The sequence below is a fragment of the Carassius auratus genome, chromosome 43 (assembly GCF_003368295.1).
Source record: "Carassius auratus strain Wakin chromosome 43, ASM336829v1, whole genome shotgun sequence".
NCBI lineage: Eukaryota > Metazoa > Chordata > Actinopteri > Cypriniformes > Cyprinidae > Carassius > Carassius auratus.
This window is the reverse complement of record NC_039285.1, coordinates 14,552,518-14,696,696: the sequence shown is the minus strand read 5'-3', so window position 1 is coordinate 14,696,696 and position 144,179 is coordinate 14,552,518. Positions and strand designations below refer to the sequence as shown.

The 144,179-nt window shown below is 37.1% G+C and overlaps 3 protein-coding genes and 1 pseudogene across 7 annotated transcripts; 1 reads left to right on the top strand and 3 right to left on the bottom strand.

The window, feature by feature from the left end:
* Positions 1 to 46,294: 46,294 nt before the first annotated feature.
* LOC113061243 (trehalase-like) lies at positions 46,295 to 49,638 on the bottom strand (annotated as a pseudogene).
* Positions 49,639 to 52,332: 2,694 nt separating this feature from the next.
* On the bottom strand, positions 52,333 to 65,077 carry LOC113061772 (probable ATP-dependent RNA helicase ddx6). Its single transcript, XM_026231204.1, has 14 exons — positions 64,946 to 65,077; positions 62,738 to 63,313; positions 62,596 to 62,659; positions 62,396 to 62,500; positions 61,738 to 61,867; positions 61,471 to 61,617; positions 61,261 to 61,355; positions 61,034 to 61,156; positions 57,264 to 57,392; positions 57,028 to 57,144; positions 56,765 to 56,828; positions 55,782 to 55,883; positions 55,470 to 55,654; positions 52,333 to 55,361 (listed from the first exon to the last, which is right to left on the bottom strand). The coding sequence occupies exons 2-13, from the start codon at positions 62,932 to 62,934 to the stop codon at positions 55,479 to 55,481; spliced, it is 1,449 nt and encodes a 482-aa protein (XP_026086989.1). The 5' UTR covers positions 62,935 to 63,313; positions 64,946 to 65,077; the 3' UTR covers positions 52,333 to 55,361; positions 55,470 to 55,478.
* A 1,781-nt stretch (positions 65,078 to 66,858) lies between these two features.
* Positions 66,859 to 69,579, top strand: LOC113061777 (C-X-C chemokine receptor type 5-like). The gene is made up of 2 exons (XM_026231211.1): positions 66,859 to 67,094; positions 67,720 to 69,579. The coding sequence occupies exons 1-2, from the start codon at positions 67,038 to 67,040 to the stop codon at positions 68,791 to 68,793; spliced, it is 1,131 nt and encodes a 376-aa protein (XP_026086996.1). The 5' UTR covers positions 66,859 to 67,037; the 3' UTR covers positions 68,794 to 69,579.
* A 3,830-nt stretch (positions 69,580 to 73,409) lies between these two features.
* LOC113061761 (B-cell CLL/lymphoma 9-like protein) lies at positions 73,410 to 123,033 on the bottom strand. Of its 5 annotated transcripts, none has more exons than XM_026231183.1 (10): positions 122,621 to 123,033; positions 110,566 to 110,745; positions 92,092 to 92,156; positions 90,285 to 90,690; positions 81,941 to 82,066; positions 78,708 to 78,879; positions 78,298 to 78,382; positions 75,526 to 77,944; positions 75,144 to 75,401; positions 73,410 to 74,949 (listed from the first exon to the last, which is right to left on the bottom strand). In XM_026231183.1, the coding sequence occupies exons 2-10, from the start codon at positions 110,648 to 110,650 to the stop codon at positions 73,766 to 73,768; spliced, it is 4,800 nt and encodes a 1,599-aa protein (XP_026086968.1). In that variant the 5' UTR covers positions 110,651 to 110,745; positions 122,621 to 123,033; the 3' UTR covers positions 73,410 to 73,765. The 5 variants fall into 5 exon arrangements, with proteins under 5 accessions (XP_026086968.1, XP_026086965.1, XP_026086966.1 ...); XM_026231180.1 differs by having other exon boundaries at positions 73,410 to 74,952; positions 122,621 to 123,030; XM_026231181.1 differs by having other exon boundaries at positions 73,766 to 74,952; positions 81,941 to 82,063.
* Positions 123,034 to 144,179: the final 21,146 nt, after the last annotated feature.

The following is a 144,179-nucleotide window of genomic DNA, read 5'->3' as shown; positions in this document are numbered from 1 at the left end:
CTTTAAAATGCAGACAGTGATTACACTGTACATCTGGATATGTGCCCAATCAAAATGCTTTTCACCATCATTTGATGAATAATTTTTGCTATGATCAATAAAGAATGTACACAAACATCATCCCTTTTAAATAGCACAACATTAGCTGCGGCAATCAAATAGTGCTAGGTTTTATGAATGAGTTGCAATTATGAGCCTATACTCTTAAAAATAATGGCTCCTTATTGGCATTGATGAATCCATGAATTTGCAATAAAAAAAAAATGATTTACAGTAATTTAAATAAAGTGTAATGCTATCTCAACACATTTAGAAAGTTTTTGTGACAAAGATGAGTTCTGATAGGCTGTGATTTTGTTGCTCAGTGGAGAATTTGCTTTCATAAAAGGACAGAAAAACTGCTCGCTTCCAATTAGAAATGTCTACGTTGAGTTTAACAGTAAAGACTTACATCCTTAAGACCGCAGATTACACAGGGTGGTCAGATCAGCTGGGAAATAAGTCCGTTCCATATGAGTTCTTTTCAATGTACTTTTAAAGACAACCATGCTCTTTCTTTGCTATTTGCTGCTTGTTAAAATGGCCGCAGAGCTGAGGAGGACACTAAGTTAGTTGAGGCCTTGTTCCACCACAGTGGTTTCTTGGCACCCATAATTTTCCATTGGCAGAATAATTCCTGGTGGATTCTGTGCCCTTTTGCATGCTTGAACACTGGCTGGACCGATAGAGAGCCTAGTGAGCCATAAATACCAGCGCCATCCCCAGAGCAGAATGACTTGCAAAGTGTCAGAGAGAAACAAACTTGAGATTTTTTTTTTTTTTTCTCACCATGGACAGTCCTCATAAATCAAAGAACGCTGGCGCTGTTAATCTTCTCCGCTTTGTCACATGCTAAGACCAATGTTTCGTTTTCCAGGTGAAGGAAAGTAATGAATCATTCGTTTCAGAAAGCTTTGAGGCACTGCCTTTTCTCTTGGGCTACAAGGACCTCACTACACTACTCATTCATTTCCTTTGTGAAAATAAAATGGTAAAGCTTTAGAGTACTGCGTAAGTAAACAGAAATTACAGGGTAACTTTTTTGTAATTATAATGAACCTATTCAGTAGCCCCGTTTAGGTAAAGGGGAATAAAATGCTAAGTTTGGGGAATAAAGGGGTAATAATCTGTAAAATTACAAATCATTTCTATTGTAACTATTTGAAACGAAGGTGTACCTATTCTAACAGTACTGGGTATGCTCTAACATCAATGTTATATTTGCAAGTGATTAAGCAAAATCATACACTGTATACTTTTTTTATAACTTACACATATAAAACATGCTGGTAATTGTTTCAATCCAAATGCTTGGTTGAGACTGTTGGGTTACGAAGCTGGCTTGATTTGACCCAATTTGGGTTGATATCAGTAATAAGTAACCCAACGGTGCTGGGTTGGGAATGTGGAGGACATGAAAGAGAGCATGCAGCAAGTCACAGCAGTTCAAACATGAACGGTTCTGTGTGTGACGAAATCCTTGACTGCAGTTCTTAAGATGGGCACATGTGGAAAATTGAAGAAAACTAATCGAAGTGCAGACGAGCGTCAACTTTGTAACTGTCTGGAGTGTGTTCCTTTAAAACTGGAGCAATGAATGTGGTGAGCGAGAACTGGAAACAGCTGGGATGGAAAAAGTGGATATTTGCACAGTAATTACAGAGAAAATATCGTTTAATTTAATTGTTCAATGGCCAAATTGAAGACAAAAAAAAATCTTGCCATAAAAACACCACAGTATACATCCACTGAAATAAAAATGTTGTATCATGTTTTTTTTTTTTTTTTTTTTTTTTTTTTTTTTTTTGCGAACAGCTGGAAAGAGGTAAGCTTGTTTTAAGCTGCATTGAACCTTGATGGTATATCATGCAAATTTATTTGGTGATAGTAGTAGTGAGAAGTTGCTGGTGTGAAGTTGCTGAGAGCGACGAATAAGCTTTTGTAAGGTAGACTTGTGAATTATAAATCATAGCAGAAACTCATTAACTCATTTCAATAGAAGTCCAGTTTTGTTGTTCAATAATCTCCATCATGTATCGTTTAATAATAGAATATGTACCCCATGGTTGAAAAATACCTACAGGCCTATCATAAAATACCAATATATAATTATAAAAATTATATTGTCTTTCTAAATCATTCCCAAACATAAGATTGTTGTTTAGACCATACATACCATGTAATATTAGAAAAGGTAACCCTTAGTTTCAAAATACTTACAGTATAAATGATTTGTAATTTTACAGGTTGTCATCCCTTTATTCTGGAAACATTGCATGTTATTCCTGTATACCTACACAGAGGTACTGAATAGGTATGATTACAAAAAAGGTACGCTGTAACTTTAGTTTACTTACACACAGTTCTTTGCAGGTTGCATATCTGGTTGTTAGCCCCATATAACCCAAATATAACACATATACCTTATACCCACAAGTACAGTCTTTATAGTTACACTATAATTACAGAAACGTAATCCGTAAATTCATTAAAACCAATAAAACCTGTGTAATGTAATTACTGCCACACATAAACAGGTTTGCTGGGCCTGGTTATAACACTCCATGAAATGGCTTGCGGGAATAGTTCTCCCAAAATTGTAATTATTTAATTTAACAGCACCATCTCAAGGCAATTTATAACTATTCTACATTTGATTAATGTTGGTGAATTTACTTTTTTGGTAACACTTTAGTCTAGGAGCCAATTCTCACTATTAACAAGTTGCTTATTAGCATGCATATTACTAGCATATTAGCTGTTTATTAGTACTTATTTAAAAATAATAATAATAATAATAATAATAATTTAATGCCTTACCCTAACAACGACCTTACTAACTATTATTAAGCTGCAAATTAGGAGTTTATTGAGGCAAAATTTGTGAGCATTTGTCCCCAAACTAAAGTGACCACATTTTTTCTTCTAAAAGTCATACATTTTCATACAAATTACATTGTACAAATTTATGAAACTGACACCACTTACATTTCCTGTAATATTATGTCATTTTTAAACTGTTATTTATTCATTTGTTGTAGAACACAAAGGGACAAAAAACAAGACTTTCAACTCATTGCTGTACATAGAATTACAGTTCATAGAGACCACATTTTCATCAACAACAACACCAACAATAATAAAATGCCAAAAAGCACCATAAAAGTTTTCCATATGACTAAGGAAGGGACATTTTTATTATTCTAAATTATTAGAAATTATAATGGATAAATCCTCTGCAAACATGAGTCGCTGTATTTTTCATCTATTTTCAGGTTTTAAATGTGGATATCTTCCTAAAGGATTTTGTCATATTTAATGGGATAGTCTCAGAACCACATAAACTTGACCTAAAAGCTACAAGAGAATCAATTTTGTGTTCATGGCTGTTAGCAGTCTTATTATATTTTTAAAGGTATTCTGTGCTACCTGCAAAGAGTATAGTTATATTCTGTGGATTACTAAACACTTTGTCTTGGTGAGTCTAGCTAGGGAGATAAAAATAAAAATAATTATTATTATTATTTAAATATTTTTCATAACAATTATCTTGTATACTGTGTTTTGCAGTTCTTTTCATATTATTTTTAGAGAATCATAATTAGAAAGCCAGATAGCATTCTTAGAATTATGAACAGCAAATAATGGCATGAGCCCAATTACTGATGCTTTCAGTAATTATTTTTATTAGAAGAGGATAAGAGTGAAATAAAAAGAAGGAAATAACAGAAGAGGAAAACGGTGAGAGAGGGAGTTTTCGGATCACCAAAATCTGAAACTAAAGAATACATCACATCTGGTCATTGTCTTTCAACTGTGCAATGTCAAGAGGTAATCCAAGGAAGAAGAGTGAATGAAAGACCGAGTCCATCACCCATTTATCAAGAGTAAGGTGCATGAAATTGGCTTTTAACCTTGTAGTTAGGAGATTTAATTGGAAATCATGCTTTTGCCAGGGGAGAGGTTGGGGGGGGGGGGGTCCAAACAGCATGATTAATGACTTTTGGGACATAAGACTTTGAGCTAATGAGACACTTGGGTAGAGGCTGAGGTCCAGGTGACTAGCCAATAAGGACATGAAGACTGGAGGAATAAGATTTGCAGCATTAAATGTACAGATTACACTTATCTGTTGGACATGAGTGGAAGCATGCACCAGTGAGGGTAGCTGACTGGAACGGAGCAACAGATGTCACCATGGCCCTTTGTTGAAAGAGCATTACCCTGCAGTCTTTAACACACCCAAGCGCCATGCAGGAATCACCTCCCGCACCAATGCAACCCACAACAGATGGACAAACAGAGGGACTGATAGAGGGTAAATGAGAAGGCCAGTTCACACAGCTTGTTTCAACATGGTACAAGGTCAGCATACGCTTGCAGAGTTATACCACCGCAATTTTGATTGAGCTCCTACTGTATGTCCATTTTATGCCAAAAGGATGCTAAATCTGGTGCCCAATCTGAAACCATTCAACACATTTCCACCACAGAAGAGGCAGTTCTGGACAAAAATATTTGGGGATCCCAAAACAGGAGCACTGTGGCTAGTGTGAATCTATTCAATGTAATTAACACGTTTTTGTTTGTTTGTTTTTTGTCAACAATAACAAAGACAAAACAACAAAAGTGAATCATGATGATCATTACAAAATAAATTATTACAAATCGAACATATAAAAAGCACATTGTTGACAAAAGTCTAAGAAACACACAAACACAGATATTTGTTTTTTTGTGAAAAGTGTGTTCATCCCATAGGCGTAATGGTCTTTATACTGTACAAACTGTATATTCTATGGCCCTACACCAACCCTACACCTAACCCTAACCCTCACAGGAAACTTTGTGAATTTTTACTTTCTCAAAAAAAGAAAAAATTCTGTATGGTTTATAAGAGTTTTGAAAAATGGGGACATGGGTTACGTCCTCCTAAGTCACCCTCTCCTTGTAATACCTGTGTCATACCCATGTCATTATACAAAGTCACAAAAACATGTAAACACACACACCTATATATATATATATATATATATATATATATATATATATATATATATATATATATATATATATATATATATATATATATATCAAACCTGATGCATATAACACTATATTCCTAAAAGCATGGTAAAAATATATGTTCTTCTGGCTGTTGACAATAATTTTAACACTCTGTAGACACCCTAACAATAAAAAAAAGAAAAGAAAAAAAAATGCAATTCTCCAGCGTTATCCAATATTTCAGATAAATTATATATATATATATATATATATATATATATATATATATATATATATATATATATAGATAGATATATATATATAGATAGATATAGATATAGATATAGATATAGATAGATATAGATATAGATATAGATATAGATATATATATATCAAACAAAGCAACTTCATCAAAACTTCTCAAAACTCAAAACACTTGTAAACAGAGTGGGAGGCAGCATGCTCATTTTGGGGCATTATATTATAACAGTTAAACTAGCTGAGCACCACCAACACTATTATGATGGACAAGAGGTATCAAAATGGCCTCATCTACCCAGGTCAGTCACACCTGAGTATATTCTCTCTTCGCTGTCAATAGAAATTGAATCCACACACTGTCGGCACAGCTCTCAAATATCAGCCGCATATAAATCAGCCCACCATCAAATAAAAGGTACATTTTAAATGAAGCAGTGTAATTTTCAAGCGGTAGATGGGATTCTGGAATATAAATTATGTGCTGACTGTACAAGTGCCGAGCTTGGGTAATTCCACCTGTGCAACTCGATTGGCATATAAATTCATGCCATGCACCATTTGGTTGTTAATTTATTTTCCTATTCATGCATCCGAGCATCTGGGCTCGAACACTGTAAATATTTCATATCGTCATTTAACATTAACTTGTACAACATGGCACTCAAGTGCTTTACTAAATGTGTCCTAAACTTTTTTTTTTTTTCAATGAGGAAAAGGTTTGTCATGCACAGCTCTTCCCACAGCCAACTAATTTCTCTCCAACCTCGTTGGGCCCCTGCAGGGGCTGAGGACGTATCCTTGAACAGGAGCCAAACAGTAGTGTATGTTTTAGATTTAAAGGAGCCTAGAGAAGAGCTCTCAGGCTGCTGCGGGGATAAACTAGAGTGGAGCCTGAGATTTTGATATAAATACCTGACCCTTTGCTTCTCACCACTTTCTAATTATATTAGGATTAATTGCCTGGGACCATGAGGGACCGGGGCTGTGGGTATTACTGTGTTAAAGCAGAGCACTTTGTCCAGGAGTCCCTGCGCTGGTGGGCGACGACCTAATAATGAGACTGGCTGAAAGGTGCAACAAATATAGTGTTGAGCAAACAGTATGCTGTGGCAAAAAGCATCAGGAGCCTTTGATAGGGCCACTTTAACCACGGGGATTGGATTAAAGAGCTGCTTTACCCACTTATCCATGTGTGATGCTGATATGGAAGTAACCTCCCACTGGTACATTCCCAACCACATTCGACTTTCCGAAGTCCAGCCCAGATTGCCTGAGACACCTCTGTCTGCACCGACAGGCTCACGGAGACCGGTTGTCCATCAGAAACTCACCTCCATTAAAGGGAATTAGCTTCCCATTTAAGTATAAACTTTATTTAATAGTAGTCGCTGTTCCAACCACTGTGTTTCTTAATTCCAGGATGTTACAGTTGTGTAACTGGCATGTTATCTTGTCTTGTCTTGTATACATTTCTCTGTCTAGATCTCTCTCAGGTCCAACTCCACCCACACTAATGTTTAAACCAAGCTGTCACTCAAATACAAATACTTTGCATGCTTGCAGGCAGCTCGGGAACAGTGGTGGCTAGATAGAATCTGTTTCTGGGTCGATGAAAAAAAAAATTCTTAAGGAGTTTGGCATGATGTTTTATAATATTGTGGTCACTTTATTTTAAGGTCCAATTCTCACTGATTTTTGCCTTAGTAAAATCCTGATTTGCTGCTTATTAATTATAATATAGTTGTTCGGTTTAGGTAATGATTTTGTAATGATTAAGGTTATGTGTACAAGACTCATATTTAGGGAGTGGGTACAGAAAGTATTCAGACCCCCTTGATTTTTTCACTCTATTATATTGTATTTTTTTCTCATTAATGTACACACCACATATTGTCAAAAAAAGAGAGAATTGTTGACATTTTTGCTGATTTATTAAAAAAGAAAAACTGAAATATCACACGGTCCTAAGTATTCAGACCCTTTGCTGTGACACTCATATATTTAACTCAGGTGCTGTCCATTTCTTCTGATCATCCTTGAGATGGTTCTACACCTTCATTTGAGTCCAGCTGTGTTTGATTATACTGATTGGACTTGATCTGGCCAAGGTTACAAAAAAATAAAAATAAATCTCCTGCACTCAAGGGAGAGCACAGTGGCCTCCATAATCCTTAAACAGAAGACATTTGTGACGACCAGAACCCTTCCTAGAGCTGACCGTCTGGCTGAACTGAGCTATAGGGTGAGAAGAGCCTTGGTGAGAGAGGGAAAGAAGAACCCAAAGATCACTGTGGCTGAGCTCCAAAGATGCAGTCAGGAGGTTGGAGAAAGTTGTAGAAAGTCAACCATCACTGCAGCCCTCCACCAGTCGGGCTTTATGGCAGAGTGGCCCGACGGACGCCTCTCCTCAGTGCAAGACACATGAAAGCCCCCATGGAGTTTACTAAAAAACACCTGAAGGATTCTGTGGTCTGATGAGACCAATATAGAACTTTTTGGCCTTAATTCTAAGCAGTGAAGCATGGTGGTCGCAGAATCATGCTGTGGGGGTGTTTTTCAGCTGCATGGACAGGAGACTGGTTGAAATCGAGGGAAAGATGAATGCGGCTAAGTACAGGGACATCCTGGACGAAAACCTTCTCCAGAGTGCTATGGACCTCAGACTGGGCCGAAGGTTCACCTTCCAACAAGACAATGACCCTAAGCACACAGCTAAAATAACGAAGGAGTGGCTTCACAACAACTCCGTGACTGTTCTTGAATGGCCCAGCCAGAGCCCTGACTTAAACCCAATTGAGCCTCTCTGGAGAGACCTGAAAATGGCTGTCCACCAACATTTACCATCCAACCTGACATAACTTGAGGATCTGCAAGGAGGAATGGCAGAGGATCCCCAAATCCAGGTGTGAAAAACTTGTTGCATCTTTCCCAAAAAGACTCATGGGTGTTTTAGATCAAAAGGGTGCTTCTACTAAATACTGAGCAAAGTGTCTGAATACTTAAGACCATGTGATATTTCAGTTTTTCTATTTTAATAAACTTGCAAAAATGTCAACAATTCTGTGTTTTCCTGTCAATATGGGGTGCTGTGTGTACATTCATGAGGGAAAAAATTAACAAATGATTTTAGCAAATGACTGCAATATAACAAAGAGTGAAAAATTTAAGGGGATCTGAATACTTTCCATACCCACTGTATGTTGTTGCTTTACACTTGGTTATACCACATGACAGCACTAAAATCATTACATTTAAACAGGTTGAACATTATATAAAATTAGTCAAAAGCATAATAAACCAGCACAAATGGAACTGAATTTTACAAAATGGCACAAACATTTTAAACTAGACTTTGTTCTCAATTCCTGCCTGAACTTCTTTGCCTGCCTTTCAGAAAGTTGTTCTATTTTATTTTTTGTTCTGTTCTGTTTGTTTTTGTGCTGTCTAACCCACGTCGCACCAGAATCGTTTCAAATATGAGGCAGCTGAACATGCAGTAGATCTGCCCTATCAAGTTGAGGACATGCTGTCATGTAGCACCAAACTTAAAGAAGCAATTAATCATCTTAACTAAAGTATTCCGTTTGAAGTGAGAAAGACTTAAAAAACAAAAGAATAATAGAAAAGTGTGAAAAGAAAGACTGAGAGTGGGTGGCAAGGGAGAAGGAAAAGAAAGAGATGGGCAGATAAAGACACTAGAGCTGCTGCTCTTACAGTGATAATTATTATCTGTAGACTTTGTAGTGTTAACCACTCTCTGAAGGTTTTTACAGTTGAATTATGTCTTCAGAAAGGTTGAGAGTTACTGTCATTACTATAACTCTCCTTACTACAATTCATTACTGTCCAAATCTTGTGCTCAAGCTCAGGAAACTAATGAATTACTAATAAAATGTGATTGTGATATTTAATCTCTTTTTCAATTATCAATTGTTTATTATTCAAAAATTTTATAACAGGGTTATTAACCAGGGAAGATCATCCCCTATACAGACAAACATAAATGATTAACTAGAATGTGTAACTTGGAGACTTTTATGGAAAGGCTGCATTTATTTAATCAAAAATACAGTAAAATAAGTAATATTGCAAAAGGATATTACAATTTAAAATAACTGGTATCTATTTGAATATATTTTAATTTAATCCTTAGATGCTAAGCTGAATTTTCAGCAGTATTAACATTGACACTCTTCAGTGTCACATTGTCCTTCAGAAATTATTCTACTATACTGATTTGAAAATTCTGATTTGCCTTGACATGAATAAATAATAAATTATATATATATATATATATATATATATATATATATATATATATATATATATATATATATATATATATATATATATATATATATATTATTTATTATTTATTCATGTCAAGGCAAATCAGAATTTTCAAATCTATATATATATATATATATATATATATATATATATATATATATATATATATATATATAATATAAACATTTCTTTAAATTGTAATTATATTTTAATATTTCACAATCTTACTGTTTTACTGTATTTATAGCCATGGTTAGCATAAGAGAATTAATTCAAAATTAAAATTGTTTCAAATATATTGGTAATACTATTAATACTATAGATTATATGAAAAAAAATGAAAAAAGTAAAAGGTTATTATCTCATGAAGTAAAGTGACATACAGCCAAGTATATGGTGACCTATACAGAAAAGTTACTTGTGTTACACATGTGACTGAAAAGTAAAAAATGTACAGTAAACACTTTATAGTTCTTTTATAGTTCCACTATGTCAAGCCTAGCTATTAAATCAGATGTTTTAGCATTTAAAGTGTAAACTTAATCTTGCTGCATGCTGGATTTTTCATGCCAAAGACTTTTTTGAGATGTCAGTACAAATCATTTTATCTTTTATTACTGTATCTGAAAGCCTCGTTTATAATTTGATTTTCCTTTCATCTTTGTTATGAGGTTTATTGGACTATTATTGGGTATTGGACTGCGGATGGCAGCAACAAGAGCCGCATAAAGGTTTATGAAAGCTTTTTGATTTGATAGCTCTGAGCTTCTGTTTACGCCTTGATTGGGCTTTGTATTAAAATGTTGTCAAGAGCCCAAGTCGTGGATGGCTGGTGCCAAGAAGAAATCATCACGAACTATGAATCTGTGTGACTGTAATTACCATGACAATCTGCAATCTCTTGTAAGAGCGCCATAAAAAGCCACAGATATTGGACAGTCTTTTACTATATGACCTCATTAAAATACCACATTTGATGAATACTATGAATGCACAAAGTGCTAATGAGTAACAGCTCTAATGCAGAGAGGAGCCTCATTATAAGTCAGAACATGACTTACTGTTTTCCCACTGTGTTAAGATTATCACTCCATCACTCAATATGAAAAGATTTAGGGACAGACTGTAAAGACTGGTGAGACAACAACAGACAGATGAAGGGAAGGTGATGACCAAACCGTTCAGAGTCTGTAAACATCACACACAAAAAAGATTTTTGCCATATTTGCAATTTCAGCCTTTTGCAAACACCAAAAAAAAAAAAAAATTATATATATATATATATATATATATATATATATATATATATATATATATATATATATATATATATATATATATATATATATATATATTTTTTTTTTTTTTTTTTTTTTTTTTTAACTGCCAATGACTTTTCACAAAAGTCATTGGCAGTTGGTTCTAAATATATATATATATATATATATATATATATATATATATATATATATATATTTAGAACCAACTGCCAATGACTTTTGTGTACTTTTGCATGCATTATTTTTTTTTTTTTTTTTAATCCTAGAATTTAAATACAGACATTTTTATTTTTTCTTCTTTAAGGGTTCTAACACTGATTAATAGAATAAGTAGACACAAACTTGGGGGTGGTACATATTTGGCAAACACTCCAGTGTGTATTTGCGATTGCGCTCTGGAGAGCTTCAAATATTTCTATTTACAGCGTGTTTTTACAGTGCTGATCCAATAACAGACATAACGGTAGGCTATCTATTGATTTCTTGAATGCTATAGCCAATTAGAGGTTTAATCTTTAGTTCAGAATACACCCACCGCTCAAAATGTTACAGTTTTGTTCAGAGCTGACTAAGTGATACAAGCTCACGAAACATCTCATTATAACAAATAAAGTGTCGACACGATGTTAATAAGAGAATGATTGTGCAGTGTAAAGAGATTAATTGATTAAATAGCAAAAGAGGGAGAGAGAGCGAGAAAGAGAGAGAGAGAGAGAGAGAGAGAGAGAGAGAGATTGTATTGTTCACTCTTCACAAAGCTGGGACAGGATTCTGCAAAGTCTACTTAAAATCATATTATAAAGTCATGCATTCTGCCCTCAGTCGAACTGCCTTTTAACTGAAAACTGACAATAGTGTTTACTATTGTCATTTTGCATTATTGACATACTATTTTCCTGCTTAATACTGTAAAGTGCCTTACACAATCTGAATTCTTAAAAGTGCTACGTATATACTGTACATAAAGGTGACTTGACTTGAGTTAAAGTGTTGGTGAAAGTTGTTATTAAAATTAGTGTAATACAATATTCCATTACCTTAACTCTATAGTTACTATTTATGGAAAGTAGCACATTTTGTTACTCTTGCATTACTTTTTCTCATCTGGTCTGGGCTTGCTTGTTTGTTATTTAACATATTTAATTATTGCAGGTATGCATCATATTCTGAGTTTGCTTTTCACTGTCCGTCCCCTTGGAATTATAAGCTTCTATCTGATAGTTTTTGTCAAAATCGAGTTATTCACATATTATTATTCAATGACAACTGATTTATATTATGCGATACATTTTTTAATGTTTTGTACATTTTGGGACTTTTTATTTAAATAAACAAAAAAGTTGTATCTATACAGTCGAATGGAATGCAAAATCTTTGAAGCACAAAAACTTGGAATGCAGATAGAACCTTATAATTCCAAGGGGACGTGTTTCAATTCATTTTCAGGAAACCTGAATATTTTTGTACAAGTGAGATGAGTAAATATATGTTCACATTTAGTCTAGAACTAGTAACCATCGTGTTCACACAGTTCACACAACGACTCTGCACTTAGGCTGTGTTTTACATCGTGTTGACATTTGTATTCAGAAATAAACTTGAAATAAACTGCAAAACCGGATCCTGTTAACATTTCCTCAAACTTCTGTATCATTACAACCAAAGTGGGATAAAGTTTTTTGGTGCCTTACTCCCGATTTCTCGCAACATGGGGACAGGAGAGTTGTCATTCAATAAATGCAAAAGCAAAGTAACAGACATTAATTATTTGAACATCTAACTCTTGTAAATTAAGTAACAGTTACTTGAGGGGGAAAAAGTCATCTGATTACATAACTCAAGCTACTTTTAATGTGTTACCCCTAACACTGGTCACGTATGTTCTTACACATTCACCATAAGTTCAGTATCATGGCAAGATGTCATGAATATACATGAGCAGATTTCCAGACCGACAGTCACTCTCAGTTATTGTAGGAGAAAGGGTTTTGGCATCATGCTGATGGGGCACATTATTGCTAAAGCAACTAATGTAGATTCAGTACATCATCTGAACAAATGTATCATTTGCAAAATGACAGCAAAAACACTCTGTCCTAAAGATCACATTAGCATTTGTTTGCAAAGCATCTATGATCTGAACATAAAGCATAAAAATACATTAAGCTCTTTTCTTACTATAGTCTAAAAACTTGCTTTGTGGAAATGATCAATGAAAGACATTTCGTTACCTTTTACTTAGTATCTTAGTCTGTTTTACCATGTCATCGAAGAATTGGATAATTTTTTTCTATACATATTATCAAAAAAAAAAATGTTTCCTTTTCTAAGTCATATATATCTCAGCTGTTGATGAAAGTTATGTAAATGCTGAAATCTTAAAGGTATAGTTTACTCAAAATGAATAGAAAATGTCATTATTTACCTAGATTTCTTTCTGGAAAACAAAATGATGAATTGTTGGTCACTCTTTTCCAATTAAATTTACACAGTATAATTAGACAATATCCTTCACATTACACACCTCTCATTTCTTATTGTTCAATAATTCAATTGATAGTGGAACTAGAGAAAAATTAAACCTGTTCAACTATCAAACCACCTGCCCGAGGGCATCAGCTCAAACTCTTTCTAAAAAACATGGATATATGTTATTATCTAAAACCTTATATATATATATATATATAATTTGAGATGATTGCATTAAGTAAAGATAAGTGTTGGGAATAGGGGGTGATGCCAGGGAGTGATACTGTGACTGAGAAAAAAGAGAGCGAGTGTGTGAGCCTCAAGCTAGTATTACTCTCACAGTCCTCTACTAGCGCAGGTTAGTGCTTTAAAACAGATTTGAGCTTTCCCTGTGTTGACCTCATGGTTTTATTTGGAGGTAATAGGACGCCTAGGGAAGGCCAGAAAAAGGTAAATGGAAGGGGATGAAAAAAAAATGAGATGGGGAGAGAGAGAGGTAAAAGTTTTGAGGTGAGAGCACTTTAACAGATTGAAGCACTCATGGTTACACCTGTGGGTACCCAAGTCACCTTTACATGATCAAAGCATGTTACACTTTAAATCCTGAAGGCCAAAACATCTTAAACCAGGTCCGAACCTTCAAACACAATCAATCTGAGGTAGTGCAGAGAAAATATGGAAATGCCATGCTGGAGTTTGATGTCAGATCATAATCATCTACCAACGGACCCTTTTTTATAATAATTGTGGAAAAGCATCATCACAATCTGCATGTGAAAAAGTTTCATGTAAAAGTCTATGTCTAAGGAGGTGTTTACACGGCATTACTTTTAAAAACACTAACAAATGACGTCTCGTTATTGATTTATTATGCCAAATTGATATATATAACTATAGCAGCACCTATTTCTGCATGAATTCTGAAACACTGGCTAACAGCTGTCTGGAAATATTTAAAGAGAACATGGGAAGACTGCATTATTCATGGCTTTTAACCAAGGAAATAATGAGTGTTATTGACCTATAACGTATACACCTGACACTACACTTGCCGCGCAGAGTCACACTTTCCTACACCATCCACACTGAGGTCATTACTTCGGTTGACTCCTGAATCTCGAAATGGTGAGGTAATTCCTGTGGATGGCTACTGAATAATTCATCGGTTCAGATTATGTTGGTTAATTATTTTATACGATCAGGAAAGATTTTTCTTCAGCTAGGGCTGGCGAGGGGGAAAGCTAACATGTGTATTATTCTGAAGTAATTGGTGAAGATGTGAGCAGTGCCGCTGAAGTGTTCACATTCGATAATCATAGGCAAAAGTGAGGTGACTATCAAAGGTCAAATGACGGCCATCCACACACAACATATTTAGCTGTTTTTGCAACTTATAATCTTTTTTTTTTTCACATCTTCTGGCGTTTTCCCATGTAAAAAGGCGATTCAGTCCAGCTGTTGTTGTTGTTGTTTTTGGCTGCTGCTGACATGTCCCACTTTAATGGCAGTTGAAAATCAAACTCAATATAGATTAGACATGAAGTGGTGTCAGAGTGACAGAAAGCACCATTAGAGTGACACGCCACAGACCCGCTCTGCTATTTCCTTGCTTAGCGGAGAGATACTGAGACGTATCTTCACAATATCAGTGAAGTAATGGTGCAGCGGGGCCTGGAGAGAAAGATAGGCTTCATTTGAAATCACAGATAGAGAAAGGAGGCTCACTCCTCTGAGATATTCTGTATGGGAAGTCTGTGTCATCTGCAGAACACAATTGCAGAATGTAAACCATTGATATGGCTTTCCCCCTAAACAGTTATAATATATGGGGTTTTATTAAATCATGACAAATCCCACCCCTGATTAAACCTTGTTATAAGTAATATGATGGGACAACATTATGTGTATGACATTTCATGGTTAGGTTTAGTGGTTTGGGTTATATTTGTATAAAAGTGTCAAATGTAAACATAAATTTAAAAAAGAGAATTTATGATCTTAAACACCTCCTAAAGGGTCTTAAAGGGATAGTTTACACAAAATTGAAAATTCTTTCATGATTGGGTCACTATCTATATATTGCTCCAATTCTGCATGACTTTCTTTCTTCTGAAGAACATTTCTTCTAGCCAAACAGTCTGGCTCCCATACCAACTTTATTCAAAGAAAAAATACAGCGGAAATCTATGGGAACCGCAATAATGGTGAGCAACATTCTTCAAATTATTTTCTTCGGTGTTCTGCAGAAAAATAAAATCATACAGGTTTGGAACAACATAAGGTCGAGTAAATGATGACAATTATTGTCATTTTTGTTGAATGACCAATGATAAAGTAAAGAGTGATTGGTTATCACTCTTTACTTTATCATTGGTCATTCAACAAAAATGACAATAATTGTCATCATTTACTTTATATTGGTTATAAAAAAGTGAACTTGTATAGTATAGAGATACCTTCTTTGGCCAATAACTTTTAGATCATTATAAAAAATGCCATGGGGACAGTTCTGGAAAAGACAGAGCAGAGAGTGACAGAGCAGCTCATTGAAGTCCATTCAATTATGACATGAAAGTACTGTATGTACCAAAACATGCCTATTCTTCTGCTACGCTCTCAGAAGCATGGGTACTTTTTCTTCCCAAAAAGAGCACAGATTTTAAGGGTATAGTTTAAGTATGCACATTGGGATGCAGTGAAATTAGAAGCAAGCTGAAGCTATATTTTCATAGTATGGAAGTATTGGGGAGAAGAGGTTTAATGAAAAACTATTCATTCGATTCATATATTTAGTCAATTCAACTTCAACACTGTGCCAATAAATGGGAAGATATTTCCCCTGGCTTCAGCTTTTTGCTTAGTGTTTCCATAGTGCAGTATCATTATTACTGCAGACTCGATGGAGACATATCTTAAAGGAATCTGGATACTTAATTAGTCTCATAAACACGATGATAGATGTAAATTTCTCAGCATGTGTCTCATTAGACTTTGCTGCTGTTCTCTCTCTCCCTGTCTCAGGGAGCAGAGAACTCTAAAGATGAAGTGCTGTGTTTGGAATCAAATCATTGCTCCAGCATCAACACGTGATGCACTCATGGAGTGAAAATTATTGCTATGAGAGACACTTTATCTTTGGCTGTAGGTAGAAGAATCTGGAAACTGTAGAGCAGGACACTTTCTGTCAGACTCCTTGTTCCTTGTTTTGTGTGTTTTGCTCCCCTTGTGCCTTCCTTGCCCTTATTTGGTCCTTCCAGTTCCTGTCCCCATTGACTTTTATTAGTTCCAGATGTTCCTTGTTATAGTTATCCTCCTCAGCTGTCTTTTATGTGTTATTTTTAAAAATTACATTATCCACATTTGCAAAAACTGTTGCTTTAGGTAAATCCCAAATCACTAGTCAAATATGAAATATGAAAAATATGAGGCATGAGTGACTTAACTGTCAGTGAAGTAGCCTCTCATGAATTTTATAAACTCATGTATTATTATTATTATTATTTATCAAAATAAAATAGTGTTGGAGAACTTTGCCACCTGTTTTATAGATTTTTCTGTTGGCATTAATAGCACAACATTACTTGCATTTAAAAAAAAAATTGTTTTAAAGGAGTGGGGGCGGGGTTAACCCCATATTCTCTTTTTCCATAATAGTTGCTAATAAAATTATCCCTAAAGGCTTTGTGTATAATGAATGCAAAGATTATAATTTTTAATAAATTGTCATTGAACATAAGATTTGCAAAATGCTGAACACATTGCAATAACAGATTCCAACATCATGCACCTCTTCTGCGTCTCTCATAAATTGGGGTCAGTAACTACAGGGGTTGCTGAGAGATGGCGATATGCTGACATTTTACTGCTAACAGCACATATAAACAACACTCAGCCGAGCCTGGTCGAGATTGGCTTTCCTCTCGAAAGGTTATGCATGAAAAGGCTCTTTATCAAAAAAAACATACATCTATGTATGCAGGTAATTTAAAATACTTATACCATCATACACTGAACTTACTGAACTCTTACTGTTTCTTTTCGTCATAACCACACTTAATCTACCAAAACAAAAAAGCATTATTGCAGTCGAGATATTTGTAATCTACCTATAATGAGAATGAAAACCACTACCAAGAGCCTTTACCAAGGATAGTAAGCCCCCAGTCATTTCTATTGTATTAAAAGAGCAGCTCACCCTCACGTCATCTAAAATGTAGATTTTTATTCATCCGAACCGATTTTTTTAGCGTTACATCACTTGCTCACCAGTATAGCATATGCAGTGAATGGGTGCCGTCAGAATGAGACTCCAAACTGTTGATAAAAACAACACAATAATCCACAAGTAATCCACACCACTTCAGTCCATCAATTAACATCTTGTAAAGTGAAAAGCAGCATGTTTGTAAGAAATAAATCCATTATTAAGACATTTTTAACTTCAAACCATTTTTTCTTTTTACTAAAAGTACTCTACATAAGATACTCCAGTAAAAAAGCAATCTGTTCAGGAATCAGGAGAGGAATACGGACAACTTTTTTTTTTTACAGCTGAAAGCTTTATTATGTATTTTGGACTGACACGTGTAGGACACGTGTAGCTTTTTGATTCATATTGCTACTTACTATGCAATCACATTATAATTGTTGTTAATAGTGTTCATCATCTGGTTGACTACATCTTGTTTACATTTTTTCTGTAAATTCCTGTCATATGCACATAAAACTGTCAGTCACTACTTATAAGCTACTCCTAAATATTGTAGAAACTAAATTTCTGTAAAGTTGCTTTGCAATGATTTGTATCGTAAAAAGCGCTATACAATTCAATTAAAGTTTTTCAATTCAAGTTTATTTGTATAGCGCTTTTTACAAAATAAATCGTTACAAAGCAACTTTACAGAAAATTATGTTTCTACAATATTTAGTAGTAGCTAGTAGTTTGTGCACATTTGACAGGATTTTAGAAAAAATTAAAATAATAATAATAATACAAGACGTAGTCAGCTAGACGATGAACTATCAATATTATTAATTAAGTTATTATATGATTCAGTCATACATTTAGCAATAATTGTTAGTTCTGTTTGTTGATTCAGGGTTAGCATCATCTGAGGTCCTCTGAGGGTCAGCATCATCTCTTCTCAGGTGTTCTAGATCCAGACTGGAGCTTGTGTAAATCCTAGTTACCACGGGATGTAAATCCTGTGGCGAAACATAGAAACAAATAAACTTGAATTGGATTGAATTAATATTAATTGATGGACTGGAGTTGTGTGGATTGTTTGTGGATTATTGTGATGTTTATATTAGATGCATGGGCTCTCATTCTGACGGCACCCATTCACTGCAGAGGATCAATTGGTGAGCAAGTGATGCAATGCTAAATTTCTCCGTATCTGTTCTGATGAATAAAAACACATCTTTGATGGATTGAGGTTAAGTACATTTTGGTTACAATATATTTCAATAGTAAACTGTAGACATTCTACTAACTGTAATAACTTTGCAAATACATGTCTAACTAAGTCCCACTATAGTATTAGTAGATTGTTAGGTTAGGGTTAGGAGAATACTTAAGAGTGCTCAAAATGTGCTACCAAAATATTCAGCAAATTATATGTGTGTGTGTGTGTGTGTTAATTTATAAGACAAATAACAAAAAGTAAATCAACAGTGTCTTTGTGAATGATGTGGTCTCTACTGCTCATTTGATCAAATGTTTTATTTTGAATAAACCAATTTAATTTCACGGCTGGCTGTGTGGAGCATTGGCTGGGTGTGATTAAGTAGGTTTCCTGCTTGTTCAATACGTGCAGCCCACAGCTTAACCCAACACACAGAACAGTGATCTCATCAACGGTCTCATTTGGGCATGCTTTCACAAATCACTGGCACAGGCTGCTGTTTATACATAATAATAATTGAGATGTCCTGTTGAGCTTGTTTTCTGCACATTGGTGCTACTTTAGATGGTAAACAGTAGATGTTATTCTTGAATTGTGGCACTGAAATGGTTATGTTAGTTGTGTTTTGTGTTTGGGCTTTCCAACACTTCACTTTTGGCCAGACAGAGCCTTACTGTCTAAAGGACTGCTTCCTGACTAGCAAAAAAATAAAATAAAATGTAGCAAACTAGACAATACATTAACTGCTGGTGATAATAATATGATAATATGCAAATGCAAAACTAAAAGATAAGAGAGAAATCAAACCACTTCTATCATAAAGACACATCTAAAGACTGCAGTGCATGCTTAGAATAAATATAATGTTAGCAATTATAACATCATTATAGTTAGCATTTTTGATAGGAACAGTGCTGAACTCAAAGCAAAGTTGTAGGTTACTCAACTGGTTTAGCATCCTAAGCACTGCACTAGAGAGATCAGTGTGTCACTTTGCTGACAGATGACCTATATGAAGGAAAGTAAGAAGAAGGACTTTTGAGGGCTGGAGGATGAGACAAATTGTTGGAAAGAGGAAAGAGGGATGATGAGAAAGTAGAAGTAAAGAAGTGAGAAGAGTATCAAGCAGGTAATTCCATCATGCATTCAGCATTTATTACACTCCCACATCTTCACTGGCCAGAGATCAAACCATTTCATGGTTTCATCTTTTCACCATTTCATCTTACCACTTCATTTTTATATTCTCTTCATCCCTCTCGTTAACCATCTATGCATTGTACTTGTTAGGAACTTCAGCAGAAAAAGAATAGAAAAGAAAAGACTGCTCTGTGAAGAACAATGTGTCAGCAACAGTGCTGATTCACCATAATCATAAGAGAATTCATCAGCAATCAGTCTTGTCATCTCTTTACAGGAACATCAGGCCTTTGTTCGCAATACATTAGTCATCACACTTTAATACATGTTTGACCATAAGATGGCATATTAAAGATGTTTAAATGTAACCATTTTTTTCTGTGAAACACTTGAACTAAAGGCCCAGTTTCAGGAGAATAAACATTTTTATTAAGGGGAGCTTGAAGTGGGGTTTCAGATTTGGCTCAGTCATACTGAGGTGTGATCTAGCATGCAACTGACTGAACAAAGAAGATATAAACCAAAATTTGAAAATATGAGTGTAAGATGTAGGTGTAGTGTGGCGGACTGGGTTAGCAACTGTAAATGTGTAGGTTTAAACTCTGCAAGGGTCAATCAATTACTATTACCTCTGTTCTCTTAAAGCAAAACACTTACCCCCTGTTCTGTCCAGATGGACTGTCTCTGTATTAAGACACAAAACTGCTGAAGAGATAAGTAGTCAACCATCATTTCTTGTTGGTTAAGCTAGTTAAGAAGCCTAGTGGGGGCTCCAACACAGAAGCATCCCTTGTATTCAGGTGTGCAGGTTTTTAAAACAAGGTTATCTTTTTCAGGAGAGATTCTTGTTTGTCAGAAGGGACTGATTGACAAAAGAGGACTAAGGCAAAAAAATGGCTACCGGCAATCATGATGGTGCTTTTTATTAGGACGTGACACCACTGTGGTATAAACAGGATATGGAACTATTGCGGTATGTCTCCTCACTCCAAGTTAATTTCATGAACACCTGTAGGGCCAGCTGGTGAGCCGATTTGACTGAAGACTGCCGATAGACCAGCAGAAGGGCTGATGCTGATCCTGCATCTTTTACACAAGAAGCGCCAGGCTCACTATGCCATTGCTCCAGGACGGAGACAGATGAAGACACAAACTGCTGGCAGGTCTATGGCTCGCTCCTCTGCGGTCTCTCACAGTTGCACAAAGTGTCCCCTTGAGGGATCTTACACACTCTCAGACGAGTTTGATTACTTAGTCAAAACCCAAGTTTGATTCCTCTCCACTGCTGTTCTCTGTTCACGCTGTACTTTGAAAAATGCCTCTACTTACATTTTTTTAAAACCCTTGCATAATTTTATGTTATGACCTCAAAACACTTTTACCATAGTTCATGATTTGTAAACTAAAACATTTTTATGATCACATAACCATCTCCATATGGCTTTTGATATGTTATTGCTCTAGGGAGGTAATTGTCAGCCAGTGTGTGTTTTTTTTTTTTGCTATCGTTAAAGCTATTGGTTAGGTTTAAGGTAGGGTTTAGTGTACGGTAGGTGGTACATCATTTTCTAAAGTACATTAACAGAACCACTTACTGGATATTCCACTTTAAAAGTGTCATGAAACATGCAAGAAGCAACATAATATCATTTTGAACAAATGTTGCCACAAATATTGGTTGCTCTGAGTTTGAATAAGAGTATGACTGTGGCACTGATAGGAGAACCACCTTGAGTATAAGTGGTAGTGTAAGTGTTACCACTGTAACTAGGTAGACTCAGGACTATATATATATCTGGCACTAAGATGATAGCAGCAGATCCTTAAAGTCTTGTATGGAAAACATCCATATCTGTGAAGAACCTTACTAGAGTTCACTTGAACTGCAGCACCTTTTAAAACAGTCAAGTTTGAAACAGCACGTTCACATCAACAAATCAAACCAAACTCTAAAGACAAAAGCTGCAATGTGGAAGCCCCCGTGATCTGAACCTCAATCTCAGTTTAGTTTACTAATGAAACACTGAGTCCCTGTTGCCTTGAATCCTCATATATAGCTTGAAATAATAAACAACAAAGTAACATAATCAGTCTACAATAATTCTGACCTTGTGCTAGAGAAAAGTTCAGGAATGAAACACCTTTTGCAATCAGTTTCTACAGTAAAGAGAACAAACTGCCAAATTTATGCTGCAATGAAAGCACCCAGTCGCCACATCATTGCACAAATTTCCTTTTAGAATTTTCCATCCAGGACACATTTTTAGCAAAGCATTTAAGGCAGCACTTCACAGGCACTTCATCAAACCAAAGTCTAGGTGTAATTTGTGGTTCATTTCCCACATCGCCATACAGCCGGAATGTTCTGCAGAACATTATCTGAGCAGAGAATCTGATACCAGCAGACCGACATTAATGTGCAGCCCCTGTGCTCTTTATCATACCTTCTCCAGCTGTGAACGAGACCATGTGATCACATTTAAATCAATAATGCAATTCACTTTCTCCACCATTATCCACCAACCTGTTTCGCCTCATGCCTGCCACTCTCTTACGGAGCTGTCAGCACTCTGATGGGTGGTGTCTTGGGGGGGGGGGGGGGGTTGGCAGTATGTCTCTCCTGCAGATGGTAAGGTGTGTATGATCGGCTGTTCTGTGAGTCTGAGGGAAGCACACGGCAGAAACACGGTTGAGCAAGAGTTTACATGAGCATAATAATACAGATGGTAAATGAGGCGGGTTCTCCATGCATTAGGAATATTCTGACAACAGGAACACCATGTGTTTATAAGCGTACAGTGCCTTGCCTCGGGTGTTCTGCATGTGAATTGGGGACACCATGTCACAGCACCTGCTGTGTAAATCATTTCAATGAGTTATGGTTCACTTTTCATTTATTTATTTTTGTGGAAATGTCACAACTTGTTTTTCGAAGGAAAAGTCAGGAATGGAATGGAGGCTAAACTTTGAACAGATTTTTCAAGTCTTTATTCATTTCCTTTCTGTGGAACCCATTGTAAGTATAGTTATTTTTTTACATTTTCACTCCACAGTGAAAAGTCTTTTTCAAAAACCACTTGGTTACATATGGAGATGTTGGACAAAGGTTCATGGCAGGTTCAATAATGACACAAAATGCCATTAGTTGTCACATGTCTTGTAACTGATAAAAAAGAGCTATGATGGAAACCAAATTTTGGTCTGTTCTTCACACAAAGATGTACAGATTACTTATGCATACTTTAATGAAGTTTATACATCATATTTGGAGCTTGATAATAATCCAATAATCCATAATCCATTCAAATTCATTGTACGTAACAGAACATCATAAACATTCTTTTCCCACTATCTTCTTTTAATGTTCTACAGAAGAAAATAAATGATACAGGTTGAGAGACTGACATGAGAGTGAGTAAATGATGGCAGAACAATCATTTAAGGAACACTTCTTCATGTAGGCCTCAAAACAATTGGCAGCAAGACATTTACACATTCTCCTGAACACGCCATAAAAGCAAGAATATGTAAATGAATTAAAGCGCATATTGTCATATACCACATCATAAACCTTGAGCCTTTGACATTTATTATCCAAGACAATGTTGTCAATGAGCCACACCGGCTCCTGATGCCGCGGAGGTAAATGACGCTTTCCCCCTCAGTGCATTCTGGCAGAGATCAGAAGTCTTGATACGCAACAGGGCTTTTGTCACAAGAGCATCATAAAGAGATGCTCCACTTGTGTAATGTATGCTGCCTTTACAACCTTGTGTTCCACCCGCTGTAGAGACACACTTCACTGGAGTACATAGATTAATGAGATATGAGGGAAGAACGCTAAGGCGTTGGTACAAATATGAGAACATGAGGCACTGACGCTTAGTGGGGAGAGACTTTTCCATATGTAAGCACATGCGAGCATAGAGCGCTTGTGTGAGTTTGCTGTCACAAGCTTGCTTGAGCATGTGCATTTTTCTTACTTTTCTGGTTGCTGTGCAGGTTGTGTGCTGACTAGTTATTAAATTTATCAACTAGGGATTTTAATATGGCAGTTCTGTTTGTAATCTTGTTCCAGTCTGTTTATTTTTCATACTTGAAATTGATAATAAAGGTTCATTTAATGGTTTGATAATGCTGGGCTCCATCTTGTTCTATAAGTTTATAGTTTTACTTACTTTGAAACAGAGCATGGAGGGGAATGCAAACATTTAAGTATACTTGAGCACTAAAATGAGCTGCGTTCTAGTTATTTTTTTTTATGCCCTTCTCTCGCTAACTTCCCTCCATCTCGTTGACTTGGATGTACGTCATTGTGTCACCGAGTCCATGTCAAGTTAGAGTGCAAATTTACCCAAGTGCATAACAAGTCTGAGTCTCATAACTGCACTTGTGTTGGAGCTACAGTAAACCATAGGAACACGCTCCAGAATCAGGACTGGACAACACATGTCACATGTACTAAGTCTAACTACAACAGAACAGACCAGAAGGAGTCTTTCCTGATACTGTTTGACATTTTAATCAAAACACAGTTTATGAAAGTTACTAAAAAAAATCACACGAATATTTAATGGACCAAGCATTGAATGAGGTTATGATTAGCTGTTTGATGCTAAACAACCATTATACCTCCGGCAGTGTAGTTTGAGGTTAGAAAATAGGCAAGAATAATAAAAGAAAAGAAAAAAAGAAAAGAAAGGAAAAATTAAACTCAGAGTTCCCCACAGTGTGATAAGTGTTTTTAATTATATGTATAAATTGACAATATTTGAGCATTTTCAAGGAACTTTTGGAAGCTGCTGGTTTGGCGGCTGGATTATGGCAAGCAGTGGCTTAGAAACTTGACCTAGATAAGTAAAAACGTGGGTTGTGACATTATACGCAAGCTTACATCTGCTGCTTTCCATGGGCACCTGAAGAAGGTCAGCAAACAGATTAAGTATGCAGTGCACATGTAGAAATCCACCACCCACTGGAATCATCTGTATTTGTATAAAACCTCCCATTCAATCAGACATGGAGGGTGGTGAGATTCATCCTTCTGTGAAGCTAGTGTAACCTTATTAAAAATTATTAATTCAGCCATATGACTAATGTAGTCCAGAGTGACACCGAGCTTCCTCACAGCTCCCCACAGACGTCTTCATCCCGATTCACATGGTTAATCTATATAAGAATCTGGACCGTGAGGTCAAGGTTTCTCTGGTTAACATGGGCCAGTCAGATCCTGCTGGCTGTTGCTCATACCATTTTGCAGATGAAAAGCATCACTCTCCATTGATGGCCCTTGAAAAGCAACTGTGTATTATGACATTGCAAGTATATCAGTAGATGTTTTATCAGTGACATATTATTTACACACAGATTTCTCCAGGTATAGATTTCCTTATCTTTGAGCCTCAGACAACAGCCACTCATCCCTGCTATCAGAACATTACACAACACCAAAGCAAGAACCACATCACCCACACAGATAGACATGTTTGCCCTCAAGCTCACCTTAATTTACCTGAATGAAATAAGACAGATGGTAAATGTAGAGCTGACACCGGGCACAGCACATCACAGATTCCCCTGAGAGAAAAACGCGCTTCACCTGCGGCTGGATATTCACTTACTTTTGACATCCTATTCAGAAGTTTTTGCACAGCTTCCTCAGTCAGTCTCTCTCATTTTTTAGTACCACCCATAACCTACTTAAGCTGTATTTCTTTTCTTTTTTTACCCTGTCATTCCTACCTGCGTGTGAATGTGTGTATATATATATATATATATATATATATATATATGATGAATCTACAGTAAGTGAGAGTCCAGTGTTGTTTTTTTAAATTTAATAATAATTTGACTTTCTGAATTTAAATCTCATAGTTGACAATATAATTAATATTAGTTACTATTATAATTTGTAAATGTAAAAATGCAAGTCTTACCTGACTCCCTGTGCATGCTGCTATAGTCAGTTTAATGTTTTTCATGTGCCCGTTCAAAAGTATTTTCTCAAAATAAATGCTTTAAGGTTTTAGTAATAGTACCAGTACAGTATTAGTTGTTGTTGTAGCAGTAGTATTCTATGTTTAAATGTGAAACAGATAATGTTTCATAACTGTTTACTGTGGTCAAAATACATTAAAATGTACAGATAATGTTCACTTAGTCTGGGTTTGGTTCCTTAATAAAAAAAAATGTATCTTAATGTTGGCTGACTTATTTTTTCCTTTCTTGTTTTATTGTGATCAAACTATTCTACTTGATTTTCTTGTGATCTCCACATAGCAAAGGTTGTTTTTTGAGATCTCGATTTGTTTTTTTTTGTTTTTGGTGACAACAGAGATTTCTAAGTGCAGTAAATGCATCCAAAGTAAGTGATTTTTTCTTTTTTTTTTTTAGGAACTAACTCAGAGTGAAAGCTCTGTGTTCATCTGTGATAAATCACTTACAAATCAGTGTCCAATAACTTTAGGCCTCTACTTTATCTTCATAGACACTGTAGTGACTCTGAACAGGACAGCCAACTCAAGAGACTGGCTCGTCTGCATGGTTATAGAGTGATGCTGATTACATGGAGTGATATTCTGCCTCCTATTTGATCTCATTCGATATTCCATTTAACTTGGAAATATGTTAAAATTCTGAAGTAAAGTGAGTCGCAAATTGTGGTTCATGCGGACTTTGTTTTTTAAAGTTAAAATAAGAAAGAAAGAAAAAAGAACAATAATCCATGGCCTCTCGTTGCTTCCATATGTTCTCATACTGTGTAATCAAACTGCCACCAAAAATGCAACATTGTGAAATTTGTCAAACATTTTGTGCTTGCTGAACATCACTGCAGCGCTGCCAGCTACCGTCACACTGGGCTATTCTGGTATTAGTCAACCTTTTGTGTCCCCTGAGGGAACTTCCAGCAGCTCTTCGTACCAGCCACGGTTGTCTTGACTTTCCCATGGATCCCTTGAAATGTGTGATTTAGTGGTTCCAAACATTAGTAGTCTCCAAGTCAATCAACCCCTGAGGCAAGGACCCCTGCCAGAATGCCAGAAAATCTGTCTTGCCCAGAGCTTTCTCTCAATAATCTACCTGAGGGAGGGATATCCTACCACTTTAAATTCAGAGTCGAAGCCGGGGAGATACATTACCATTTCTATCCCAATCCATTACACTGGTGGAACACCATCCGAAGAGACACCCTGAGAAAGGAACTCATGAGCAGCAGAGGAAAAATCAGTTGCTCTAGTCCTCAGGCAGTTACTGTCTCCACCATTAAATTAGAGGCAGATAGAAAATCCACTAGTTTCAGCTCCGACAAGGACGATTCAAGTGTCTCTGTATACTGACAGACTCCAGACACATCCATTGGTGCTGAGACAGGTTGGATTTTGGCAGTATCACCTGAAACAATACCGCATTTAACAGTAAAACCACAATTTAATTAGTAAATTCTTGGTTAGCTCCCGAATGTCTCTGGGAAAGAGGAAATTTATATCAGATATGGCCAATTAAAGCAAGCCAGACTGAGTGTAAACAATCTGAACATAGCAATCTCGAACCCTCTAACTTGATATTACATCAGATTACTGAGAGATGTAAGCTGGAGGCAAGAATTTTTTAAATATTACTTGAAGTATTTTGGCTCAAACTGTACAATGATACCTAGAGGAATGATTTCAATCAGAAGGACTAATACCTCTTTTAAGCGCCATTCATCCATCAAGGCTAAGACCTCCAATTAATGGAGCTCATAAGATTTGGAAAGGAGAAGGACTACTTGTAGAAAGATGAGGAGATTATCACTTGGACAGCACTGATTAAAACATAATCAAAGAGGAAGGTGGGTGAGCTTCCTGTCTTTCTGTGGCTTTCGCCTCTCTGGTGCTCATCATTTGGATGACACTGAGAAGACTCTTGAGGATTCCTATGCTGTGTAGTGTTGACGAGACAACATTGCCATCACGTTAATCAAACCCATGAGGATGCGGCAGGTCTCTGGCAGTTGGAGGTGCTCGACTCACCACTTTTAGCTATCTGCTGAGGTACTCTGCATTTGAAATGAGAGCGATGAAATAAAAGAGAGACTGCGAGAGAGGGGTAGGAATGTTTCTGTCAACTAAATTATTCTTGTGCAAACTTGCAATAATTATTCAGGGCTTAAATAGCAGCGCTTTCTACTGCTTTAGTATGACTAACACTGTTTTTGAAAAAGTTATTTTGCACTACTTTCTGACATGAAACACATATTTTTCAGTGTGTCCAAAAACAAACACAACGTTAATGACATCAAACCTGGGCAATGTATCCAAGGAACCATTTTTAATAGAAAAGATTGGAAATTTCAATAAAGTGCTTAGCGTAATCATTAAACTTAACATTAATGATAATCTGTTTTTAAAGGACAGGTGTGCATATACTTTTCTGTGCAATCAGCTTAATGTGCAGTGAAAGATTTACACTGAACCTGAGCCTTATTTATATCATAGATGGATTTGAATTTTGACTACAAAGCAATGCACCAATAACCATTTAAAACATCTTAGAAACCACTTTAAAAAATCATGGTAGCAGGTTTTGCTATTACAAAAACCATTCAGCTTCACTCATAAAAATCATCCCTGCTCAGTGTAGCCCATGTTAGAGTGAGCAGACACCCAGACAGATCTGAGCCAGACATACACTGCTTCCAAAATGTCAAACTTCCCTATACACTATATAGTATGCAAAAAACTGGTCTCCAGATAGAGTCTAAATTATTGAAAAACAGTAGGCGAAAAGTACTCGGATGACCTACGACTTCTAACAGGATTGTGAACTGTGCATTCAGTGGAAACTTTACTATTTTATGAGGCCACGGGAGAAGATTTATGGATGGCAGTGAAGCAAAGCGAATAGCACTGGTAGGACACATGATAGTTAACAACAGGAGGATAAAGAATGTCAGAATTTCATTCATGCTACCAGTATTCAAGAAGTTCAAATTTCAAATGTAGTACCTACTCAATCAGTGTGTGATTTCAGGAAACACTGACCGTCTGCAGCACTGAAAGTATTTGCTGGACATCCAGAGGAGGTTAAGGCTCAGCACTACTTAACCAGCACAAAGACAGGGAACAAGACTTTTAGCTCCATTCAAACAGACAGTACCTGAATAATGGATTGTGTTTATGCTGTTTCTCATACAAGATAGACCCTACTGATCTAGATCATGTTTCAGACTATTCTTAGTTGCTCCATTTATTACTTTGAATTATTATGCTTATCTGCTTAAACTCATATTTCTCTTCCCATCTGTTCCCCCTTGTCTTCATTAATGTGCTGGGATCTTGGCTTGAATTCCACTGAATTTTTCTCTTTAGATTAAAGGTGAATTTTGTAGTGTTTTATTTATTTATTTTTTTCATATCCAAGTTTAATACGAAGAGACAGTTGATGAGTAAGCCTGCAGGTTGACTTCTAATAGAGTGTGTGATCACTGTGCTTTCAAAAAAAAATTATATATTTGATGGAACATCTGAAGTTCTAGCTCAACCAGTGTGAATTATGAACACAACTTTTATTAATCACCAGAAGTAGAAAGCTAAATGTAGGCTATTAACAAGCTACAACACTGCCACATGACCATATCACTACCATTAAACGCTTTCAGTTTTATTGATTGTTCTTTTCTTTCTTAAGTGTTTTTTTTTTTTTCCAGAGAAATAGATTGCAAGTGTGTGATCGTAAACACAACAAGGCTGTGAAAGCAAACTAGTTAGTAGATCTGTTTTCCTATTTGATGTAATGACATTATTTAATGTCCCCGACAACCTCTTTAAACCAATTTAGTCAGTTATTTAGCAAACACCTTGAGAATTAATATATATATATATATATATATATATATATATATATATATATATATATATATATATATATATATATATATATAATAAAATAAAAAAAAATTTAAATCTGCTTTTGATAACCACAGATCTTATTTCAGGTATTTACCAAAACGCATTCAAAAACCCCCTTGACTTCAGAATGAAGGAACTGAGGAACCGATTACTACTGTAGGTTTTGTCCTACAAAAATATGCCATCCCTACAACACCTTGGTAATGCAGAAATTATACACTTTGATTTTTAATATTTTTGACTCCACCTTAGTGTTGTGTGGCTTTACCAGGTGAGGTACTGAGCTAGATTACACTGAAAATATTCATATATTGAAAATCAGAAAATCTCAATTTTAAGCAGGCCCGTAGCCAGCTATGAGGTCACCGAGGTCCAGACCTCTATACATTTTTTCATGTTCAAAAATAAAATTTGTTCTCTGATTGACTAATTTGCTGCTAAACTCCTCATATGAATGGCTGCATGTATAATTCAGAATGTTTAGCGTCCGTGGTGTGAAAATGATCGCTTCGAGATGATTCCGAAGTGAATGAGTCTTCAGCGAGTTGTGAGCGAGAGTGCAAGACGCAACCATGGTATTTTACTTGTTTTTCCACTTAATTTGACACTTTAGAAATTTTATAAAGTAGGAAGTTGCAGTTTAGGGTCAGTGATAAAATTATCTTAACTAATTTTTAAAATATTTGAAATAATTTCGGTTTATTTTATTTATTCATAGGTTTTTGTTTATTTTAATAGCAATATCTGGCAGTAATCAAAAAAGGCAGCGGCTATTTATTTGCAAATAGCAGCATTTTTTAGGGATATGCTCTTTACACTAATTTGCAAATATCTATAGATTCTATTTATACTAAGTTTAAATAGCAGGATTTCTGCTATTTATACTATGTACTGCAAACAATAATCTGCACCTCAGTATGGTAGTACATTATAAAACAGTATGCAATAATAACTTATTGAGTGTAAATTTTAATTTTAATTCAAATAATTGAATGGATGCCACCTTATTGGGACAAGAAAGCCCTCCCTACACCTACCCTTACCCTACCCAATACTTTATTTTCAGTGTTTTGATTATTTACTTCATTTTCATTGAAAATAAATGACTTTCTGATGTGATTTGAAATTTGAAAAGGGAGAAAAAGTTCTCCAAAAGGCGGATTCGAACCAAGGTCGATCACGTCAAAATATGAATGACACACATTATACTTTCTGCATCACTGGAATTATTGTCTTTTGTAATCTTGACTAGGCGAAAATATCACGATACAGTAAATATAGTAAAGTATTAACAAACTTTGATGCAATAAATAGAGTATGATTTAAAAATTAGCATTCCTCCAAAACATTTACATTTCTGTCTCTTTTCAAGTGTTAGTGTATGTAATTTTTGTTGAATTATATCACAATTCTATAATAAAGGGGTTGTTATAGAAACCCCCTGGACCTCACTAATTTTCAAAGCCTGGCTACGGCCATGAACATAAGTAGCTGGTTATGTTATGTAAATCTTAAAATGTATTAGTTCACAAATGATAGACGATGGAAAAAGTGTTTTGAGGTCACAGAATTGTCCAAGTAACTGCACAAAAATTAATCGATAATCCTCTTTACCAACTGAAAATCTACCACTGTAATTAGAGTGAAAAGCAATCAAAGTTGGTGTTTTACATTTACATTTAGTCGTTTTACAATCACTAGCTTTAATGTGACTCAGGAAGAACAAGTCGTCTCGGGGAGCGATTCGTTCAGTCCCACATGCGCAACATTCTGTAGGTTCTGTACTGGAATTAGTCTAGTAGTTCACCTGTTTCAGTCAATGCAGTCTTGAGCTGGAAAGAGTACTGTTTAGTTCATCTCTCACGTCTTTGGGTTTTTCGAGTCATTCGTTTATCACGTGACAGAACCATAAGCTTTTAACCTATGCAGTCTGAGTCGGAGACTTAATAATAATAATAATAACCAACTCTTTATAACCTTAGTTAAAACATTCAGTTTATGGAAAATAACCATCGTGACAGAAATTCACACATTTATAAAGAGTACTGTAAGAGTAAATAATAATTATAATAATGATCATAGTAGTAACACCTATGCACCCGCTTGTAAGTTAATTTCTATATCCAAGGCTGTCACGTCATGTGACAAAAGAACGAATGATAGGTTAATACAAACATTACAATACAATACAAACATTAAAACATATGACAGTACATTTAAATTCATAAAGACAAAATAAAGGAAAATACACAGATATTTTGCCAGGGTAACTCCTTTTATACAGCCTATGGGCAAAGCTTATAGAGCTTTCACATGATGAAAGAAAGACTCAAACCCGAAGACTTGGCAGATAAGAGGAGAGCTGAGCTAATCATAGACTGAAGACCCAGGTAAACAATGAATTCATCTTTTCACTTTCTTATAGCGTTATAGTTTTGTAATGTTTGTAGTGTGATCAACTTTTGTGTAAGTATTAGTAGAAATGCTAGGGAGGTAACACGTTACATTTTACCGTATTTTCCAGACCATAAGTCGCACTTTTTCTCATAGTTTGGCTGGTCCTGCGACTTATAGATAGGTGCGACTTATTTATCAAAATTAATTTGACATGAACTGAGAGAAAATGAACCAAGAGAAAACATTACCGTCTACAGCTACCAGAGGGCGCTCTATGCTGCTCAGTGCTCCTGCAGTCTACACTGAAGACATAGAGCGCCCTCTAGCGGCTGGAGACGGTAATTTTTTCTCTGGGTTCTTAGTTCTAAATAAATGCGACTTATAGCCCAGTGCGACTTATATATGTTTTTTTCCTTGTCAGGACGCATTTTTGGACTGATTCGACTGATACTCAGGTGCGACTTATAGCCCGAAAAATACGGTAATTATATTTTGATAAAAATGAACGAAATGACTCGGAAAAAAGATTCATCAATTTTGCTGATGATCCAAACTTTCCATCACTACTGAAAACTGCGGTGAACTGGTACGCTTTTGCATTTTCACAAAAATGTATATAGAGGCACTTTTTTCTAATGAGCCCATGTTGATTTAAACTGTTCCCACACACCATTCTTTAAGCATGCTGTCACACACACATTTTCTTGCTGTATGTCACCTCTCTCTTGCTATCCCTTCTAATCTGTCTGTCTTGCACTCCCGTCTCATCTACCGCACCATCTGTGCAGCTGTGATAAGTGCGGTTCATTCTGTCTCCTCCCTGTTGTTCCCTCCAGACCCTTTCCCCTTGTTTTTTTGTTCAACTGACACATCTTCCACCACTGTATGATTCCACAACACTTGTCTCCTCCAGTGGGATGGGTGTGTTATTGTCAGCGTTGGACGCACTGCTATTAGACACCGCAGTACATCCGCAGTACAGGTTGCTGCAATACGAAAGCATCTATTCTGACATGGTATTTTCAACACAATGACAAAGCACTATGCAGTGATGCCAAAGTGGCCCCAGCAGATTGAATTTGGAATGCTTTCATGCAACATGATGAATCACATAAATCGATTCTACAAAAAAAAAAAAAAAAAAATCAATTTATATGACAAAAATATTATGTTTAATTTCATATTAAATTAATAGTTTTTGATCCACCTAAAAATGACTCAAATACACATTGAAATATAGTGTAAAATAGTGCACTCAAGTGGCTTTTTATTTCATTAAAATCATATTATCTGAAAGTACAGTTAAAAAAACCTTTGCACATTCAATAGTTTATATATATATATATATATATATATATATATATATATATATATATATATAAATGTTTTACTTAATAATATATTGCTGACCCTTTTGACATATTGTTATTGTCTCTATATTTACACCATATCACATGCTGTCATTATAATTTTTAAACTAAACATACTTCTGATCCATTTTTCTACACAAAATTTGTTTGCCACCAATAGTCAATACTGTATATTTGTATTATAATACTATGTTAGATCATATTAGTATACTACTCATATTATGTTATAATACAATATAGTGTTAATATTGCATATTTTATCATAGAAAGTTAAAAATGACTCAGTATATCAGATGCACACAACAGTGAACCTTCTCCAGCACACAATGCATCACCCTCTATCACAAACCTATTTAAATGGGTGAAGGCAGCTTTAAATCACAGTGGCCTTCCACTGAATGGGAATCGCACAAGATTACTCAGCTCAATCCAACTCATCAATAAACTGGTTTTATCAGCTGGAGAAGTGCACTCCATAAAAACAGCAAGAAACAACACATATCTTTACATGGCACAGTAACAAATGAGTACTATGACAACAAATAAAGATGTACTTATTGCAGGGAATTGATACTGAACCTAAAGATGGGTGAAAATGAGGTATACAGGTTTGTTAGGACCAAGAAAGCTTAAATTGTTGAAAAAGTTTTGACCATGCGAAAAGGCAAAAGCTGACTGCCTGCACAATTCGTCATGCTGAGTGGCCATAACATGGGTCATTAAAGGCATTAAGGCTAAAGAAGTGCGTGCTTTTCCAAGAAAGCAGACATTTCCACTTTGTGGTTGGAACTTATCATTTAACTTGTCAAAGGCTGTTGTTAAATGTGGCATTTCAGTAAAATGTTTTTCTGCCTGCACAAAACAGCTAGCGGCAAAAATAAACAGGAGACCATTTTACCTTGAAATTGATGTTTATACTGATAATGGAGGAAATCACCATCACAGCAAAATTAACAACATGAGCTAAAACAATGACGAACCTCTTATGTGATTGGCAATGGAAATGTACCAAATTATAAGACGTTCTCAGAAAGACTGTGGGGCTGAAAAAGAAGGGGAAGTTGTTTTAAAGAGTTATGCAAAATGCGTAATTTGCTTCATTTCAATTCACGAGTGTGAATTTTAATTAAACACACCCCCCCCCTCCCCTACCCCCCCCCCCCCCCCCCCCCCAAAAAAAAAAGAAAATAAAAAATCAACACACTCTGGAGGAATTTAATTAGTCCAATACATGTTTTAAAGTTACGTAATTAATGCTATCTAAATGTGTATTAATTTCTTCCTAACAGTAAATGTATACATAAATGTAAGTGTTCTACTATCATAGTCCATAATTTTTTTTTTTTTATATATATTATTAATATTTTATATTTAGTTTGTAATAACTTAATGTAATTAAGTATATAAATTAAATACAGTTAGGTCCACCAAAAAAAAAAGCCTTTTTTAAGGTAAAGGGAAGCACTAAATTAATTTATCTTTATTTTAGAGATACATATTTCTTAGTCAATGTTTTTGTTTGTTTGTTTGTTTGTTTTTGTATTAGCTTAATTAAACAGAGTAAATTTATATAATATAATATTCATGTCTGTACTTTTGAGTGAATGGAAAGACCTACTAGTGTTTAATGTTGTGTTTTGTTAGCACATAAGGCAGAGGTTAATAACTTCACTGCATTGACATTACCACAAATATTGTTCACTGAATGAAACAACATACACATCAAAAACTATTTTAAATGTCCAACATAACTCATTGGTTAACACTAACAGGTCAGTCCATTTACTCTTAAGTAAAACATGCTGACAACTAAAATCTCGACTATCTAAGTTTCAGTTAATGCAACAACAACAAAAAAGATTAATGTAGTTCAAACACAAATGAAATAAGTAAACTTATGTTTACATAGTTTAGTGGACTGCACACAATGATAAAAATTCAGTACATTAAATACAATTAAAGTACACTTCTTTTTCACAAGGGGTGCCAATATTAACAATATTCTGTATCCTTTCTCTATGCATCATGCTTTGGTAAACTCAACAAGCAGCAAAACGTGGATTTGTTTAGATAGGTGTTTCAATTTTTATGATTAATAACATCTAAAGTTCCTGGAAAAACTCATTTGTGGAGGTTATGACAGCATGTTTACCTAGTTTATACTGCAAAAACAAAAAATTATAATTCTACATCCTGTGCTCATTTAACATTCAATTGAAGTTCGTAAATCAAATTCCCAATTCAACTTGATTAGTGGCACACAACCCTGGTGTTTTGCTCATCTAACATAAAGCAATAGCTGAGGCGAAGTGGCCTTTGGAATATCAATGCTTTCCATTCAGAGTCAACTTAAAAAGAGACAAACAGGTCGAAAACAACCACCATGCATGTCAATGGCAACAACACAAACATATTGATATTCAAAAACTAAACTAATGCATGATGAATGCGATAACAAACTTAGAACACTGGTCCTTGGGTGAAAAATGGAGATCAAAAGCGATCTGAAAGACTCCAATTATTTTCCAGATCGATGGCTTTATTTAGTGTGTGTATTTAGATTCAAATTGGTTTTTAGAATCTACTTTTTCAGCAATTGTCTCGTCTCTAATCCCTTCCATTGTGATGAATTCTTCCATTGCCAGTCAATGCAGCTCTGCCTGATGTCTCTGTGTCAGCGTGGTTTATTCAAATGCATCTGAGGTCCGTGCACTTAAGGGAAAGTCAGTGATCAAACGTACGGCCGTGCACAAGTGTGTTTACACAGGACTGCAGTAAGTTGAATATGTGCTGCAGCTCTTGTGTATCCATGCTTAAAAAGTGAGCTATTGATCCGATTAGCATGTGGAGGGACGTAAAGATTGTTTTTTTTTTTTCAATAAGCAGTCTCTTTCTCACCTCCATCTATTTGTGTGGTCGGAGTGGGAGAGGTGGCAGGGTGAGGGAGGGATTTCTTCCTGTAGAGGAACCCTGAGCCACCGATGGATGTAATGAGGTCCATGTGATTGTGCAGGAACACAGATGAGATTATAAAAACAGATAAAGGTCAGAACCAGGAGACCTTCTCAACCTTCTCAATCAAGAATCGTGAATCTTCAAAACTCTAGACTCTTCTCTAGAAATCTTTTGGCTCATGAGCTCTCAGTTCCACTGGCAGATACATGTAAGTCATGTATTTAAACCTTTATATTGTATTACACATCCGTAAGTTGCAAAAGTGCATTTAAAATGCATTAAGGGGGGGGGGGTGAAATGCTATTTCATGCATACTGAGTTTTTTACACTGTTAAAGAGTTGGATTCCCATGCTAAACATGGACAAAGTTTCAAAAATTAAGTTGTACGTTTGAAGGAGTATTTTTGTTCCAAAAAAACCTCTTCCGGTTTGTCACAAGTTTCGGAAAGTTTTTTTCGAGTATGGGTCTGTGTGACGTTAAATGGAGCGGAATTTCCTTATATGGGTCCTGAGGCAATTCTGCCGGAAGAGCGCGCGCTCCCGTATAGCAGAGCACTGAGAGCACAACAGACATTCACTGATCAGAGCGAGAGCGTCGCGAAAAGTCACAAAAGGAGTGTGTTTTTGGTTGCCAGGGCAAGACAACCCTGCACAGATTACCAAAAGAGAAACAGCATTAAGGGACCAGTGGATGGAGTTTATTTTTACAGAGCATCAACGGAGTTGTGCAAGTGTTTTGTTTGTTCCCTGCATTTCGAAGATGCTTGTTTTACAAACAAGGCCCAGTTTGACGCCGGATTTGCACATCGTTTATTTCTTAAGGATGATGCAATCCCAACGAAAAAGGGTCACGATCGTGTGTTGGATCCACAGGCGGTGAGTAAAACTGCTTCAAATATCTCTGTGTTGTTAACTTAGCTATCAGCGCGTAAGCACATCAAGTAAACAACATGTGATGTTGTCATCAAACAGCACTTTCCACATGTACAGCTAAAAAAAAAAAAAAAAAAAAAAAAAACACGACATAAAGTGGAACTTAGTCATTTTCCAAAACCACTAAGCAAATATATACAGTTTCAGTACCTACCACATAGACGCCTTTGCTGATGCTGCTCTTGTTAAATTTCAGCCTCTGGATCTGTGTCACAGCTTCCAAACGCTCTCAACGCAAAAGCCTACTGGCACTCGTGATTCTTTAGCTCCGCCCACACGTCACACCTCCAGGCGCTCGTGTTTTTCCGGGAAAAATCGGTACAGACTATCTTTCTCTTATAAATATAATAAAAATAAAGACTTTTTGGAGTTATGAGGATGCAGTACTACTCTATAGGTACTCAAGATTAACAGGATATTGAGTGAAAACGAGCATTTCAACCCCCTTTTAACTGTAAATGTAATATCAATTAATACATTAATAAAAAATTCTAATCAAGTACTTTACATGTGCTTTAGTCTTTTAGACAACACATCAAAATAACATTTAAACCCAAAAAATTAAAATTGAAAAGTAAAACTTTTAATTTGACATTATGACAGTGCACTTCTTAAAACTTTACTTTAAGTGTGTTAAGAAAAGTGAACGTGTACTTTCTAAGTAAACGCAAGCAGCCTTTTACTTCATTGATATTTTCTGCGAGCATATATTTTAAAAATATATTCTGTTAAGTTTTGAAGTGCACATTCAATACTATGAAGCACACTTTCTTTTCACAATGGGTGCCAATAATAGAAGTCTATGCTGTTGCTATCTACACATCTGGAACAACTGTTATGCGACACGACCATGTATTCATCAGCACATACAGTATCTTGTGCCATAACTTAGACATGGTGGGAAAGTGTTAGTCAAGTTTGGCCATTATGCGTCTGTAATCCACAATTTTCTACACTGAACACCCTAAAATGACTGACTTCAAGGGCTTTGTTGTGTGAGAATAGCATGTGGCCATCTTTGATAAAGGAATCAATTTGGCAATCAAATACACGCCAATATGATCAGACATGGTTTGAACTCACCACAATAAAGCGTTATGGTGGCTCACAGTCAGCTCTATTCTTATTCACCACACACATCAGGGAGTCATTACTCTAATAATGTTCCCACAAGGAAAAACTGTCTCTCTTCTCAGCTCCCATTCCTCTCTTACAAACGGATCTGCCTCTTCTCAGCTCTCTGATTAGGTTTTCCTCGTGCTGAAGACGCTCATAATGTGTGACTTATCACAATGAGCTGATTCCTAGCGAGCCGCCGCAGACATCCGCATGGATACACCCTTATAATCTCAAATGGACCACTCATTGGCCTACTGAGATCTGTAGCAGCATAACATTCATTTTCAACAGGTTATTACTAGTGTAGTTGTGTAGGAACTGAAGTGAGGTATTTCGGTATCACTAGTGGCGCCAAATGGAATTGCAAAAAACAATTTGATTTCAGAAGAAAAACTTGGCGCTTGTCAGTGCAAATATGTAAGTCTACGGGATTTATTCAACCATTGTTTTATTCTCTAGGTGAAATGTATGGTGTAGTCACTTTTACCATCGTTCAACACATTTTTGTGTGAAGATTAACCAATGAAAGGCAAATTGTATGTCTCTTTGTACATAAAATAAATCAATAAACTCTTCAACTTTATCATCTAAGTTGGTAACTGTAAGGTCACAAGGTCAAAAAAAAAAAAAACCCTTCCACATTGTTCTGAATCATTTCTGCAGTGCCTTTTGAGCTCAGAAACTTTTAATAACGAGTTTAATAATGAGTTTGAGTTTTAACATCAATTATAATATTATTAAGTGATTAAGATATTTGCGAGCTTTTTTTGTATTTTTGTTATAAAGGTGAACAAAGTAATATAATTATCATCTCATGAAGATTGTGAGTTAAATATTTTATCCAGTGGATTGAGATATGAAGATTTTATGCCACTTACGATTTAAAATACACAATTCCACACCAACGCAGACCACGGACCTGGCAGGCAGCTCTGGTGAAGATGTTTCATGGCTTATCGAACTGTTTGTCCAATTTCAATTCGATGAGAATAAATAGGTAATGAGATAAAAGAAAACACTTCAGGAACTGTTGTGCTCTGGTATGATGATGAGTAACCCCTACAGAATTACAGTCACTTCATCTTCACACTTTCTTTCTTCTGGGAAATGTTTTTCTTGATTTAAAAAAAAAGAAACTGACACGTTGGCTATTCTTCAGATCTGGCCTGTGACCTTCACACACACTACCTAGAAGAAAAAGGTAACTATAAATCCCAGCTCCTAAAAAAGAAAGCAAATGTCAACCGACAAACACGCTTTCTCTAAAAATACACTTTCACATTTGTATTGTTCACATTCATTCATGCACACACACACACACACACACAGGCTGTGCATCAAACAGAAACACTTTTAATGATCATACTCCTTGTACACAGAGCATGTGCAAAGTTCCGATCAGCAGTAAGCCTTCTAATTAGATTAGAGCAAATTACCATTTGCAATGTCAGCCCAGTTTTAGTCATGACAATAATCTTCTGATCCTGCCACTGCTTAGACATTAATTACTACCTAAGACAATGAACCTTTTTTTTTTTACAGTTTTCCATCGGATTATATCAGCTACTACATGTTCATATCACACTCACTCATAAAGGGTTATTATTTCACTAGTTAATTCTGGGTAAATCTTATTAAAACATGCAGTCCTCAGGTAAGTGTACATCATTTAAAATAAATTATATGAACACTATTGGTAATGATTTACAATAAGGTCCCAGTAGTTACTTGAATGAATTAGTTACAAAATGAACAAAGACCAATTCATTTGTTACAGAATTTATTAATCTTTGTAAATGCCAGCTCAGTTCCATTAAATTATATTAACTGATGAGTTTAATATGTAACTACTATTTCATGAAATTAACAGGACTATGCTTTTATCTGTGTAAAACGTATTTAGTGAGAGATAAAATGACTCGAAACAATGTTTTTTTTTTTTGTTTTTTTTTTGGGGGGGGGGGTGTAAAATATGTGAGATTCACCCATATAGCTCAATAGCACCAAAAGGTACAGTATGAGGATGACAAACTGATTCTGTATAAAAGACACACAAGGAGGGAGTGGGGGGAAAGCAATTCAGATAGACATTGACTGAATCATTTCATGTTTTCAGGAGCCCCATTGTTCCATATGACATACACACAAAATGGGTTTGGGTCATTATCATTCACAGAACCCGCAGTGACAAGGGGGTCACAAACACTGGTGATTATCTGGAAAGCTCTTTTTGAAGCATTATCACTCACTTTTCAACTCAGGAATTAAGTCCCTAAGTGACAATTAAGGAACACTTACGTATTTTTCCAGTGTTCCTGTAGCTCAATTGGTAGTGCATTGTGCTATAAAGCGCAAGTTTGGGGGTTCGATTCCCTGGGAACACATGATAGGTAAAAATTTATAGCCTGAATGCACTGTAAATTGCTTTGGATAAAAGTGTCTGCTAAATGCATACATTTATTTTTTTTTATGTTTTTTTTTTTTCGCAACATTTTTAAAATGGTGGTCTGTTTGGATGGCACATGTGCGGAATGAATTATCATTTGGTTTGGGATCTGAAATAGCACTACTTATAACAGTAAAAGTATGTTCAAGTCTAATATAAAGATTTTTTATGATATATCTTTTGAAACTTATTCTATGAACTTTGAAATTGATGTTCTGAGGTTCTATTAATTTGCCATTCCTTCTCTAGACACTCCATTGGTCCTCAGGGTCCAAGAGAAAATGAGATTCTATATTTCAAGAATGGTTCTGCTGAGCTGAAGAACTCTAATTTACCCCTAATTCCTCCAGAGATTAAAATGTCTCCGAGCTCCGAAGTAGGTTTATGAATTTGAATATGTAAATATGAACAGACCATTAATACCTGAACTTCAAACCTGCCACCTCCTCCGGGCTTTCCATCACCGTTGACATCGTACTGTAACAAGGACATAGGCTGAAGAAAATTGCAGAGTGAGCAAGTTAAGTGAACACTGAGTCATAAAAATAATTTATAAGCAACATTTCTGTGACTCTCTTCAGAATGGAATTTTACATGGAGCAGGTGACCACAAGGAAGCTGTCATGCTGAGATCACATGACCAGCTGAAGATAGAGTGCAGCAGTCAGGTTCTGGAAGTAAAAAAAAAAATGTCATTCATTTTCTCGATTTTGGTCACACTTTATTTTAAGGTCCAATTCTCGCTATTAACAAAACATTAACTATGAATTTTGCCTCAGTAAACCCCTAATTTGCTTAATTATTAGTTAATAAGGTACTTGTCAAGTTTGGTAGGATTAGGGATGTAGAATATGGTCATGCAGAATATGTGCTTTGTGATTACTAATAAACAGACAATGTGTTAATACTAGGCATTCTAATAAGCAATTAGTTAACAGTGAGAAAAGAGTTACCTCGATTTTTAACAATAACTTTAAAACATTTAAAGACAGACCTGTTGTTAGCATCGAGGTTGTGGATCGATGACATATGCTTTTCTTTGAAGCCATCTGTTTGCATTATTTCAACTTAATAATGTTTAACACCGGAATTCATGGTGAAAAGTAGATTTCCCATAATGCTGTGCAAAATTCAGCCAATCAGAATTCTCATATATATATATATATATATATATATATATATATATATATATATATATATATATGTATATATATATATGTATATATATATATATATATATATATATATGTATATATATATATATATATATACACATGTATATATGTATATATATATATATGTATATATGTATATATATGTATATATATATATATATATATATATATATGTATATATGTATATATATATATGTATATATATACATATATATATACATATATATATATATATATATATATATATATATATATATATATATATATATATATATATATATATGCATTATTTTGTAAATAAAATATATTGTTTTTACAGATAATTATTGCGATTTGCAATGCTTCATGGGATTGTAGTTCTTTCCCTCGGTAAAGTGGTTAAGCACACAATCTTGTAATTGTGTTAGATTTTCAAATACTTTTTGGTTTCAAATAAAAGTTTGTTATGTTACGATAATGCTTCAGCTGTTTTTTAAATCCCTATAGGAAACATAAGTGGAAAAAAATACTACCAGTAAAAATACTTCCAGAACCAATGCCCTTGTTGTTCCATTTTTTGTTTGGTGACTGTGCTGTTTGCTCATCATGAATGGATTGATTTCATGGTGATTTTAAACTAATGCAGAAACTGTTAAAGGGACAGCCGTAGGATGGGGCTGTATACAAAATACAACTTCTCATACAAGGCCTTATATCTGATGATTGGTCTGAATCCAGTGCTGGGCCAAACTGAAGGCGAGCTCTTTAGTGTAGGCTGAGCTGAGCCAAGAGAGACCTGCAAAGACATGATGAATGGGGTGAGAAAAGGGTGGGTCATTTAAATGGCAAATTCACCAACAACTGAGCATCATTAATCACATTGTAATAGTCACTTCACAAACTCACAGACAAGATGTGACAGCAGGTAATTGAATTTTGAAGGGAATAATGTGATTTAGTTCACACATTGAACAGACTGAAGATTCTTCAGGCTCACTGCTTCAGGTTATAACTAAAGTAGCGGATCTGCAAAATGTGTGTTTGATGCTGATGTATTACCCCCAGCCTGCACCTTCCAATAAACAGTAAATGAAATAAGACATTCAGAGAGAAGAAAAAAAAACTGATAGAAGTGGATTTTAAAGTTAACGATTGAGGCTAGTCAAATTTGGCAAATCGCAATAAAGTTTCATGACTCCCTCATTCTCAAAAGCTATGAACAAAACTAGCGAAAGAAAAACTAAATTTTTATATTCAGAAAACTGTACAATGTAATGGCATATTGTGTTGATTCACCATTATACTGTATATAAAAACATTATTACCACTGGCCTAGAGAGCTTGGCTATGTTCAACATTAAACAAAACCCTGCGCATTCTTGGCCCCGGAAGGGTGACCAGATTACAGTGAATTCTTAGTTAGTCGGGACATTGCAATGTGTTTGGCCCAACAGATGTAGCTCATTATTTAATATATTCTGCTCTATTAATAGGTCAAAGAACTACACAGCCCACCCACTCTCATTACATAAGGCTACACATCACTCTGCTGCTGGCTTTTACATGAGAGTAAAGTGTGAATCATGGTGATGCAGCTTAAAATGTTTATTTGTAGCAACCAATCAAAAGAGCGTGGCTTGAAAAATAGTGTCTGTCCTGGTTTTTAAAGACATCTGGTCAATTTAGTCCTAGGTGATGTCATATTCACCAAAAAGTTATCAAATTATCATATAATATTGACAAATATTCTGATGCACTGTGCAAAATAAGACAGAGAACATGTATTTAATAAGTAAATGAGAGGAGTCACGTGACGTGCTCATGAACCTAGTCGCACTAGGTTTCATTTTATTTTACATTTTATTAATTAATAATACTTCCCCTGATGGGACACAATTGGAAACAACAGGAGTTAATTCTCTGATTAAGAAGAAATCCAAGCCACCGGCCACGGGCGATATATTGGACAAGATGGCGAATACTGTGGCCCACTTTGAGGACATTCTCAGAACTGAGTTGACGGTGATGCGGAACGAGTTTGCTTCTCAAATGTCAGTTGTTCAGTCGCTATGCTCTAAACTGGATCTCCTTACAGGGGACTTGAGAGAACAAAAGAAAGTTTTCGTGCTCAAGCAACAGGTTGTGGGTATACAGGATCAATAGGAGCTGCAATCTGCGTCTGGTTGGATTGCCTGAAGGTTACGAAAAGGACGACCCTATGGGCATCTTGAAGATCGCTATCGATGTGGCTCCCGTCTCTGTTGGGCAAAGAGACAAGGCTCTCCTCAGATCCCACTAAACCAAGGGTTTTCATCTTTAAACTGTAGTGGTACATGGACAGAGAGCTCTTTTTGTGGGCCGCCAGACTAACATTCCAACGGAGCAACACTGTCTTTCTTTCCAGATTTTTCCCCTGTCACCATGAAAAAAAAGAATGTGCATTTGCACCAGTTAGAACGGAAATTAGATAAGCTAGCATCCAGAATTTTTTTCTTGATCCTGCAATACTGAAGGCCATTCTCAATCAAGGTGAACCTAAAACGCTCTATTCCCCAGAAAAGCAAGAGTTTTTCTCAAATCCCATTCATCCACCAACTCTCAGTGACCCTCAGTTGGAAATTTGCTGTCTAATCGGAGAAGAGATGCTCAAAATGGTTAAGTGACTGTCTCTTTTACTATTCACTTTAATGTTCACTTCTTAATTCATATTTACTAGAAGCTTTCATTGAGCTTGCAGCATTGCTTACTGATTATGTTGTTATTTTATTTATGTTTAAGTTATATTCCTCTTTTCTCTCTCTTTTTCTCAATAGAGATACTGCCTAGTGAATATGTGACTATGGGACCAATGTTGGTGCTTCAGTAATGTACAGGTTTTACCTCTGCTTCAGTTATCTATCTGTTTCTTCTTGAGCATTCATACAAACCTTTATCTATTAACTGTTTGGGCTAAGGATCTTAATGAGGAGGTGCATGTTTTATTTTCGGATCAGATATGGGGAACTTTTAAGTTCTCTTCTAAAAACCCTAACCACCAAATGATTCAATGGAAATTTCTGCATGGGGTTTTTACATGAATCTAGCATCTTAAGTACAATCTCTGTTCGCAAGAATCTTTAGGCACTTGTCTGCATTTTCTTTTCTTTTTTTGCTCCTCTCTCTCAACTTTTTGGACTCACAGGACATCTTATTTGTTGGCTACTGAGATATGTTTGACCCCACTCCATTTTTTCATGAATGACATTTGGGACCTCACCTTGACCGTCAAATAAAGATGTTTACTGTTAGCTGCAAGTCAACTGTTGGAATCCTTCTCACACAATGGACAGACAAACCTCTCAACTTCTCGTATACATGGATCTAATGTAAAAACTGTAAATTTATGGATTTCAGTTTTGTCATCTTTTCTAAAATATTTGTACAAATATTTTATTTTATCTATGTATTAATGTTACTTAATTTATTGTTGTTGTGTAATTTTATTTATTCTTTTTTTTTTTTTTTAAGTCTACCAGGGTTCCAAATTTACACAGTTGTCTGTTGCTTTAAAAGTACATGACATCTATATAAGATTCTCTCTCTCTCTCTCTCTCTCTCTCTCTCTCTCTCTATATATATATATATATATATATATATATATACATACACATATTTGATCACATAATCACATAAAGCAATATATACTATACAGCAAATTTCAACAGCCTGTTTAATTTTATTTTTTTATTACGAAATGTAACTGTATTTTCAGCCAGCCCAGCTTATACAAACTATAATTATGTCAATATAATAAAGTAAATCTCAACTGCTTAATTGCATGTATTCCTGCATAATGTAAACTTTATTATCACCCAGCTCTAAACTGCTTAATGCACCTATATGGCATGAATTATTAAAATGTTACAAACATTAACATTGTGACCTTCTGTGAAGCTGCTTTTAAACATGGTGAAAAGTGCTATGCAAAATAATAATAATAATAATAATACATAGCATATATATATGTCCCACTACTCTCCGCTTTTACTAAGAGAAGTGGGAAACCCGTTTGGATAGTCCAGACCTCCACTGCCTCAAACAGAGAAAGGGGAGAGAGAAGTTTTATGAAAAGCAGAAATATTGTGCAAAGACTGCCATCTGCTGTTGAGCATGGAGTTTGCTTCAGTAACAAGATGGGAAAGAATCCTCCCACTTTTTGAGATCTCACTTGTTCCTGTGAAACCTATAAATACTGTTCTCTTGTGTTTTAGACAGATTAATAAGGAGGAAAAATCGGAAGTGAAGTGCAGTGTTACTCAAAAGGGAATATATTTGATACAAAGAAATTGCAATATTATTTTGTGAGCGTGGATGGAAGGCGTTATTAAAGCAGCATTAGGTCAGAGATGAGACCTGAGACCCAGAGAGAGATCTGTAGGTCGTCTGCATATGTTGTATACCGTCTATGTGGCCTGCCTACAAAATCACTCACTATAAAAGGTCAGTAATAGATATAATTAATTTGTAAGTCAATGTTTGTAAAGTGACAGGCTCGCCGTCCGGTACTGCACCGCCATCTCTGGGTTCGAGTAACATTGTGCCCAGAGAGGTGTCATGTTAGATGGGTAGAAGGACAGGTGCTGGTTCCTGTTCACCAGGCTGAAATCAAACCAGGCTCTTTTTTCTGCATCCCACAGTAGACTTTCAATAGCTTTAAATACAAGAAATGATGTCAGAAAATATCCCTGATTGCTTTTAATATAACACACAAAACACACTGTTCAAACTCTGCTGTCTTATGATTATTATTTTTTTATATAAAATATACACTACTGTTCAGGTGTTTTTTTTTTTTTTTTTGCATTACATTTATCAAAAGTCTTTACATCATTAAACAAGATTTCTATTTCAAATAAATGCTGTTCTACATAATTTTCTATTCATCACAGTATCCTCCAAAAAAATGTATAGAGAAATGAAGACATTTTTGAATACATGTAGATAAAAAAAGAAAATCAATATTATTAAATACATACAGTATCTATTAAATAAATGTCTAGTTTCAGCACACAGAGAAGACAGGTGACAATAAACTGATTAGAAGGATAAATTAATTAAATGATATAGTTGGACCATCAAGGAAAGCATAATTCCCTCTGTGAAACATTCTGCCTTAAATGCCAAGTGTTTTATCTAATTTAATGAGGTGATCGATTGTTGACTTGAAAACTAGTGTATTATTACAGTATTATAAAGGATGTGTTTAAATAATTTGTCAAAGTTTGTTTGAAATCTGGAACTAGCGAACTAGCACAGTGATAGGGAGAAAACATGACATAGGGAAAATAATACAAATAATATGAATATTCATTAAAATCAGGAGTGTGTACAGCACATACACATAAGTGTGTTTTGACTCTTTTACCCAGAATCCTGTGGAAAGAGGCCAGCAGATGCTCACTGAGGTCAGCAGGCAGGATGGGGCTTGTCTGTGTGTCGCTCAGGGTGCCGTTGTTTCTGCCTGTGCTGTCGATATATGTACTGTACCAGCGAGAAGAGAAATCCCAGCCTGACTCCGCACCAGATGGCAGTTCTTTCCAAACTTTCTCCTGAGTCTCTGTAATACACAAACATATTCATATTCATGCACATCGACACACATAAGAACAAGGAAAATGATCCTTTAATGATCTTGTTGTGGTACACGTAAGCATCAGAATATTAAAGGAACAGTTCACCCGAAATGAACATTTTCTGAAAATCTATTCACCTTCAGAAATTCAGGGATTCGTTTGTTTCCTCATAGGGACAGATCTGGAGAATTTTATCATTAGATGCTTACCAATGGTTCTTCTGTAAATGAATGGGTGCCATCAGAATGAGAGTCCAAACAGCTGATCATTTTTCACAGCTTTTCTCTTCACAAAAAGATACACTGATGGACTGGAGTGGACTGTGGATTATTGTGATGTTTTTAGCAGCTGTTTGGACTATTTATTCTGATGGCACCCATTTACTGCAGAGGATCCATTGATGAGCAAGTGATTCCATGCTACATTTCTCCAAATCTGGTCTGATGAAGAAACAAACTCATCTACATCTTGACTGATCTGAGGGTGAAGACATTTGCAGCAAATTTTCATTTTGAGGTGAACTATTCCTTTAATAGGTAAAAGGAGTCCAAATATTTGCATACTGGCCTCGATAAAGCACCTAGATTCCTACATGCTGACAGGCCTTCAGCCAGTTCTACATCTTCACTGCAAGACTCGGGTCTGCAAATACACAGATTTAAATACTGCAATGCGTCCAGATATGTTACTTCATTACAGAATTGAGAAGCATCGTAATAATAATTAAACTTATTCAAATTTCTTAATGCAAAATAAAATTTCATTTTGCCTTTGGGGGTGACCCTGACATGTTATTAAAGCACACAGTCCAGGCCTGTCCACCGGAACATTATATCAGTTCAGGATGTGAGTCCACTCATCGACACAACAAGAGAGCAATTCTGCATCCAAAGGCTTGCAAAGCATCCAGTGCTGGCAAAACCTGCCTAAACACACAAAGAACACATGCGGTGCAGAGGTGTTGTTCAGAGCGGTTTAGCGTAGCACCTTAATATTCAACAAACCTGCAGGAGGGCAGTTTAGTCAGGAAGGTTACCTGAGGAAGTCTTTGTCTCTAGTAACCACATAGAGGTTTTTCACCATTAGGGGAATGGAGGAGGCTGACTACGCCGCTCGTGATAAACTCGACCACCGTTTGGGACAAAGTCGTATCTGAATAGACGTGAAGGGAAACAGTAAGTGAGTGTTTTACTGCTTAAGTCTTTTTGTATTATTAAAAGTGAAGAAAAAAGCTTGTGCATCCAAAGATTTTTAGAAAAACATAAATATTATGTGAATGTTAATAAATAAATGTATCACATTCAATCATTTATGAGTCAAATATCTGTTATTTAATGGTAATGTGTTGAACTCATGAAACTGAACATGTGTGATGTGTTTGTGAAAATCAGGACAAATAAGTGCACCTTTCCAACAGCTACTGAAAGTTCCGAATCATTCCTCGAGCTGTCTCTGTCATCTCAGACCAAAGGAGATCATTTATTACCCAATATGAGTCATAGAAGAACAAAAACACCTTATTACATCTTCTGAAGAAAAAAATATGTGAAAGAGTGATAAAAAGAGTGGTTGTTGCCAGTGCAGAACTAATCATTATGATGTTATGGTGTTGTGGGAAGTTGTCAGGGTGCTGCTATGTGTTTATTAAAGCCACCCTGAAATCAGATTTGACAGTATTGTTGATAATGTTTGTTCATGCATGGTGTGTGCACCAGCATGAGGGTAGTCATGGACATTCACTGACACCTAGTGGTGTGGATGCAGCATCACACGTAAGTTGTCATTTACAGAGACCAGTGATGTAGACATTCACTACTCACCCTCAGCCATGATTATTAACAGTGGTGAATAAAGTACCTGAAAGTCATACTCGAGTAAAAGTACAGATATCTTACCAGAAAATCACTTTGGTAGAAGTTGAAGTCACCATTTAGAATACAAACCCGATTCCAAAAAAGTTGGGACACTGTACATATTGTGAGTAAAAAAGGAATGGATTAATTTACAAATCTCATAAACTTTTTTATTTCTTAAAATAAAGATAAAAAAAACATATTTTATTCACAATAGAATATAGATAACATATCAAATGTTGAAAGTGAGACATTTTGAAATTTCATGCCAAATATTGGCTCATTTTGGATTTCATGAGAGCTACACATTCCAAAAAAAGTTGTGACGGGTAGCAATAAGAGGCTGGAAAAGTTAAATGTACATATAAGGAATAGCTGGAGGACCAATTTGCAACTTATTAGGTCAATTGGCAACATGATTGGGTATAAAAAGAGCCTGTCAGAGTGGCAGTGTCTCTCAGAAGTCAAGATGGGCAGAGGATCACCAATTCCCCCAATGCTGCGTAAAAAAATTGTGGAGCAATATCAGAAAGTAGTTTCTCAAAGAAAAATTGCAAAGAGTTTGAAGTTATCATCATCTACAGTGCATAATATCATGTATTATATGTATTGCCCATACTGGATGCCCGTGATCTTCAGGTCCTCAGACAGCACTGCATCACATACAGGAATGCTACTGTAATGGAAATCACAACATGGGTTCAGGAATACTTCCAGAACACATTGTCGGTGAACACAATCCACCGTGCCATTTGCCGTTGCCGGCTAAAACTCTATAGGTCAAAAAAGAAGCAATATCTAAACATGATCCAGAAGCGCAGGCGTTTTCTCTGGCCCAACCAAAAATGACAATTCTGTCATCATTTACTCACATGGTCCAAAAGAGTAGGCTATATGTAATACATTTTATCAAACAAAATATTTATTGAGGACCCTACTTTTTGTAATCTGTTTGATGCTTGCACAACAACTTTAAATGATAAATCTTTTCTGAATAATGTCTCCAAATTTGATGTGTGATTAATTAGATTAATCAGCACATCATGTAATTAATTAGATAAAAAAGTAATCCCCAGCCCTATATATGTGTGTGTGTGTGTGATAACTGGTTTAATATTCATTATCATAGGTAATGTGGTTTTTCACCATGAAATCCATTTTTTAATTATTTGAAATAATGCAAACAGATGGTTTCAACAAAAGCACATTCCATTGACTGACAACCACAGAACTCACAAACAGTTGGTCTTTAAAGGTTTAGGGTTAGATTTGTCTGTCTGTTAACTTGATTAATATTCACTGTATTCCATGTTTGCATGTTTTTGCTAAGCACTTTTATTTTGGTGTTGAGTCTGCCGAAAGGAAGGGTAATGTGCTCCTTCCCCCACAGTTCTAACACTCTTACGGTCTATGGAGGAGGGAACAAAAATGACATGACTTCATTAGCATTCAACCAATAATTCAAATCTGTAATCATTTAAGGAACTTCAGTTCATACAGTTCCTGTCTCTATGACTTTCTTGGAACTCCTGTGCTGTCAGCACTGTCCAAGTAAAGTCAATTTTTGGGTGAACCATACTAATACTATCCTGCCATGAGAATACCATCCAGCAGCTGTTAAACACAGAGAGAACCATCTTCCAAGCTCATCTTTCATAAGGAATTTAGCAAATAATTTCACAATCCAAGTGACAAACACGTTTATATCAAATGATAACCAAAATATTAATCTCCGTGCTAAAAGGTAGCCATCTCATTGGATAATGCAGATAAACCGCTCCGATTTAGGGAAAGAAACCTTGACTAAGAAGGTAGTTATGGGAACTAACCGGTCACAAGGTCCCAGGAGTGTGACCCCAGATGAGAGAATGAAAAGTTTTCCTGAACTTCGACTGAGGATTTTGATGAGCTAAAATATTGACAATCAGTTTTAAAACTCTTTGGCCCTTGTTTATCAATGATCAGAGGGATAGGTTTAAAATCATTCTACAGGGATTAAACCATTTCAACAAGACTAGCCTGTACCTAGCGGTCAGATATCATTATGTAGGCTGTTATTAGCAGCAGCATGAAAATGTTACACAAGATGACTATAGGAAATAAAGTGGTTCTGGATACTAAAATGTACAGACTAATAAAATTGTGTACTTTTACTTTGAGAGGTCTTACAAGTTATTCATCTTACATTCATAAACACAACGTGGGTCATCGGTCATAAGAAACTTGGGAAAAAGACACCTCAAACATGGATCTTCAGTGAGCTTTATTTTCAAACAAAAACTATCACAGATGTTAACCATTGGATTTTTTTTTAACACATCTTTACAATTGTAGCATCACTGAGAAAAATGCCAATTGAAACGGTTCAAATTGAAAAGGAAACAAAACAAACAAAAACACTTGATTTCTTACATTTGGTTTCTCATTTTAATCAGAAGTACCCAAAAGCTAAAAAAAAAAAGAAAAAAAGAATTTAATTTAGCCAATTTAAGGGCAAAGTTTAGAGATCCAATTTTCCTTACCCTGAACTCCAAAACTTATTTGAATTTTTGAAAACCAATTCTCTCCATTTCCCTCCCACCCACTAACCCAGACTGATGTATTCATGTACTCCAACACTGAACAGAACAAGGCAAAGTGTTAGAGTCAGGAAGAGATACATCAGGGCAGCAAAAAAAAAAAAAAAAAAAAACCCTCCCACCCACCCCAATACATAAATCAAAAAAAAAAAAAAAGTTAATAAATGAAGAATGAGTGGATTTTAAAGATTACAATTTTGTTGCTTTAGAAAACTTTTAAACCGGTGAGATGTTCTCCACCACATTCTTCCAAATAAAAAGAAAGCAAAACCAAAAAATAAAAATGAATAAAAAGAAACCCCAACCAACATGGCAAAGACCACAGCACATCCAATCACATGCCGCTTTACAGCATCTCAGGAACGCACCATGATTTTCACAGCAAGTGGTAACTGAAAAACACTGGGCTGCTGCCAAAGAGCCCAGAAACTCATATACTCCTCTCTATGGGCAGATGTTTAACAACCCTCAAAATAAATCAAAGCTGATTACACCGGTGATGTACACACCGAAGGGTATATGTTATAGAGAAGAGAATACAAGCTTGGATTCAAGCAATGTCACTGGGAAAATATGCATGTTTTAGAATATGGGATAAATAACCTTTGCTTACAATTTGGTAACGAACCATAAAGTTAGAACAAACTTTAATTGCATCAGGGAAAACTAACAGTAACATGCCGCAGTAGACAAAGCCAATCCATGCATTAAAACTCACCTGCATTAGACTTTTTTTTAAATGGGGACATCGATGTTAAACTCAAACATTAAATTAAGCCAATTCTATGCCAATAAATCACAAAAAAGACAAAAATCTATCCCCCCAACCTCCCTCCAACCCACCCCATAAAGTTGCAACCCTCAAAACATCACGGGCCAAAGCACTAAACTTATTCAAAAAGCAGCAGAAGGGCTAAAGTGTCTCAAGCAAGCCCCTGTCAACCTTCAGAAATGAAAGAAGAAAAAAACACTCAAAAAGGCTATTAGTGTTTGGGGGAGGTGCAATAAATATTCTGCTGCAAAAGAAAAAGTCATTTGGTTATCAGCACCAAAAAAAAAAAAAAGTACCCAGATACCTCAAATACCCAGCCCATGTTAAATACCCTTGTCCCTACCACAATACTTCCTCAAAAAGAATAAAATATTATATTATACAATAATAAATAAAAATAAATCTCCCCTTCGGTCTATACACCTCTGCCCTAACCGAGGAAGTGCACCCAGAACATGTGCAGAACATATAATTATTGCCCAACCCTTGAACTAAAGTTCAACCTTAAGTGCAGCCCACACTGCAAAGGTTTAGATTCTTCTGTTAATTCTGTGCAGCATCTCAAGAACATGGTCTCATTACAAACAAAACAAAAAAAAAAAAAGCCTCCCGACTCACGATGCACTGCATGTCTCTGCCGCTACATTGTCAGTCCATCATTTAGAATACTTGGCATTCAGTTGTTTTTTGTCCATTTTTCCAAGCTTTCAATCCTCCCACCCCAGTCTGCTTAAAGTAACGTCCTAGTGCCAGCGGCAGAGAAACACAGCCCATGTAACAGCTACACATCTCACTTATAAATTCAATGTTTTTGCACATGGCCAATTTGAGCTGCACTGCAGCAAGTAGATCTATTAAAAGATGAAAATATTAAGTTACCTCTATGTTTAGAGTCACCCAGGTTAGGGGAACCTGTTGAGTGCCTCACAGTTACAAGCAAAAGGCTGGAAAGCAAATAAGCCTCGTTTTTTCACAACCCTTAAGAGGCCTTTTATTTGAGCAACCCATGTCAGGAACGTTTGTCAGCACTGGGGAGCGGGTCATATTTAATAATTTAGAGTGAACAAGTGCAAATCCGAACATCTGCACCATCTGCTGAAATGCTTCGAAGCCAACACTCAAACCTTCTGAACAAAGTATTCTTGGATTTAAAAAAGCCCTTTTTTTTGACAAAACAAGGGTGGTGCACTACCTGGAAAAACTTTAACCATCTGCTAAACTTATTTCCCACTGGGGAGAAAAGGGCAAAACCAAAATAGTGCCGCCCAGTGCTGACAGAATCCTGATTTTAAAAGAGCTTTCTAACATTCTTTTCAAATGGTCATTAAGCCTTTTCAGCTCGTTTTAAAATGATCCATTAAAAAAATAATAAATGAAGTATTTACAAAATGTTTACAATGTGCCAGATCTGTATAAATGGCACATTTAGGATAGAATGCCTACCGCACTGAAATCACAAGGAAAGGGGAAGAAAGAGAAAAGAAAAGTCCACATTCGTCTTGAAGTGGGAGTCCTCATGGCCAAGGAAAAAGGCTGGTCTCAGTCTGGCCAAGTCTCTTAATGTTGACCCGCTGAAGACAGAGGGGGAAAGAGTTATGGGTCTCTAGAGGCATGGCATGTTCCACGAGTGGATGAAGAAAAAAAAAAAAAAGCCATTAAGAGCCTTGCGGGGCTTTAGAAAGATTACCACAGGAACATTAGCCCCTATTATTGTCATCATGCCCACTGATATCATCTCAGTTCTCCGGGGGCTTCTCTTCACACCATAGTCAAGTACACCAGAGACTGCACAAATCACACATGCTGCCCCATCCTCTCTCCCACTGCGAAATCCTGTTTTTCATTGCCCCAAAAAAACAAGGTGGCAGATGGAAAATTATTCCTCTTATGTTAAACGGGAGGGGACAGACAAGCAATACCAAAAGCCAGAGAGAAAAACAAGACCATGTCTTCAAATGAAGAGTTATGAGTGAAGAAAAATCATCAGGTTATTACTTTTTGAACAAGTTAGACTGCTTGTTAAGGCACTTGTTTCAAATGACTAGAAACATGAAGATGAGCAGAGGAACAGAGAGGGTTGAGAATGTGCTTGCAAGCGATGAGTAGTCTCTTTTCCGTGGGCGATAAATCCTCATGTCCCCTCTTTCCCTCCTCAAGTCTTCAGGATGAAAATATTGGTGCAGCAGTCCTTTAGTAGGCCATGAGCCTTCCCGATTATTGGGCCATCACAACATCACTGCTTTGTAGTGGCACCAAACAAGAATAGAAAAAAAAAAGTGTGGGAAAAGACAGATGGGGAAAGAAAAAAAAAAAATCCCCAATTCCCTAGACACAGGGAAGATTGAAAAAAAAAAAAAAGTGGGGATAGGGGACAAAGGATTGGTGATCTGGATGGGGTAGAAAAGAAAAACCATGTTAAAAAAAAAAAAGAAAAGAGACCAAATCTAACAAACGTGCACATTGTAAGCTCTAGAGTGACTGAACATTGAACTCACCTCTCCTGCTCACAGTTTAACCTCCTCTCCGCTCTCACTGTGGTACTCGGCCACATATAGACTCTTATCAATGCTGCTGGGAATGGGTTTAATTTCGGTACCCAGCTGTTCTTCAATACCTTTCAGGTTAAAGCGATCATCGTAAGTGATCAAGTTAATGGCGAGGCCCAAGTGTCCAAATCGGCCTGTGGGAAGAGAAGTCCAATGTCATTTAACAAAGCTTACCTTTCAAAAGCCTGACTGTCAAACAGCGAAATTATCAATGCAACATTACTTTATCTCAGAGCAGGAATTAAACAAAACCCTACTCACCAGATCTACCAATGCGATGGAGGTACGTCTCCCCAAGTTTGGGAAAATCAAAGTTGATCACCACATTCACAGCTTGTATATCAATTCCTCTTGTGAAGAGATCTAAACAGAGAAAAGAGACAAAGCAAGATCTAGAATAATTAAGGATGTACTAATTCACTCAACTCAAGAAGCGATTCAAGATCTCTCTCAAGTGGACCATTGACACTCCTAATTGGAAGATAGTGTCATGGTCCATTTGAGAGATTGGTGGCGTTAATGCACTTTTAAGTCTGCAATCTGCCATAAAGCAAGAAGAAGCCTCCTCAAGCGCCTGCTTGAATGTGCACAAGAGAGTTCTAAAATTCAGACATCGGCCAGTGTGGTCCAACCTAGCTATCAGTATCGGCAAAATCCTCTATCGGTTGACCTCTATTAATAACTATCGAAGCTCAACATTGGGGTGATGGAATATTCTAAAACCGTATACTGATGCTCAGCCTTTTCTTACTCCTTTTTATCCCCAAATGAAGAACAAAAACAAACTTTGAGGTATATCGGGGCCTTAAGTCATTATAATCAGTAATTATGTGCCCACTGGATGCGACAAATGTCTTGTTTGTAATGGTTTGGTCTCATCGCACTGGGTCTCGGCATCACAGTATGTTAAGGGGCATAACATTTCCATCTCATGCTTGAGGAATTTGGCGTACACCTCGCTTCTCAGAGCTATGAACCTTAGAAAAATTGACACGTTTCAAAAAGGCAAGACAGAGAGGAGAAACAATGTACATTGTGGAAAAGTGTGTCTTTTGAACCTTAAACCGCGTAAACATTTCACTACACGAAATACACAACATAAATGTTCTTTTTAGCACCATATGACCCCTTTAAACTCTCACTGTGTCTGTCAGACTGGAGAAATTATTTAATCTGAATTTAAGACATTAAGACTTAAGAACCCATGGCCACCTTGAAACATCCAGATTCTCAACTCTACTTACCAGTGCAGACAAGATTTCGACATAAGCCATTTCTGAAATCATGGAACACACGGTTTCTGTGTTCCTAAAGGAAAATTAAAACTTGTATTAACATTAAATTAACCAAGATACAGAATTCAGAATGTAAACAGTTTGTCTGGTTTATAAAACCAAACTAATTACAAATCCTGTAACATCCTCAAATTCATTACATAAAAACTTGTTCCATTTCAAAATTGCGCCAACAGAAGTGTGGTAACACCACAAGCCCTCTCTATTCCCACCTGTCTCATCTTGGCGTGAATGTAGAAACAGGAGTATCCAAGCTGAGAGATCTTCTTTGCCAGGAGCTCCACTCGCTGTGATGAATTGCAGAAGATTATAGACTGATTGATCTGGAGCTGAAAACAACAAACAAACATTAAATAAGATGTCTGCAACAGACAGGAGGACCGCTTTGCTAATTTTCAAATCTTAGTCTGATAAAATGTGGGATGCACAAGGATCATAAGATTTTTACCCTGGAGAAGAGAGTATTAAGGCAATGGACTTTCTGCCTTTCTGTTACATAGGCGTAATACTGAGTAACCCCCTTCAGGGTCAGCTCATCCATCAGGTTTATCTCATAGGGCTTCTGCAGATGGGTGTTCTGTTCACAAAAATATAGCATAAATAAATACTTTCTGAACCACAATGATAGCCTTTGAACAAAATACGATGTTCATACAGTGATCATTATATTATCAGGCTTTAAAATACAGCAAACATGCAATTATGTACAGATCAGCGTTTTCTAGAACATTAGGCAGCAGAGGCAACATGCCATTATATTGCATACAGTGCATACGCACATGAATAAACAGTGAAGCTACAAGGGCTGGGCATTTAATCATTTGATAAAATCTGATTTTGGCTTTCAAACTTAAGAAAACTGAAATGATGCTTTTGTTTCATCATCAATTCCCCTCATTCTTTAGAGCAGTGCACTTCTAACGGTCCTTTAGTTTTATTTTGGTTGCATGGCAACAATTTATAGTTATAGTCATTATTAGTGTACACTAATAACATTAGTAGTGTACATTTATCATTTGAAATATATACACGATATGTAAAAATTGATAGCCTGAATGCACCGTAAGTCGCTTTGGATAAAAGAGTCTGCTAAATGCATAAATTTAATTTAAATATTTAAGTGCAACAAAATTCACTTCATTTAAAAAAAATAAAATAAAAGAAATAAATAAATGTAACATTTCCAAAGTAAATTAGCCATGTTCTAAAATCTTCATAAAAATTACGATTACGCTTTTTGCCAAAATCAAATCAGCCACAGGGCGAATTTTTTTAACTAATGACTTGATGGATTAACCCTCTGGAGTCTAAGGGTATTTTTGGGGCCTTGAGAAGTTTTGTCATGCCCTGACATTTGTGCTTTTTTCAGTTTCTTATAAATATCTAAATGGGTAAAGTCTAATATCACTGTAATCAGCACAAACTGGGCTATAATAATATGTGAAATGCATGCATGTACATGATTGTATTTTTGAGAAAAAAAATGTTATGCATGGTTAGTGAAAAACTAAAAAATGTTAAATCACTTGAATAAGGCAATAAAACACATACATAAAATTGGTTGCCGGAAAAGTTGAGAACTGAAGCTTGTAGCCTAGAATTTTTCTTTCTGAATGATGTGAAAATCATCTTGTTTACTCACTCACAGAAAACAATATATTGATTTAAATTTTCTAAAACACTTTTTGTTGGTAAAAGTCATATGCGAGTAGGCGTCAACTATCATGAATATCATTGTGATTTAAACCTGAGAAGACAAAGGCCTGCATAATGAGCTGCATAATGAGCCTCTCATTCAACTGTGCCACTCTGAGGGCAAATTTTTTGGCATCCTTTCTCTAGTCACACAATCCTTCAGAAATCCTTTTAACAATCTTATTTTCTACCAAATAAGCCCCATTTACTATCACTATTATTATTATTATTAATGTTGAAAAGAGCTGATAATATTTTTCAGGTTTTTTTAGGGGGAATAAATCGAAAGAACTGCATTGTTTTTACATTTGTTAGAGTTATCTCTATTTGTCACATTTATATTATTTACATCAAGCTTTTGAATGGTATAGTATTGTATATTGTTATTGAAACTTCATAATGTTTCACTTGATTATACATTTAGTCAGGAATTATAGTTTGGAAAAAGTATTTGGAAAAAGTCTAACTAGTAAAATGTTTACACGTTATGTGAAAACTAGTACAAATAAATAAAAAGAGACTTACTCATGTTTATGATCTCTGCTGAATAAAGCGCTTCATTCTTTTTTCTGAGGAAATCCATTTCTCAAATCCTCAACCACATCACATCTTTTTGGGGTGAATTATGTCTTATTCCTCTCATCGCGAAGCAAACAGTAAAATAAAATAAAAACTTGAAGAATAGTCTCGCTGCTTTTTCTTCTGTGTGGGCGTATTCAAGCCACGCGCTTCAGTTTGAATCTGAATAGCGCGTTCAGCGCGGGGGCGTGGTCACATTAGATATAATGAGCGGAGATATGAAAAACAGACATTGCGTTGTTTTCATATGGATTACTTTATCTCAGAATATTTGTTTTCGGCAGCACTTGTTTAGTTTAAAAGTAGACATTCCAGGCTTTCTATAGATATCTCTCTCATGTCTCTTCGTTGAGTATTCACGGAGTTACAGTTCATTTTAATGAAATGTTTGTACATGACGATCAGCGGAGATAAAGACTGTAGACAGCGCACCTTGTTTGTTATCTTTATTTTATAAGTGCACAAAGGTTTTTTGTTATTATGTGTGTATCCAAAAAAAACTAGACCCTTTACAGATTCGATAGATGTATTGCTCTTATCTGTACGATTAAAACTGAGAGTGTAATTTAAGTTCTTTTCAGGGTTATCAGGTGAAAATGACTCAAAACGCATATATGCGTTAATCGACTCGAAAGGGTTAAAGATGTATTCATTTTTTTTTTTTTAATGAAAGACTCGTTGAAGAGCAAATCATAACCTTCATGTAGGAGTGGGCGATATGACCAATCTTATGTCATTATAAAAAATAAAAATAGAATTTTCATAATCCCTGTCACTAATGTCTATCAAACTAATACAAGAAAATAAACAAGCTCACTGGAGATAAACAGTCAGTGATTAAACTAGTTACAAGCAATAGGACAAAAACTACAATAACTCAGAAATACATTGTGTAAATGAATTCCATCTATGTATAATTATAAGCATTATCATTACTTTCTTATTCTAGTTACAAAAGTGATTTAGTCAAGCACAGTGAGAGATTTTCATGAATGGCAGACATACCGTATTTTCCAGACTATAAGTCGCACTTTTTTTCATAATTTTATATAGGTCCTGCTACTTATAGTCAGGTGTGATTTATTTATCAAAATTAATTTTGACATGATCCAAGAGAAATGAACCAAGAGAAAACATTACCGTCTCCAGCCGCGAGAGGGCGCACTGAAAACAGAGCGCCCTCTCGCGGTAATGTTTTCTCTTGGTTATAAATAAATGAGACTTATAGTCCAGTGTGACTTATGTTTTTTTTCCTCATCATGATGTATTTTTGGACTGATGCGACTTACACTCAGGTGCGACTTATAGTCTGGGAAATACGGCATGTGCTTTTGCTCGCAACGGTTTACATTCCCTTATGACCTAAATGACTGCATTTATGAGGATACTTCCATTTGGACACATAAGAGTTTATGCAATCATTCAAAGCCAAGCAGCAAAAATGCTCACAAGCTCTATTAGCAGCTGATGCGCGGCTTAGACAGCGCACGCATATAGCTCGGTTGTTTGCGTTTCAACGTCCTAAAATCAGTCGTTTTAAACTGCAGTGCTTGCAAACATTAAGTTTTCGTGACCACGCGCACAGCAACATGGTGCGAGTACGCGCATGCAGTTATTCACACATCTGCCTGCATCCCCGTGTAACGCATGTAGACTGCCATCAATCAAATTATGAAAAAGTATTGCCGTAAACAATGTATTTTGCGGCACCACAAAATAAATAGAGCACAATATGAATTGATAAACTTAACTTCATCCGTCCGATATATCGTCATATTGCCCAGCCCTACCTTCATGTGTTAAGTGTTACCATAAGTTGATAACTAGTTCGTGGCATGCTCATAGTGGTTTTAAATGTAAAAATGCATACTTTAAAAACTAAATTATAAATAAATAAAAAATAAAACACTTTATACATCTTTGTTTAGAAATCAGTGGGTTTACCATGAACTTCTGCACACTCAGTGGGAAGGTAGCAGAATACAGCAAAATTTGCCTTTGTTTGGGCAAAAAGCTCAAAATCTCCTCCATCATCTGTACAAAGTCCTGTGACAGGAGCTTATCTGCCTATTCGGTAACATGGGCAGAACATACAAGAGATACGAGTATTAATCTATGGCAGTTAACTCCGTAATTAGCCTAACAATAAGATAAAGCCCTCATTCTCATACCTCATCCAACACGATCATCTGTACTTGATTGACTTTGGCCACTCCCTTTTTGATGAGGTCTAAAATTCTTCCTGGAGTGGCGATGACAACATGCACTACAAAGGGAAAAGTTAAATCCAGTGAGATCCAGCGTTTACGTAAGGGTATATGTAAATAAGCTAAAAAAAAACAAAAAAAAAAAACACTTCGAACCAGATTATGAACACTTGCCTGTTTCATCGAGTCTCATGATGTCATCACGGAGGTTGGTTCCGCCTGTTGTTGCCATGACCTTGACCCCGCCCATGTGTTTGCTGACCTGGATACATATCTGGCTCACCTGTAGAGCCAGTTCTCTAGTGGGCACAATACCCAATGCTGCAGAAAGCATTTAAAGCTTGAAGTCACTTAAAAGCAATAATGAAATAGTGTATAAAGCCTATATTCAAGAAACCTAACAACTTCTTGTAAATGTGGCAAAACCAAGATGTCACAGACCTTGTATGCAGTCTTTCTTCAGGTCTATGCGTTCAAGTAAGGGAATGAGGTAGGCGCCACTTTTTCCTGTGCCGTTCTTGGCTCTGGCCAGAATGTCTCTGCCAGACAACGCAATGGGAATGCTCTCCTCCTGCAGGTATGAGTGAGAAGACCGTAATGAGCAGACGGGTCAGATTAAAAACAAGCTTCTCTGGTCTTACAAAGGATGCAAACTGTATGGTCACCGACAGACAAAGTTTAAAAAACTAAACCGTCTGAAACCAGTTTCTGTAAGAGACTTTATCATTCAGTTAAAGTGAAAGTTTAAACAAATTCATAGACATCGACTGCTATTATGTAGACTATTTCAATAGTAATTCTGTATGTTCTGTACATCTGGTGTGAATGACTGGCACTGTTTCATCTACTACACATGCTCAATCATGCGTAACACTCATCGTGTTCTCAGCACCTGTTATCTCACTATGACAACTTGAACTTCCTCTCCAGAGCTGCTTAGAATTCATCAAGCAAAAAAAAGAGCCTGTTTTACATGAACTTGAGATTGATTTGTACAGGTATACAAGATCTCTTTAGCCAAGTGTGATTCATATCTGAAATATTTTCCATCCAATGTCAATTTTTCTCCTTAAATGGAGAAATCGCTTTTTTTTTTTACCTGTATGGGTGACGGTTTCTCCCAGCCCATTTCAAAGATGCCCATAAGCAGCTCCCGCTTCAGGCAATAATCCTCAAACTCATTTCCCTTGGTTGCCGTCACATCCTGTAAATGTCACGACCACAAGCAGGACATCAGAGAAGGATTCCGGTTCAGAGGATACTTTAAGAAACAAATACATGTGTTAGAGATGGACTTACTGAAGTTCTCATGCGCAAATCCTTGGGAGGAAGCTTTAGATTTTTCTTCCAGTCATCCCCAGGCCTGTAAAGGTTTCAAAAAAGACATCAAATCCCAATCATCACCATCACAGCATCATTTACTCTTCCCTAAAGGACTTACTTGATGATGGTGTTGGCTGTGGGTGCAGGCTGGGAGTTGCCGTTGTTGACGGTGCTGGAGGGTTTGACCTGGGCTGGCTGTGTTGTTTGGGACCCCCCTCCACCAGGACCACCTGCCGGCTTCACAGAGCCTCGCATTTGGCCATTTTGATTCGACAGTCCCAGAATCACTGGATTTTCCATTCGGGCTGTACTCATGACTTCAATATTTTCAGCGAGTGAAAAACAACAGTGGAGATAATACTTTCTTAATTGGCTTGCAAAACAATACACAAGTTGTCCTTCCCACAGCTTTCTCAGTGTCCAATACACAAAAAAATAAAAAGGGGGGAAAAAAATAACCAGTTCCTTGTTCCTCAATATGCAAGTCTCTTGTGGAACATCTCAATGTCACTCAAGCAACAGGTCACAGATATAAGCAGAAGATTAGCTCCAGTTATCCTTCCATGAATGAGTGAATCCCTTCTCTGCAAAAGTTTTACAGACCAGGAGCAAGGAAGCCAGTGGTCTTCTCAATTCGTCGGTCCATTCCTTTCTCTCCAATTATTCAACATCAAGGATTTGAAAGGTTTCCCACCTGTGTGAGAGAAAGACCATCATAAAGCACAAAATATGAAACGTCACAATTTTAGATTTAGAATTGAATCAAGTAGAATTGATACCAGTTACGTAGGACAGGGTTTTCACAACTTTTACAGAGCTAGGGACATTAGTTAGTTCATAACAATAGTTTAATCTATTAGTAATTATCTTTAGTTAAGATTTAACTAAAAAAGATTTAAAAAAAAATAAAATAAAAAAATAAAAAAACCTAATGCAATAAGTATTGTTAATTTCAGCATTTCCAAATATACATTATCAAAATGAAAAAAAAAAATATATTTTTTTATGAAACTCAGCTTACTTTACATTAATGAATAGCTGCATTTTATTAACTAGCATTATAGATTAATAAATATTTTAACTAAATTATTGCTGATTGTTAAAAAGCACACTTGTTTTCATACAGTATATATACTTGACTCACAGATCACTATTTTGAGTTGGTAAATTTTGAAAGGGACAAGCAAGGTTGTGCCTTAAATGAGGTTTTACGATTGAATAAGTCGCAGAACGGCAAAATGCGTCCTGGCTATTATACCCATGACTAATACAGATAAATGCTAGTAATGTATTGTGTGGTATTACAGCAGAACATTTTCACTAAATTGTAATGTTAAAGGAGCAAAACGGTCTAAATCAGTCTAGGCATAGCATAAAAATAAAATATCTCTGGTAACGTTAATCAAACTGAAAGACTCCATAAAAGGAAAAACTTGCAAGATCTGTAACGTTACACATGAACTTACCAACAAACCTTACATTTAATGTCAAATCTGACCTGGTAGCAGCACCTGGCAGAAAGTCAAAACGAAAGGCCTAATTTTAAAACAGCCTCGCTGATGCAAAACCATTTACAGATTTCGCGCACATTTACATTAAGTGGACGACTTCTGATGTTGAGTTTGTAAAACAGGTGCAGTGGCACTCTGGCCAAACAGCTGGGGAAACCGGATAAAAGTAGACAATATAAATGCACTTTAGTTCGCTTAACATAACCGAAAGTCCATAGTTCACGAAACTCACTTACCGAACACAGCAAACCAGTGTATCTCGGTGTAACCAATATAACTTTGTAGTTGTTTGGTTAACGCCGTTACATTTTAACCGTCTTGACTCCTCACAACGTGAAACTCGCTGTCACTCAGCTCATGCTAATGTTTAGCTAACTTACGCAGCTACCGCTTGCGGCTTCACATCAAGAAATTTCAACAGAGTTTAACAAATTAGGAAATACATTCATACTACTGTCACTTTAATATGTTGGCTTTGTTGTCAGTAGAATGTAATATTTGAACTGTGCGAGATAAAAAAGGAAAACATTAGCACTGTGCTCGAGCTCGTTAGCGTTTGCGTCCACACACAGGCCGCACGCGAATCAACGGTCACAGATTCATCATTAACGTTATAAACTACGAAGCACTGATTTTTATAAATGGTAATGCATTGGATAAAAAAAGATTTAGCTTTTACTAAAGTAATTCCCCGAATGCTGTAAGTGAGTAGAGTATTCAAGAGACTCCACAGACAAATATGTTAACGCTAAAGCCACAATACCTATTAAAAATCTCACCGCGTACACCATAAACGTAACTTTATGTGACCTTACCAAATGTGGCTGAGAATCTCTTTCTGTGTGTTTGCGAATTTTAGGTGTAGAGTTGTAACATATATCTCGGGGTGTAAAGCGAGCGTGTAAGATGGCTTCCAGTCATCTTTAAACCCTCCCATAATCAGTCACATGAGAGGCCCATTTAATCCACAAAAACACCAGGCGTATTTCAAATTATTTTACTAAAACATTTTTACTGCTGCTCCCATATTTTATATAGCTTGTTTTTAAAACAATCTATATTGCATACATGAATTGCAGTTTTATTTTTTGCGTCCTTTGTAGGCGTATGACATCATCACAATTATACTCCTCTTTTACAAATATGAATTTTATTCATAATTACACGGCAACACAGTTTCATTCTTACCTGAGGAATATATATGTATATATATATATATATATATTATTATTTTTTTTTTGCTCTTTGTAGAAACCCGAAATGCGAGTCATTTTAGTCAACATGTTTGGGCTAGGCTAATTGGAGGTAATGTGGTTTAAAGCTGTCTGACATCAATTTGAATGCCTAAAAACATACTTTCATCAATTATTTTTATTATTATGACTTATTTTATAAGTGTTGAAGAGATTTGGTGTGCACAAAGAAGGAATCTGTTGATAGGGACACCTGTGGGGTTCAGAGATAATTAATTGCCTTAAAGAGCTGATTTACTCTTCCTTACCAATTAGACTGATGTTTATGGTACTGATGAATTTGGGTTTTAACTTCACAGGACACGCTGTTGGAAAATGGGTAGATGGATTTTATAGTCCAATTATAGTTAAAGCTACAAAGTTCATTACCATGTTAACAAGAGAGTACAATCAAGTAATGTGCATTTTATCAGTATGCGTTTTCATTATTATTATTATTATTATTATTATTTTTACCTTAGTAAACTGGAGCCACTTCAACAAGCTTCACACACTCATAATGTATTCATGGTTGTAGCAATCATTTTCACAAACTGTAACAAAAAAACACAAAAAAGTCGTACTTTTTCTGGGCGTGACAATAAAAAAATAATAAAAAAGGAGCTGTGCTTGTCCGTGCAAAACTCGCTGCCATAATGCAAGAGTGTTGTGGGTGGTTGCTTGAGGTTTTGCTGAAGTGAACATCTAAGGTACACCTATGAGTAATAGTGAAACAGATGCCTGGCTTAGGAAGATGCACTTACTGTAACATTGGGGTGCATCTTACTTATCAGATGTTATGTAGAATCGAGATTTGTAATATTTCTAATTAATGATAATTTGACTTTGGAACCGTAAAACATACACATCCCAAAATTTTGAACAACAATGGACAGTTGACTTTCAAATGGCATAGCTATGTGTTAAAAATGCATTTCCATTGGTTATATTTGTACTATACCTCTCAAAAGTTTATTATTGTTTTTGTTTAAACATCTGGAAAGTAATGAAAGAAATATGAGCATTATGTAGTGGCCAAAGTGCAATGATTTTTCCTTCATTATCTGCCCTTACTTTTTTAATTAAAAAAAGAAATAGACATAAAACAATTGTAACAAATGTTAGTTTTGTAAAATAATTCATATCACAATTTCTGTTTACTTAGACATTTTGCAGACAAATAGCCTATGGATATGTACATGTATGCAGCCAGAACCAAAATGCCAAAGTTACTTATTTAATAAAGTGGAGATTTTAACTAGATTTCTGTAACCAAGTCTCACTGCCGAGAAAACAGATAGGTGCTAAGGTTTGGTCAGCCAAGTGGTAAAAAGAAAACCGCTGCAGGTTTCATCAATAATGATCAACTCAATGAAGATCAAAATGTGTGAGTTTAGTGCAAGTGTTAAAACTATGTCAATTAGTACTGTATAAATCTGAACTGCAGGATAGCGGGGGATGTGATTTTCTGTAAAGGAAATGTGTGGGTTTCTTTCACTGTTTTTGTTAAGAATTCAAATAAGGTGAGTGCGAGTCCTTTTTTAGGTATATTTTGAAAAGGCGTGCCCTGAAACTCAGAGCGTGAATCATGGGTTGGTTGTTCAGTGGGGTTTTATCACTGAAACACTGCTTTCCTTTAAACCCGAAGTGAAGGACGCACACTTCTGAGACAACAATGGTCACTCACATCAAGACAAACATGGAGCAAATAACACATAAAGTTGTTTATGAAGTGAGTAATTCCGAACTTTCAACTTTTTATTTTAATGGTTAGATTTTAAATGTATGGTTGTTATTTTTTTTCTTGTGGACTAGTAGTCATCTATGATTTAATCTGCATCCAGTAATAAATAAACAGAAAATCATACTAAATTAAATTAATTGTACATTTTGGGAACAACAACAAAAATAATGTCCACATTAAATATCTTTAGATTGTTTCCTGTGAATAATTGTATTTGTCTTAATCAAATTATTACTATATTATTATATTTTATTATATTTGCTATATTATTATTATTATTATTAATAATTTTATTATTAATTTCATTTTATATACTGAAAAAAAAACAGGAAGTGAGATTTCCTTTAAATCACTTCCTGTAAATTGTACAAGTGTCTATACAACTGTTTGCTGCATGCAACTTGATTGTTTCCATTTTAAAAAAGTAATAAAAAAAAAATAGCAAATGATTAAGCAAGGGTGCAAATTATGAACAAAAAATAATAGTAATAATCAGTTAGATTGATTTATAATGCAGGGCATCTGATATACATCTAAGATACATCTAAATATTGCGGTGTCTAGAAAAATAAAAATCTTCTGTTGTTGATCTAGCTGAAATGTGTACTTTCAGAATTTTCCGGATGATCTTTTTAATGACTATGAAAATGTAACAGACGGACCTTCTGATGGAGTACTGTACATCTGCGACAAAGAAAATATCCCACTGCATCTGTTTCACTCTGTGTTCCAACCTCTTGTATATGGTGTGGTCTTTTTCCTGGGCCTAACAGGAAATGGCCTCCTCCTGACCATTCTGCTAAAACGCCGGAGGAACCTGCGCGTCACAGAGATCTATCTGCTACATCTGGCACTGGCTGACCTGCTCCTCCTCTTCACTTTACCATTTGCAGTTACCGAAGGGGTAGTTGGGTGGCCTTTTGGAAACTTTTTGTGCAAGCTATTGGGACTTATTAATCGCCTAAATCTGGTGTGTGGGAGTCTGCTTTTGGCATGCATCAGTTTCGATCGCTACCTCGCCATTGTGCACGCCATCCCCAGTCTCCAGACCCGTCGACCTAAGACCGTTCACCTCACCTGTGCACTGCTCTGGCTCCTATGTCTATTTGTGACCATTCCCAATATGGTGTTCCTGTCTGTGGAGAAAGAGAACAACTCTACCAGGTTTTATTGTTCTTACAGCAACCATGGCATCCATGCAAACAACTGGAAGTTGACCAGCCGCTTCATCACACACCTGATGTGCTTCTTTCTGCCTCTGTTGATCATGGGGTACTGCTACACGTCTGTAATCATCACTCTTTGCCAAAGCCAGAGAAGTCTGGAGAAACAGGGAGCGATTCGACTGGCCCTACTAGTTACACTGGTTTTCTGCCTGTGCTGGCTACCATATAACATCACCATTTTTATGCAGACCCTGGTGATCTTGGGTGCTGAGCAGAGCTGCCATGCTCACAGCAAACTGGAACAGGCGATAATAGTAACAGAGAGCATTGGCTTTTCCCACTGTTGTCTGAATCCAATCTTGTATGCCTTCATTGGGGTCCGTTTTCGAAGAGACCTCCTGCAGTTGCTCGCAAAGATGAAGTGTCTGCGTGTATGCCTGTCAGGTCTGCGCATTAAACATTTGAACAAGGTATCGGTCTCAGAGGCTGTTTCTACCACAACAAGTAACCAATATATCTAATAGCAGCTGAGCATTTCTGTACGTATTTTTTTCTTCTTTAAAGCACCAACTATCTGTGATTTGCAGCTTTACCTGCACACTGAGCCAGTCGCTGCACATGACTATATGCACATAATGTGAGCGCATGAAATAATTATTAATTTGGACAATCTGTTAGTCAAAGGTTGAATTTCATTAATAAGCAAATACCTAAAATTCTATAATGCTTTGCCCTGTGTTTTGAATGGATTCTATTATATACCAGATAAAAAATGGTTATGTAACAAATATTTGGAAATAAAAAGTGATATAATTCTATCAATCTGATTTATTAAATTTTTTTAGGGTTGGTTGACTTTTTTATTCTAGGCTTGATTCCGTTTATGGGGTGCAGTCTAACATGTTAATGCTTATTTAAAAAATAAATAAATAAATAAATTAAATTAAAAGCATTATTTTACACATAATTCACCTTTAATCCACACCCCTCTAGCCCTTCTCCTATACACAAATCCGCCGTAAACTCTATGAGCGCCGCCATCTTGCCTGCCGCCATTACTGCGTGCCTGCGAAATGTGACGCTTGCCGGTGCCCTCTAATGAGATTTAAATGAATGCGGATCCTGCTCATTAAAGAAAATGTCTGGTGAAAGGCAACATTGGGTAGATTATTGACAACAATGTAATAATGTAAAAATATGTAACGTAATTAAGAAGTGTATTAATTGATGTCAATTAACAATAAAACCAAACACTGTTATTACTAGCTGTTTTGCTAATATGTTCACATCTTCACAATATCAAATAACTATTATTAAATAACTTTTTTCATAGTTTGGCTGGTCCTGCGACTTATAGTCAGGTGCGACTTATCAAAATTAATTGGACATGAACCAAGAGAAATGAACTAACAGAAAACATTACCGTCTATTGACGTAATGACGTATTTTTGGACTGATGCGACTTATATTCAGGTGCGACTTATAGTCCGAAAAATACGGTAATTATTTTTTTCCCCTTTTAGTCCGACCAACTTGCCGATTGTAATTGCGTTAAGACCCACAGATTTTTTAACTCTTCAAAAAACTAATACAAATGCAATAAAATGTCAGACACAAGCTTTTCACACACACTCACGCCACACATCCATTTTCTCACACACAGAAAAATCGCGAAGCAAAGAGGACATGGAGATCGACAGACGAGAAAGAGCAGGCTATAGGAAAAAAAAAAACCTCAGCTCTCAGATTCTGTCAATTTTATTACGAAATTCAAACAATGAATACTCCTCTGCTCGACCAGGAACTCTGTGTAATCTGTATGGCCGTAAACATGGGCAGTCAATGTGCAACAAAGGTTCATAAATTTAACAAACTGTTTTATTCCAGGCCTGTAGTTTTGTGCTGTTGTTAAACAGCCAACCACACAACACGCTCTTCCCGGCATAACTGGACAGCATACGTACTAAAAAAACTAAATAAAAATAACTTATCATACATCTAACATTTGCTACAGCGGCCTACGGGACCAACGCTACTTCTGCTACTCCCTAAGCAGCAAGGCACACAGTAATGGTGGCACTGCTTTGCTTCCGTGTTTTGCCGGATGTGTGTATAAACGCTATGATCATTTCATGCTTTTATGAAGCCTCTGCCTCAGAAATACGTAATGGGCTCTGACTGGTTAGCTAGTCCAGTGTATTGTGGTTGGCTAAACAGTCTCTAATGCGCGTCTGAGCATTCTGCCCCACACTTCAGCAGAATGTGCTCCGGTTGTATTGTAAACAATGGCATCATCTATATTGCTTATCAATTTGAGCTCGATTGAGGATATTAGTGAAGAATTTCACGCAGAAACTGTGCAAGCACTGCTCTAAATGGAATGTTTTTGTGTGTTGTTGTTGCATTTGTAAATTCTACTGCTTCAGTCAGCTTTTAATATAGGCTACGGGTTTATCCTGACTAAAGTTTTAATACAGTACAGCAACTGCACGTACTTCCATTCATAATGCTTCTCATATAGCTCCAAATTTAACGTGACACATTCTGTTTACAACACCACGCTGGCTGGCAGGGACAGCCGGGAGCGAATATGAAATACCCCGTGGTGCTTTTAACGTGTACCAATAAAGGAACAATAGATTAAAGGATAGATTTCCTGACCTGCAGTATCCTGATATCTTCAACTACTGTACCTCATCAACTTTCCCTCCTAAGTTAACTCTGGAGACTCTTTATAAGCCTACAAAACCTTGGAGGAGTACAAATGGACAGAGTCAATTTTTTTTGCGATGAATATTCAACCTGCTGTGTTGTCACTGAAAGGGTAAGTCAACTGTGTTGTTAGTCAACGTAAACGACCCAAGTTGTCCTTATAGTCAGCCAACACAACTGCATAACTGTGAGTACAGTAGACATCATAAATTTCATGAAATCTTACCCATTTAATCCCAAATGTTGTGTTGGTTAGCATGTTTTATTGAACTGAACCATTTTAGTTTTCTATGGGGATCCTTATAGGAACACAATATAATGGTTTCCCCTTTGCTTTATAGGACAATCGTGCATATTTAAAAATGCAGAGTTTTGAATTAAAGATAACTTATTTGATATGGGCTGCTTTTGGTGCTTGACACTTTTTTATTGTTCATTTTGTGTGTATTACGATTAAGGTAGGCTGCAAGGTTAAGAAGCATACTTAAATGTAAAATGTTCTTTCTCTATTTTGCAATAAAAGATGGTTTCCCTTACTGATCATGTCTCAGGCAGATTGCATGTTTTCTTATGTGGCTGGATGTTGGATTCATGAAAAAGTCACGCATTATGTTTGCCAAAACTGACTTACTGAAGTCAAAACACAGACAGAACTTGCGTTAGTGCGAGCTCTGCTTAATTGTGATCTGGGAGCGACCAGCCAGCAGAGGATTCTGCAGCCTTCCTCAACACTTATTAGTTATGTTCAGGATGTTCAGAAGAAAACTTAATGAACACTCGTGAGGGGGCTAGAAATGCGCCAAAGGAGGTCATGTACAGGACACATAAATTTAGCCCAATATACGGGACGGTTGGCAACCCTAGCTTTCCCTTGCCTATTCTGGCGCACAGCAGCTGTCCACCATGTTGAAATAATAAGGTTTGTAAGGTCTAAAAGGGCTGGTTTTAAATTATTGTTGTACAACTGTCAATACTAATGCTACAGCCGCTCTAGCGCTCTCCTGATGGCCTTTCAAAATGGTGGAGTTTAGATTGTGTGATGTCAACCTTCCGGAGCTCTACAGCTATGTGAAAATAAGTGTATAAATGGAACAGTTCATTGTTGAAGCTGTGCTGGTGATCTGGATGACGGGAGAGAGAGATGCAGAGCGTGTGCAGAGCAGAGTGACATGAGGTACAGGATTGAGAACCGCTGCTTTTGAACATTGATTTTGAAACTTCTGAATCCATTAGAAGACAGAATCACGATTAAATAACCCATACTGGTTAAAAAACAATTTATAGCCTGAATACACTGTAAGTCGCTTTGGACAGAAGTGTCTACTAAATGCATAAAAATGTAAATGTAAAAAAATATATATGAAGACATTTTTAGGTGCACCCTTATTTTTGTAACTCTTCTCTAAAGCAGCACAGCATGGCTTAACCCACTTTGTTGCATGTTCCTGGGGGCAGGGTTTGTCATGTCACAAACCTGGGAAGTAACTCTTGTAGTCCCTAAGAGCCATTTTTGTAGACATTAAACTGCCAGAATTTTAAAAGATAGATAATATCTCAGTTTGCATTGAACTTTCAGCGCTGCAACTTTGCAGATATGGTTTATGCTCAAACAGCAACATTACACACTAAAGCCCCTTTCACACTGCACGTTGGACCAGGAAAATTGATCCTGGGTTGGGGACCTAGTAACATTGTCGGGTTAGGTCCGGGAACAACCTCTGTGTGAACAAAAGTCTCAACTAATGCCATAAAGGGTGTGACGTAGTGATGACGCACATTATCGTGTGACCCTTCAACCGGGTCTTTTGAAGGCAGATCAAAGTTCGGAAAAAAAATAAATTATGTGCAAACTGTAATGAGGCAGAGATCAGTTAGCTCCTCACTATCCACGCTGAAGTGGAGATCGTTCACAAGCTTAAGTGAAAGTTAACGTGCCTAGCGTTTTCGACTCATACATCACACGTCAAATCCTGATATCACATGTCATTACAAGACCTTTACTGGTTGTGTGTGAACGCACGCACATATTCCAGGTATTCACTGGCAGTGTGAATTGGCAAAATCTAGTGACCCGGGAACAATTGCCGTGACACATTACCCATGTATTTTCCGTAATGGCAGTGTGAAAGGGACTTTACTAACATTAAAAAAGTGAAATCGCAATCAACCACCCCTTTAATGTAATCATGAGCCAAAATGTCACCTCCCCATCAAACAAGGTCAACACAATGTGAACAATTTTTTTTTCTTCATATTTGTTATTAGATTTCTAATAAAACACAGTATACAGAACAGTTGCAAACAAGCACAATTTGCATCTTATTTACAGCAACTATATATATATATATATATATATATATATATATATATATATATATATATATATATATATATATATATATATATATTATTAAATTATATATTATATATAGATATTTATATATTACCATCCACAACAGTTCGGTAGCCAGAATGTAATTATAGCATTGAAACCCAGAGGCTTTTTCCTTTAGCCTTTGCAATCAAACACATTGATCTGAAATGTACATATTTTACAGGTATCTTAAAAAATGGCTTCATATTTTGTTATTTAACTGTAATGATAACCCTCAATAGTTTTATTTTCACCCAAAGGGAACTTCAGCATAAAGAAATTATTATTAAAACCAATTTTTTTAGCAAGGGATTGCCACAGTTAGTCAGTGGCAATAAAAACATGTCCAAATGAGAAATAGCCATTAAGCTAACAAAAAGTTTTTACAGTTTTACAGAGAAGCCGAATTAAAAGGGCATGTTGGCCATACTTCCAGGCCCGTAGCCCAATGGGCTATCCAGTGACATGCTCCGTTGTCTAAGACTCTGGGGACCCATCATGCCCGACTGTGAATGTGGAGGTCCCATCATAGGCCCCTGAGGGGACATAAGGGCGCCCTGCTGGCCAAAGTGCTCCCCAGGGAGAGCCATTCCTCGCTGCTTAGCCTGCATCATCATTAGATTCTGCTGGGCTACAAGATTATGAGAATGCTGCTGTGGAGAAAGCATGCCACGAGGAGGGTGGGATGGGTGTTGTAAGAGGTTATTGGCCATCATGGCCTGCTGCTGATGGTGATGCTGTTGCTGGAGCTGTTGTTGTGGAGACATGCCTGTCCTGCCCATCATGTGCCCTGGATGGCATATAGGCCCCATCCCACCTCCTGATCCCATGCCCCTGGAGCCGATCTGAGGCATGCCCATACCAGGACGCATCCCACAATGTGAATGTGAAGGGTGTAGGGGTAACTGTTGCTCAGCCATCATGTTCTGTAGGTTAGCAATATGGGGGTTGGAGGAGGGGACGTTGCTATGGGAAGGTCCAGATGAGGAGAGCTGTTTGAGCAGTTGAGCAGAAGAAGCCTGTGGAGGCAGCTGGCTCTGGTGAGGATTTTGCTGTGGCTGGGACATGGTTTCACTTTTAGGGAAGTACTGCAGGGTGCTACTGGGCTTGTCTGCAGGAATGATACGTGAAAGATCGAACTCGGGAATGCCTGTATGTGTAGGCCTGATGACCTCACTCAGGTCTGGACCATCACCCATGGGCATGGATGGAAAAGAGTCTGGTTGATGAGCACTCCGCTGGTGAGACATGCCTTTGCTAAGAAGGTGCATCTGTTGGGGTGGTAAGACCTCTTCAGGGCGCTGGGGGTACTGCTGCCCCATTCCACCAATAGGGGAGTGAAGAGGTCCCTGCATGCGAGGGAATCCTCCCATCTGGTTTTGGAGATGCATTGGGGAAACATTACAGGGCCCTATTCCATCTGGAGGTCCCCCTCCACCTCCCATTATTGCTGAGGTCATTCCTGGCATTCCCATAGGGTTAGGGGATGGGAGCATAGGTCCAGAAGGATCGTGGGATAGCTGTGGGCCTCCTTGAAGAACCAATCCCATTGGACTTTGTGGACCACTGTTAGGTCCCATTACCATGTTGCCTACTGAAAAAAGGTTACATGTAATGATTTTAATGAAACTTCTCTTTTAAACAAACAAAACAATTGTAGAGGTTAAATATAACAGGGCATCAGAAATTGATCTGGAGATTTTTTTTATTATATTATCACTTTCATGATACAGTGTTAGTTCTGGATTCTAAAACAGGTGATAAAATGTACTGTAAAATCTGTACCTGACATGTTGATTCCAGGAAGGAGGGGTCTGTCGGGTAGCATCTCATCATCTGATGTGGCGATTGTCTTGATGGCATCATGGTAAAGTGGAGTGGAGCTAGGCATGGCATACTTTGACATCTGAGACATTATAAGGGATAAAGGATTCTGGGAGGGAAGGGCATCTGATGAGGATGTGAAAGACATGCTAGGATTGATAGAGTTGGAAGGCTGACTGATGGGCGTTGAGTTGGAACTCCTAGGTGGCAGGGACATACCTAATATAAACAAAAGAATTACATATAAAAAACATGTGATTCATGTTAAAGCATAAATATTCACAAAGCCACAAAAATCTGAAAAGTTTTTCATATTTCAATGAATCAGTACTTGTACCTTTACCTGTATCAGTGGAGCTGCTCCCTCCATTGCCTGTGACCTTGACACTAGGAGGCCTTCCAGGGCTAGGCATAGTAGTCTTGGGAGAAGCATTCCAGCCAGGTGAAGCAACAGGCATAGTTGGAGATTTAAGGTGTCCAGGGGAGCCAGATGGTGAGTGAAGACCAAGAGAAGGGCCCATTACCTGGGGGGACTTGATAGAGGTTGAAGAGGGTGTTCCAGCCCCAGAGGCAGCTGGTAGAGGAGGGTGAGTTGGACCACTCTGTGGTAGTTGGCTGGGGGATTTCAGGCCTACTGCAGAAGGTGAAGGCATGAGGGGTGATGGCTCCTGACTAAGTGAGGGTGATTTGAGCTGGTGAGATGGGGGTATAGCTGGGGAACCCATTGGGTTAACACCAATGGGCAGGTCGGAAACATGTCGGGCACCAAGTTCAGTACCCCTTGAGCCACTGTTGATGGGAATGTGACTAAGTCTTGAGGTGTTGCTCATGTGGGGAGGACCTGGCTGGTCTGGTCCAAATATATCAGGACCTGGCTGATGCATATATGAGCCATCACCTTGACTACCAGGAAAGCTCTGGTTGGGGAACTGAAGAGGTCCATCTGGGCCAGGGATCATTCCTTTGTTAGCACCACCCCGGCCATTTTGTAAAGCCCTAATGCGGGAGATGTCATCAGGGTTCAACATCTCCCCAAATTGTCTACCGATTCCAGGACCCCCCCTCAACTTCTGAGCCAACAACTGCTGTCCCTGTGGATTCATATTCATGACCATATCCAGGTTACCCCCTAAAGAAGAGTCAACTATGTCTCTCATTGTGGGGCCACCATCACTGCCTACTCCACCAATAGGAGAGCCCATTATAGTCCGAGAACCAGGAAAGTCCATTGGATCACCACGGGAGGGCAGGCCTCCTCCCATTCCAGGATTGGGGAAGCCAGGTCCCCCAGTGTTATCCGTCATTCTAGGACCTCCAAGCCCTGCCTGCTGCTGCTGTCTGGACATTTGCTGCAAGTCCAATCTATGGAGTCTGCGGAACATCTCTTCTCGTGTTATGGGGCGATCCAAATCACCCTGAAAGGGCTGGGGAGGTCCCCCATGTCCCCCTGGAGTATAGCACCCATGAAATTGGCCTCCACCACCCATGTTTGGAGGCATATCATCTAACCAACCCATGCCTGGCCTTGGAGGTCTTTGAGGCCCCAACCCCTCCATACCTAAAACTCCTCCAGGACTTTCTGGGTAACCCCCACCCCCTGAAGGACCTCGCATCTGTCCAAGAAATCTTGGACCTCGAGGACTTTCCTGATGCATGTCCTTCATTCGTGAATTTCCTCCCATTCCACCCCCTACTATTGGCCCTGGCCCCCACTGTTGATCACCAGGTTTACTATGATATGGTGGTGGGGGTCCTCTCATCAGCATTGGAGGCCCCCCAGGCATGCCAATCTCAGGCATCATGCGGAAATGCTGGGTATGCTGGTGGGGGTTCATCTCATGTTGCCGCCTTTTCTCCTGGTAGTACTCTTCTTGTAGCTTCCTCCAAGCTAGTTGCTCTGGTGTTACACCTTCGGGTCCCAGAAGTGGCCCCATGTCTAACCCTGAGGGTGAGGAGAGGTGGTGGGAATGTGGTGGCATACCATGGTGTGGGCCCATCAGTGAGTCATCCAAACCAGGCCCACCAAGATTCTGTGTCTGTGAGATGATAGACTGTAACGGCTCCTCATACTTTTTCATTCCACCAACAGGGGGCATACCAGGCATAGCGGCATTGTTGCTATGGCAATTAGCAGTATTCCCCATACCATTTTCACCATCTTCCAAACCTCTGACTCCATCATTACTATTATTGTTGTTGATATTAGTGCCATTAGGATTGCCATTAGGACCTCTTGGTTCCTCATGGTCTGCACCGGCTCCACTACGAAGAAGCAACCTCTCAATGTCTCGAAGAGTCTGTAAAGAGCGTTCACGATGTTCCAGCTGCTCTTTAGAGAGGCCATGTGTGTTTCCTGGCCCTCCATGCTGGCCCTGTTCACTCTGATGGTGTGCAGATAATGCAGAGGGACTAGACGATGGAGACACACCTGCACCATGGTGAGGAATCGTACCTGGCATGTCCACTCCTTCTGGGCCTGAAACTCCCACAGACAGTGGGCCTGAATTTCCTTGGCCCAGTGAATGAACTGCAGAGCGGCTGTTGCTGTTTGAAATTCCTCCACCTCGGTGGGTTTGGGCTGTCTCACCATCTGGATGGCCTGTGGAAGAAGGAGTACTGGTGCCTGGAAGATGTCCTCCCACTGCTCCACCAACAGAAGCTGGCCGGGGTGTACCGCTTTGGGATTTGGGTGTGCCAATGGGCGGACTGTGACTAGAGCTGATCTGCTCTGTCAGGTTGGAGAGTTTTCCAATGACAGAAGACTGCTCCGACAGATAAAAATGATAATAGAGAAAGAAAGGGGTGTTGTTAATGCCATTATTAATCTCAGTTCAATACATCACAAAATACTTGAACTGTATTGTTTCTCATCAAACCAGAAACAGGAACAAAGATGAGCATTGTGATTTAAATAGCAATTTAAACAAATACGGTGCCTCATGCCACCAAGCACCTGCAATTTTTCCACTCTAGTTTAGTTTTTTAATATCATACACACATGGCTCATTATTACAAACAAACAAACAAACAAACAAACCCATGTAATTGTCTAACTTAATATAACAAAAATAGGAAGGCACGTAGGTAACACCATGTGTCTAACATATAGACAGACCTGTTCCAGCTTGGTACGAGGGACATTCTGCTGGTGATACAAAAGGATGGATTCTGTGTGGCCATGCATCACTGCTTCTGCAGCACTGCAGAAAAAAAGGTGTTGTTAAATCTACTTAAAGAAGATATGAAAAAAAAAAATGTTTCCTGTGATTTTCATAGTTTTCTATTCAGTCATGGAACAATGACTTGTAAAAGAACACTCCTATATCTGTTCAGAGTGTAGTGAAAAATTGGCTGCTAAGATAAAACGTGCATATTAATCGTCTCCTTTTTTGTGGCTTTAATGGGAATTTCTGGCTTAGACATGGCAATGTATGGTAAACATCCCATTCAAAATGGTCTTGCAAGCACTGAAACTACTTCAGTTTAAAAAAATAAAAATAAAATAAAAAATCAAATCATACTGACCTGTTGGCTAGGCTGGTGGTGAAGACATACACTACTTGCTGAGGGGGCCGAGGATGCAGATCTGTGCGAATACCAGGTCCATGGACAGAACCTAATGCTGGACCTCCTGGATCACTAACATGGCCTGTGGATGAACCAGGGAGGCCTTGACTAGGACACATCACATGCTCACCTGAGAAGATAAGACAAAAAAAGTGAATGAGTGATAAAATATTTGTAATGGTTGAAAAATAATCTTGTTACATACAGTATTTATAGGTTTTTCACCTGATGTCATATGTAAGTGTTTTATAGACGAAATAAAAATGTCAATCCAAAAACCTAAATGTTTGTTTACTACCAAAAAATCTTCCAGAAAACCACAAGGAGGAGCTAAATCCCACAGAAAACTTCCCAGAGCTTCCGTTCCATTATGAACATTAGTTGGCTTAGCATTTATTTCATGAATTTATGTGGGCAGATACGAAACACTGAAGATTTGTACAAAATAGAAAAAATAAACAGGCCTTGTTCTGTCTCGTGAATGTCACACAAAATAAATGTAAATGTGGTTGTATATTTGTGAACAGAAAACTTTGATTCATCTTAATGTCTTTAAAATTTTGAAATGACTCGGGAAGACCAAGGTTACAGAGTGGGATATTTTCCTTAAATCGCAATACGGAGTTTGTCAGTGGTGTTGTGTTGCGCTTGTGCAGGTAATGTTTCATGACACATCTTCAGTCATGTGTCTATACACAGATGAGGAAGACTGAGTTTACTTCACAAGAGGACACAATAGCTTTTAAGGCTCACTGGCATCTCTTATACTATTAAATGGCAAGTTAACAGTCAGATGGCAACAATATACTTTCACATTTCTAATATTTCAATTGCTTTTCATATATATATAGCTGTAGTTGATGAATGCCTTGGGAAGCATACTAAACCCATACTAGTTTAGTAATAGTGAACTCACCGGGTATAGAAAAAAATGTAAATAAAAGCACAATATGGCTATGTTGCCCTAAGTTTTCTGCTGTTTTATTAATAACTTTTGCCAATTGTGTCAGTCATGAGCTATAGTTTTAAAGGAATGTATCACCCAAAAAAGAAAATTCTTTACTCCTGATGTTTCTCCAAATCCACACAAAAAGGGGATTTAGCCATTACATTTACAGCCTCGGTTACCATTCATTTTCATTCCATCCTTTTTTATATTGTACAATGAAAGTTAATTTTGACAAAGACTGCCAATCAGATAAACTTCTCCGTTTGTGCTCCATGAATGAAAGTCATACAGGGTTTGAACAGACATGAGGGTCTTTAAATGATGACTATAACTTCTTTTTTTTGGTTGAACTATCTATTTTAGACACATCTCAGTTTTTTGTTGCCTACAGTATGCGAATAAGTCTTCGTACAGTTTGCCTTTTATCTGTGTTGAGAAGCTGTTGGGGTGAATTATCAAAATTATAATTTGTTTAAAATAAGTATTTTTATGACGCAGATTCACTCCACCATAATTATCTTTATTTTATTGCATTGGTAGTTTCATACACTTTAATATTCAGACATACTATACTGATGATACACACGAGAACCAATGAAATTGAAATGCTGTCAGTATAGATAAAATCCGCATTTGTTGATTTCTGCATCTTTAATATGATCCATTATACACTGCTGCATTTTATACATATAATTTTATTGAAGTGGCATAAAAACTGATATTAATATGGAATGACTAGGAAACAGCAGAACAGTTCATAACCGTTACTAGGGCTGTTTGTGTTCCTATCGGTTTTTTGTTTGCCATGCAAACAAGTCTTCAAATGGCTCTCTCAACTTTTCTCTGGTACAGAATAGCAGGGCGCATACACACTCCAGGATTGTTGTCAGCAACCGACAGATGCACAATCATACACACACACACACACACACACAGAGAGAGAGAGAGAGAGAGAGAGAGAGAATGTAAAGCTTTGAAGATGACACTAAAGCAGTCTTGGAGAGTTTGAGTGTAAGGATTCACAGTGGAAGACAAATGATTGTTTTAACATCTGACAGTTGGCCAAAATCTTAAATGATGTGCATTTATAAAAGAAGTTTTGTTGGCTAACATACAGTTATTCTATTTAAACTTAAAATTATTATTGTTCTAAGAGTAACATTTCTGACTGTAATTCTCTTAGAGCTTTCAGGCTATATGCAACAAACTCAGGTCAGACATTCAGACTGCTCTGAATCAGATCGCCATCTGTTTTCTAGCTGATAGGACTTATGGAAGAATATTCCGGACTATTTTTAAAAGGAATTTCTAATTGTTGTTTTTTTCAATAACATTTTCCATTTGTGGATGCATAAATTGTGACATAATCCATCCATCCATCTGTCAACATTACATTCAAACTTCAAGCTAATGAAACAAAAATTCTGGTCAGGATTTTCAAGACAAAGTTTTGATGCCTTTTTTATCTAGTAGTGCATTTACTCTTTATTTTGTCTGACACATTTAATTATCAGATCATTTCTATTTAAACATATTCTTACTTTTTTATATATACATGTATTCATAATAGACTCTTCACATTTACAGGGTTCTCAAAAGTTGAAAAATATCTTTATTTTAAATGTCCAATTCTCTCTATATTAACCAACAATTGACTATGACTTTTTCCTCCTAATTTGCTGCTTATTAATAGTTGATAAAGTAATTAAGTTTAAGCCAATATGCTAGTAATATGCATGTTAGTTAATAGTGAGAATTGTTCCTTAAAATAAAATGTTCTTAAAACATTTATTATAGGTCAGAGGAGAAAAAGATGTCAAATTTGCCGTCCCTCCCTCAGCTGCTGTATCAGACACACGCATTCTGAAGCATTATCCAGTTTTCTCTGTTTAATGCGAGTGTAAAATAACACAAAGTATAGTGCTTTAAATAAAAAAAAAACTATATATGGTAACTGTGCTAGTCTGTTCATTTTTGTGTTACATACACAAAATAGTTTTCATTATTGTGATTCAGTCCTATCTTGTTTTTGTTTTTTTTTACATTTGATGTGAGCTGAATTGCAACATTTAGCTTTTTTCTTTTTTTTTTTTTTACGACAACAACATCAACCAGATGTCTGTGTAAACAGTCTACAGGAAGAAGCATTCATTAAGCTTTATGAGAACAGATTCCGACTGGCAGGCTGTACTTAATGTATGTGTGTGTGTGTGTGTGTGTGTGTGTGTGTGTGTGAACTCACGGTGCGTTGCAGAAAGGGGTTTCTCATCCTCTTCCTCAGTTTCGGCTCCTGAGCACCATTCATCACCACTGTACGGCTGTTTTCTCTCCAGCACACACCGGCGTTTGCTGCGCATCACACCCTCTACTGGACATCATTGGGAAATAAACCAAAACACAACAAATGTAAACATATTTTGAATCATATTTATGTAAGACAACATGGTTTCTGTCCACACTGATATAAGCAAACGCCCACAAACTGCCTCGGAAAACACATTTAAAATGAGTAGTATTCTCACATACTACAGACAGAGTACTCCAGAAATGTTTTGGCATTTAAGAGGCATGAGAGGAGGACATAAGGCCTCCAAAGCCTTGAAACATCCCCTAACCTTGAATACCAGACACAGTGAGGGAGTACACGAGGGAGAGAGAGCACAGTGTTAGGTTGTGGTGTCCGTGTTGGCGGCGGGCAGAGATAAAGAGCTGACCTTTTCTGCATCCTCTTTTGTTCCCAGCATACATCAGTTTACGTAAATGAGTGTGTCAGCTCTCTCTCTCTCTGGTCTACTTTCTCTTCAATCATTGGCTCTTTACAGGTGTGGCAGTCCAGATGTATGAAGTGAATGACTTGCATTTCATTTGAATGTCTTTCTGTTTGCTTTTCTACCGGATGAACAATATTTACAGAGAATATGATAAAGAGCTGGACAGTGATCACTTCTGACCCTCTTTACTCTTAAAAACCAAGGTTATTATTATTAACCAAAGTTAGAACTGAACTAAAAGTAAAATCAGACATTCCCTCATATCTTTACAAATAAATTACATGACAGTTGTTAATCATTACTTAAAAAAAAAAAAAAAAATATATATATATATATATATATATATATATATACACATATTTTAATCATTTGTAATAATATAAAAAAATTATGATTGTTGAATATCATTCATAATAATATATTTTAATAATGAAATAATCATTTAAAAAAAACTAACAAAGGTTATTACAAAACATAACAAAAATGTTTTTTTCCTTCGTAGTCATTGATTAACATGATAAAATGTATAAGTATACTCCAATAATAATAAAAAGTAAAACATATTAAACATAAAATATTTAAATATGATATACAAATATTTAATTGTTGATCAGTACTACTATGATTATATATAGAGAGAGGGAGAGAGATTTTCAGTTTTCAGACAGACAAGTTTTCTATTTTATGCTTTATCTTTACTTAGTTTTATAGTTTAACATGATCATATGTATTAGTGTACTCAAACAATTAATAATAGTTAATTTTAAGGGGTTTTAAAACTAAATTAATCTGCCAATGAGGTTAGAAAAATGACCTTTTCAAAGGGGAAATCATTTTTTTCTTTCTGTTTTTATGACCCTACTGGCAGATATTTGTTCTTGTTTTAACCATAAACTTTTTTTCACTTAGACAAATTTCTCAGAAAACAACAGCATATCTTCATCTCAAGTAAAAGTATCTTACCTTAGATATTTGTACTAGAAAAAAAAAAAAAACAAGTACAGAAGTATTCATTTTTTGCAATACATGCAGCATTTAATGCCATGACTTTTTTTCTTTTTTCTTTTTTTTAATTCATGGAAAGTTGAATTTAAGTGCCCCATTATGCCATTTTTGAGACTCCTAATATAGTTTTGGGAGTCACCTACAACAGGTTTACATGCATGCAAACATTTTTTTTTTTTCAAAATATGCATCTGATATCACTTCATTTTCCAATGATTTTCAAATGATTCTTTCGAAGCAGTTCTAAGATTCAGTCTCTCTAAATCCCTCCTTCCTGTGAGCCCACTCTGCTCTGATTGGTCAGATGGTCTCAACTGTTGTGACTGGTCTACCTTGTTCAGTGTGTGTCAGAAACCGTATGATTATTGCCATAGTTCAGCTGCTCCAGATAAGCTGGGTACTGAGCCATCTTTCAAGAGCAAGAGTTTTGTGAATCCCACAATGAACTCCCAGAGTTAAAGCTGCAGTAGGTAACTTTTGTAAAAATATATTTTTTACATATTTGTTAAACCTGTCATTATGTCCTGACAGTAGAATATGAGACAGTAATCTGTGAAAAAAATCAAGCTCCTCTGGCTCCTCCCAGTGGTCCTATTGCCATTTGCAGAAAGTCATGCGCTCCCGGTAAGAAACAACCAATCAGAGCTGCGGTCCGTAACTTTGTTTGTGTTCAAAATGTAGAAAAATTTATATAATAAGCGAGTACACCATGAATCCGTTTTCCAAACCGTGTTTTTGGCTTGTCCTGAATCACTAGGGTGCACCTATAATAAATGTTTATATTCGGACTATTTTAGATTGCTTCGGGGATACCGCGGTAGAGTAACCCAGTACCTTTGTGATTCTTCATAGACATAAACAGAGAGAAGTAGTTCCGGCTACGATGTTCTTCCGCAAGACGCAAGCAGTTCTGTTTATTAACCGCTAGAGCATCAAAAGTTCCCTACCGCAGCTTTAAAGGTCCCCTTCTTCGTGATTCCATGTTTTAAACTTTAGTTAGTGTGTAATGTTGTTGTTGTTAGAGTATAGATAATATCTGTAAAATTCTACAGCTCAAAGTTCAATGCCAAGCGAGATATTTGATTTAACAGAAAAACGACCCATTTGGACTACAGCCCTCTAGTTCCTGCAGGAATGGCATCACAAAAACAGTATTTTTGACTAAACTCCGCCCACATGAATTCACAAACAGGGGGTGTGGCCTTGTTGCGCTCCGACAGAGAAGAAGGAAGAGCTGTTTGTTTTTGTCGCCATGTCACCTTTGTTTGGGCTTCCCAGGAACGCTGTACTTTGACATTAATGGTTACAATTTATGTTTAACTCGGTTCCTGAAAATTATAATCACATGTAAAACTATGTGCAGCTCATTTTGCTGAGGACAGCTTGCTGAGGACAACTTTCTCCATCGTCTGGAGAAGGCGTTGTTTATGGACCACAACTGGTAAGTGTATTTTATTATTTAAGTTGGTGCGTTTAACAGTTTCTGTAACTTATTACACAAAGGGCAATGCTGTTTAGCTTTGTTAACTAGATGTTAGGGCTGTGCAGAAAAACAAATGCGGTTTTCATGTGCATCTCGTCAGTAAAAACGCTCTTGTGACTATAAATACATCTCCAGCACGTGTGTTCTAGCCCAATCGCGTTACCAGGAGGGCAGCCTGCTCTCAGCTGCTGTCGAATCACTACACAGGAACCGCTGGCCCAATCAGAACCCGTTACGTATTTCTGAAGGAGAGGCTTCATAGAAACAGTGACAGTTTTTGTGACAGTGAAAACAGCATTATACAGATAGGTGAATTGTGTGAAAAATACTGTGTTTTTTTACACGTGAAACATGAACACGTTATATTGCACATTTTAAACACAATCAAAGCTAAAAAAAGCGCGTAAAACGGGAACTTTAAGATAAGCAGTCATCAGTAAAATAACAAGAACACACACACACACACAAATATTGGGGTTGTACTGCTGTGAATTTTATCCACTGATTCTTTGCAGCAGCATCTCTCGGAAGTGAATTTATATATATATATATATATATATATATATATATATATATATATATATATAATATTTTAAAATATTTTTTTCCCATAAACTCATTTATATATAAAAAAAAAGAATAATAATAAATTATATTTAAAAAAAAATAAATAGCCCACCTTCTACCTTCCATGCGCTTATAAAGCCAAACAGGTGTGAGTGTTTGTGTGAAAGAGTGAGAGTGTGTATGCAGACACAAAAGAGCTTCAGTGCTATTACAGGAAGCCCGGATGACTCAGTTTCTCAAAATCACACTACTGCCCCGTTATTTCCCCTGATCTCTCTTTCTAATACACACATCGCATACACAAAGCACCGGGCAAATGGAAATAAAATAAGAACTGCACAACGAACCAAACAAAAAGAAACGGCACACACACGGTGAAAAGAAAAACACGCCTCTGCAATCCAGGAAGAGAAGAGCGGTTATTGCTTTTTGTATTGGACTGAAGCAGTCTGGCTGTCAGCAACAAGTGGTGGTCATAGTTCAAGCCAGATGACAGAACAGAATGAGAAGTTATATTTTGTGTAGATCTTCTAACCACCACACTCTCAACACCTCTAGTTCGCACTATCGCAACAGGGCCAATGAAGACCCGTTCACTTTCACACATTCTACCGCACGATGGATGTAGACAGACGGCCACAGTGTCAAAGAGCACGCATGTCTTGACATTGATATGACACATTATGCACTGCTGCATTTTAGATCTAAAATGTTCCTTCCAGAATATTCATTTTTAGAGGAATAAAACCTGGTTAACATGGACTGACTGACACTGAATAACATCTTATTGGTAGTGGCATTTATAACTGTTACTAGGGGAACCAGAACAAGAAACGTAGACTAGCGTCTGATCAGTACAGCGACCGCTGACATGCAGCGAAAGAAAAGTCATTGGTGGTTTGAACAGGGCTTAAATGATCATAGCACTCTCGTTTAGGTGAATGATTCCTTTCATGATGCTCCTGGGAAAGCTTTTTTATATTTAATCATTTATTTTGGAACGTTGTAAGAGCCATTTTTAACAATTTAAAATATTAAATTTTATGCATTCATTTTATTCCTTTTTTTTTCTTTTTTTGCAACACTGAAATATAATAAAATAGACCATTCTGTTAAAAAGTTCAAATGTTTCAGATCATCAAACAAATTTAAATATTAGATAACACAAGTAAACACAATATGCAGTTTTTAAATGAAGGATTTTATAATTAAGGGAAAACAAAATCCAAAACTGTATGTATGTGTGTGTATGTATGTATATATATATATATATATATATATATATATATATATATATGTGTATGTATGTATGTATGTATGTATGTATGTATGTATGTATGTATGTATGTATATATATATATATATATATATATATATATATATATATATATATATATATATATATATATATATATATATATATATATATATATATATATATATATATATATATATATATACATACATTAGTATGTACAAGTATTTATGTGATTCCTTTATGATTTAAAAAACGTGTGGGGTACATTTTTACTCTTCCTAAATTATTATATTACAGTAATGAAAATGTAATGGTCAATATTAATCATAATGGGTAAAAAATAAAAAAATAAAAAAATAAATCCAAATGTTAAACTTACAGACCAGTTACAGTCTTGTAAATAATGGACATGTTTTTGACAGCATTACCAAACCACATTATGTGTGTGCATGTGTGTGTGTGTGTCCCTCAGTCTCTCCACCTCGCACTATTCTACTTCCTGTCTGTGCGCAGAATCTCTCTCAACCCACCGCTCCATTAGTGAGTGACACACACAACAGGACAACCAACAGGAAAACACAAGCACTTGAGCATTTGGTGCTGTTCCAGGAGCATAACATCTGACATGATACACACATATAAGCATGCTCTCACACACACACACACACACACGTGTGCTCAGAAAGGTCAGGGCATTTTGGGGTTTGCTGAAAACAGCCGGTTTCATCTTTACTGTGTTTCCAGTTAAAAGGGGAATTCCAGAAATGTGGCCTTTTTTGATTGTTGATCAAGAGATATAGTGATGCATATACATGAGTAAAATGAATATGTGTAGTGTTGAGTTTGGATGTCCACTACCTATTGAGTATCATACAGTGGGTACAGAAAAACTAAATCACCCCACTTTAAAATAATCACATTTGGTTGCTGTATTTACTTATAACATCCAAGTGATAGATATAACACCAACATAAAAAATATAATAATAATAATAATAATAATATTAATCACTGAGTTGGAAAAAGGACCCCCCCCCCCCACTCCTAAAAATTACTCTGAAAAGCTCTCCTTCTCAGTAGCACACAAACCATTTGACTTTCAACTGTGATCAGCTGTGGCCAACTTGATCAGCTCAGCATGAAAAGAGCTTTCTTGGAGCCTTTCAGTGCTTTGTAGTGCAACTGAAGCAAACAAACTATGGGCACCCATCAAAAGATCTCTGGGATAAAGTTGTGGACAGGCCCAAGTCAGGAGGTGGATACAAAAAAAAAATATTCATAAGGCTTTAATAATGCCTAGAGGCACAGTGAAATCTATTAAGAAGTGGAAGGTATTTGGTTTTACACAGTCCCTCCCTGGATCAGGAAGTCACTCCAAACTGGATGAAAGAGGCAGGAGGAAACTGATCAGAGAGGCGACCAAGAGGCCTACGGCAACTCTGAAGCAGTTGCAGGAATTTATGATGAAGAGGGGTCACTGTGTGCATGTGACAAATGTGGCTTGAATGGGAGGGTTACGAGAAAAAAGCCTCTCCTCAAGAAAGGCCACATACACTCACGACTGATCTTTGCCAAAACACACCCTGACGATTCTGAGGCAGAGGAGAGTTAAATTAAATGATCTGGCCTCAACACCAGATGATATGTCTGCCAGAAATCCAATACAGCTCACCATTCGAATAACAGCATTCCTCCAGTAAAGCGTGGAGGTGGTAATATCCTGTTATGTGGTGTTTCTCTGCAGCAGGGACTGGAGCATTTGTCAGGATAGAAGGAAAAATAAATATGGGGCAAAATACTGTCAAATTCTGGAGGAAAATCTGCTGCCCTCTGCCAGAAAGTTGTCGATGGGAAGAAGGTTTACCTTCCAGCATGACACTGTCCTCACATGGCCCAGTCAGAGTTCAGACTAAAACCCCATTCAAATCTGTGGAATGACTTGAAGACTGCAGTCCACAAACGCTCACCATCAAATTTAACTGAGCTTGAAAAGTTCTGCAAAGAAGAGTGGGCAAATATTGCAAAGTCTAGATCTGCAAACTTAATAGAGACATATCCAAACATTGTTTTTTTCTCTCAGACATGTTAATGTTATATCTTTCACTTGGATGTTATAAGTTGCACTGAGTAAATACAGCTGGATGAAATAAAAAACTGTGTCCATCTTCATTTCAGGCTGCAAAGCAACAAAATGTAATTATTTTAAAGGGGTGATTCTTTTCTATTTCCACTGAGTGTGTGTGTGTGTGTGTGTGTCTGTGTGTGTGTTAGTCTCCTGTAGTCTTCCTTTTAATTTATTGATATAAAATCTGGTCCCCTTCATTCCATACTTTCGCCACTTAGACAGGAAAAGAGTCTAAACAAGCAATTCCTCATCCCAAGCACAAGCATGAAGCATGACCCCCTTTCTAAAACAGGAAGGTGTGTAAATTAATAAGCATAATATTGGAATGATTTTCTTTACAAAATTAAACTATTAAAGCCCAAACTAATTATAAAATATTATTTTGATCATATTTACTTTAAAACAAATTAATAGTGTCAATATCATAATCAATCTCAGAATCTCACAAACTGATATCAGATAACAATATCAACAAATTGAATATTGTGAGCAAGCTAAAGTGGGGAAAGTAACCAAAAATACAAACTGTACTCTAACATAAACCTAAACCTTAACCTAAAGTCTGCAAAAAATATTATTATTATTATTATTATTATTATTATTATTATTATTATTATTATTATTAAAAGAAGTATCTTCAGCTCAGCAAGGCTGCATTAATTTAATAAAAAAATACAGCAAAAACGGCAATAATGTAAAATATTATTACAATTTAAAATAGCTAAATAGCTAAAATAGCTTTAAAATGTAATTTATCCATGTCACGTAAAGAGTTTTTTTTACATCATTACTCCAGTCTTCAGTGTCCCATGTTCCTTCAGAAACCATTCTAATATGCTGATCTGTTGCTTAACATTTATTATTATCAGTGTTGTACTGCTAATATGTTGTAGAAACCATGATACACTAGGATTACAAAATGTGGGGTTAGATTTTTTTTTTTTCGTTTTTGAAACAAACGTTCAAATGTTTCTTCTTTAAGCCAATTAATACTATTATTTTATTTTAGGACCCATTAAGTAATTAAAATAAAATAAAACCAAATTAATAATTATGCTGAAAATTTGGCTGTCAACACAGGACTACTATACATTTTAAAATTCTAACATTATTTCACAAAATGACTGTTTTCACTGTATTTTTTTTACAACGGCAGTAAATTTGCGCTAATACTTCTATTTTCTCTCTTAATCTTCTTTCCTAAAAAATATATATATATATTATAATATATTCCTACTGCTTATATACAGTACATTCAGAAAGTCTTCCAGTTTTATGGAGAAAGCTTGTGCTATTTTGTGTACAGTATAAAGCATCAGACAGTCTGTGGGCAGGCCGTGGACATTCGGTCTAAGGATGAGAGCAGCATTACGCCTACCTTTGGCATCTGGCTCCAAAACAGGGGTGAGTGACTCTCTTTGGTCTCCCGTGTCCATGGAGACACTCCTTTCCCTCTTTGCCTTAGTCTTCATTATCCCACCAACTCCACCACCTGATTGGTTGAGGCTCTTCAGTCCAGGGTTGCTGGGAGAAATCTGGTTGGATTTGACTCCATGGTTCCCAGACCCACTGCCCTTTGACCCCTGGTTGCCAGCAGGTCCTTGCTGCAGCGCTTGGTTTACATTGGGGAGCTGTGATTGGGCCCCGCTTGTCACTTGCTTGCCATGATTGGATAGTTTACTTTCAGAGTGCATTTGATTGGCTGATGATGGAGAGGATACTGACGGGGTTGGTTTTGCAACAGTATGTTGTGTCTGTCTGTCCGTGAGACTGCAAACAGACAGCTGAAAAGAGAATGAAACAGAGATATGAAAGAGGGTTAAGAGTTTGTCTTGTTTTTTTTTTACATGCATACAGTAAATGTTACCCACTTCATCTTATATCAAAAGCACACAGTAGGACTGGGAGGTAGTTATTATTGAATTGGAGACGTAACACACACAGTTTCTGTGAAGTGAAGTGACATACAGCCAAGTATGGTGACCCATACTCAGTATTTGTGCTCTGCATTTAACCCATCCAAAGTGCACACGCACACAGTAGTGAACACACACACACACACACTGTCTGGTCGGCTATCCTTGTGGGGACTCTCCATAGGTGTAATGGTTTTTATACTGTACAGACTGTATTTTCTATCGCCCTACACCAACCCTACACTTAAACCTAACCCTCACAGGAAACTTTCTGCATTTTTAGATTTTCAAGAAACTTCATTCTGTGTAATTTATTAGCTTGTTTACCCATGGGGACCTCAATTTAGGTCCCCACCGTGACACGAGTCCCCATGAGTCTGTGTGTATTCAGGTTTAAGTCCCCACCAGAATAGAAAAACAAGTACACACACACACACACACACACACACACACACACCTTGCTCAAGGGCACCTCAGTCATGGCAGTTATGTTATAACATTAGGTTCCACTGCTATGCAAAAAATACACAATTGTATGTCCCGGTTAAGACTGGTATTATTGATACATCCCATATTATGTCACGCTTAATCGAAATCAAAACTGGATGTCGAAAATTTTTCTGCAGTTGAATGACTTGAAGTGGTTATAATTATGCGTCCCCAGTAGTGCTAGTATTAATAATCTCTCCTCATGTCTGGGAGCCTTATCTAGTAATGTTCGAAAAGAGGCTCACAATTTAGGTGTAGTTTTTGACTCAAAGCTGTCCTCTGATGTTACGGTGACTAAAGTGGTGCAGTCTTGTTTTGCACAACTGAGGCAACTAACGAAGATAAAGTTATTCCTTTCTTTGGCATATTTGGAAAAAGCCATTCATGCTTTTATTATATTCTGTTTACTTACTTTGGTCAAACTCTCAACCTATAACATCCAAGGAAAGTGTATGATTCGCGAAACAAGCTCTCAACAATTCTGTTCATTTCAGACATTTCTTCATCTGTCCTTCATCCTTCACCAAAACACTCTTAATGACAGTTAACAGTTACCCTAGCCCTCTAAGCCATGCTAAATTGTGTAGAAGAGCTAGATATTAACAGTGTCACTGACTGGGAAGTCCTTTCGGCACTACAGCCAGCCTTTGTAAAGCAGATGAAACTACATCAGGAGCTCAAAGATTAGAGAAATAATTGTATTAAAATGTAAATGACCTTCTACATGTTTAGTGCAGACACAATCTCAGGATGCTATGGGTTTGCTGAGGATTTACGCACCTCACTGGGATGAAGGTCCAACAAACAAGTGCATTCCGATGTCTCCTCACTGCACACACGCCGATCTGTAACACACACCACAGAGATTTAATTATTCTTTCATTATAAAAACATAAAATAACGAGCCATTTTATCATAATGACTAGAGAAAAATTACAACCTTTGAAAGAGCGAAAGACTTTTGAAGAGGTGTAACTGTCCCTAAAAATGGGGTTGTAAATTATTTTTGGACTCACTGATGCCCAGAAGTAAGTTTCTGGTTTAATTTGCTCCACCCACAGTGAGCAGAAACCATAAAAAACTCCCCACCTTCAATAATAATAATATCCAGACTGTCTCATTTTTCATGAAACAGTTCTTATTTTCACTCTCTCTCTTTTTCATTTCCCACTCCCTCTTCTTCTAGTTCATACAGTCATAAACATATCAATGTTTGCAAATGAATAAGGGGTATTTACATATTTTTGAGTCTACTATTAATATTTACACATTTGCATTTTTCCTACAAATCTCAAAGGGCTCTGATGCCATCTACTGTATGTGCTGATGGACTCTGATTTGACTAAATTATCCTTTAGCATAAACCCATTTAACATTTACAGCAGGGATGGAAATTAGCACCCGCCACCAGCCAAATGCGGGTGATTTTGTGTTGTGGGGTGAAATTTGCTTCACCTACCGGCCACCGTGGAGGGTAAATGAAAATAGCATACTGTTTCACCCGGCCGGTGGACAAAAAAGTTAATTTCCATCCGTGGTGTGTGTACAACATGCAATAAAGTGTAATATCATCCAAAGCAGCTCCGTGGTGAAAGGCGGTATAAACCGAGCTCGAAACAGCGGCGTTGTTCCCAGTACAGTGTTTGCAGCTGAAGTTAGTGCCGCTGGAGGAGTGATATATTTGTTGGTTATTTACAGTACGTTTTATAGCACGTGCCCATGATATAAAAGATCGCGTGAAGAGTTGAATTTGTTATCGCGCATAAATTTCCACATACTGTCACATCTCTGTCAGACCACGGTAAATTCATTCTCCTCCAGCATTCTGCAACATTTTAGATTATATGGACAGTTTGTGTTTATCTTATTTTTTTTAACGGCATGATAAGCAAACTAACAAGTATTATCGGTCGCATGTGTAATAACTGCTGTCCGGGGGATGCATTTTATTTCCAGTCTTCAAGTACTTTTTCAGAAGTTAGCTCTGTGGCTAGTACGTTGCTACGCTGTTCATTTTTGTTTGTAGAAACAACATTGTATCGCTACTCATGTTTGACGGCTCTGGCGTGACGAGACGCATAAAAACAATGTATTATAAACGTCCCACGTTCGGTTGTTGGCGGCATAAAAGAGCCAAGATTTTTTCAGTGATACAGTGTTGAAAGGGACGTTTCCCCACATGTTCCCTCAACCACAAAAAAATAATAATACACATATACTGGTGAATCCTTTCCCTTGGAATTAAATACAACATTATTAATGAATACGAAAACTGTTTAGAATATCGCCAAAATGTTTCTGTGCATTAAAAAAAGTTCAGTGCAGTGTATCATCCAGTTGGGCTACAGAGTTGAGAGAATGAGCTACTTCAGCAAGAGTCGGCTGTTTCAAAACCTAGTAAGCTGCCTAGATCACTGAAAGAGAAAATGTCAGTATTTCATTGAGACTTGAGATTAAATAAACTGTTTAGTACTGTAGATCTTGTAGTATTAATCTTCACATGCAGTTACACATTGTCGGTTAAAAACAAGAAAGTGGCTGTCAATCTCAGCTTAATCGCATATTTCTGATGGAGGGGCTTCATAATAACAGGAAATAAATCGAGGCGTTTGTCTAAAAAGGGAAAAATAGGTGTGAAATAAAGGTAAATTGTGTGAAAAATAATGTGTTTAAAAACAAAAAAAAAGCATGAACACATGTTCGATTGCAGCTCATAAACACAAATCAAGCCTAGAAAAAAAAACAGTAATCTTCACCTTTAAAAAAAAGTGTGATATGACTAAAAATAATAATAATAATAATAATAATTATTATTATTATTATTATTATTATTATTATTATTATTATTATTATTATTATTATTTATAAATACTAACAATCTGTAATTTTTATATTTCATTCGATAATAATAATTACTGAAAAATATTACTAATATTATTATTACTAATACAAATATAATAACACAAATAATAATAATAATAATAATAATAATATGAAATATGAATTTATTTTACATTGTCTGTCTGTCTTTTTTTATTATTATTTAACCATCAAACTTTTATTTTGACGGACAACTGCAGGTAACCCTTACAGCTTCCCTTTTGTTGACAAGTGTTTCTCACTACAATTATGGGTGCGTGTCGCGTTCCTACCATAGACTGTATTAAACACATGGACGTAGTGTCCTTGACATCACCTGTAGCTTTCTGAAGAGCATTTTTGAAGCTCAAAGTGGGCAGAGCGGGCTGTCGTCATCTTGGCAGCACATCACCGCGCATCACTCCAGGATTATCGAAAATGGGCAAAAAGGCGATGGCTGATTGCTGAAGCCACAATTACAATTTTAGTCACTTCCTTGGTGGCTGCACGAGAGAGAGCGGGAGGTTGCCGCTTGGTTCCCTCATTCACATTAAAGTACACAAACTCTGAGGAGATGCAGAGATGGAGTGCTGGACAGCTCTGAGATGAAGTCGAGCAGAAGCATAACTGAACACAGTACCACACTTCACTATGAAACACGGTCGCTGTGATTTTGCCAAGTAAGACATGTTCCTGGATCAACATCTTTTGATGACCCTGGATCAACATTAATGTCCAAAAATATAGAATTAATCTAATTCCTACCCCTAAACCTAACCCTACCCATAATTCATTCCTAAAATCAGTGTGAAATAATAGCTGATTAACAAGAGTGTAGAAGCACCTAACCCTGATTGTAAGCCTAAAACAGATATATCCTGAAAAGATATATACCTATTCTTATTGGTTGATTAAGAATGTTGTTCCGGGATCAAGGATGTTGATCCAGGAACATGTTGTACTTGGTGAAATCACGCTCACTATGAAACAAGCAGCACATATTTATTTAAACTGCACTCTTTGCAATTTGATAAATCACACTAAACCATTTTTTCAGGATTTTGATGAATGCAGCCCTAACATAAAAAACAGGAAACTAAACAAAAAATGCATTCATCAAACCACCTCCAGGGCTCTTGAAGATACATTTACAAATAGAAACCAACTGACCACATTCCAAGAGTTACTGTAGATCCAGATCCACGCATGTACACATACACACACACACCTGGGCACATTTGCCAAGACTGAAATGTGCGAAGGATTGGGTTTCTCTCATGCAAATGAAAGAAGAACTACACACAATCCCAGCAGCCACCTGCCTTTGTCCATAACCTGCAGAGCTCTCCTGCAAGACTGTGTGTGTGCTTGTGTGTGTGTGTGTGTGTGTGTGTGCTGAGGGAGTTCCCATGCATGCTGTCACTGCAGATCTGTCATGTAGACTGTGTGGGAGAGGCATGTGGTACATGTCATATATACAGGTCTGAACAGGACGCCCTGACACCAGTTGCACAAGAGACATTCACAGACACACACACACACACACACAAACCAGTGTTTATGCAAATTATAAAATGAAATTGTGACTTGGATGTTTTTGTAAATTCTGTATTTATGGCTGAAGAATTTTGTCAAAATACTGTGATTACTTATTATTATTACAAAATAAAAAAGTAAACAAAATTAGTATTTATATATATATATATATATATATATATATATATATATATATATATATATATATTTTTTTTTTTTTTTTTTTTTTTTTAATTAAGGTTTGCTTTGTGAAATTACATTTAAGATATGAATATATTTTTAATTTAAGATACACATATACAATTATTAAATTGTCATCATATTTAAAACAATATCATAATTATAAAATTTTACTTCGGAACACAGCGCATTTACTTATTTAATTAAATCACAGCCTTTGCAAAGTCCTATCACAATTTTGTTTTTCATTTTGATTAATCATGCAGGCCTAAAAGCTTGTACTTTATAAATTAATTTTAATTCAATCCCAAACTCTAATATTCAGTCATAAATCGTTGGGACATATTGCACATGCACACAAACATTTCACAGACGTGAAGCGTCTCCGTGAAGGGTAACGAGGTCCCACACATATTTCCTTTCCAGAGGCATTCAAGCAATTGACCTCAAAAACAAAAGACACATTATCAGTCCCTCTGCCACCCCCTCACTAGCACACCTCTGCCCCTCCATCGCACTCTCCGTCTCTTCAACGGGAAACTTTTTTTTTTCCACTTGCTGCCGTTCACAAACACCCTCTCCTTCCTCTATAAAGTTATTTGCGCCCTTTCTTCCTCTCAGTCTCAAATAACAGACTCTTTCCTTTCTCTTTCTCTTGAGCAGTGTAATTTCTGCGCCACAGCGTCACCAAACTAATATGCAAAAATAGTTTAATTTTCTGAAAAACATATGAGTGGTGTTTACCTGTGCAAAGCTCCGTGCCATGACGCTGGGCGCGTTAAAGAGAGATCACCCAAAAATGAAAATCTGCTGGTAATTTACCATCCAAGATGTAGGTGACAGACTAATATTTTGGCATCATAAGACCTCTATCTATATCATCAGGATTCAGGGGTATTCATTTTGTTTATGCTCTTTTGGCTCTCAAAGTGATGGTAGCCATTGACTTGCATTTTATGAATCAACAAGGACCATGCTTTTAGCTAAAAATCTTCTTTACCATTTTACAAAAAAAAAAAAAAGGTCAGCTACACGTTAGTGACTCTGGACCACAAAACCAGTCTTAAGTCGCTGGGGTATGTTTTTAGCAATAGACAAAAATAAAAATTAAAAAACTTGTATGGGTCAAAATTATAGATTTTTCTTTTATGCCAAGAATCATTAGGATATTAAGTAAAGATCATGTTCCATGAATATACTTATTTGGAAATGACCTACTGTGTATATATATATATATATATATATATATATATATATATATATATATATATATATATATATATATATATATATATATTAAAACTTAATTTTTGATTAGTAATATACATTGCTAAGAACTTTATTAGCACTTTAGCATTTAGATTTATTGCACCCTTATATTCCAGATTTTAAAATAGTTATATCTCGGCCAAATACTGTCAGATCCTAACAAACCATACATCAATGGAAATAATATTTATTAATCTTTCAGAATGTGTATAAATCTCAATTCCCAAAAATATACACTTAAGACTTAAGGTTTTGTGGTCCAGGGTCACATTAAATGGCCTGAGGGTGAATATATCAACAGCTAAATTTAATTTTTTTGGGTGATCTATCCCTTTAAATCAGTTTACTCCGTTAACAATTACTATTTCAGCATTCACAGTCACACAAAGATAACATACTGTTCATTACAAACACATGCTGCCATTGTGTCTTCTGGCCCTTTAAATGCTCAAGCTCTTTAAAATTGGGTGAATTCTGATTGGCTGTTGATGTTAATCATTCACCAACTGGTAAAAATAACAATAATAATCATTCTGAAAGTGATTCCAGTGACTTTGTCTCTCTGTTGCGTTATAGATATCCTGTAGTTGTGATTTCAACTTCCCTTTTTTTATAGAATTAAAATGATTATAAAAACTATATAGCTATAGTTATCATTCTTGGTGTGAACTGGCATTAACCAGATTGTTGCTATGCGGTCGCAAAGGTACTTTGAGTGTTTTTCACACGTTTTTGTTTTGTTTTGTTTTGCTGTTAAGAGTGGTCTGAGTGGCTTTTATGCAATGCTGTGTAGTTACCAAGGTGTTCTGAGCTATTTTTAAACATTGTTGTGATGTTACTTTAGATGTTAATGGTTTTTACTCCTTGTACATTTGCTAAGGTGTTCAGGGTGTTTATTTATTTATTGTTGTGTGGTTGCTAAGGTGTTCTGGCCAGTTGTATATTACCAGCACAAATGGTACAGGGCAAGTTATGCATTAGTATTTTTTGTTTGTTGCTACATTTATAGGTCAAATCGATAACCCTTCCTCGAATTCAGTCAGTTTTTATAATTTTTAGTCTACGCACATGTAAAAAAAGTGTACTACAATCGAGAAAAAAATGATAATTACAAAATGTACCTTTAAATTGACATGTGGGAGGAGTTACCACACACACACAACCTGCTGGACACCAATTAGTCATTAACTAAAAAACACACAGTGTTCATCACTCATTAACTCCAGGAACTTTTCTCATGATAATGGATCGCAAAAGCCTTTGTGCTCATCTTCTAGCGTGGACAGGTCAGGTTGACTACGTCAACTACAAGCATTAGCGGCTGACCAATATGTTTTGTAATGGTGCCAATGACAGTGATGATTATACATATAGTCCCTTGTTAAAAAAAAGTCCTTAAAATGAGTTTATTTACACTAAGTGCAAATAGCCCGCCTTGTTGGTAGAGGCTATTTGCACTAACTCATCCCACCAACGTGTGATTGAGCAAATCAACATTACAGCAGACAATCAACAGTGTATAGTTCCAGTGGCGCAGATGATGGTAACACGTGTGCCGTACTCATTTTGACACGATCGACCCAGGTTTAAATACGCCTTTTGGAGAATATTTTTGCCCTTTTCAAATTTCAAATCCCATCAGAAAAGCATTTATTTTCAATGAAATTAAATAAATTAATAAAAAAGTTGAAAATAAAGTATCGGGTAGGGTTAGGGTAGGTTTAGGGAGGGCTTTATTGTCCCAATAAGGTGGCATCCATGTCATAATTTGAATTGAAATGAAATTTTGCACAAGCTATGATTGCATACTTAATGTACTACAATAATGAGGTGCAGATAATTGCCACTATTTCCAATAAGCAGTAGCCTATAAATATTATTAGTATTTTAACAGTTTAAATATAATCTATAGCTATTTGCACTTCGTGTAAATAGCATATCACTAAAAAATGCTGCTGTTTGCACTTAGTGTAAATAGCATCTATCGCTAAAAAAATGCTATTTACCCTTAGTGTAAATAGCCTCTATTGCTATTTACACAAAGTGCAAATAGCCACTGACTACTTTAAAACGAGAACTTATTATGGAAATAATTTACTTTAAAAGATCAAACTTCAATCCACTAAAATATTTAATAAATCTTGCAATAGGTCAGTTGTAATTTCATGGGGTCTTTATTTCTTGTTCATAAAACATTAAAAAGATCCCCTCAAAAGAAAGTGCTCTCCAAAATGAGAATGTCCCTCCCAACCTTGCAAAAATGAATTATAGTAAAAGTGTAGTAACCACAGTACTTTGCCATATTGGTTACCAGTTGTAAGAACAGAGTTTTACTATGAATACCATGGTTAAATTATGGGTAGTGTAGCAAAACTAGATGGTTAATTTGTGGTCAAAGTGGTTTAACTATAACCATGTTTTCTTTTCTTTTTTTGGTTGTATTTGTAGCTTCTTCTGAAAAATCAACTATTACCACTTGCCACTTTGATCCCATTTACACAGTCCAGAACAAATCGGAAAGAGACTGATCTGAGAAAACAAGAGCTCGAAATGGGAGTTTGTCCCTCATAAATGGCATTTGAATTGAGAACATGAAACTGACGTCAGCCTGAGAAACATTCCAAAGATTAAAGTTTGTGTTTGAAAGAAGCAAAATTAATGTCTGAGATGATTGATTGTTGGGGGAGGGGGGGCACATGTTTGATGCTGAAGCACATGTTTGATGCTGGCAAAAGAGAGGACCACCAACATACAAAGCCCAGACGACATACTGTAGTTCACCCAAAAATGAAAATGTGCTGGCACCCTCGGGCCATTCAAGATGTAGGTGACTTTTTTTCTTTTCGAGAAGATTTTTAGCTGAAACCATGGTCTTTGGTGATTCATAAAATGCAACTTGTGCAAGAAACATTACATTATTTACAACATTATTACCTGGAATCCAGAGCCTCATGCAAACGGTCCAAAGTGATATATGTTCCGTGAATGAATCATTCTTTTGAAAGAGTTCTTTTTGGTGAATGAGTGCAGACTGAACCCTCTGAAACAGTTTGATGCTTAAACAGCACAGATCTACAAGTTGCTAAATCAAAACTCACTTTCGAGCATCTGACAGTCACTCCAAAATGAGCCAAATTAATGGCGTGTATGATCCTATGATGCTGGTTCCTGCCAGCTCACACAGTGATCCAGTTCCTCCAACAGTCGCTGAACCGAGAAAACAATTCTGACTCAGAGCAAAGACATTGAGCCGATGATATGAGCATACGTGAACGAACTAGTGAACTGAACCACTGACACGAACTGTCAGAAAGACATTTGGTTTCTTGCACAGACTGATCATTTCGCTTCATAAGACCTCCACATTTCGTCAGCAGCCATCTGTATTAATTTTGTGTTCCTTAATGTGTTTTTTTTTCATTCTCAAAAACACGCAGCCACTTTTACGAACCATCAAAAAACACCTTTTCAGTTAAATATCTTTACTTTTCTGCTCAAGAAAATAAGCCACCTACATATTTAGGGCTGAACGATATGGACAAAATTTCATATCTCAATTTTCATGCCAGATATCTCGATATCGATACGATATGACTACGTGTTCTTTTGCTAAGCACGACCTGCACAAGACTTCACTCTGGTTTACATCATCTTTTCTGAATCCAAAATACTTCCAAATTATGGAAGATGATTTATGTTTTGGCACCAAGTCAGATTCTGCACTGCCACCGGCCGTATTATCTCCCGCACTCATTTCTTTGTTTCTAATTTATCCGCTGTCTCTGTACAGTTCAACAGCCACTTACTTTTAAGTATTTCGGGAGAAGTGGATGAATTCACGTGTTGTAAACATAGAGGTTGTAAATCCAACAGATCCGATTCTCTGAACTGCGTCTGCGGCACAAACTAACACGGTGGTGCCCATCGCGCATACAGCTCAAATAACGCGATCGTTATAAAGGTGTTTAAACAACAATATACTTCCACTTGCATGTATTTGACAATCGGAATATCAGATATTTCATGCCATAACTAACACATTTGTGAATATTCTGAATAAAAAAGGAAAAATTATATAAAAGCAGATCATTATTCATTCAGCGCTGTTGCTGCTGTGGTGTGTCACGTGACAAGCAATGACGCGTCCCCATGGAAACGCCGCCCCCCCTCACAATATAGTTCCTACGTCCCTAGTGTGTGCGCGCTGGCTTTAGCGGTGCAGTCCAGGGCACTCGTAAAACTGATGTTTGTTGTGACTGCCAGAGTTGTATGCAGGGCGAGCGCGGAGAGGGGAAATCTATATCGTCTATATCATTTCTATTTCAGCTTTTTTCGATATTAATATCTTGAAAATTCATATCTAGATATAGATATGATAACTATATATCGTTCAGCCTTATATTGGACGGCCTGAGAAATTTCATTTTTGGGTGAACGATCCCCAAATTTGTACCAAGAAATGAGCTAAATTTGACAGAACCTCCCCAAAAGTCATTTGTTTGCAAATAAAGCAGATTGTAAACATTTTAAGATGTCATTGCTACAGAGTCATTTGGTAAACTGTTCTCTCTAAATGAGTGAAAGAATATGGACGTTAACAGAAACAAACTAACTGGATTCTGAATAAAACCCTAATGCTAACACTCTTACCCATGTAGTTTTGAAATCTAGAAGCAAGTCTCCAACAGACACGCACACACAACTTACACTGTTGCATATTTTTAGCATGCTGAGGTATATTTATAGCCCCAAATGCTCAAAGGAGAGCAGGAGAAAAGTAATAGGAAAATATCTAGGCCCTCTCCTAAGACACACACACACACACCTCTCGCCCTCTTATACTTGCGTAAACACATAAATCTCTCACACACATGCACACAGAGGCGTACTGTAGGCAATACAGGGTCAATACTGAGACCGAAGTGTGTGACAGGAGTTAAACGTTAACAACACACAAACAGACACACACACACACAGTGAAGGCTTTATGACATTGGCCCCGGCTTAAACTACATTTGAGTGCGGCGCCAGTGGAAATGTGGGGAGGGGTGAAAGAAGAGAGAGAGATGAAGAATTAAAGGGTCTGATGGCCGTCTGTGTCCCAGGCTGTCCACTTAGACTCTCTGGCAGTCCAAATTGTTTGTTTCCAAAACAACAAGCTCTTTGACTTTTGCAAGCTGCAACTTAACTTCGTCAATGTTGCTGGCAGATTTAATTGAGCTGAGAAAATGGTGCGAGATGAGAGCTGTTCTCCAGTCGGATGACACATTTTTTGAATTTGTATAATATTGTCGATCTGAAATTATATTTGCAGCACAAAATGACGCATTTACAAGTGAAATCTAATGTTAAATTAAATTAAATTAAATTTATGCATTCAGCAGACGCTTTTATCCAAAGCGACTTACAGTGCATGCAGGCTATAAATTTTTACCTATTATGTATTCCCGGGGGAATCGAACCCCCAACCTTGCGCTTGCTTGCTAACGCAACGCTCTACCAGTTGAGCTACAGGAACACTAATGTTAATTAATGTTAAGCAACAACAACAACAAAAAATGTAGGACGGGACTTGATTTTAACCATCAGGAACTGATTTGATCATGAAAATGTTATAAAAATTTGCGGTCTTTTGCAAATAATAATAATAAAATTTTTTTTAAATAAAAATATGTCCTGAAACATACATATATGTATGAACATGTATAACTGAACATTTTAATAAGAGGGATAGCAGGCTAATCAACTAGCAGTATGCTGAGCAGTTAACTTACAAATCGTAGAAAAAAAGAAAATTGTGACAACATATAATTAACGTTATTTGTCATATATAATAGTAAATAACTTTGGTTATATACTATTATATGCAAATGGCATACATGTAATCAGGGACTTTAGTAGTTTTTGAGGCCAACTCGATTCAACAAGGCTATAAACTAGGGCTGCACGATATTGGGGAAAAAATGACATTGCGATATTTTATTTTTCTGCGATATATATTACGATATTTTTTCTTACAAACAAAAATCTCATTGTAAATGATTTAAACATCGACACCATCATGTCAATTGATTAATATGCGCGTGGGAGAGAGAGCAAGACGGCGCTCCTGTTGTTTGAAGACGGCTCTCTCTCTCTCTCTCTCTCTCTCTCTCTCTCGCCCGCGTGCTCTCTCTGCCCTGTTAAACTTGCATGTGGTTTTCACTCCTGTCAATGATAAACTTTCACTCTATGATGGTTAAGCTGTGCAATTAATCCGCGAATCACATTCGTCAATCACGAATCACGCGAATCACGAGCAGCTGGCCCGTACAGTTAATGAATAACGGATCAACTACGACAGCCTACATCGCACATCCTGCGATGTGACTATCGTGGATTCATACATCGCGATATCGATGCTTTAACGACACATCGTGCAGCCCTACTATAAACTTTTTTGCCATAAATATGCTAATAAATAGTGTACAGTAAGACCAGGTGTATGTATTATGAGTACACAGAAAAAAAATCTAGCACAAATTGCAAGAATATTTCAAGTAATTACAAAGAAACAGCAAGTAATAGAGAGATCTAAATGTGAACATTTGAAAAAGTAAGTTTTTTACAAAACATTCTCCAAAAATCTGTTCTAGTTACAATTTTGAAAAATTCTTAATGGTCATGTCTGATCTCATCTCAACTTTAAATGAAAATAAATAAATAAAAATTAACACTGCAAATAAATAGACAGATAACCATCAAATGTTTTCATGCATTAACAAGGCTGTCGAAAACCAAACAAAATGATGACGTTCTGGTAAATGTCTTACAAACTTCTGGCAACCACTTTCCGTAAACTGTTTTGCTTCCCACAAATAAACCACACTTCGCCAGAGCTGTTACCCACACACTTCTTATAATCAGTGCAAATCAGACATAGGCTAGTCAGTTACTGTAACGAATGTGTATGTACACATACATAGTCAACTCTCTCCTATTTGTCAAGGAGTTCAAAAGGTCACCCGCACTGTACTTTTAATCCCACTCCATCACCTGATGCTCACACCACTGAGCGCTATAAAGGCCAGTTATACACACTCCAGCTGTCAGCCATGCTGAAAGCCCTAATCATTCATCTGCTACCGGCATTTAAAAGCCCATAAGTGTGTCCAAGTCACAAGTGAGTAATCACTGCCACCAGTCAGGTCTTTTCACTACTGTACACTCAGCCCAGAATTGGTAATCTGATATTAAATTAGAAAAACAAATATGAAAAATGAAATTTTGTAAAGTTCAGATCAAAGTATTTCAGTCTATGATGTGGAGTAAAGAATTGTGGTGGGGAAATTTGCTGTTATGTAAGGTATATAAGGTATAGTTGACCCAAAATTGAAAATCCTGTCATCATTTGCTCACTCTCATGTCTTTCCTAATCTGTATGACTTTCTTCCTTCTATTAAAACACCAAAATAAATGCTATTATTTACTGCACACTGGTTGGTATAGTCAGCTGGTTGACACTGATGACAAGAATATTAGCTTAAGATTCATATTTATTTGTGGACACGTTAATATTTTGTTTTTAGATATTTAAGCTAGATATGTGCAAAAACATTTTCAAAAGCTCCGTATTTTTTCCTGTAATATTTCCCTCAAAGGCAAAACAACGTCAAAAGCAAGGCATAAAAAAATAATAAAATATAAAATAAAACTGTGTCAGTCATAGTTGTAGAAGTCTCATTCAAACAAGTTCCATCTTGATTTGTTCCAAAAGAATGATCCATTAAAAAAAGGATATACCTACTTCAAAATTTGTCTAGTTTCTTATACAGAGTTATGTTGCAGCTTCAGAAGGCTTGAAATATAACACGCAAAGAAACATGTTTGAAACTCTTATGGTATTTTTGCAACATGAGGCTATTCAAAAAATGAAATTTAAAATTTATCTTTTTGTACTATACATAAGGAATAAAATGGAAGCAACTGGAAACAATTAAAATAGATAACTGGAACAAAATGAATGAGTCAATTATGACCTACTTTATTTTATAAAAAAAAAAAAAAAACTTTCACTTAAACTTTACGCATCACTCAGGATTGAGCATTCTAATGGCACCACGGCATAAAATATTGCCCCACACCCAGATTACAACTGATGACTCGGCATTCAACAGAACAGCTACTCATCAGAACGGGAGAAAGACAGAGAGGCATGATTGTTAGAAGACGGGATCGTGTCTTGTTTGAACATGAAACTTGCCGAGCCGAAACCCAATTTCCAACACGTCAGCTGAAACCAACTGAGTCAAACATGCTTTCATTCCACGTCTGACAAACACGGCCATTCTCTCACACACAAACGGTGACTAACACGTTCTCACTTTTCTTTCATTTCTTCCCTTCCTCTGCAGCGGGGACTACTTCACACCATCTGAACACCCGCCCCCCGACACACACACACACACACACACACTCCCCATCACTCTCTATTTCTGTCTCTGTATGTGTTCCGCTCATTCCCTAATGAAGTGTGTGAAGAGGGAGCCATTAAACATGTTCTAAACCATGTTCAAACCCATTATTCATGCTGCATGTAAGATTGCATTTGACATTTGACTGAGCATCAGTTATGTTTGACAGCTCTATAAATGATACACAAAGGGCTTGTCTAGGCGAGCGTTACAATTACCATTGCTCATACTCAGGGTTTGATGTTCGACAAATGCTGAACTCTAAGTATTAAACTTCGTAATCAGTCTTTTGAGAAGAAAGATTGGACTTAGAAAGAAAGAAAGAAATTGGCATAGCATGTTTAAAACTAAAATACCATAGAGACTTGAGGGTGGGACTAAGGTTAATTTAAGTTTGTTTTGTATTTTAATATTAAACTTACTGTAAAAATCTGTTCAGTTTCAGTTAGATTTAACAATGGAATGTTAGTTTCAGATTAGTCTTTATTTCATGTGAATAAAAAGGCAAAGGTAAAATTAAATAGAATAAAATGTGTGAGTGAATGAAGGAATGAATGAATCACAAGTTTGGTGAACCTTTGACGGTTCCAAATTTTCATGTTGCGATAATTGCTAATGTGTTTAGTGTACGCGATAAGAAACGAAAGGAAAATGTTCAGCATTATCTAAAATAAGAACGATATTTGCACTTTGGATTGGCAAAGGAACTTTTATATCCAATCTGTTGCCATTTATTATAGTGCAAAATCCAATTTCCCAACAAAACAGCCATTGGAAATGCTTTAGAGCCCAAAGGGGAAAAGATTTTACATATTTCAGTGATTTGACAGGAGGGTTGAATTTTCGCCCAATCCAGGAAGGCTGAAGGCGGGACAAAGTCTTGCTTGGCTGTGGGATTTGCAGGCAGTTTGCAGCCTGTCCGGCACTAATCGAGGGCAGCTTACAGGACTGAGTGCTTGGATTTAACAGTCTATCATCATCTGCAGGTAGGATGTGTTATGTCATGCAGAGACAGATCAGATGTGAAAATGATGAAATTAAAATATTTGATGAATAATAGTCTTTAGTTTCACATACTGGCTGCTTGGATAAGGAGGTATTATAGGTCAGTAGGTCACAGAAATCTCTTTCCTGCTGAATCATGTTGGAACATTACAGACTGAAACACTTTTGTGCACGTAGGCATTAAAATTAATGTTGAATAACTAGCAGATGAGTAAATATGGATAATAATGGAGCCGAACACACCCAGTGGGGCATTTTAGTAAAAAAGAGATAGATTGTAAAATCCTGTTTTCATCACAATCGAGGGTTTACCTAGAAACGTCTCACTGTCAGTGTCTGTATCTAGTCATTTTCTCTCTCTGACCAGCTGTGTGCCTTCCATCTTCAGTCAGTCCATTGTTCCTCTGCTGCAACAGGCCGCTTGTTTTTCAGTCGCCTGTTGTCGTGGGAGTGAGCGCAGTGCAGTTTGGAGTAGTACAAAAGGTTACAAGAGTGCAACCTTCATATGAGTAAGACAGCAGCTACAGGGACACGGCAAGACTGCAGATGAAAGCGTGTGTGACTATCAGAAAATGTCGAAATTACCCAGACTGGAACCCTTTTCCCCCATCCTCCAGGAGAAGCTTGGTGCAGTTTGGAAATGCTGAGACTTTAGGATGCCAACTGCAGGCTGCATGCATCAAGAAATCACTCAATCACACTGATCTCATTTTCTTCACAATATTTCTCTGTCCGGAGCCTCGCTGATGTGTCACCGAATGCCATCTGAAAAATCTGCATGATTTTTGCTGAAATGGCATTGAAGATATAGATGGTTTTTTGGCCAATGAATTCCTGTTACTTTCCCAATCATTTATGGTAAAGGATTTAAAAAATATATATATGGGAAGAAAAGTGTCACAGTCTTTAGAACCACATTTCTGAATGTGGATAGTTGCACATTAAAATGGTAATTCTCTTGAAACGGTTTTCCTTATTATTTTTGAAGTAAAGGAGCTTGATGGTCCATAGATATCCTCTCAAAAGTCTCTTGCCAATCCAAAAGAACTAAGATCTTTTCACATCACAACCATGAAGTCTCACACAGAAAAAATCTATACTTTATCAACACCCAGTCAAATTAAAGAAATAGTTCACACAAAAAAATTAGCTAAAAAATGAACTCAGCCCAAGACCATCCAAGTTTCTTCATCAAAACATATTTGGAGAAATTTAGCACTATATATAATTTGCTCACCAATATTGTATCAGAAGTTAATGGGTGCCGTCAGAATAAGAGTCAAAACATCACAGTAATCTGCAAATAATCCACACAACACCATTTCATCAATTAACATCATGTGAAGAGAAAAGCTATACGTTTTTAAGAAGCAAATCCATCAAGGCACTAACTTTAAACTGTCGCTTCTGTCTAAAATACCACTTCATAATCCATAATAATACTTCCTGCACTGAAAAAAGTCCATCCACTGTCCTCTCACATCAAAAATACACCAATTGAGCTGTGACTAATCTGGTCATATTTCTCTGCTGATTCAGATGACAGGACTTCTCACTGGAGGACTCCTATTTTAGGATAACATTTCTTAATGATGGATTTGTTTATAACAAACATGCAGCCTTTTGCGTTACAAGACGTTAATTGACAGTGGTGTGGATTATTGTGATGTTTTTTTATCAGCTGTTAGAACTTTAATTCTGTCGGCACCCATTCACTCCAGAAGATCTATTGGTGAGCAAGTGATATAATGCTAAATTCCTTTAAATCTTTTCCAATTAAGAAACAGACTTTTCTTCATCTTGAATGGCCAGAGAGTGAGCAAATTTTAATTTTCAGGCAAACTATTCCTTTTAAGTATTAGAGAGGAAGAAAGAGAGATACTGTAAATCTACTCCAGAAAACGGTACTTGCAATACATTTACCAAACACAAAGAGTCACATCTGCATTTGCATACTTGTGTAAAGGATAATTCTGACTTTTGAGGAGACTCAGGAGTGTGTACTGAACATCCGAGACACCCTGCTGAACAACTCTGATAAATAACAATCAACAGCAACTCACGACAAATTATAATCGCTTTCAAACTTCTTTTGCGGCGTCAGGTGATTACTTTTCTCAAAAGCCAATTTGCTAATTATCTGTAATTACCGAAAGCTTCTCTTCCAGTTTCTCAGAATCAGTTGGATACATGCGCCTCATGCCAGGATATCTGCAAAATGCAAACTAATCGTAATCATGTTGTAATAAACATGATTGGCACTTACAAAACAAAAAAAAAAAAAAAAAGAGGAAGGAGATGTAATAGACACTTCAGAGATTAATTTGTATAATTTAGGAAATGTTCTTTGGTGCACTGTAGATGCCTTGTTCTATGTGCAGTGCATTGTGGGACTTTGCACAGGTGAAAGCCAAAAAATCAGCCTGTTGGGGGTTTAGGCGGGTTGCTGTGGCAACTACGCACGACATGAGTCTTGGCAAATAAAAGCAGCGTGAGAGGAGAGTGAAGAACGCGAGGCCTAAAGCGGCCTGGATGATGATGACACAACAACAAACAGAGAGACAGAGAACGGACGCCATCAGGGGGAAATTATCTCGCAGCCGGGCTCGTTCGAAAACACTGCCCATGCCAAGAAACAATGCCCCAGCAAAGTGAAAGAATACTGTTTATTTAAGAGGAAGGGAGGACAGACTGCAGAGGTCTGAACAAGGGAAATAAGGAAGGAGGAGTGAAGCAATCAAAGACAAAGAAGCCAATATAAACACCCTAACAGATCCAGCCTGAGAAACTGTTAAAGGAAAAGTAAACATATAATTATTTCATATGCACCTCTTTTATGGCATACAGTATAGAGTTGCAATATACAGTTGTGGCCGTTTCGTATTAAATAGCTGCATGAAGATTCTTGAAGTACCCCTCCTTTGCCTGACGCTAATCTGCTGTGATTGGTCCGACTGGTCTCATTTCAATTTCATCATGCCTGTAATGTCTGATAAAGCAGCCAGTGTTGCTTTGTGCACAACGTTACCAGGGAAAACACTAATTTTGTGCTCCAAATGTGGCAGCTAGTGGCTATAACAATGAATTTTCATTGTCATTCAGACCAAAGCGAAAAGAGCAACAAGTGGGCGGGCGGTATGCTAATGTTTCATGCTGACGTCGATATGAAACGTCTTGCGATTCGTTTCAATGATTCAGAGTCGACTCTTTCTTTTGAGAGACAGTAACTTTATACACCGTGCACTTTCAGATTTAAAACTTTGCAGGATGGTTTTATTGATGTAGAGCCATGTTGCAAACTGCATAAAAGGTCATTTTCAAAAATAAAAAAAAAAGATTAATGCAAATTCTCATTCATAAATTCCAATGAATCACTGTAATCTTTTTGACTAATTCATTGAAAAAGAACTGACAGAAAATACTGCTTCTGTCACAAATCTGACATCCCTATGACCGGCAAACAATTTAAGCACACACATTTTAGCATTATTTAGCCAAATAGCGTAAATTGCTAACGAAAGTTATCACGTGCATTGTAATGTTCAAAGCAGATGTCACAACAAATGTCAGTAGACCAGGAAGATTTTAAAACGGTGTGGTTCATTCAAAAATTCATACGACTTTACCTTCATGCTGTGAAAATGCAAACAGACGACGGAAGACAATGAGCGCGGAGCTGAAAAGCTACATAAGGCTGTGTAAAGTGTGTCATTTTGTGATTTCCTTTTACTAAAGCAAACCGTCCCTGGCCAGCCACTGTTGCTGCATTGGCCTGGTAAGCATCCATTTAGAAAAATACAAAGGTTATGAGGGAAACAATAATGATTGGTTTGGGTGTATATAGTATGATCACATCGTGGAACAGAGTTTCTTGGAGCACATACCATGTGACCCCCAAGAGAACCGAAAATCAGAGAGAGAGAGAGAGAGCGAGAGGGCGGGCAGTACATACAGTACAGTATAAACAGACTGTCATGGCCACAGAAGAGCAGCGTGCAGTCCCTCTGTGAGCTCTGCAGTCTCTTTCTCCGTTTCATTCTCTCTCTGTAAAGACAGGGAAGAGCTCGGCTCACTTTGCACAGGGGTCAAGGGTTGCATCTTTTGGGTTGTATCACTCTGGGCCATCAGCCAACTAGAGCAAGGAAAAAAAAGAGCAAATTGCAGCCGCAGTAACAACAGACAGTGTAATGGTGAGAGTGAGACAGAGACGTGGAGGTACAGTCACTATTCTCTAGATCTAGTGTTCAGCATGAAAGTGAGACATGCAAGTGAAAACTAGATTTGGGCATTTTCTGAAGAAAGTGTGAGTGGTGTTTGTCTGCGCAAAGGTTGTTAAGATGTTCCGGGAGGTCAAAACAACCATCTGCCAAGTCTCTGATATTCTGGTCTGTAGATGTGCTTTAATGCTTAGAAGTTTGTTTCAATCACACACAAAAAAAAAATAGAAGAAGGGAGAAGAAGGATAAAGGAAGAAGAAGAAGAAAAAGAAAGAAATAACATATCTCTCTTTGTGTTCATGATTGTGTTATGGATCTGGCAAACATTTATACTATTTTTAACAAATGATTAACATTAATTATTCTGTACTACCAAGTACATCTGTTTACCAGTATACATATTTTAATCATTGCTTATATATATATATATATATATATATATATATATATATATATATATATATATATATATATATATATATATATATATATATATATATATATATATATATATATTAGGGCCGGGACTTTAACGCGTTAATTGAGATTAATTAATTACAAAAAAAATAACGCGTTAACTAAGATTAATTAATTACTATTTCTAAATTGTTTCTAAATATGCTATTGCTACACTTCATGGCAAAAATTGCACTGGTCTGCTAGACTTGGTTGAACAAAAATAAACAATATTTTGTTGCTTAAACTTATGTATTCAGTCATTATTCAATGGTATACTATAAATCCATGTGAAAAAAAGTTACTTCTCACTGTTCTCAGGTCAAATATTTATATGCAATAAAAATGCGATTAATTAATTACAAAGCCTCTAATTAATTAGATTAATTTTTTTAATCGAGTCCCGGCCCTAATATATATATATATATATATATATAAACACACACACACACACAAGCTAAAATGTATATTTTTACAAATATCATATGCATTGTTAATTCATAAATATAATTATGTTTTTTGAACATTTTACAACATAAAAGGTCAAATGATCTATTTTAAGAGAAAGGAGTGGTCCTCTCTATGAAATAATTTCCTGTTTTATGCTCTTTTTTTTCCTGGACCATTTCTGCACATTAGTTGTACCACATCATTTCTCCTGGGCAAACATTTGTTTTTGTTTTTTTCTAATATTTATAATAATTTAACAAGTCTTTTTTATTCATTAAGTTAGTTCAAGGCACTAAGATACTTTTTTAAAATATAATTTTTAATGTCTTTTTGAAATAAATTAATAGATCCGAAGGAGAAAAAAATAAAAAGAGTGTCATGTCAGTGATTACAACAAATTTGACATTTGAAAGGGCTGAATTGTCAAATGAAGATTAATCTTTTACCATGTTTTTTGTTAAAGTACTACCCTATTTTTGCATGGCACACACTATTCAATTTAAGTAGGCTATCTTTTAAACATGTCTTTAGGAAATAACATTACTTGTGTGCATTTTGAGACAAAATAATTGCACTTGCATATCTTAAGATCAGTCTGTGCAAGTTTCTTTCAGTTAAAACAGCCCAGACATGCATCTTAGTCTGGGACCATGGGACCAGGCTTAAGCCTCATCTGTGAAATAGGGGGGATGACTTTTAACCATTCCACAATTCTAGATCTTTGTAAATCTAAAATCATCAATCATCATTACAGGGGAAAGACTCCAGTAAATTTTCTCTTATGAGAGAAATTGCATTTAATCATTGGTGCGTAAAGCTAAATATTTAAGTTTTAAATTAAGCCAGTGTACACACACTCTGCCTTCCAGCCAACTGCAGCGCTGGAGGAACAAACTCAACAGCAATCTTGTACACACACAGAATAATTTCCATTCCGCCTTAAATGTAGGGCAGAGTTCTAGCTCGATCCAGCCAAAGAGTTTGTCCTAAAGTGTTGAGTGTGGAGTGTTCGGAGTCGAACAGCTCGGTGCTGTTGTTTTCAGCATGCTGACAGCTTCTCAATATCACATTATTCTTTCATAGCTCACCTTAGCGCTGCGACTTGTAACTCATCTGGAAGCTCAGATCACCTAACCAAGATAAGAAGCACTTTGTTCCAAACATTGGATCTTACTGTCCTTCCAACGCACTACAAACGGCCTTTAATAGACCCAAAACACAGATATACAATTGATGAAACATTTCACCTTCCTCTTGCCTGTACTGTGATAAAATGGATTACATTGTTGCCTTGTAAATCCATCGCCATGCTATCATTGTTTTTTTATGATGAGGTGATACTGAGGTGGTGCATTCATAGTTCTATGACGTAACATACAGTAGTCCTGCGGTGGTTCTTGTTTTTAATATTCCCGATGTGAATATGCCTTCCCTGGATGCCTGTCTGTGTGCCTGAGAGGATGCACTACTCTTTAAACAACATGAAAGCAGATGGTGGCACAGGGACAAACGCGGTCCCTTAGCAGAGGTGATCAGAAGTGTGGCATCACACGGTCTCAGGTGAGAGGCTACACAGTATGTTACGCTGTGAAATGTTTGCACAGGCCAGCCTGAAGAGGTCTGTTCTGGTTCTACAGCGTTATTGGAATAGGGCACAGGTCGGCAACCTAGACGTGTCTAACCCAGACGCGTGCAGACTTCACAAAACCTGACATCCCCATCAGAATCAATGGAGCTAAACTTTAGCCCATTCATGGATGGACACCCTATTTATTTTATCAATAAGACTAGGGACTACTCCAACTACTAGCCATCTTTCTGGAAAAAAATAAAAATAAATTAAGAACATTATTTAAATTGATATGAATTTATTTATTTTTAAAGCTTCCATCCAAGTCGGATCATGTTTTTATTAGTTTTTTTTTATGCTAACCACTTTTAGCAAGACTATAGGTTCCTCAGGGATACATTCAATGCTAAAACAGATAGTTCACCCAAAATGTTTAGTTTATTCATTCTCACACCATCCGAGATGCAGATGAGTTTGTTTATACACCGATTTGGAGAAATTTAGCATTATATTACTTGCTCTCTCCTCTGCATTGAATGGGTGCCGTCAGAATGAGAGTCCAAACAGCTGCTAAAAACATCACAATAATCCACAAGTAATTGGCATGACTTCAGCTCACCAAACAACATCTTGTGAAGTGGAAAGCTACATGTTTTGAAGTGATTTCCAACTCTATATATGACATTAAAGGGTTAGTTCATCCAAAATTGAAAATGTTGTCATTAGTGACTCACACGCATTTCGTTCCAAACCCGTGAGACCTCCGTTCATCTTCAGAACACAGTTTAGAATATTTTAGATTTAGTCCGAGAGCTCTCAGTCCATCCATTGAAAATGTATGTGGTATACTGTCCATGTCCTGAAAGGTAATAAAAACATCAAAGTAGTCCATGTGACATCAGAGGGTCAGTTAGAATTTGTTGAAGCATCGAAAATACATTTTGGTCCAAAAAAAAAAAAAAAAATTACGACTTTATTCAGCATTGTCTTCTCTTCCGGGTCTGTTGTGAGTGTGTTCACGATGCTGCAGTGACGCCCGTTGCTGACGTGTTTTCTGGTGCGCCTAATAACAAAGATAACACGTCAGCAGTGCCACTGAATGCGCTCACAACAGACCTGGAAGAGAGGACAATGCTGAATAAAATCGTAGTTTTAATGGAGGGACAGAAAGCTGTCAGACTAAATCAGAAATATCTTAAACTGAGTTCCGAAGATGAACGGAGCTCTTAAAGGTTTGTAACGACATGAGGGTGAGTCATTAATGACATTATTTTCATTTTTGGATGAACTAACCCTTTAATTTGTCCAGTGGAAAAGTCGTCTTGTCTGAATAAAGAAAAAATATGCGCAGATCAAGTCCAAAACAGCTGTGAACTAATATGTCAGAAATACTTGTGGGTTATTGGGATGTTTTCACAAGTTGTCTGGACACTCATTCTGACGGTACCCATTCACTGCAGAGGTTAGCAAGTGATGTAATGCTAAATTCTCCAAATATGTTTTGAAGGAACAAGCTCATCTACATTTAACCATTGCTAAAATTATTTTTTTATATATAAATTAAATATAATATCTAAATAATACATACACTTTTCATACATAAATTATTATTGACATTTTGTAATGCATTTTGAGATCCAACTTAACTTTTAGAATTCAGTGTTTTACAAAAATGTTGAGTGACTGGGCTCTCTGAAATCTCTCATATGAGTAATCAAGACAATCAGACATTTACATCTGCGTCATACTAGTGAGGAGAAGCTTGTCAGATTTACAATATATCTTCCCATCTTTTCAGGTTGTTCCAACACCACCGTCTGCGCAGTTCGTATTCAGCTAGTGTCATTCAGTGATCTCACTTCCTGCTTCCCCCCCCCCCCTGTGATTTCCCCATTCATCTCTCACTGTATCTATAAAAACAATCAGAAAGAATCTCAACAATTCAAGCGCATTATCAGATAAATGTTCCTTCGAACTAAAATGTGACGTCACAATGTAGTCTAGTCTAGTCTATGTTTCCACAGAAGCAGAGGTGAATTGTAGGTTTGAACGTGAGGTTAACTCAGGTCACTCTAACCACACTCAGTTCCACAGTAAACTCAGTGTCCAGGAAGAACCTTTTTCTGTAACACACACACCAGTACATGAAGCCTTCTAAATTTACACAAAGGAGTTACACATTTTTTAAGAAATCATTTTTTTATATATATATATATTATCCAGAGATATTCAAAGACAACTATAAGTATGGAATTTCGAGGTCGATTCCTCCGAAAAAGTGCAAACAGTGTGACTCTGTGCTGCTATCAAAACATTGCTCTGTTTATTTAAGAAGCCCAACTGGCCGGACACAGCAACACTGACTGCATCAATGGTGTGGGCTTGAGAGGACTATCTGCTTGTTTAACCAATGACAGCCGGAGGGAGTGCTCAGAAACCTGTTTGCAGAGAGTTTTGAATGGCTGAACAGGAGAGGACATGTGGAAAGCCCTTATATGGAAATGGTCTGTGTATTATGCTAATTAAGTAACTGTGGACACAGGATTTCTCATTAAGAGCAATCCAGATTTGACAGCTTGTAATGAGAATAAGAATACATTTGAGAACCATGACTGCTCACATAAAGGTCAACGACACACTGTATAAGATTGTCCACAATAAAAAGAAAAATATTTTTCCTAAGTCGCTGGGGTATATTTTTTAGCAATAACCAAAAAAATAATTAATTATCGTTTTTTCTTTCATCACAAAACTCATTAGGATATTAAGTAAAGCTCATATTCCATGAAAATATTTTGTAAATTTCCTACCATAAATATATCAAAACTTAATTTTTTATCAGTAATATGCATTATTTCAATTAAAACATTAAAAAATATGCATCAGGCAACAAGTATTCAAGTCTTTGTTCGCAGGAACTGTATTTTTCTTCTTGTCCAGGCCCTTGTCATTTCTAGGCTGTACTATATGGCAATGCTCTTCTGGCTGGACTTCCTTCACTTGCAATCAACAACTGATCTTCAATGAGCCCAAAGGGCCCACATCACACCTCTCTTTATCTCACTGCACTGGTTACCACTTGTGGCTTGCATCAAGTTCAAGGCATTGATGCTTGCATACAGAACAGCCGCAGGCTCAGCACCCACCTAATACCACTCACTCTTACCAATATACATCCCCTCCAGAAGTCTGAGAGCTACAAGTAAGCGACGCCTCGTGGCACTATCACAGAGGCACAAAATCACTTTCCAGTAGGGCCGTCACTAACAATTATTTTGGTAATCAAGTAGTTAGTTGGTCGATTGTTCTGAGGAGTAATCGAGTAATCAGATACTCATAATAAATTATTTTGTGGTAATAAGAATAGACCTCAGCGAACAATAGCCTTTAAAATTACTTAAAATACATTCACAATAGCTATGAGGCAATAATTAGTTCAAATAAAGTATCAAAATCAAATAATTATATGATTTTATTGAACAAAACTGGTAAAATAAATAATTTATTATAAACAACAGACTTTTTACACTTTACTGCGCAATCTAATCATGGTTTAATATTGACTAAACATGTAATTCAAATGTCCACTTAATCTTTAATATTTGGTCATTTCTTTATGAAAGCCAATGTAATTTCTTGAGGTCATCAAAATGTGTAAACTAAGAGCAAGGGATAAAACGTTTATTTTGAAATGGCAATGAAGTTTCAATGAACAGATCTGTTGGAATGGCGCTAGTTGCGTTCCCAGATTAGCATTATAATGAACACAAACTCACAACAAAATGCAGAGATTAAGTTTGCGACGCTCCACACATGATAACAGTTTGTGTGGAGCAGAATTTACTGTGAACGTTGCCGCTCTAAGATGCACGTATGTAAACTACATGCATGTAATATATGCATTCCATTAGGGCTGGGACAACGCGTCGAGGTCATCGATGACGTCGACGCAAAAAATACGTAGACGCAAAATATGCGCATCGATTCGTCGACCTGTTTTTATTTCTCTAAAAAACATTTGCAAAACGTTTACCTTATCTGCGCTGAATGTACGCGATGGCCGGATCAACATTCTGTCTGACGTTATATAACCAATCCATGGGTTTTTCTGCATTGATCTCTCTTTTTGGCGGCTGTCAAAGACTTATTGGATCGGTGAGTGATGTAGAATAGACAGGGCGCGTACGAGAGAAAGCCCCGGCTGCTCGCGAGCACTAACAGTCTTCAAACAACACGAGCGCTTCTTGCTCTCTCTCTCCCTTGTAAATATTAATCAAAATCATTAAACACAATAGAAAAAGGGCGAAACACCAAAGTTTCACGCGCGCTCGCACACTCACAGTCTTCAAACTACACGAGCGCTGTCTTGCTTGCTCTCTCTCTCTCTCGTGCATATTAACCAAAATCATTCGACACGATAGAAAAAGGACGGATTTCAAGTTTCACGCGGAGCATTCAGAGATTTTTTTTTTTTCTCCATGATAGGCTGCTGGCTCCCACTGTTCATTTTTTTTTTTTTTTTTGGAAAAGCACTCTGTATTAGCTTAAAGCCCTCAAGTTTACATTGGTTACTGTATTCTTTCAATTGCTCTAAACGAGTATTTTGGGTGACCTTTTTTATTGAATCCTAGACATCAAGTTGTTGTTATTTTCATCTGAAAGAAGAACTTTTTTCAGTAAGCTAGGCCCTATGTGTTCAGTAAGCTTGTTTAAGTAAGCTATGTGTTTTCAAGGCTTCAAGGTTTGTAAAGTAATGCATTCTTAGTCAGTATTTTATTTTGTAATTTTAAGAGCAATAAACATATATTGCAATGTTAAGGAATTCATGTTTTTTTTATTCAGATATGTAAATCAACATGTATAAATTGTTATTACTCAATTAATGGGGAGATAATCGAAATCGGTCTGGAAAAATTAATCGTTAGATTAATCGATGCATCGAAAAAATAATCTCTAGATTAATCGTTTAAAAAATAATAGTTTATCCCAGCCCTACATCCCATATATTTATTTAACTGAATCACAGCACTTGTTAATTCACAATTCGCGTAATGCTTTATTACGGTTTTAAAACATTATGGTTTAATACAGGGGTGTCAAACTCAATTCCTGAAGGTCTGCAGCCCTGCAGAGTTTAGTTGTAACCCTGCTCCAACACGCAAACAATGTAGTTTTCAAATAAGCCTGAAAGGACTTGATTATCAGGATCAGGTGTGTTTAATTAGGGTTGCATCTAAACCCTGCAGGGTTGCGGCCCTCCAGGAACTGAGTTTGACACTCCTGGTTTAATATATCATGAAGCCTCGGAAGACAGTTTAACAATGCTTTTCATGGATTCTCGTCCGTGGAATATGCCACTTCCGGTATTTTGTGGATTACTCGACATGGACAAAATGCAATCAAGTACACAAATTGAATCGAGGAATAGTGACAGCCCTATATTTGCAGAACATTTTCATTTACCATTCCTGGCTGGTGGAATGATCTTCCCAGCCCATCCGAAATGCTGAATCCAATAAATGTAAATTTATTTTTTGCATAACAAATTAGATGAAATTGGGGTCATGTTACTGTACAGTTACTTGTAAATGAAGACCGATGACTTGTCTAAAAGCAAAATTTAGTTGGGTAAACACTTACTAATGCACTATGATGTCTGTACGGTACAGTCCCTAAAGTGTGGCTATGCAAAGGCTATATGGTAAAGGGTCAGACATGGGATGGCGAATTTTCTTAACAAAACCAGCACATTCACCACTCATGGCTAAAGCACCATGACCTCAATTTGAGGCTGACGTCACATTTCCGTCATCTCTGTGACATCATAACTGGAGCTTTAACACTATATATTATCTAGATCATTTTAAAACCAGATCCCTCGAGCGGTTCGCTCTAAAACACACGCTGATGTCTACGAGGTGTTGAGCCAATGTGGGCCAGAGCACACTGTGAGCCTTGAGCCTCAAAGACAATTCAGATCAAGTTGCAAACTCTGTGAGCTTCTAAAAATAGCGTGGTAGGATATCACGCTCACAGCACTAGCTAATGGCCTGTGTGGCCAGTGGGCTAAAGAGCAGCCAAACACTGCCAGAATACACTTCACACATTCTCTCTCTCCGCTCACACTGCTGACTACTACTGATGGTCTGTCGGGTTCTTATGATGGAGGCAAATTTGGGAAAAGACGTGTTTGATTGAAATAGACCTCCAAGCCAAAACTGTCAGGAGAAACCGCAAGATTATCAGCTCTGTCTGATCTGGGGTCAGCTCATAGTATCACTATCCCTGCCTCTATCACACACACCACTAACTTAATCAGCTTGCGTCACTGAGGCCCTGGAGATCCGACAGGAAAAAGAGAATTAGGGGAACATGGGTAGCACCCTTCAGTGAGGGGCTTGAATAGAATGCAAACTTTTATTCATTTTTTTTTTTACTCAATACATATTTCTGATTCAGTGGCACACATTATTTCAAATAAAAAAAATTAAAAAGAAAAATTTATCTGCCTTTTCATGTGATGTCATCAAGCCCCCAATCTTACAATCAATTCACCATAGATTAAATCAAGACCTACAGTGCACTTTTCTCATCAAAATGTCTCATTTTAATATTTAAAGAAATTTTTTAACCCAAAAGTTTATATTTTTCTGACCGTTTGTTCATGATCTCACACTGTTCCAATCCTGCATGACTGTCTTCACTCTAAAAAATTAAATAAAGCTCATTGAAAAACCTTTAACATCCATGGAATCTTCCCATTGGTCCAAAGGTTCTTTATATTGCCAAAAAGATTATTAAAATGTCCTTCATACTAAGAAACAAATGGTTATTTTTAGAACGGCCCACTGAAAGGATCTTTGGGGAACCAAAAATTGTTCTTCTATGGTATCACTGAGAAAGCAAAAAACTATTTTGGAACTTTTATTTTTAGGAATGTTCCTTCCATATAACACAGAAGATGTTTTACAAAAGTACCAGGAACTCTTTTCCATACAATGAAAGTGTATAAGGGTTATATGCCTTATTTTGAGGTTCACGAGTTTCATATATAGCTTATCAATCGGATTGTAAATGAAATTTAGTTGAAATGTAATTGGAATGTACTGTAGTGCACAGGCTATGTTTACAATAGTGCATTTTCATTTTAAAACCCATAACTTTTGCTAAGGTTGCGCTTGTTGTTTACACTACTCTGGCGTTTTCTACCTTCGAAAACAGAGACTTTCGAAAATGCTGTAGACCGCGTTTTAGTTTGAGAACTCCAGGGTTGGGTTTTAGTCTAAACGGACCAAAACTGACTTTTTAAAAAGATGGCATGGCTGCACACATTAGCTCTGCGTATCCTTAACCACCTTGTGAACGATGACATCACGCTCATTGTTGTACCTGCATAAATGGTCACGTGACACGCGTTTTCAGTTGTGTAGTGTGGACGGAGATGGTTTCTGAACTGCAGTGAAAACGCAAGTGTAGACAAGCACTAGTGTAAACAGGGCCTTCATTGTAGTGAAGGGTTTGGAGCTTGACAGGCCCCATCCAGTTCTGCAGAATATCTTGCTGATAATAAATAATCTTGTTCCAAAGTTGACCATGGTTGAATTATTCCTTCAAGACCATTAGTTGTCATGCCAAGTCACTCTAACATTAAAAAAGCTTGCGGTCAGAATAAATATGACTACATCTCCTTTGCAAGGTCATTATGCTTTTGTAGAGCCTGCAATAAATCAATCACGTGATAATATACTGAGGTTTTAATTATGGTACAGTGACACCAAAAGGCATTTGGACCCTTTAAAAACATTTTAATTTCACCCCATTAGACACAAAATATATAATTAAGTGGCAATGGCAAACAAATGATACTTTTCTCTTAAACTAGAACTAAACTTTACTAAATAATTTTGTGATTACTTTTCACTGGAAATTAGTCTAACGTCAGTTCCCCTCGAGTTCACACAGGTGTCCTAGCAGAATAACTCCAAAAAAAATGTATTTAGATAAATGTAGTTTAGAGACCCATACGACTTTCTTTCTTCCATGAAACATGTCCTGGCCACTATTTTCAGTATAATGAATGTGAATTATAACTAGGGCTGTCAAGAGCCTTAAAAATATCTAATAAATAGATGACACCTTCACTAGAGAAAATGCATGGTTCGTGAATGAAATGATCATTTCAATCAATGTGTTGATCCATTTCATAAAACCAGTTTGAATGACGGTCTTATTAAGTCTCATTTGACTTAATGATCCAATCACAGCGTTTAACAGCTCATTGGAGTTAAATTTCAGTCTGTTCCTCACACAAAGCTGTAATATGGCTTTGGAATATCATATGAATCACTTTTTTGATCCATTGGCCTCCTTTTTGAAGCTTGAAAGCTTTAATCTCCATTCATAGCAACAACCTGTACATCACTCTAAAATTCTCCTTTTGTGTTCCACGGAAAAAGCAAGTCATACAGGTTTGGTGTGGAATGAAATGAGTTTAAGTAAATGAAGCCAAGAGAGAAGCTTCCATTTAACTAAGAACATGTTCCACTAATGTTTGACAAACAAACATGCAAAACATGCCGAACGCACTTCCTGTAACGTTTTGCTTACAAACTGTGCTTTTGCTGTCTTTGTTTACAGTAAATGCCTCTTGGTTTGATATTTTGTGTGTGATGCAAGGACATTCAAACATTCAAGTGGAGCTGCTTGTACACTGTTCTCATCTGCACAATATTCAAAATTCAAAAGAGAAACTAATGTCCAGTATGCATGCTCTGACAGGTTGCAGAACACTTTTGTAACAAAACAATTTTTTTTTTAAAGACATTATGACGGTATAACTACAGCCTTCGTGACCGTGATGGTGAGCAGCGGCCACATTCACCGTCACATTCTTCAAGTGCCTGCCTCTTTCTGCCAATCAGTCGCGACATTGTAACAGGCTAGCTCGTTTCCCTCAACCCAGACCTTCAAACGATCATCTAAACGCCCTAACTCACTCTTAAACAGCAGCTACAAGTCTTTCCTGGATTTTTAACGGACACATGGAGACGGGCCCGACGTTACTCAGAGCCTATCGTCAGCTCATTAGCATCCATTGCACTGAAGAGAGGGCAGTTAGCAGGCGAGGCTAACTCCAGGATCCCTACAGCTGCTGCTGTGACTGCGAGTTCAGCGCCGGAGCGCTCTACACTACAGACGCGCCGCGATAAACGCAGCCGACTGGTGGTCTGATGCTTCGGCGTTTAGTACGCGCCGCGCTGTCACGGCATTCAACGCCGAGCTTGTGTGGGTGCGTGTGCGGGGAGCTTTCCTACCCCATTCCGCCGTGTGTCTGCGAGCGGAGGCCGATGTCAAAAGTGACGGCCAGCCGACATCACCCGAGGTGTCCGCCGCCACTGCGCAAGATCCTGCCCGGCTGTGTTAAGCGACCAATGCGATGCCCCGAAGTAAAGCCGCTGGTTAAATATCAGATGCTTCAAAATGTTGTTTGGGTTCGGCTCCGAGCGTAAGACGAGTTCCGGGGAAGACGGCAGATCATGACTCCGCTGTTGGAGACGCTGTCTGCATATTCCAGCCCGTAGTGTAGAGGTAGCAGAAGGCGCTCAGACAGACAGCAGCTCTCGCGCTCATTACTCAACTCACTGTACACACATTTGAGTGACACACAAGCTCTCTCGCTCTCTCGCTCTCTCGCTCTCTCTCTCTCGCTCACTCACTCACCCAGAGCTATATGAGGACTGTTTCCTGCTGTTTCAATGAGCTCCTCTCATATTTGATCATAATCATACAACATCATCTAATTAGCATACATTTTTAAATTATAATAATGAAAATTCACAATATCATAGATTTTTAGATATCATTATAAAATGTATGTTTACAAAGGGTTTTACTGAGAGAGAAAAATATATAGCCTATATGTAGCCTATATAAAATAATATTTAAAAGGTGTAATAATAAATATTACAATTTTAATGTAAAAATTATGTGTGTGTGTGTGTGTGTGTGTGTCTATATATATATATATATATATATATATATATATATATATATATATATATATATATATTAAACATTCAAATAAAACCACAATAAAATAAAGTATTTCCTCAATAGAATATATATACATTTTTATTCTATGGTATTATATAAAATATTCATTGCGTAATGCAGCATTCAGTGTGGCAGTGATTATGCCATAATGTAAACAAATCATTACTTTATAATTGTTATATGATCTCAATTATGGCCAGGTTTTGTTTTGTCTACAACACTTTGCCAATCACACCTTTCACATTGCCATGATCTTTTAAGACAGACAAAATATGGCCTCTTTAAGGCCTTACTTTTATTAAAAGATTATGTTTTTAATCTAGAATAACAAAGGAGCCATTTATGGCTGAATGATTGGAGTATGTTTCTCTGTCGGTACACTGAGACTTCGAGGAACACAGTTATGAATTTGTGGTTGGGTGAACGAACCTCATGTGTGCTGCCTGAGACAGATAACCAGACCTGGCAACAGAGGTTTCAGATGTATCAAACCTCTTAGATCACTCCTCATCTGACATCTGCCAAGATCAGCGCTCTCTCCCCTGTAGGCATGAGACCCTCTGATACATTTGGACCCTCAACACTGGGTGTTCAGCCATCACTTTCACAGGTGAGCACTCCCTCTGGTGGTGCAGGAAACTGTTAAAAGTCCTAAAAGTCCATTAGTGAAGCCCTGATGAATGTAGGGGCTATTTTTTTTTTTTTTTAACTGTTAGGTTGTCAAAGCAGGCAAAGCTTCTAAAACAAACCTAGGATTATGTAAATGTGCATCCCAAAGTGAATTAACCATAGTTTCATATCCGACAGACTTGCACTAAATGCACCAAAAGTTGCACCACCGAGAAATCAACCCCTCTCTAAACTCCAGCACAAGCTAATCTAATTGTGCGCATACAAATAGCTCCTTTATGAGCTGGCTGTGTTTATATATTTTTTTTTACCCTGAGGAAACATGTATTTTAATCACATATGCATGATGAAACCTAGAGAAATTCTGGATTCTAATTATGATGTTAAATTTGTGTAGTAAACCCTGCTGAATGGACAAATTAGTTTACAAATGTAAATATATATATATACTGTATGACATTGCACTGGCAAAAGTGTATTCCTGAAAAGAACTGGGCTCTTTTTCATTGTCTCCCAGATCTGGTCTCGTGTTACACTCACAAGTGCCAAGCCTTGAGGAGAAAATGAGAAAGAAAGAGAGATGAATACTAGAATGACAGTAAGAACCTTTGTAGATATACAAACTTATGTAAAAATCGTTGGATTCAACCCTAATGTTCAGTTTGGCATTCAGTAGACATCTACTAACTTAAACACACACTTTATAGTGATAGTCTATAGTTGTTGTTTTATGTTTGTTTTTTGTGGAACATAGAAGATATTTTAAAGAATGTTGATAATCAACGTTAAATTCAACCGAACAAACTAATTCGGTTCCCTTTGAATTCTATTACATTATATGGAAGTCAGTGGAGAACAAGAATGCATTGGAATGCAGTGATTGGTTGGCAACTGTTGAATTCAATGTTGGTTACCGACATTCTTTAGAATATCTGTCACGTTATTCTGTTATGTTCTACACAAGAAAGAAAGTCATTCAGGTTTGGAATGATATGAGGGTGAGTAATCGGTGTCAGATTTTTCATTTTTGGTTGGACTGTCGCTTTAAAGGTATAGTTCACAGACATTTAAATGTACTCACCCTCATATAGTTCTAAATTTGTATGTCCTTTTTTTTTGTACAGAACTCAAAAGAAGATTTTTGTGCATGCAATAAAAGTCAAGGATTTTTCTTATAAACCATAGTTTGACAATCGACAGTAGGTAGAAAATAGTTGTGTCTGTTACATGTAATCAACCATCTAATGTATGTATTTTGGAAGGTATTTTCCCACACATTTTTGGGGGTAAAATAAGTGCATCATCCGAGCATTTGAAATGCAATTCTTGTTGAAATTTTCAGTGTTAAATGAAATACTGCATATGTTAATTGGGACGCAATGAATGCGTTGCTGAGGTTAACCTGGCCCTAAACAGAAACAATGTTAGGTGTAATGTACAGTCAGTCGGTCATTATCGTAAAATAAACACTGATAGAGGGGTTGTGTGTGATCTTTAAGAGGTTCATTTTGCAATAATGACCAACTGAATGGGCATCATCTTGCTTATTACATGGCTGCATATCAGATAAAAACAAGATATATTGATTTAATTTAAAATAATTACAATATGTGACCACATTATGTTACCAGAGACATGAAACTAGCTATGTAGGAAATGGGTTGCTTTGGACAGCGGTCAGTTGAATAGTTTAGCGGCCATTATTTGACCACAAAATGCACGATTGGCCAATCAGAGACGAGTACACCAAGAGAGCCAAGTAATGATATTAGATAAACATGGCCACATTTCTGGAAAATGCTTAAAAGCATATTAAAAGATATGGAAGGGGAAGAGGTTTTAAAATGACTTCACTATCTCTCTGGAAGAGTAACAGAATATCTTTTTTTTTATGCTGAATAATGAGTAGTTTATATGCCTGTACCCAATGAATGTGATGATTAATATCATTCACACAGTTATTTAATTATATCGGCCATATAAAATCATCCTCGGTCTGCAAACAGCAGCAAATAAAAGCCTCAGAGACCAGACAGCCTTTTGAAACAGAGACAGAGAGACGCCCAAATCATTTCCTCCCGGCACTGATCATTTAACACACAGAGAGCGTGATGTGTGTTAATACAGACGTTTGGGATGCATCTCCCCTCTCCACTGTTACCATCAGCCGCTGTGTGCCACGACAGCAAGCGCATCAATTAGGCAAGGAAATGAGAGTTAGACACAAGAAGCAAACAGAATATAAAGAGAACGAAAATGAGACGGGTCAAGAGTAAAGGAGGAGCGCAAAACAGTGGGGAATGAAAGATCCTGAGGAGGAGAAAGAGTGCGGAAGCAGTGTTGTCATGGAAACTGGCAAAGATCTGAAGACCAAAACAAGAATGTAAATTGGTTTACCCTCCGCGAGTCTGATGGAATTGGATAAGAAGAGGAGAGGATAAGAGTGAGGGAATGATAAAAAAGGAAGAGTGATGTATGACTGAGGCAGAAAGGAAATGGTTATGACTGTCAAAGTCACGTATTAATCAGATCAGCATAAAATAATCAAACCTGAATAACACCAGCCACCAATATATCAAATCTCAGGAGAATAGCTGGTGCAACAGGAGCAATTGGAAGAAAGAGCATCTAATTACGCAGGCAAATCAGTGACTTAAGTAATTACCAAGTGCTTTTAATAAGCTTTGGGAGGAACTAAGGTGGGTTAAAGAGAAGCGTGAGTGTGTTAGTAACTGTGTTTCTTTGTTGCCTTGTTTGTCTTTCCCGAGTTTAATTTGGCTTGTTAGTGGTGGGGAGTTCTCTGGAGGCTCGCAGCTTCCCCCACATCAGTGTTTTATAGAAAAATGAAATAACTCTATCACAGACAGCCACCGGCGGGAAGAGAGAGCGCAGGTTGGATGAGTCCCAATGGAAAACTCAAGCTATTAAGCATTGAGAATCTTATAGTAGTAATAAGACTAATATTTTGGAGTCTACAATATGTGTATAGCCAGCATATTTTATTTTATTATTTTTTTTTAGAATTACTTGAAATTGGCACAGGCAACATTTGGAGGATGATAAGATAGTATAGTAATCACTTTGATTATTCATTTTCGGCTTCACTCAAATGATATTTGACATATTTTGTGTAAGACAGAGTATTCTATGTAAAAAATGTAGGGCTGGATGCTGAAGAGATTGAAAGTATGAGGAGTTTGTGGTGTCCAAGTGGCAAGGTTAGGTGACCCCTTGTTTGTAAAGCCTTAAGCTTAAAGTATACTTCAGTTTTGACAAAAAAACACACATACATTAACCCTTGTCCAGTTTCTCTTTGGAAGTTATTACCAATAAGTATTTATTTAAACTTGCGAGTATCTCATAACCCCCTCTTATTTCGGGGGCTGGCACCTATTGTTGCTGTGTCTCCAGGAGTTTGTTGTTATGTCTGTTCCATTTCTTTCTTATCTGTAAAAGCCATAACACACCAAACCGACATAAAAAATAAAATAAAATAAAAAACCTAGCAGCATTGAAAGTTGACAGTGTTGTTGCCTCATGTCGCTTGTGTTTCGGCTAAAACATTTGGGCTAAAAGAGCTGGTTGGAGCCAAACTCTGCAGGACAGTGGACCTCTGGAAACCGCTTGTGACAGCCTGGCTCTAGAGTTTGTATTAAAAACCCAATAAATATATTCTGGGCTTAAATCCTGTAACTATGCTATTCTGGCATGATTCAAATGTATCTGACAGTACATGATTTACCAAAAAGATGTGACTGTTAGCAAATGTTGGGTCATCATGAGAATCTGTCAGCTCGGTTTTTACAGTGTGAACTTATCGACAGACTACAGCCAATGGCCATGAGAGGGAAATAACTGTCTATACCAACAGGTGGCAGTAGTCTAAATTCGTCATTTAAAAAGGGTTACCGAAACTAGAACTGTGAATATACCAACCACAAACAAAGCAGCTTCACTTTCTTCATACCAGACAGCACTGATTCTTTAAGATGAACAGCCAATCAGAGTGATCTCTCTCACTGACCACCCAACGCCAATTCAACATACTCAAGTGGCCAAAAAAAATAGTATTTTTGACCAATTGAGCATCTTGTATTGGTGTCGGCAGTCAATGAGACTATCAAGCGAGCTTACTTTAGCATTCCAATACACAAGTGACATGAATCATGTTCAAAATGGTAATCAATTTCTGCGTTTTCTATATAACGAATATTGACTACTGCCACCTGCTGGTACAGACAGAGATGATCTGTTCCAAGTTCTCTCGCAAGTATATATTTACACGTTTGGAAGTCATAATTATGGCATCAGGTGCATTCATGTCACTTCATTCTGAGCAAAATGGTGATGTACGGTTTCTAAATTTCTGTACCATTTCTTCAACTCCACTTCTAAAACTTCAAGTGTTTTGCTTATTGTTTTTATTCAATTTATGAAGGTTCTGTTAAAGGGACAATAAGTAACTTTTTAGGTATTTTATTATCTAAAATCAATATTTTTATTCATAAATATGCCCTCAATGGTGTACAAATACCTATGCCAATGTTTAAACTAATCCTCGTAAATGAAGAATTTATTATCTTTATATACATGGGACGGGTAGGTCGACGGAGGCTTCCATGTAGTTCCGCCATCTTGCAAAACTATAATAGCAGAGAGGGACAAACAGTACTAAGCCAACGCGTTTCCACAGCGCGTTTTCGGTCAGAGCCAGAAACGCAGGTGCAGAGCAGTGAGAGGCGCTTGAAACTGCACCGGCAAGTTTAAAAGTCTGGATTGCATTCTTATTATGGACCATACATATGCCGCGCCACAGGAGAAGAAAACATCGTCGCCAAAACAGTCAAAAATAGAACGTAAAAGGAAACGTGACCGTAGGTTACAGAAAACAAGAGTTAATTTCGGGGAAGCTTTTTCTAGGTGGAAAGAGCTAATGCTGGATAAAGATTTCAAAAGAGACGCTGAAGTGGCCAGTTTTCTTCTCGACAGGTAAGTCAGTGTTACAATCTATATTACAATATTTTTTTTATATCTAACATTGCACATTATTCAGAAAATATAACGAATAAAGAAGACATAACTACTAATTACAATATTTCATGTTTTCCACAGTCAGTAATTCATACTGTAACATTCGTTTGTTTATGGTCATGTTGCAGTTTGTTTGAAATAACACACCTGTTCACCTGAAGGAAAACTCGACGAAGTGCTATTAGAATACATCCTGTCAAAGCTTTTTGGTACATATCGCCTACCGTAGATGCAACGCGCATTTGAAAAAGCGAGGCGCTGGAGAGCAAAATTAGTTTGAATGAAAAATACAATTTCACCACTAGATGGGAGTAATTCCTACTTAGTGTCCCTTTAATTAAATGAAGGCTTTGTCAATTAAATCGTAATATTTTGCTATTGTAATTGTACAATACAATGATATTTTGTACATGTAAAGTAGTTTTATTGTAATGCGTTTTCATTGGTTTTAACAAATGTACCATCAATTAGGATGCTACATTCATTGCACTTGACATGTTTACTCCCCCAGTTTGGAAACTCTGGTTTTAAAGAAAGTTCAGAGTTTCCCAATCGTAATTAAGTTTGTGGTGGCGTTCACACAGTCAGCTTTTGTCGGCACTAGTTCTGCTTTTGAGGTCAGTTTGGTGCGTCGCAGCTGTAAGATGAGGGAGCAAATGAATATCCATGCATTTAAGAGAGTAAATAGCATCCATTTTGATTTCATGTTGACTCTATGGAAGTCTACTCGATAGACCTCACAAAGACTTCGTATAGATCCCCAGTGCTGTAAAATCTCTTCTGCCACTCTGTCTTTGTTCTGTGGTTGTTTCATTGATGAGAAATAGCAGCCACTCACCGCAGTTTGTCCTCAAATAGTGAAGGACATGTCACTGATGACAGGGTTCATTCAAGGCTGGAACACTTCCAAGGCCAGGTACACTTCATACAAAGACTGGCGTTAATGGACATTCAGTCATAACACTTGCTGAAGGCAAACTGAGTCACTTGCTTTAAATGCATTCTTCTCAATATCTGAAATCACATTTTGTGCATGCTTCAAGTTTCAGTGCCTCCAAATCTCTGATCTTTTTACATTTTTAAAGCAATTTTACTCTCCCCCCACCTTCCTTGCTTTCTTTCATTTGTTTGTTCCTTCTCTCTCACACTCCAACATCACGCAGATGTATTAACACTCTGAGCTGCTGGAATCCCATCATTAGTTGACACGCTCACAGTCTTGCCTTGATAGGTCAGTTGCCTGGCAACTAATGGTTTCCGTGGTGACAACAATACCCCTGCCATTGTGTGTGTAAGTCATCTTAACCTGCTTCTCGCCATCAGTGACCCTCATTTCTGAAAGCACTCCGCATTAGCCTGCTACTGCTCTCATCCACTGCCATATAAAAGCATCTGAATCTCACATCTAAACGAGAAGCGTTCTACGTGCAGGTGTGCAGAATGGTTCATGTTCTTCACTTCTGACCAGTTGTGGTGAAATTACCTGTTGATTAGCACGTTAACACTCATGCACTCTAGTGTTAATTGGGCTAATGTAAGGTTTTTCAGGGCTGATGCAGCACTAAATAATTGATGAATATCCCAGCAGTCGATGTTATTGGAGGTGGACGGTGTTCTGCCACCTGCATGTGCATATAAGTGTGTTTACTAGAATAACATAATGCTTTTTGAGTCTGTTATTTTGTCAATGAATAATACATTAGGATTTGATTTGTGAGGGACTGTCAAAACTTTTGCCAAATTAAATTATACTCAGGACTGCCAGGCAAAATTTAGAATAATAAAATGTGTTAATGTTTTTCAAAGAAGTCTCTTATGCACCAAGGCTACATTTATTTGATCAAAAATACAGTAAAAATAGTAATATTGTGAAAGATTATTACAATTTTAAAGAAGTGTTTTCCAGTTGAATATATTTTAAAAATGTAATTTATTCCTGTGATGCAAAGCATCATTACTGCAGTCTTCCGTGTGACATGAGCCTTCAGAAATCTTTCTAATATACTGATTTGCTGCTCAGCTGTTATCAATTATTATTAGTGCTTAATTATGAATAATGATTCTTATTATTATTAGTGTAGAAAACAGTGTTTTTTAGTAATATTTGATATTTAGAAAGTTCACAAGAACAGCATTTATTTTTTTTGTAATATTATAAATGTATTTACTGTCACTTTTTATCAATTGCTGAATCAAATTATTAAATTCCTTTGAAAATACTTTATCTCAGTATAAATGATATTGAGTGCAACTGTTTTTAATATCAATAAGAAAAAGAAATGTTTCTTGAGCACCAAATCAGCATATTCAAGTGAATTCTGAAGGATAATGTGACACATTTTTTAATATTTTAAAATAGAAATCACCAGAGCAGTATTAGAATAATAATGGGGAGCTGTCTTAACAAGTGATGTGGTATAACAGCATTTTGCTCATTATTATGAATTATTTGGTCCACCACATCACTAATTAAAATAAACTGCCTATACAGTATATGTGTTATCATAACAGTGACATAATCAAACAACATTTTGCATAAGCACAAGACAATAGTCGTCTTTCTATTTTTTGATGCACCAATAAATGCATCAAAAAATGACACATAAAAGTTACATATTATCTACAAACATATTATGCATATCGACTATAAAAGTATTTTCTTAATATATATATATATATATATATATATATATATATATATATATATATATATATATATATATATATATATATATATATATATATATATACTTTTATAGTCGAAATGCATAATATGTTTGTAGATAATATGTAACTTTTATGTGTCATTTTTTTTTAATGCATTTATATATGTCAGACATTTCTCCAGCATAGGTGGAGTCCAGCATAAACTGGGGGTAAAAATGTTGCCCAATATCTCGCCCAAATTACACGTATAAGCACAAGATGGCGCTAGAGACTTTCCTAAAACGGCTCAAACTTTTTCGGAACAAGAACTCTTGACGCACTGTATTTATAAATGGTGCTACTTAGATGCAATGAATGATGATTGTAATGTCATATTTCTGAAAAGTAGTTTTTCATATTATATTTATTATGCAACTATGTGACAATGTTGTTTTTAAATTATGGTTCAGTAGGCTTAAACATATGGCAGCACCAAACCTACATAAAGGTGCCAAATAAGCCTAATATATAAAGGTGCTGGTCATATAATTAGAATATCATCAAAAAGTTTATTTATTTCACTAATTCCATTCATAAAGTGGAACTTGTATATTATATTCATTCATTACACACAGACTGATATAATTCAAATGTTTATTTTTTTTCTTTTATTTTTTGATGATTATAACTGACAACTAAGGAAATTAGAATATAACTTAAGACCAATACAAAGAAAGGATTTTTAGAAATCTTGGCCAACATAAAGTATGAAAATAAAAAGTATGAGCATGTACAGCACTCAATACTTAGTTGGGGCTCCTTTTGCCTGAATGACTGCAGCAATGCAATGTGGCATGGAGTCGATCAGTCTGAGGCACTGCTCAGGTGTTATGAGAGCCCAGGTTGCTCTGATAGTGGCCTTCAGCTCTTCTGCATTCTTGGGTCTGGCATATCACATCTTTCTCTTCACAATAGATTTTCGACAGGGTTAAGGTCATGTGAGTTTGCAGGCCGATTAAGAACAGGGATACCATGGTCCTTAAACCAGGTACTGGTAGCTTTGGCACTGTGTGCAGGTGCCAAGTCCTGTTGGAAAATGAAGTCTGCATCTCCATAAAGCTGGTCAGCAGCAGGAAGCATGAAGTGCTCTAAAACTTCCTGGTATACGGCTGCTTTGACCTTTGACCTCCGAAAACACAGTGGACCAACACCAGCAGATGACATGGCACCGCAAACCATCACTGACTGTTGAAACTGGACCTCAAGAAACGTGGATTGTGTGCCTCTCCTCTCTTCCTCCAGACTCTGGAAATCTGACTTGCAAAGGAAATGTAAAATTTACTTTCATCAGAGAACATAACTTTGGACCACTCAGCAGCAGTCCAGTCCTTTTTGAAGCGAGACTCTTCTGACTCTGTCTGTTGTTCAAGAGTGGCTTGACACAAGGAATCCGACAGCTGAAACCCATGTCTTGCATATGTCTGTGCATAGTGGTTCTTGAAGCACTGACTCCAGCTGCAGTCCACTATTTTTGAATCTCCCCCACATTTTTCAATGGGTTTTGTTTCACAATCCTCTCCAGGGTGCGCTTATCCCTATTGCTTGTACACTATTTTCTATCACATCATTTCCTTCCCTTCACCTCTCTTTTAATGTGCTTGGACACAGAGCTCTGTGAACAGCCAGCCTCTTTTGCAATGACCTTTTGTGTCTTGTCCTTGTGTCTTGGAATTAGTTAAATAAATCAACTTCTTGATGATATTCTAATTATGTGAGCAGCACCTGTATATATATTCTTTGTTTGTTTTTGTTTTGTTGTTGTTTTTTTACTCCATCGTGATGACTATCTTTATTGTGTTAAATTAAATCGCTGTGTTACCAGGTTTCACGCTTATGAACATTGTCGCAGCATGTCTTATCTGGAACGGAGTGCTCCTAGCAATCTGGACTGCATTAGATTCATTTGTTGCTCTCTGTCTTCCTCCTTTCTTCTTCTTTTCCTCCTTTTCCCTCTGTTTTTACTTTGTGCTTTTCGTATTCCTTTCATTAAGTGCTGCTGCTCCCACAATGCACTGCTCCTGGGCTGCCTGGCATATGTTCCACAGTTTGTGACACCACCAGTGTAAGTTAGATCAGTGTAAGTGTGTTCTTCTAGATTTTAGGGATGAATGTGAGTGTCTTTGATTTGCAAATCTGTAAGTTTACATACTGTATACTTATTTGTGTTTTTATTTATAGCTGTACATAATATAAAATGGGCGATGAGACACTGAAAAACAGTGAGAATGATCCAACAAACTAATACAGCTGGCCTGGGATGCCTTGTTCTGAAACTCCCTGCAGAACCTCATTATGGGGACCGATGTCACGGGGAGGGTCCGCAACTACCCACAGACCAACCAATCCACAGCCTTAGACACACTATTTAAGCTACAGGACACAGATAGCATTAGCAGTCTTGTGTGTGTGTGTGTGTGGGTGAGACTGTAGCACTAAGTCTGTTCCTACCCTCCTCCCTTTTTTACTTTAAGAACGCTGTCCCTGTAATTGATCCCAGATTGTCTGTTGGCATTGCCAGAAGCGATTCATATCGTTTTTATCTTTCAGACAAGCCCTCTACCGTTCCCAGATGGAGAAGTCACAACAGGGTTCAAGTTTGTTTTTCAAAAAAATGTAATGCTATAATACCTTTGACTCCCACAAAAAAGCTGCATAAGCAACAGGTCGGTAAACCAGTACCTCCAGCCACGGACAGATGGAAAGAGCGAAAGCGTGTGAGAGAAAATAAGATGTCCTTTTTCTCTGTGGCCGCGTTCTTGAGGGGCATTCCTAAGGATAATTTGTTTACTCATCTGTTCGTCTGTGCACCAATGTTTGTTTGCTCTTCTAAGTGTTAAGAAAGCTTATTATCCTTGTACATTTCAAACACTGTCATGGGAATCGATGTGGTTTGGTTTCCATTGAGAGAGAAAACTTTGCAATGGTGGCTTTCCAGGGCAAATCCGTTGGTGTTCGTTGTGTGTGTGTGTGTGTGTGTGTGTGTGATGAAATAGTGGCAGCCTAAGAAGCTGATGTGAAAATCTCACTCTTCGATTGCAAGCGAATATGGTAAAAGTAAAAGACGGATCTTCTGTTGTACATTGCCTCAAGAAACCATTCCAAAGCTCCAAATTCTTTAAAGAAATCTAATATAATGTTGTATTGAAAAGCCTACCTTCAAAATCAAAATTAGAGTATAGCAAAAATTCTTTCAGAAGTATTGTACAGTTTTAAGTGGAAGGAATAATCTGGAGCAAGCTTCATGGTGTCATGCTTCACCCACACTGTAAGTGTATGAGCCAAGTGGAGGGTTTCAAAGCGAAACTGTGATGTTTGTTTAAATATTTACATGAATTCTTCAGTGTAAATGCTTTATATTTGAGCTACTGTAAAGGGTTGTCTAAATTGTCATTTTGAAGTGGGACTACTTTTCTAGGAGATAGAATTTCTGCTTGTATGTTACTGTTTTTGATTTCTGTTGGTGGAGTTTTCTTCATACTAAAGTGTCTCTCAAAATGTGTTATGAACAATTTATACTGCTACAAGGGTTATATAATAAATAATGTAAAAAAGTGAAAAAGAGAGCGATCAGATGTTTTAAAGATTTAGATATTTTAAAGGATACTTACCCACCCACATAGAGCAGTTATGATTGAAAAAATCACATACTCAACGGTGGCCAGTAGTGTGTACAAAAGTATTAAACAAAAGTATTAATTATATCTGACTAAGTATAAATAAAAATGACAAAATGCAGTCTGCATGTGAAGAACTGAGAAATGACAGACCATTTTCAGTCTACAGTACATAAAAATTTTCTGCGTACATAATCACATTTTCCAAAGTATAAGTAAATATGGACAAAAATGTGACTGTTCTATTACTTTATACATTCATTCACAGTTTTTTATACTTGTCCCCTAGACTTCTGTTGTAAATACACAGCTTTTTACAAAATGAGGGACAAATTGAAAATGATTTACTACACTAAAGGACAGAAACATACACAGTAACCTGTAAAAATGCACGTTGGCTCAAGGCCAGTCGCTGTAGTCCTGTGCCAGTTGTTCTCAGCATTGTCTCCTCATGGTGTCCTTCATCAGTTATCTAGCCAGGTGTTGAGAGGACTGCACCAGCCTGATCTCTTTGAAGCCTGTTCCGTCCAGCTATCCTTCAGATTTCAATGCAAAGCCTAAAATCCTCTCTTTATCCCCACGCCATTTATCCATGAGATCATCAGAAGCAACACTGGATTGTAAAGGCTAATTGCACATAATTGCTCACTGGCTCTGAGACCCAAACAAGCAGCTCTGGGAGCAAAATAGAGCCGGCTGCACTGAGCTGAGGAGATACGAGATAGATATCAGAGAGAGTTCAGGAAGTCATTTAGAGAATGATACCATATTTTCCTACTGACCGAATGAGGGATTGTAAAACTCTTCTTAAATCTTGTGGGATCACAGAGGGGTCAATGAGAATGTGAGGAAAGTGTGTGGAGCGTACTAAAGATTAAGCAAACTGGCCACACTTGCAAAACGTCTAAACGGACCCAGCGTTTTTTCCACAGAGTGCAAATTGAGCTTCTTGTTTTTCCTTGGACCCTGAGAAAAATGACATCACACAAGTGCAGGAAATCCTACTGTGGAGCCTGTGAATGCTTCATATATGTTTGGGCCAGCTAGAGCCAAGAGCAGAGCGCCAAGATGTAAAACCAAAAGAAAAAATATATATATATATTCACAAGCTTCTCCTTCCCTTCAGCTTCCTTTGGCAAGATACAGGCAAACAACGAGGCCTGTTAAGGGAGGATTGTGGGTAAGCACTTCCACACAGTGAAGAGCTGAAGCAGAGCCGCTGAGGCTACAGCCCGGAAGGAGTCTTTTTATCTGACTGGGGGTCGGTAAGATTAAGAGGAACCTCTCAACCGCAGACATAGTTGCGAGTGCCGAAGTGTCTTCTCTCTGATGGACAGTAGAGCTGTCTGCATGCAGTACATAAATGCTCCACGCTACATTAGAGGCCAAAGCCTTTCCACATGTTGTTTGCAGAAGGCCTCTGTGGTGCCTTTTTCCCATCTGTCTCTTTTCAGGTCAGCCGGACCGCCCTCTTCTCTTATACACACACTGGTGTGCATGATCCCTGACGTGAACCTGTGTTCCGCTTCACAACCACTCCACCGAAACACAAGCGAACCCTCTCCAGGGTTTTGTGGTTGGCGCATATACGCACACAGGCCGGTCCCACCATGCCACGGGTCTCTCGCTCCCTTGATGGTTGGTCAGCTGTGCTGTAAAACTCACTCTAGTGTGTCCACTGCTTGGCAGGGCCACAAATACATCCACGGCACTTTGAGAAGCAGTTAAGCTCATCCATTCAGAGCCTGACACACTTTGTTGACAGGCCACAAGCCCCTCTCCATCATTAAGAGCCGGAGTGGGCCTGTGAGAAGCATTGCGTTATTGCCCTTGGAGTGGCAGCCAAAGATATTAGTAAACAGTCTACTGTAACTCTGAGCATGACTGGGATATGTGGTCTGTGAACACAGTACGAACAAAACACAGAGCTGTCAGCAGTTATGGTAATGACAGAATTAGGAATGAATAAGCAGGGCCTGTCCTCCACCCTCCTTGAAGCTAGTCTGGATAAATCCGATGCCGCTGGAATTTCCCATCAGCCATTGGGCTCCACTGTAATCCTTCTGTGGCTGAAAGTTATGAAAATGTTTCCGCCTCCCATAGGCTGTCTTTGCGATGCCATCCACTTTTGCTGCCAGGCGTCCTCTCTTTTCTCATCATGCTTGTATTTCGGTCATTTGTCTCTAACCTCAAACACAGGGTCAAGATGACCAAACCAATGCAGAACTGAAAACTGCAACTACACAAAGAGAGACGGGGGAAAACTAAATGAGACGAGAGAAGAGGACTGATGAGACAAGAGTAGAAGACATGTCAAGTCAAGAGGACAAGACAATGAGTCAATGAGGAAGACAAGAAAAGACTGTGAGACGAGGAGAAAAGTTAGACAAAAGAAAGAGTTGAATAGTTTAGATTAGAAAAGAAGAGAAGAGACGAAAGGAGAAAACGAGATGAGAAAGAGAAGAATTGGAAATAAGAGCAGAAGAAACAATATGGGAACAATGTTGATGAGATAAATTGAAAAGTAAGACAATAGGACAACAGAGGAGATGAGATGAGACGAAGAATAAATGAGATAATACAAGGGAGAGGAGACAAGATGAAAGAAGGCAGTTCAAGATGAGACAATCTAAGAAAGGAGACCAGAGGAGACCAGGGGAGATAAATTGAGAGGTGACGAGCAAAGAGGGAGTGAAGGTGAGATTATATAAGAAGAAGACATGATAAGATAAAGAAGAAAAAAGGAAGAGGAGGAGACCAGATGAGAGGAAGCAAGGGAAATTAGACAATGAGAATAGAGAATAGTTCTTCATGCAGTGATGTTGAATAAAACAGACCTGACCTCTTCCCTATCTAACACAATTATAAGCTAGAAGACGAAAAAAAGTGTGCACTTGTGTGAATGCAGACTGCAGTCCCAAATGTGGGACACTAGAAAGAAGGGGAAAACACGAAAAAAGCAGAGGAGCTCTCGGCTAGGGGAGGAAATGCCAGGTTACATATTTAAGAACCCAGAAGGAGATTACGCAGCGAGGCACGATAACTACACGCAGAGCTTAGCCTGATACATCAATGCCACACAGACTATCTGCACATACTCAACATTTTCTGCAATCGTTTTAGCTGAGGCCACACGCTAAATTCATTATACGGTTTCACACGGCAAACTTTTAAAAACAAATCATTTATTAAAATCACTGGTCCAGCGATATTAAAACACACATACATTTTAAATTAAATGTATTCAAGTGATTATTGCCTCTCCTGTGCAGTATCAAAAATGATATGATGTAGGAGTTTCTAGATAATTACTAGAAACACTATTTTGTTTACTAGAATTACTAGAAACACTATTCTCAAAAGGTTATTGCCATCTAATACACTCCAACAGACCTGTGCTCTTCATCGAAATCTGGGCCTCACTCTAAAGTGCTGCCAATCCCCTGCCAGGCACAGTCGGATCTGTGTTGAAAGGGCACTACACCTGAAAGCTTTTACCCAGCAAACAGGCCCCAGATAAGACTCAGAGACTTGTAATACCTTCCACTCCGACCTCTGCAATCATATCTCCTCTCATCAGCATTCCCCCCTCTCTCGAAAAAAAAAAAAAACACCCTCAAAACATTTTGTTTTTCTACTGCTAACATTTTCCAGCCTCCCTCTAACTCTCCTCCCCTCCCAGGGCTTCAGGTCTGCTGGAGCAGATGTGTCTGGCCTCCGCAGTCTCAGACTGCTTTTAATAAGGGATGTGTTTCACCGGTAAGGAATTTGGTCGACCAGTCCGCCCCATCAAAAGCAGGCCCACTCATCCTTCTCATCACAAATCAACTCCGCTTTGGAATCTCTGCCTTTTATCTAGCTTTCATCATTGCCGCTGTGTGATGCAGCATCTGCTGAAATAAAATAGCAGGGGTTGTTTTTTAACTTGCAGAATTGTGGTGTTATGCTCAAAGAACATTCTGTTCAATGCAATATATGTGAATCATCAGACTTGCAATGTTAAATTTAAGCAGTGATAAAAAAATTTATTGAACGATAGAATGAATGATAAATAGACAAACTCACTTAAAAGCCTAGAAGTTTGAACATTTTAGACCTTAAAAATGGATGGATGGATGGGCGTGGGCTTATAATTTGTAATATCCCAACCATGTGGCATACACCTCTGCTCAACCATTTGGATAACTCACTGACCTCAGAAGCCATGTTGGTTTTCATTTTTTTTTTTTTTTTTTTAGAAAGTGTTTCTCATCCATATTTTTTTTTTTTTTCTAAAAATACAGTGGCCAACTTTTCCTGAAGAAGTGCAGTACCAAGCCCCTTTTAATTAGAGTGTTGGTGTAACAATGGAAAGCCTCTAGCTCACATCTTTGAAAAAGGGAGGAAAGAGAACTTCCCACAGCCCTGTAAAACATGTATTATAAGAAAGAAAACAAGTCAGTTAATGAAGTAAATGAGGATTACAGTCTATCTGTCTATCTATCTATCTATCTATCTAGAAACATTTTGATTTCAAGTCTTTTCAACAAGGAATTTGTCTTGAAAAATGTTCTTTTGATTACAGTTATATGATTTTGAATTTGAATTCATTGTAATTCTACTTCCTGCCTTCAGTGTGAACTGGTTTCAGTGTGAACATTCACACTTCTAGTAATCCATGTTCCCAGAAGGGATTGTTACCTAGTTACCAAAGTAAATAGTATGTTGCAATGTTTGTTCTTCTCATTGAACTTTTCTGAACTTATTCTTATTTGAGCAGGTAGCAATCATACTGTCCCTCTGCCTGCTCAATAATGAATGGTGCAGTGTCACCTCCAGATACTCTATAGCTCTCTCTGCCTCAGAGAATGAAAGAAACCATACGAGACACACCAGGGCAGTGTGAGGCACTAATAAATTATTTAAAGTAAGTGAGATGGAGTACTCTGTCAGTTACCTGAATCCCAGAAGTCTCTTCATAAGAAGGTTCTGGTTTAGATGGGACAGAAGAGAAACTTTCCAAATGCCTGTTGTGTGTAGGTCTGCTTTCAGCATTTCCTGAAGTTTGTGGCACCATGGGGATCGCACAGTTCCTCTTTGTTTTTGTAGAAGGTAAGAAGCAGCAATGATGGAGGATAATGTCTGTTTTAGGTTTCCGTGCAGAAATCAGTCAGGAACATTCTCGATCTAAAGCAGAAGGGACAGAGAGTTCATATGTAAAGGGGAGACATAAGTAGACATATGCTGAACAGGAAGTTCTGAATATGCCTTTAAGTAATTAACAAAGTCATATGTTGTTTATGATTAAACCAAACCCAGACAATTAGAACATCACTGGATTGTTTTTTGTTTTGTTTTCTTAATTGGATTGGATGTTTTCTATATCTATTATTTAATATTAAGTATGGTACTTACACCTGTAAAGGTTTAAGTTTAAAGTCAAATATTTAAAAGTGTCTGATAATAGGGGGTTATTAAGATAAATGGCATAGTAAATGGCTAGCTGTTTCATCTTAATATGGTAAACCCCATTAAGGGTTCATTCATTGTATTAAGAAAACTTCTTTTTCATTGAGTCTGCATAATTCTTTACATTTCTGTTAAAATTACTAGGTACAAAACAGGTTACTTGTAGGCTATATGATTTCTGGAATTTCTGACAAATTAAGTTATTTTGTGTGTGCTTAGGTCTAGAATATTCCAGACCCTGATGAAATCAAGTACATCAAGCAACTTGTGGAGGCGACAGTAAACAGCACTGTACACATTCATTGTGGATCCGATGTGCCCAAACTGTCCATCTGGGTCTTCTCCAGGCCCGGGAGTGAGATGAGCCTTTGGCCTACAACTACGTCTGGGGGTCCAAACTCCCGGCCTTAGCCAGCCCCCTCGGACAGCTTTCCCTGGTTACCAACTCAACCACTTTGGTGATTTGGGGGGTTTTGGATGAGGCCAAGGGGGTCTACACCTGCCAGGCTTTATACGACATGGATGAACTGCCTAAGGTTCGGTTTTACTACACCCAGCTGTTATAGTTAGTATAACTTCACTGCGATTTAATTAGGAAACTCCCTAAGATAAACATATTCACATTTGAATTAAATGACTTTTAAATGCAAATAAACTGCTGTTCATTGCTGTGTTGGTCACATTGACTACGTTTACAAGCTGTTAAAATTCGGGTTATGGTCGGGTTAAGGTCACTATTCGGGTTTCTGAAACATTCGGGATAACCCGTTTACTTGCATGAGCAGAGAGAGTTACTCCTGTATACATGGAATGTGTAATCAGTCACCAATATCCCGATGTAAACGGTGACGCACGGTTAGCGTCTGGACGTACGGACAACATTAAGACGCAATATGCTTCATTTCTGATTCTTCTTCCTGTATCCAAAGACAACAACAACAACAAAATTGGTCTCCTCCTCGTTTCAAAAGTGTGGTGCTGTGCTGCGTCTCGCCATGTTAACCTCGACTTGTTTACTTCCGCTATACTGCACGCAGGTTTTTTTATGCGCCGTCTCTACTCAAAAGACCAAGATTCCTTCCGAACAGAACATGCGCCGAACACACATTTTGATTGGGATATGCCGAAACGCGTTTACAAGACCAAATATTCGGGTTAGAAAAGGGGTACCCCAGGAATAATATCCCCGTTTTTAAAAAACGGAATATGAGCATATCCGGGTTTTTGCCAGTGTTTACATGGCCGTGCGCGACCGGGTTATTGCTAATATTACGGTTTTGAATGGGTTTTGGCTGCATGTAAACGTAGTCATTGACTTTGTAATTGAATTCTGTAATCGCATTTTTCATTCAAAACATCTGAAATTCACATCCAACTGACACAGCCATCATTAAGTTTCCATTAAGTAACACAGTCAAACTGTCTCTGAATATCTGCATAGCTAAATATTTTGTTTGCAGCTTACCATCAGGAACATGGAGTAACTTAGTGTGGGAAATAAACAGCTTTTGGCCTTGAGTAACGGATCTGTAAACCACCATGTCTGGGCTTCCATGCTGCAATAGATCAGTCAGAAAACCAGAACTACCGATATAAATATTGGTCACATTATTTTTATGATGGGAAATTCAGCCTTGACCATCGCTATGCTAAGGCACTGTGATTGCACCACAATTGTAGCACATCCAAAATGTCATGCTTTCAATTGTTCAGTCCTTTTGCTACCTCTGATATGACTCACCATACTGATGACTGTGATTTTGCCAGGTACTGTGGGAAATGGTTCTGGAACTACAAACATAGTTCTAACCCTATTGCAAACCACAACCCTAACCTTAATCCACAATCGGGAGGAAATGATAGGATGATATGCCTTAGACAGTTTTCCCAGAAATGATAATTATGTTATCATTTACTCACCATCATGTCATTCCAAACTCTTCCATAATATATGGTTTTGGTAAATTCGGGACAGTGGCAGTACAATGAGATCCTTAAAAAAGCACCCACATTTGTCAACAAAAAGGTACATGCACTAGATAATTTTCAAGTGGGCTTAAAGTAAAACGTTTTGGTGCCTGATTAGAAAGAGGAAGAAAAATGCAAAAAGAGGAGTGCATATCTGCAACATCCTGGATTGGAGTGTGAGGCACTTAATGACACTCAGGAAAGCAATGGTAGCTGCCACAGTTTTACTCTCAAATGTGTTATATATTGGGTTGTTTTTACCAAAACCAGTTGGAGCACTTGAAAATGGTCAGTGAATCACATGTCTTTGCTGACCCTCCTATTTGCTTTATAGTGTTAAGTAATTGAAGTACTCCACAACTGTATGTCTCACCACTGTATGGAATTCATCCATCAGTATATTCAGTCAATTGTCTCCTTTTCTTTGCCACAGAAAAAAATAAGTAATGCACATTTGTAAATACATGTTTGATTGATAGGAATATTGTTCCAGGACAAACAGTTATATCACGCCTGGCAAAAATAATCTAAGTGACCATACTGACTGGCATTGCGCTCCTCTCTTGCACACAGCACCAGTTGCGATTGGAAGATGTTGTGATGGTTGACTGAGGTAACAGCTTTTCCTGTCAGCATGTATAAGTGACTTGTCATCATTGGTCTAATTAAGAGCAGAAACACAGATGCAGGTCAGACCTCAGGATTAAAAGAAAGCTTGTAAATAAACTTTACGAGGCCTTTATTCTTTCCACACAACAGAAATATAGTGATAGCCATACATAATTCAAACCTCATATGGAATAACAAACCAATCATCAGCTGATCTGCTAAGTCTTGCATACATTTCCTGTCGGCAGTGGAGATCTTGGTCAAGAAAATGGTAGTTTATTTGTACAACGCTGATTATGGGGCTGACATTTGCTTAAAATAATAGAGGTCTGGGACAGGGCCAGAGTCCTGGATAAGTGGCTTAGAAGCGGAGTCAAATCAGGCCACTCTCCGAAACAAGAGACAAGAAAAGAGAAAGAAATGCGGACTAATTCATGAGTGTTACATTCATTGAGGGGGTGCCAAAGAGACAGGCAAAGAATGGTGGGCGGAGGAGGGGGTTGGACAGGGTGCTAACAGGTCCTCTCAGAGACTGGGGGAGGAATTTTGGGGTGGACAATGGGCACATGTGTTCCCATGGTGCCCTTAATAAGGGTTCTGAGTGCTGTGTAGGAGGCAACAGGACAGGGTTGAGGCTGGGTAAGTAGAAAGCGACTTCAGAAAGAAGCCGGTCTTTATCAGGAGGTCCTCAACTTTATCTTCATTTCATCAAATGACCTGAGACCTCTGTCAACATCTCTCTTCTTTCTCTCTGTGTCATAGTCACTATTTCTTCTTCAGTATCCTCTTCCCATTCAATGTTTCTGGGCTTTTC

Excerpts from the sequence above, each read along its gene's own strand:
- LOC113061777 (XM_026231211.1), top strand. The coding sequence starts at position 67,038 with ATGGTCACTCACATCAAGACAAACATGGAGCAAATAACACATAAAGTT. Across the intron at positions 67,095-67,719 it reads CACATAAAGTTGTTTATGAA|AATTTTCCGGATGATCTTTT; the intron begins GTGAGTAATTCC and ends GTGTACTTTCAG.
- LOC113061761 (XM_026231180.1), bottom strand. The coding sequence starts at position 110,650 with ATGAAACGGAGAAAGAGACTGCAGAGCTCACAGAGGGACTGCACGCTG. Across the intron at positions 92,157-110,565 it reads CAGTCTGTTTATACTGTACT|ATCGGCGTGTGTGCAGTGAG; the intron begins GTATGTACTGCC and ends TGTGTGTTACAG. Across the intron at positions 74,953-75,143 it reads TCCTGGAATCAACATGTCAG|TAGGCAACATGGTAATGGGA; the intron begins GTACAGATTTTA and ends ACCTTTTTTCAG.
- LOC113061772 (XM_026231204.1), bottom strand. The coding sequence starts at position 62,934 with ATGAGTACAGCCCGAATGGAAAATCCAGTGATTCTGGGACTGTCGAAT. Across the intron at positions 61,356-61,470 it reads CATGAGACTCGATGAAACAG|TGCATGTTGTCATCGCCACT; the intron begins GCAAGTGTTCAT and ends TTCCCTTTGTAG. Across the intron at positions 57,393-61,033 it reads TGAGTGTGCAGAAGTTCATG|AACACCCATCTGCAGAAGCC; the intron begins GTAAACCCACTG and ends TTTTGTGAACAG.